Source organism: Passer montanus, unplaced genomic scaffold (genome assembly GCF_014805655.1).
Source record: "Passer montanus isolate IOZ18808 unplaced genomic scaffold, ASM1480565v1 scaffold93, whole genome shotgun sequence".
Taxonomy (NCBI): Eukaryota; Metazoa; Chordata; class Aves; order Passeriformes; family Passeridae; genus Passer; species Passer montanus.
The window spans coordinates 1,953,460-2,094,557 of NW_024374701.1; the positions used below are offsets into that span (position 1 = coordinate 1,953,460).

A 141,098-nucleotide genomic window follows, 5' to 3' on the forward strand; every position below is an offset into this window, starting at 1 on the left:
ACTGGTTTATCAAAAATAGACCATCACACCCTTTTTGGAGACTTGGTTGGGCCGAGGAGCCCCTGGGAGCTGCCGTGGTGGCTGAGGTGGGAGCAGCGCTGGCCGGGGCTCGGGAGCAGCCCTGGTCCAGCCCAGGAGGGCAGGGACACACACACACAGGGACAGACCCGACTGGGACAGGAGGGGCGTGCACAGGCTCTCTGCCACCTGCTCTCTCGTTCTGAGGGTTTCTGGCCCAGTTCTGCCCCTGAGCACAGCAGCAGCTCCAGCTCCAGAATTCCCTGGGGCCTTCTGGGCTCTCGGGGGCTGAGCTGCACCCGCTGCACCAGGAGCTGCTCCTTGCTCTGCAGGATGGCCAGAGAGGTGAAAGGACTTCGAGGTCACTTGGTGATGGCTCAGGAAATGAGGAGCAGAGCCCAGGCTGCTGCAGCTCAGCTCCTGATGTTCCCTGCCTTCCCTTGGCTGTCACAGTCTGAGAGGAAATCACTTGGACAGTGTTTTTGGCAAATGCAAAGCCTAAAAGCTCGGGCTCTGAACCCATGGATCTACTGCAGTTGGCTCCGAGAGTTGGAGAAAAACAAGAGTTGTGAAACAAAATACTGAGATAGACTGGATGGTGGGTGCTGAGGAAAAGGTGTTTCTCCTGACTTTAAAAGCAGAATTGAGCTTGCAGTTCAAAGCTGTGGATGTTCACCAGCTCTCCACAAGTGCTGACTTCAACTCTGCCGTAGTCCAACAGACTGAAATATTACAAAGTGCAAGGGATGTGGCAACACATAAATGAAATGTGATTTTTAATTTCTTGGATTTTCTTTACAATACATGTAAGATGCAACATGTTTGCCACCTCTTTACTTAAAAAAAGCAAACTCTTGAAGGAAATTTGCTTTCTTTTGCTGGTATTCATCTGATTTTCATGCACACACCTTAAGCTGTCTAGACGGGAATGACAATGCTGGGTTACAAGTACAAGTGTATTAGCAACAGGTTTAGGTTAAACAAGTGGCATTGATTTAATCTGGTCTTTTTGGCCAATTAAAGGAAGATGTATTTTGAATTATCCATGAGCTGTATTCCACACTGAAGCCATGTGTGTTACTTAGGTTGTCTTTTTAAGGAAACTGAAAGGAAAAGGTGGCTTTTAGAAAGAGTCAGTGGAAGTCAAAGCCTGTGTGTGACAGTATTTTTCATCATTTGCTGCCAGCTGGGCGTGAATCCTGTTAGCAGCTCAATGCCAGGTGAGAAGAGAGGAAATCTATTGATAGCATAGGCTGAAAATCCATGAAAATACCTTTCCTTCAGAAAAAGCTTTGGAAAGGAAATAAAATGCTCAGAAAGAAGAGTTGCTCCTTTGATATTTTTATATTGCTTCAGGAAAATCTGAAAAAATAACGCCCTTCCACTTGCTTTTTGTACAAAGAACCCATTTTTGCTTCTTCTAAAGGAGCTTCTCTAGAACTATAAATAAAATCTCAAGGAATGAGAGGAGGGGGCAGTGCCAGGGGCTGGTTTGTGGGTCAGGGTGGGTGTGCCAGGAGGGCTGGGTGCTGGTGAGGCAGGGGGGCACTGGGGGCACTGGGGACGAGCCACGTGCTCCAGGTGGGGCTCTGCTCAGGAGTCCCAGGGCTGCCTTGGGCTGTCCTTGGGGCTGGTTTGGGGCTGGTTTTGGGCTGTTTTGGGGATGTTCTTGGGCTGTTCTTGGGGCTGTTTGAGGATTCCAGTCTGGGGAGGCCCCTCTGCCCCTGGGTCAGTATCCAGGGGCTGTGGGGCAGCTCCCTGCTCTGCTGCCCCATTTCCAAACTAGGGGTGCTCTTCTGCTCCTGCAGGGATGGATCCCTGTCCTTCCAGGGATGGATCCCTGTCCCTGCAGGTTTGAATCCCTGTCCAGGGGTGGATTCCTGTCCCTGCAGGATGGATCCCCGTCCAGGGGTGGATCCCTGTCCTTTCCAGGTTTGGATCCCTGTCCCTGCAGGTTTGAATCCCTGTCCAGGGATGGATCCCTGTCCCTGCAGGATGGATCCCCATCCAGGGGTGGATCCCTGTCCAGGGGTGGATTCCTGTCCCTGCAGGTTTGAATCCCCGTCCAGGGGTGGATTCCTGTCCTTTCCAGGTTTGGATCCCTGTCCCTCCAGGGGTAGAGCCCCATCCCTGCAGCCCCCAGAGGCGCGCAGTGCTCCCCTGGTTCTCACAGAGCAGCTCCAGGTGCTTTGGACGCTTTACTTGGGCGACTCCAGAGGATAAAGAGAGCTAATGCCTCCATTAAAACACTTTTAGCCCTGTTCCTCTAGGCTCAGGCTTCCTTAAATCGTGTTTTTACCCCCCGAGAGCCTGTGCTGACAGCGTGGGCAGCACCTGCCCCGCTCGTGGCAGAGGCACAGCCGTGGCTCAGGACAGCTCCTGTTCTGTGGAAGCAAACAGAGGCCGTGGCAACCGGAGCCCAGGCAGCAGCCAGAAACTCTGGAACTGCCTTTCCTCCTGTTTAACCTCTTAAAATTGAGTGTTGTACTCCCTTTTCCAAAAAGTTTGACAGTGATTGAAAGCCCAGCAGGGCGAGGGCTGCCACGATATTCACAGACAGAGCTGTGAAGTGCAGCACTCCACGCTGGATCAGGAGTAAGAAAGGCAGCACCAAGAATCCACGGGGAACCCCTGACTCTCATTTTCTTCCTGTCCCCTGTCAGCACGGGGCATTTCACCCTCACTCTGTGCCAGGGGAGAGGAGGTTGCAAAGGTGGCAGGTGGTGGAGAGCAAGGCCCCTGATCCAGAAGGGCAGGGGCGCTCAGATGATGGCAGTTAATGAAAATAAAGCAAAAACTAAATTAAAACATTGGAAAAAAACCTCAGTAATGGTAAGATTAACTGCAGTATAACCTCCTACAGGAAGCAGCAAAAGGCAGAGCATTTAAATCTTTCAAAACAGGATTAAACATAGTTTTGGGTAACATATTGCAGCCCTGGAATAACTGGCTGGAAGCTGGTGCAGCTGCTGGAGGCTCAGCCATTGCCCTGGGGCTCCTGGGATGTGGCAGGGTTCTAAGGAGGGTATTGAGTTAATGCAGCAGCCACCACTCACACACAGCAGGAGGGCTGCCAAAGCAGGGTGCAGCTCCTATGTGTCGTCAGCATTAATTATCTATACACGTGTGTGTGTCTGTAATTAGCTATATGTGTGTGTATATGCGCAGATAAATATTACATCGGGAGAGGCGATGGCAGATGTTAAAAAAGACATCATCCCTTTGCTGAAGCAGCCTCAAACACTCCTTTGAGCCGTTCCCTCAGCTCTGAAGTTGGTAAAATCCCTGCCCAGAGCAGAGCCCTGCTGGGAGGTTTGTGCACCGGGGAGCAGCAGCCAGGCTGGGACAGGGCAGGGGGATGCTCCTCTCTGCCCTGCAGGGATCCCCTGGAAAAGGGGCTCCAGGAGGGCACAGAGGCAGGAGAGAGCTGCTCTTGCCAGGGGACCAGCTGTGTTTCAGGCATGAATTCCCTTTGAGGAGGGAAGTGCCAGAGGAGGTGCCAGCACTGAGCAGGGCTCAGCCCGGGACCAGGCACCTGGAGTGCCACACAGTGTTCTCAGTTTTTGGTTAGCTCTTAGCTCATGGGCAGACTCTTCCCAAGCGAAGTGGAGAGCTGTGAGTAGAAAATGCTGTCTGAAGCACAGGGCAGCAAAGGTTTCCAAACTGCAGTCCTGCTCCCCTTCTCAGGCAGATGCTGCGCTGGGCCTGGAGAACTGAAACTGCTGACCTTGTCTATCCCCAAATCAAAGCAGCCCAGGAGCCAGGGAGGGACCAGGGAGCCCTAAGGCTGGGAGAAAGCCAAACACCTCTCTGGCCATGCCAGGCATTTGGCTCTGGGGTTAGTTATCATCAAGTATAAATCCAGACATTATTTGGCTACTATTTACAACGGGTTACACGTCCAGTGCTAGCAAAGGAATTTCTCTACAGGAACCAAGAGTAAAAAGCATGGGCATACATTACCAGGAACCTCTGCAGACTCAGCAGCGCTTGGTGCAGTTCAGTTCAGTGCTTTCCTTCTTTGCCATTGTGTGCACAGTATTAAAAAAGAATCCTACCTTTTTTTTTCCTTTTTAAAAATACAGAACTGTAGTCTAGTCACACTCTTACAAGTAAGTGATAACAAAAATAGAAAGCAGATACCCAGGTGGGACTAAAACTCTACTAAAGCCTGTCTTCTTTTTTTTGTTGTTGTTGTTTTTGTTTTTCTCCACAAATATGTTTCCACAGACAATAATTAGCAGACAAACACACTGTTTGCAATTGCACTGTATTGACTGGAAAGGCGGGTACAAAATAGTCTAAATCGGGGTGGCATCCAGGGAGGGAGGAGTGTGTGTGGGTGTGCGTGCAGGGGGCTGGCACAGCTGGGCTCCTGCTGCTGCAGGGCCGTGCCCTCTGTGGCTCTGCACTCACACTCACACACACAGCCCTGCGGGGCTGCTCTCACGGGTGGCTTCTTTAGTCTAAATCTTTTCCTATAAAAGAAAAAAAAAAAAAAAAAAAAAAAAAAAAGTGAAATTTTGGTCGGTTTGAAGGTTCTGCTCCATGAAGAGGGGGAAAAAAAAAATTCACAAAATCTATTGTTTTTCACCTTTTCAGTCATTTCCTCGTGAATAAATATTATCCATTAAAAACCTCTAAAAAGGTGCTGCGATACACAGTGTTATATTCCGCCGCCTCTCTCCGCCGCGCCGCCTCCTCGCTCCAGCTGTGCGGGCGCTCGGGGGCACAGCTGGATCCGCCTGCAGCGCTTCTGCCCGTGCCGTGCCGGCCGTGCCGTGCCGTGCCAGCCGTGCCGTGCCAGCCCTGCCCGTGCCGTGCCAGCCGTGCCCGTGCCCGCTGCGGGACGGGACGCGCAGCCCCAGCCCGGCCCGGCCCGGCCCCGCTCGGCTCGGCCCGGCTCACCAGGCGGAGACCCTGATCCTCGCTCCAGCTGTGCGGGCGCTCGGGGGCACAGCTGGATCCGCCTGCAGCGCTTCTGCCCGTGCCGTGCCGGCCGTGCCGTGCCGTGCCAGCCCTGCCCGTGCCGTGCCGTGCGGTGCCAGCCGTGCCGTGCCGTGCCAGCCCTGCCCGTGCCGTGCCAGCCGTGCCGTGCCCGCTGCGGGACGGGACGCGCAGCCCCAGCCCGGCCCGGCCCGGCTCGGCTCGGCTCGGCCCGGCTCACAAGGCGGAGACCTTGACGATGTTGGGAACGTTCGTGGCGGGGCCGGGGCTGCCCGGGCCGGGCCGGCTCTCGGCCTCGGGGGTCAGCGCCGGCGGCGTGGGGATGCTGATGATGGCCGTGGTGATCTGCGCCGCCTTGCAGTTCGGCCGCAGCCCGTCGTCCGCCTTCATGTTGAGGCTGGAGCGACTGCAAAACAGGTTTGGTGCTGGGCTGGTTTCTCGGGATGAGGCGGTGGAGGGGATGGGGATGGCTGGGGCTCCTAATCAGGGCTCTATTCAGCTGCAATATTCCAAACTCCGTTTGAACGCCCCCCCGTTTGTGTCTGCACAGACGACACCGAGCTCTGGTAATGCTCCCCTGGTTGGGAGACAGCTTTCCACGGGGCAAATTGCTCTGTTTCCATTCCCTTCTTGCATAATTCTGGTTTATTTAAAAGGACGTCTAAATACACTGGGCTGTGTGGTGCATCCTTTCAGAGCACAGGTAGTTCTTTCTGAGAAAGATGTTGTCTTTCTTGCATTTCAAATACCTCTTTCATATTCACCGTCCCTTGATCTTTTCTATTTTATTTCTCTCTGCAGTAGTTCCCAGGATGTGACAGCTGGGAGCATTCTTATTAGATCTGCATCAATTGCACGCTATAATTAATTACAGGGGGAAAATGATAGGTTGATTTCTGTGCATCTGCACAGCTACAGGAGTCTGCTATTAGCAGCCCAACGTGTTCATTTTCCACACAAGGCTGTCCTTTCAGCACGTAAAGCTCCCAGGGAAGCTGCTGCTGCTGTTTCCTCCCCCGGGGGTGGTTCCTGATCCCCCAAACCTCCAGGAGCTGATCCCACCCCGATGCCTCGGGTGGGGCAGCCCCAGGGCCTGGGTGCTCCTGCCAGGGTCACCAGTACACCCAGCTGGCTGCATTCCACACAAAAAAGAACTGAAAAGCTTTTTTTCCCTCTCTCTCCATCCTTGCCCAGTTTGGTAAGCAAGTGAAATAAGTGTTGACATTTAAAATATCACCGGCCCCTGATTTAGCACCCAGAACAGCTGACATTCCCCTGAATTACTGCTTCAGGTGCTGGTTTGAAATGTTGTCATATTGAAACTGAAATAGCTGGAGACTTGTTTTGTGCTTATTCATTCATAATTCACGCTCTGAAATGCCCTTCTGGCACCAAGTAATCACTTGCTGCCCTGAAGGCAGCTTTGTTTCAGTTTCTACATCCCTTTGATAGGAGTGGGGAGAAGAGGAATGGGACATTCAAAACCAGCCCTGGTGCACAAAAACTTAATGGGCTGAGGGGGATTTAGAAAGTAATTTAATATTTGCAGGAATTATATGGTGAATAAATGATTCCTTTTCAGCAATTTATGTATAAAATGAAATTTTAAACATTTTCTATTAAGGGACACTTCACCTGTGTCCTTTATGGCTTGTTAGGTCACAGCTACTAAGACACCACGGTGAAATTCCTCTTATTTGCTTCCCAGTGATGCTCAGAGTGGCAATTTAGGCTTTTGGAGGATGAAAACCAGTGGCGTGTCCCAGGGGAGCCCCTCAGCCCTCCCAGGGCTTTGGCTGGCAGACACTGCTGGCTCCTTGGTTTGCCAGCGTGCCCATTGCACCTTTTCCTGATCCCCAGCTGCCCTGGCTCTGCCTTTGACCTGCTCCTTGCCAGGGCAGCCCGGAGCTCGGGTCATTGCTGGGGGGAGACGAAGGTGCTGCCACCACCCCTGCCCTGGCTGGAGAATGGCCCTGCCAGCCCTGCAGCTGGGCACAGCCCTGCCAGCCCCACACAGGGCACAGCTGGGCACAGCTGGAGAACAGCCCTGCCAACCCCACAGCTTGGCACAGCTGGGCACAACTCTGCCACCCTGCCAGCCCCACACTGGGCACAGCAGGAGAACAGCCCTGCCACCCTGCCAGCCTGCCAGCCCTACAGCTGGGCACAGCCCTGCCACCCTGCCAGCCTCACACTAAGCACAGCTCTGGCAGCCCCAGACAGGGCACAGCTGGGCACAGCCCTGCCACCCTGCCACCTTGGCAGCCCTGCCAGCCCCACACTGAGCACAGTCCTGCCAGCCCCAGACAGGGCACAGCTGGGCACAGCCCTGCCACCCTGCCAGCCCCACACTGAGCACAGCCCTGCCCCCTGGCAGCCCCGTGGGCCCCGTACCTGGTGGTGAGGGAGGGCTGCTCGCTGCACTGGATGTGGATGGTGCTGAGCTCCTGCATGCTGCGCAGGCGCGTGGCGGGCACGCTGCAGTTGGGCAGGTGCGCGCTCTTCCTGGGGCGCCGCGAGCAGCACGACGAGCCCAGCCCGGCCTGGCTGGACAGCGAGGGGCTCCGCGACGAGGGGTAGTTCTGCACGGAGCTCTCCATGCAGTTCTGCTCGAACAGCTGCTCGTCGATGAACTCGTGGTTCTGGCAGGGAGAAGCAGAGCTGTCACTGGCACTGGCGCTGGCACTGGCATTGTCACCGGCACTGCGGGGACACGGCCAGCCTGGGGGTGGCAGCCCCTGCTCTCTGCCCCACAAAGGGCTGCCCGGGCACTCCTGAGGGACAGGGCTGTGCCCTCTGCAGCCAGGGAATGAGGGGAGCTGCTGCAGCGAGGGAAGGGGAGGCCGTGGCTGCTGCTGCTCGCACAGCCTGACACGGCCGCTCTGAGCTTGAATTTCTGTTCATCCCTTGGCTGCATTCCAGAACGGCCTCAAAACGTCTGGAGTGCCACACGGTTACGAAACCCAAAAGGAGCTCATGCTCCTTTTCTGTATGCCTGGGGGCAGGATTGTATTTTATTTGGGTGACCACCTGGCCATGGAACAATGCTTGCATTGGTTCTTGGGTTCAAAGCGTCCCTGCAGTGCATGAGCTGGGGGAATAAACAGCAGTGAAGACGGGCAAGTGTGCAGGGGGAAGGAAATTCAGAAAGCTGAATCTGTAAAGAGCTTTTGTGGTAAGGAACAAGAAATCCTGAAAGAAAGAACTCTCATGTGTGGCTAAGAACACCCAGGTGGAGGGAACAGAGCTCATCCAGTCCCTGTCGGTGTCAGAGGAGATGGGAAACAAAAGCAACCATGCTGAAGGCAGCCACCAGACCCCACTGGAACAAGAAACAACTCCCACAGGGAACAAGAGCACCGGAAAGCCAAAGGGAGCCACGTGCACAAACTGCCCAGGACAGGACCAGGAGGAGGAGAAAGCAAACACTGCCCAGAGGAGTCACAGGGAGCACAGAGAAAACAGCGAATTGAAAAGGAAATACCTTGATGGTGGAAGTTCGTACAGATAACAGGGGATCATCCACAAGATAGGACAATCCCTACGGGACAACATGCCAACAGAAGATAGAAACACAATTCATTGTCCATTCCAGCATCCACAGTTTAGTCCCAGCACTGCATCTCTCGCCTCAGCATTCCAGTTCGAATGGGCAACAGATCCTTCTCTCAGCCCCCTCAACCAGAACCCTTCTGCCAATTCAGCTTCTGAGCGCTCTGGTCATGGAAACAGAGCAAATCCAGAACAGCTTTACTGCTTTGATCCCTCGAGAGCCAAAGGCAAACAAGGTTTCGAGGATCCACAGACTGGGATTGTTTTGCTGTTGTGGCACCAGTGGGCTGTGGGGTTTGGTCAAACTCTGTGACAACACAGGAGAAGGGTTTGGGTTGAAGGACTGGGCTCAAGGCACTCAGCACTTGGAGAAAACACAGCATGTGAATGTCCAGACTCAGCCTGGGAGTTGGAATGGGAGGGAAAAAAAATCCTTTTGTTTGAGCCAACTCCATCTGCTGTGGGAATGTGACAAAGTAATCTCTGTGGTGGCAGCTACAAGTGCTGCGGGGTCACTTTGTCATCTGACACAGCAGATCCGTGGCCATTCACAGCCACTCAGCTGGAAGTGTGTGCCAGTGACAGCCCAGAGACCAGGCCAGTGAATAATGCACTTTGGGAATCCTCTGCCTGCTTGCAGGAAGGGTGAATTGCCCATTGAAACAAGCTTGCAATACATTCCTCATTCCATTCCTGCAACTTGCTCACAAAATGACTCTTCAGTGTTTAAAGATGCTTTTACTGCAATTTGAATTTTCTGTGGCACAGTGTTTTAATAGATTTGATGAAGTGCAGGATCTCCACACAAACCCATTGAACCTTCTGGCCTGATCATTCCAGAGCAGAATCCAAACCTGATTTGATGCTACACCGTGGCAATAACTGGCTGAAAAACATGAGGGAAAACCCCTTTGTGCAGATTCTCCCTCTGAGTTTTAATCAAAATTCAAGTATCTCTGTTATTGAGGAACATAATATAAGAGGAATATAAGTTCCTCATATAAGAGGAACATTTGGAACATTTTCAGCCCTGCCACTCATTGTCTGAGCAGGTTTGTGAGTTTGGCCAGCCTTTGTCAGTGTGCTGGGCTGACACAGCCAGGGTACCACGCTCACTAATTAGGGCACCTCACCACTAATTAGGGCACGCCGTGGCCCGTGCAGCCCCAGAGGTGCCCAGCTGGCCCTGCAGGGCCAGAATTCCCAGAGCCTTTCCAGAAGGGCAGGCCCTGCAGGCAGGGCTGGGAAATGTGGCTCACAGCTCCGAGGGCCGAGGCAGAAAGGCTCAAACTGAAGAGTCAGGTTGTGAAATATCTGCGGCAATGTAACACTGAAATAAAGGATGAGTTGTGTAGGACAATCCAGTGGCCATTGGTACAGGAAGAATCAGCTCCCTGCCCCTGGCACGGGGGCCCTGAGAGCTCCTTGGGCTCAGGAGCTGTCATTAATTACATTAATTACTCAGCTTCTTCCAGGGTAGCTCTGAGGCCTAAGTGGTGCTTTTCCAGCACAAGCCAAACTATGGAGGTGAAGGTGATTTGTCCAAAAGAAACCCTTGCAATTCAAATCAAAAGTACACTTGATGATGGATGCAGATAGAAAAAGGCATGAATATTTCAAGTGTTAACCTCTCTCCAGTCTCCCTAGAATGAATCATGGTACAGATAATGTGTTCCTTTACTGCAGAACCTTTTATACAAAACTGGAAGCAAAACATATGTATCAAATAAATATCTGAAATGTTCCCAAAGACTTCTGCACACACAATCAGTCACTGATGCAAAATAAAACTGTGGCTCCCAACACCTTGCAGGATGCACACAGAGCAGTCATGCTGTACAAACTGTTTTGAGATAAATCACCTGCCCTTGCAAGCAGAGATGGGAAAAGATGAGTGCCACCTTTAAACCCCTGGGCAGAGCTCACCCTCCCTGAGCCACCCCAGGGCTGAAGGTTCTCTCCCTGGCACTGGTGCCAGGCTGTGGCCGGGAGCCCCCAGCAGCATCTTCCCCCCCAAGGAGCAGAGCTGTCCCTTAGTGCTGCTCACCCTGTGATGGGAAGGGAAATGCACTTTGGGTCCTTCAGGAGCACTGAAAAAACGAAAACTTCTTATTGTGAGCTCTCCCTCAGCCCTGGCTGAAATCTGTGTGTGCTCACGGGGGCTGGGGGCAGCAGGAAATCCCATTTCTGTCCCTCTGCACGGGCATTGCTGCCATGATTTCACAGACAGTGATGCAGAACCCCCTGCAGGCTGTTCTGGGGAGCCCAGGAGGGGTGCCAGGGTGTGCCAGGGTCCCCCAGGGCGGGCACTCTCCTCTCCTCTCCTCTCCTCTCCTCTCCTCTCCTCTCCTCTCCTCGTACTCACAGTTGTTTTTTCCAGGCAGTGCAGCAGATGGTGGTGTTGGCTCTCGATTAAGGAGGTGCCTTTAGTCATGTGCTGCTCCTCCTCGGTGGATCCCTGAGAGCACAGAGAGAACAAACCCAGACAGGTGTCAGAGCAGGGCACCCAGGCCAGCAGAGCTGCCGCGGGGTAGGGACGGGGATTTCAGTGCTGCCAGCCCTGGGTTCTGCTCCTGGCTCTCAGGAGGTCTCCTCAGCTTTTTTCTTTGTGATTTCTTGCTCCAGCCGGGTGGGCTCAGATTTGATGCACAGCCTGCGTGCTGCTGGGCACTCCACAGCAGGAGGGACAGCTGATTCACCAGGGCAGGCAGCAAAAAGAACCTGAACCCTCCCAAAGTGCAGAGGCTGCCAAGCTTGGAATGGCAGCAGACAGCCCTGGCCTGGAGGCTGAGCCAGGGGCAGAGCAGGGCTGTGCTGCTGGCTCTGGCACGGCTCTGGCACGGCTCTGGCACGCTCACAGGGGTGGCACAGCCAATATTCAGGGTTCCAGGATATTTCCTGCTGCTGCTGGAGTTCTGACTGCAGCACTCCTGGCCTGTGCTGTGCCTCTGAGGGTGAGCTCTGTCTATAGCCAGGGTTCAGGACATTCTGCTGTGCTGCTGGAGTTCTGACTGCAGCACTCCTGGCCTGTGCTGTGCCTCTGAGGGTGAGCTCTGTCACCCACAGTGGGTTCAAGCACAGCCAGGTGCTGTGAGACGCCTCCAGGGCCTGAGAGGCAAGGGGGCCTGTAATGAAAATCTGAAAAAATGGATGTGCATGGCCTGGATTGCTGCTCAGGAGGGGAATGGGGCAGGACATGGTGCCAGGACAGTGCTCGTTGCTCTGGGGGGATCCAGCTCAGCCGTGGGGCAGAACCACATTGAACACCCCCTGTGCCACTGCTGCCCTGCTCGGGTGCCCCAGGCTGGGATCAGCTCTGGGTCTGGCCCCAGAGCTGAAGGGGGCACTGAGGGACTCCCTGAGCACAGAATGAACGGATTCCTGTGGGAATGCATCTCAGGCAGGGCACGGATGTTTTGTTGCTGCTGTTTTGGAAGATGAACGTTCCCAGACGTATTTATAGAAGTGGCCTAAAAAAAAATAAAAAATCAGTTCCATTCTTCTTATGAAGAGCCCTCCTGATGAGGTAACACAGGCAGCAGGCCCTGCTGGCTCCTGCTGGGATGACTGGCTCCCCTGGAGGCTGGAATGTTTCCCATGCAGGCCCCTGGGAGCCCCAAAGCAGAGATGATGCTGCACAAAACACTGGGAGAAGAGAGGGGAAGAGCACATATTGCAGGCAGCACCTTTTGATGAAGATTTGCCTGAGAGGAAATCAAAAAATGGGGTCTGAGAGCCAGGACAGAGCTTCCCCAGGAGAGCCAGGGCACCTGAGAAGGGTTGGCAGCACAGCCCAGCCTGTCCCCATCCCTGCCAGGGCCAGGGCGGGGGGTGGCAGTGGCCAGCAGGGAGATGAAGGCTCAGGCACTGGCACCCCTCCTCATCCTCCTTCAGCAGCAGCCCCCGAGCCACCCAGGTGGGCAGTGGGCACTATGGCCAGGGCCAGCCCCCCAGGATTGGCATTTTGGGATCAGGGGAAGGGGTCCTGCAGACCCTGCAGCAGGGGCTCCTGAACTGCTGCAGCAAACAGAATCTGGGTGCTCAGCAGAAGGCTGGGCTGCAGTGAGGAGCTGCTGGGGGAACAGAGCTGTGCTCTTGCAGCAGGGGTGCCAGCTTGGCAAGGCTTGGTGCCAGTCCCCATTCAGTTTGCTCCTGGAAGACGTTCAGGGAGCTGCTGGTTGCTGGGGGAGGCTGCAGCACGCTCTGGTGTCACTTCTGAAATCCAAAATTCTTCCACTTCACCTCGATTTTAGTGCTCCATCACTGGGCCCTGGTGAACTGGTTCAGGGCTGGTCTGGCCCTGCCCAGGGCTGATCTGGGGCTTGTGAAAAGGCACCAGAGCTCCCAGCCTTCTGTTCCTGGGATATTCACCTCCTGGCACTGCAGCTAAAAGGGAATTTCAGCTGTACAAGGAGATTAGTGCTAAGAGGATATGTAGGCTGCTGCCATGGGAAGGATCTCACCATCCCTTGAGCACTTTTGACATAAAGCCCACTAAAAAAAAAACCCTAAATGAGAAGAAAACAGTCTGAGTGCTTCGTGTCGAGATGGCAAATGCCACAAATCCACACGTTGGTGCAGCACGAGCCTGCACTGTCGCTGGAGGCTGATCTCCTTCCTGCTGCTGTCCTGGCATCAGTCCTTCCCTTCCTTCCCTCTGCTGGAGACCCCTGGAGCCCCCAGCCCCCTCAGAGAACTCGTTCTGCTCTCTGTGGCCCTCCCTGGGCACAAAAGCAGGGATGTGTCCCAGGGAGAGTGGAACTGAGGATGAGGACCTGAGTGAGGCTGCACAAATGAGTTCTGGGTGGCTCTGGGGCTCAGTCATTCTTCACCGCTCTCTCTCTGCTCCCCACGTGCATGAAAGGCTGATTTATTTGAAATGAAATCCATGAAATGTGCTAATACCTGCTCTGGTGTTGATCAGGCTTAATGTAATAACCTCCTCTCGTGTCTGCTGCTTCTGCTGAGCAATCTGAGCACTTAAAACTTTCCTCCTCCTGAGCAGCCAGAGGCCTCTGGAGGCCTTTAAAAATAAACCCAGCACCAGGCAGCCTGACAGAGGAGCTGGGGAACATCTCCCTGTCCTGCTGGAGACGGCCAGATAGTACATACTATTCCTAAGGAATAAATGGAGGGCAGTGGATATTTATACATATATTTTATATTTATAGTGTGGGCTGTGTAAACCAGCCCGGCTCCAGCAGCTCCATCCCAGGCAGGAGCAGAGGGAGCTGAGATCCTCTCCTGGCTGCAGGGCCAGCTCCTGTCCCAGCCCAGGGAGCAGCTCAGGAAACCCTCCCTGTCCCACCCTGGGGGCTGCAGGGCTCCTGTCCCACCCTGGGGCTGCAGGGCTCCTGTCCCAGCCCAGGGAGCAGCTCAGGAAACCCTCCCTGCCCTGCAGCAGCTGGGGTCCAGCTGTGCCTGTGCCTCATGTGGGAACCCACGTGGGACCCTGAGTGTGACCCCACGTGTGACCACAGGTGTGACCACAGGTGTGACTCCACATGGGACCCTGAGTGCCAGCTGGGGACAAGGGGGAGCTGGCAGCCAGGGAGGGGCTGGCAGGGGCAGGGGCAGGAACAGGGACAGGATCAGGATCAGGATCAGGATCAGGATCAGGGCCAGGGCCAGGGCCAGGGCCAGGGCCAGGGCACTCACCGGGAGCTCCAGGGCCTCGTTGAGCAGCCCGTTGCGCTTGCTGTGCAGGTAGGCGTTGGAGCTGCCCGTCTTGGCCACGCGGATCCGCGCCAGGCGCGCCTTCTGCGGAGACAGCGGGGACAGGACACGGGTTAGGGACACGGGACAGGACACGGGACAGGACACGGGACAGGACACGGGTCAGGACACGGGTCAGGACACGGGTTAGGGACATGGGTTAGGGACAGCGGGGACAGGACACGGGACAGGACACGGGTTAGGGACACGGGACAGGACACGGGACAGGACACGGGACAGGACACGGGACAGGACACGGGACAGGACATGGGACAGGACACGGGTTAGTGACACGGGACAGGACACGGGTCAGGGACACGGGACAGGACACGGGACAGGACACGGGTTAGGGACACGGGACAGGGACACGGGACAGGGACACGGGACAGGACACGGGACAGGGACACGGGACAGGGACACGGGACAGGGACACGGGACAGGACACGGGACAGGACATGGGACAGGGACACGGGTTAGTGACAAAGGGACAGGGACACGGGTTAGTGACACAGGGTCAGGGACACAGGGTCAGTGTGGGGACAGCGGGGTCAGGGATGGGAAACAATGGGATTAAGGATGGAAACAATGGAGTTAAGAATGGAAACAATGGGATTAAGAATGGGAAACAATAGGGTTAAGGATGGGAACAATGGGGTCAGGGATGGAAACAATGGAGTTAAGGATGGGAACAATGGAATTAAGAATGGAAACAATGGGGTTAAGGATGGAAACAATGGGGTTCAGGATGGGGGAACCAGAACGGGGTGCTGCAGGCCCCTTCGTGCTTCCCAAAGTTCTTTTTTGGCTGGATGCAGAGACTGGAGACTCGTCCTGGCCGTGCTGGGTCGCAGGGCCATGGGTGCTCTGCAGGTGAGGTACCTCCATCCCTCACCGTCCCCCCACACCCTGGGCCCTTCAAACCCCTCTCTGTCCCCGCTCTGTCCTTGTCCCTGCCCTGCTCGGGCTGCAGCAGCACAGGGACAGGGGCCCTCGGTGGCCCTGCAGTGGCACTGCTGCCTCATCAGCTGTGGCACCTGAAAAAATAACTGTCCAAAAATACACCTCTCCAGGGGGACAAGGCAGGTGATAAAAGCAGCCCAGAATAACCAACAAGAACAACTAAGACCCTGCCTCTTCCTTTTTGATAATCCCTTTTAGCATTTTTGTTTTTCTTTTCAACGGCTGCCTGCTTCTCTGTCGAGTGATTTGCCTTTTTCCTTTTCTACTGTTAATTTATGACTCAAATGCCATTAAAAGTAAATACATTAAATAGCTGCAGCTATTAAAAAATAATTACATTGTGCTGTAGTTTAAAATGCTGCATAATCCCTTAAATAACATGGAGCTCGTGATTTTCCCTTCTAATTAGAGGTGCTAATGGGTAAACGCTGTAGGAAGAGGAAAGGCAGGAGGCAGATATCTGCAGTGGGTCCAGAGAGTGGAGCCATTGCAGGAGCTCCATCCCTGGCCAGGTGTGAGCCACTCTGGCCCTCAGGGCTGGAAATATTTGAGGTGTTTGTCTAACCTCGAGACCTTGTGCCCATGCAGACAATTTCTCAGGCAAAGACACGCACAGGGTAAAGCTTGCAGCTTTAATTGGGTGACACAGACTATGACCAGTCTGAAAAATAGGTCTTCTTCTGCCCCCCCAGAACGGGGACGTCTGAAATTGGCTTTATTTTCCATACCTCACCTAGATCTCCTTGTCCCATTTTAATGCTGAGCCTCCTGATCAGTGTGAGAGGAGATCCCTGTGCTGGGGCAGGGCACGGGCTGAGAGCACAGCGAGACGTGAAACTGGATCTCCACTTTTCCTGAGCCCTTCCCCAAGCTGCTGTGATGCTCCAGGCCCTGGAAAGGACTGGCCTTAGGCTGTAAGCTGGAGCAAAACCCATGGGGACTGCTGCTGTGGGATGGGGCTGTGGGAGGGAGCTGGGACAACACCGAGCAATATTTCCTTTTGCAGGAGCACGGCATTGTCCCTCTGCTCCTGATAATTACCTTTCCATTCAAGGCTTTATTCTGAACACGAGTACGTGCCTTTGTGTGTCTGTTCTTTACATTTCACAGGGATCTCTCCCCTCTGATCAGGAGGGGATTCGGGGTGCACTGGTGGTTTTTCCAGGGATGCTCTGATGGTCACCACCACTCTGTGCCTGATAAAATGTCAGCTCCTTTGCTGGAGGAGCTACCAGTGCCCAGCTTACCTCACCTGTAGCAGGGCAGGTTCATCCTCATCTCCAGTGCAGTCAGTTGTTAAAGTGGATTCAGTCTCAGGCTGTTGTAATGAACATTATTCCCTTTGCCTCCAGGCTAGCAGGGGATCAAATATTAATAGCTGTACTCCATGTGGAGTGGAGACGGTTCTGAGGTCTGCTCCCTTTTCCTTTTGAAACAGGGCCACTTGCTATCTAAATAATTAAGCCCCACAGCTTTTGTCGTTTAGAACAGACGTTGTTATTTTAAAAAATGTCAGTGGGGCAGGACAGAAGTTAATCCTGCTCTCTGACACAAAGGATTGGCTGGGACCGTCACAGCGCCCAACTCCGGGTCCCCATCGTGATTAAATTTGGTAGATATCTTGATTAACTCAGCTAGAGAAGTTAATTAAAATTGGTGCCTAAAATTGGTTTGGCCCTCCAGACAGTTTCCTCCATTGGACTAGAAGCAAGTTTAAAACAAAGCTCAGGTTTTTCTGTGAGTGCCTGTGTGCAAACGTGAATTCTCTGGAAGCGTCTCTGCCAGGTGGCACAAGCTCTGCCTGGTCCTTGGGTACCTGTGCTGTGTCTCTGGTGCTTTGATCAAGCCTGACAGTAAAGAAGGGTTTAAGATCTTCCAAATTCTGCCAGTTTTTAGCACACGTGGGCAGGTTTTTGTCGTCCCTGTCCTGCAGAGCTCAGCGCTCCTGGCCTGGGCACAGGGGATGGGCAGGTGGGGCCTGTGGTTCTGTGGCCTCTGCTGCAAACATCATCTGGGGGGGATGGCTGTCTTCTGCATCTTCTCCCCCAAAAGTGACAGACTAAAGGTCACCAGGGCCAGGCCTGAGATCACTGTTACTGAAATAACCCCTGCACAGGAGGCTAAAAAAGGAAAAGCAAACGGCACACTGTGTCTGCATGGAGATGGGGAGAGGAGTTGCTAGGAAACCACAGGATCTCAAAATGCATATGACCTAATCTGGAAGATAATTTATATGATGAAAATAATAATACTAATGACAGCCACTTACAGGTTAGAATGATTAATTTGGTTATCTTGGAGCCCACGTGTTCCTCAGAGCAGGGTGGAAGGCAGGGCTCAGGAACTTCTGGGTTTGCTGGTTTTTCAGAAACTGGAGGCTCAGAATGAGCAGGAGGGCAGCGAGGACCTGCACAGGTGGGGAGGGTGCAGCATCCTGGGGGTCTGCACTTCCCAGAGGGACTGGCAGAGGAGCGAGGAGAGCCTGAGTTCATCCTGTTGCTTTTTGGAGAAGTGCAGGGAGCAGGAGCTGCTGGCTGGGAGAAATGCTTACCAGATGGCGGGCTCAGGAAACAGCTAATTATTATTTATTAATGCTTTTCATCCAGTTCTTATGGAGATAACACTCACTCTTGATTTATGGGGGATAGAAAACTATTAAGCTACAACCTATGACACGATTCCATATTTGCCAGACAGCTTCAGCTTTGCAGAGCTGGTGTCCCTGGGCAAGCAGGGAGCGCAGCACCTGCGTGTCAGGAACCCTGCAGCCCCTCTGGAGCTGCTCCAGCATTATCCCTCTCAGGGAATCTGCACTCAGCTCACAGCTCACCTGGCCTGGCTGTGCACAGCCACCTCCACCCCGTGTCCAGGGGGTTTTTACCTTACCCTTACCCTTTTTACCTTACCCAGCTCCCTCTGAGCTGTCCCTGTGAGGCCACAGTCCCTTCTCACGTCAGCTGTGCTCTGTCCCTGTCCATGTCCATTTCCCTTTACTCCCAAAACCACACCACGAGGTTTCCTGGCAGAAAGCGCAGCTACTCGAGATAATTAACCATGTTTTACATGCTAATTCCTCAATAGTTAATAGTTTGAGTGTTGTTTAAGGCTGAAATGAAGCTGCTCTCCAGTCACCAGTGGAGTGGTTTGGATCTGGTTTTTATTCTCAAGGTGAAATATGAAATATTATATATATATATGATTTTCCTGCCTTTGTCTGCATCTGTTGCTTGTTTGGGGTTTGGATTTAAATCCTACATGGAAAGGACCTGGTTGATTCTGGAAGATGGGAAAGGTGACAAGCAGACTGCAGAGTTAAACAGAGCACAGCACTGCTACAGGATCTAAGAGGAACTTTTTCTTCTCCTTTTCACCTCTTTTATTTTCTCTAAGAAACAAAGTATGCACTTTTGGATTTTACTTCCTCTCAAATCTTGACATTAAATGGCTTTAGAGCCAAGTTCAAATATTCTGTCACTTTTGCTTTGGGGGAGATGTTATAGAGCTGCATATGGAAATCAGGCAGTGTAGAACTCATTATATTCCTATATAATTTGATAGAACCACTTGCAGTCAGACCTTGATCTTATTTTGGGCCTCTTCATTACTTTCCAGAGATGAAAGATTCCCCTCTCCTCCTCTGTGCCTCTCCTTTTAATGCTACCTTACCCTTGGCACCATTAAAGCAACAGAACATCATTTCCAATGAACTTTATCGTTTAATCTTTTCCAACGCTGAGGAACATCATGTTCAGGCTATTTATAGAACAATGCACAGAATCTGGAGTTTAATGGGTCTGGGCCTGCACCAGCCACAGATATCCTGGCTGATTACACAGGGACCTTTCAAGGGTCACACTGCAAAACTGGCAGGGTGGTCAGGCAGCCTGGAGCACCGGGCCTGCTCCCCTCCTCTGGGAAACTCCTTTTTGTTCATTCTCTCCTCGAGCTTAACAAGCTCTGCCTCAGGTTTAGTGAAGCTCTCACTCCTACGGGATATTTGTTTCAGAAATTCGTCCTCCTGTTTAGAAAGTTCCTTCTGATTTCCAGCCTGTGTTGTGTGTGTGTCCATCCACCCAGCCAGGCTCACAGCCAGACCTTGATGGTGTAAGGACTGACTTCATGGGCAGCTTTCCCTGGCTGAACTGTGCTTTGCACAGTTGCTGCAGCTTGGCTGGAACTCAAAGCTTCCCCTCTGCTGAGGTTCCCACAGCAGCAGCCCAGCTGAGTGACAAAACCACATCTCCCCTGCTCTCTCCCTCCTTGAAATAGCAACAAAAGAAATTCCTACGTGCACTTTTTTATAGTATGAATGCTGGAGTAGGTTTTTAGAGATTGGGTCAGAATTGCTCCAAGGATGCAGTTAAAGAGGGGCCAGTTGTAGAGGGAATAATCTGGAATAACTGGAATTGTTATGGGTGTAAATCAGGTGTCAGTACTTGTCTAGAAACTTATTACTTAAAAAAAAAAAATCGCAAGGAAAGTCCCTGATGTTTTTCTGCATCATGGGTAGGATGCTGCTGCTCTGCTTTACTCCAAAACAAGGCTCAGAGTTTCACTGCAAGCCAAGCGTGATGAGCAGCTCTCTGCCCGTGATTTATCTGTCTGTCCTTCCTTATCTGTGTTTTCAGAGCTCACTTTTATAACACCTTTCACACAGCTCACACCCCCAATTAACAGCCAAGGATTATTCAGGGGCTGGAGGAATTCAGAGTTGGATCTGTGTCACATGCCAGGCGCTGGCCCTGATGGATGGGCACTAATGGCTGACATCCCTGATGGATGAGCACTAATTAATTAATGCTGGGGAGCCCTGGCAGCTCAGGGGGGCAGGGATGGCTCAGGGAGGTCACCCTGTGGGACAGGTCCCTGCAGGCAGCAGCGGGGTGACCCCAGCTCCATCCCCTTCTCCGTGTGTGACACTGCACCCTCACTGAGCAAAGTGCTCCTCGCTGGAGCCAGGGCTGCCCAGGGCTCCTCTGAGGACACCCCAGCCGTGCCAGGGCTGCCCAGAGCCCCTCTCAGGACAGCCCAGCCGTGCCAGGGCTGCCCAGGGCTCCTCTCAGGACACCCCAGCCATGCCAGGGCTGCCCAGAGCCCCTCTCAGGACAGCCCAGCCATGCCAGGGCTCCTCTCAGGACAGCCCAGCCGTGCCAGGGCTCCTCTCAGGACACCCCAGCCATGCCAGGGCTGCCCAGGGCTCCTCTCAGGACACCCCAGCCATGCCAGGGCTCCTCTGAGGACACCCCAGCCGTGCCAGGGCTGCCCTTCCTGCTGCTCTGCGACACAGATGGCATGCACCAGGGACAGGGACAGGGGCTCAGGTGCCCCAGCAGGGCCCTGGGGCTGTCACTCGGGCCCTCTACGCTGCAGGCTGTGCTCTGGCTGTTGCTGAGCACGATGTGAAACTGGGAATAAATGTGGAGCAGCTTCTGGGTCGGTGTGGAAGGCGTTCCAGCTGGGCATCGGGCCACTGTTGGCAGCAGCCTTTAATATCTGGATGTATGGGCTTGCTTTGGAGCTGAAGCCATAAACCTGAGCTGGCTGATTTCAGCCCTTCCTTTCAGAGCAGACAGCTCCTTGTCTTATACAATCTGGGACTCGGGGAATTTGGAATAGCTGAACTGATGGAAAATGTTATTTTGCTTTCCTCGATGATATGAGAGAAAAGAGGCAGGATTCCTGGTTGGCTAATTTGTTAGTTGGGTTTTTTTTCCCCTGAACTCTATTAAGGGATGTGACAAACAGAGAAAGAGGTGCCTAGCCCAGCAAAAATGAAATATCTTCTAAAAAAATAATAAAAAAGCTTTTTTTCCCCTGTCAAAGACTATTAAATATCAACATCAACAAAAACATATTCCACACAGATTCGTTCTGGTTGAAAAAAACATGTTCTTTAAATGTCAGCCAGCTCCTGTTTTAACCTTATTGTTTCTCTCCCCCCTAAGTTCCCAACCCCATCCCCTGCTGGCACTGAGTCATGTTCTGAGCTGAGCTCTCCCTGCAGCTCCACTCACTCTTCCTGGCCCTTCTTTTCCACGCTCTGAAGTTCAGTAACCCACCTCCAAAATCTAGGGTGTCAGCTGAAAAACAGAGCACTTCAGAGCTGACTCCCCTGCTCTGTGGCAAATCAATGATCACAATGGCCTGGTGTGTGACAGGCGTGTGGGCTGTCCTCCTCATGGCTACAGGGATGACACAAACCCAGCACCCAGCCTCTCCCAGCACCACTCCCTCTCCCAGCTCTGCTGCAGCTTCCAAGGGTCTGGAACAGGCTGTTTCTACATCCTCCTGAGGAGCAATCAGACATTTGTGTCCCTGCTCTTCCTTCCTTTTGGCTGGAGCCCCTTGGAAGCATCTCCATAGTTACCTCTTCCTCGGCTGCCTGCATGCCACCATCTCCTGAGGAGATGGGAGAGCCTCCCTCCATCCCATTGGGAGAACCTCCATCCCCATGGGAGAACTTCCCTCCATCCCTAAATCCCCATGGGAGAACCTCCTTCCATCCCATTGGGAGAACCTCCTTCCCTTCATCCCCATGGGAGAACTTCCTTCCATCCCCATGGGAGAGCTTCTCTCCATCCCTCCATCCCTAAATCCCCATGGGAGAACCTCCTTCCATCCCCATGGCAGAACTTCCCTCCATCTCTAAATCCCCATGGGAGAACCTCCTTCCATCCCCATGGCAGAACCTCCATCTTTCCACCCCAATGGGAGAACTTCCCTCCATGCCAAAATCCCCATGGGAGAACCTCCCTCCATTCCCATGGGAGAATTTCCTTCCATCCCCATGGGAGAACCTCCATCCCTCCATCCCCACGGCAGAGCCTCCCTCCATCCCCATGGCAGAGCCTCCCTCCATCCCCATGGCAGACCCTCCCTCCATCCCTCCATCTCTCCATCCCTCCCTCCCTCCATCCCCATGAAAGGATCTCCCTCCCTCCCTCCATCCCCACGGCAGACCCTCCCTTCCTCCATCCCCTCCCTCTCCCGGCTCCTGGTGCCCATCGCCCTCCCTGCTGCAGGGACTGCTCTGCCCTTGCTGCCTCCATTCCTGCCCCAGACAAGGTGTCCCCTGTGCTGCCTCTCCCCGTGCATCCCCTCTGCTCTCCCACAGCCTGGCACGCAGCTCTCAGCTCGCTGTTGGGGTTCTATGTGGGAGCAGCTCTACAGAATTACTCTGTCCTGGTAGTCCTTGCCTGAATCTGTGTTTGGCTCTCTCCTGGAAGCCTGCAGGATGGAGTGAGAAGTCTGCCTCAATGTTTGCAGTACTTTGCTTGTTCTCAGGGAGCCAAAGGGCAGCAGATAATAAATGGAATGAATTGAACACCCTCGGAGGCTGCAGGCGTCAAAAGCACATTTACTGCAGCTCGAAACCAAGCCCTGTGATTACCAGGGCTGGATTTGCTGGCAGCTCCAGTGCAGCCCCTGTGGAAGGCAGCACTGAGGCCATGCCAGTCCCCTGGGATGATCAGCTCTTCCAGCAGCTCGGCTCATTTAGCAAATCTAACTATTACATGATAAATGCACTTCAAGCAGGGCTGGGCTTTTCTTTTTTCCCACAGCATCTGAGCATTCCCATTTTTCCCGCTGTTGTGGTACCCCATTCTGGGAGAGGCAGCCCTTTGAACCTTGGCTTTCCCCCAGGCTGAGACCCAGAACAAATTCCCTGCTGAATTTTCCCCCTCGGGGCTCTGCTGTCCCCCCGTGCCACCCCCAGCCCCTCAGCCCTGCCTGTCCTGTCCTTGTCCTGGGGACAATGAGCTGTGCCTGGGGACTGTGCTCACCCCTTCCGCAGCTCCCAAACCGTGAGCTGCTCTCCCTCCCCACTGCTGCTAAAGGAGCAGCATTTCAGGAGCTGTCAGCAGCTGCCTCTGCCTTTTCTTGCCGGGGTGGGCAAGTGGGAGGTGTTGTCCTCCACCCAGCACCAGCTCCTGTCTCCTTCTCCTCCGTGCTGCAAGCTGAGCGCAGAGAGGGGCTCCTCCAGCATCATCTGAATTACAAAGTCATTCTATTGTCAAGCCTTTTAAGTGTCACATTCTCTTTCAAATCCAAGGCTGTGACATTCACTGAAGAACAGCATCGTTTCAAAGTCAGGAGGGTCTATTCTTAGCACATCAGTCAAAAAAGGGGGGGGAAAAAGTCGTTGGGGAAGGAAAAAAACCACAACAGTTTTACCAGAATGAACCTTGTCACAAATGATCAATTCATCTCCCATTCACACTGACCTGCTCCTTGCTGCATGCCAGAGGACAGAATTCGATGCCACAGCACAATGAATTAAGATTTGCCAGATCTCCTGGTAATTAATTGTCTCACAGCACAGGTTTGGCAAAGAATAATTTATCTTTACAGCGATTAGATCACTGGTAGTTGGGTTTTGTGTTTTACTGGGTTTTTTTTCTTTTTAAGGAACATTTCTCCTCAGTTAGTTGAAGAATAGATGCCGATGAGTAACAGCCACCTCCTGGGATTTTATTCACTTTACTTAAATACCTCTTCCTGCTAGACCAGAGCCCCCTCAGCAGTGCAGAGGCAAAGTCAGGACTGAGCACAGCCGAGCAGAGGGGCTGGGCTGTGTCCTGGATTTTGGAGTGCAGCCCCTCAGCAAGCCCAGCTTCTCTCACACCCTCCAGCCTGGGAATGCCAATCCAGGCAGCTCCTACAGCACTTCTGCCTTTGTTATTGCCACTGGGAAATCTCAGTCTGAGCTCATACAAAAAATTAATACAGCCTTGTCTTGAAATCTACCTGTACATCATGAAAGTTATGATTCTCAAACAGAACTTTCAAAGCATTTATCCTGATGCATGCCCAGGAAACTGCTCTTCCATTCAGAGAGAACAAGAATTCACTAAATTCCTGGTGTGCTCCTAAATTCTGCTATAAGGAGCTTTGCTGGTGGGTTCTTCCTATTGAGGGACTGAGAGCAAAGAGATTTTTCCTGAAAAAAGCCATGCAAATGTCTTTGTAATTTTACTGAGACGGGGGCAGAGTTTTAGCTGTTTCTGGAGATGGGATTCAGTCCAGTGTGGGAAGATGCTGGGACAAGTGTGGTACCAAAGCAGACCCTCAGTGTCCCCCTGCACGTCCTGGCCAGCTCCAGAGGGACTGTCACTAACGTGCTTGTCTCTCTTTCCTGCCTTTTAGTATTCATGCAGTGCTGATCATGTGAAAATTACTCACACTTCTGACTCGAGAAAAGTTTCTTAACTGAGAAATTCCACCAATATCAAGGGAATTAGAAATTCAAATGGGGGGAAATTATACACTGTGTGTGTCAATACAGCAAACCTTTATAGAAGCTGCAATCAATCACATTGGCATCAAAGGTGGGGGGACTTTTCCCTGTTGCCAAGTGGATCACAGGCCAAAGGAAAGCGGAATTAGAGGAAGGAACCTTGGTTTGCTGCTGGAGAGAGGGGCTGCCTGTCCAGGAGCACAGACCTGCAGCCAGCTCAGGCTGGGAGCCAGGGCTGTGCCTGGGCTGGGCTCTGGAGCAGTTTCTGTCTCTGTGTAGGTGCTGCTGCAGCAGAACAAGAGCTTTCTTTCACAGGCTTCACTTCTGAAATGGCTCTTGGGCATTGTCCCCATAAACCTCCCCGAGCATCCCTGTCCTTCCCTCTAACACCTCACCTGGAAAAGGGATCCTGGAAAAGGGAAATCCCAAATCCTCGTGCTGGCTGCAGCCTCACTTTACAGCTCTCTGTGCCAGCACTGAACTTCACTGAAAGGCTGCACTGAGCCACTCTGGATCCCACTGGCAGCTGCTGCAGAGCAGAGCAGGGCACAGAGTGGGCTTTGCCTTCTTACCTTCACCCTTCTTTTATCCCTGCCGTGCTGTGTGTGATCAAACCAAGAGCTCTCCCTGCAAACCTGCTCCCCTGCCTCACGTGAGCCGTGTCAGAGCTCAGGCAGGGGTTGGTACAAGCCAGCAGAGCTGTGCTGAGGCTGCAGCTGATTCCTGCACCATTCTGTCTCTCTGCTGCTCCCCTTTTGTGTTTTGACTGGCAAATGTTGTGGTTTTGTAGGTCTTGTATCTGAGCTCTCTGCTGTCAGCTCCCCGAGATGCAAGAAGTAGGCACGGCCCAGATGCTTGCCTGGAGCAGAAATAACACATTTTTCTACTACTGTTCTCCATCAGGTCCCCTGAGTCTTGCATTTCTGGCAGACAGCATTCCACGGGGAGAAAAAGAACCTCAGGCCTTTGGTTTGCAGTTGTTGTAAAAACCTGATTCTGGCTGTGGTGTAATTTAGCAGATTGAAATAGAGATACAGTAAATCTGTTATACTCTCTTAGAGACTCAGTGAGCTTCCACTGGCAAAAACTGTTCAGAATCTGGACTATTCAGTAATCCCTTCACATTTCCATTTGTGTGTTCCCAGTGTTCCTTGGAGGGGTATGTGTGCTGATAAGTGCATGTTGCTGGATGGGTGTATTTGAAACTACAGAGAGACAAGGAGCGAAGCAGCCAGGAGGATAAACAGCTCCTGGGGATGATTTCAGGGTTTTTGTGCACACAGCCATCTATTTGCTTCAGACAAGTATGTGGGAAAGGTGAGTAATAACAGCCCTGCTGCTCCTGCTGCCGAAAATACCCCGGTGCAGTGTGTGCAGGAGTGAGGGCTGAGGTGCATTTCGATGGGGGCACATTCTATTTCCAAGGCAGGATGTGGAAATTATCCTGGCTGGACTTTGGGTCAGCCAGTGTTCAAATTTTGTGGGATCATATGAGTTTATTTTGCTTGTGCTAGAAATGTGGCCAGGTAAGTTATTATCTGGGTGTAATTATAAGACATATAACAGGAGAATTTTGTACAAGAATCCATCCAGTTGCATGTGAGGTTTCCACGTTAACCTGGTGTGAAATGGCTCAGAGTTGGATGCCATTGGAACATCAAAACACATGTGGGGGGTTCTGCAGCAGGAATTTGACAACAACGGTTTTTCAGACCACAAGTCCTGGAGAAAAGCCAAGCAGGCATCACTGTGGCATGTTTAGCTCTGTTTTGGGGTGTGTGTTTTGTCTGGGGGGCACTGGCAGTGCCTCCCTCCCTCGTTCTGGGGCAGTGGGTGTCCATCCGCGTCTGTCGCAGGGTGTGAATTTGGGCTCTTCCTCTGGGTGTTTGTGCTGGATTTGGGGCTGGGGGCTTTGTCTGTCCCTTCCCCAGGGCCCTGGGGGCGTTGGCAGGATTTGGCCTGGGTGTGGGACTGGTTTGGGGCTGGTTTGGGGCTGGTTTGAGGGGATTATCTGAGCGGGGCCTGCACAGGCCGTGAGGGTGGGAGGCGCCCATGGCAGCCCTTGGCCCAGGAGGGGACGGGCAGGGCTCACTCACACTCACTCCTCACTCACTCTGTCACTCATTTGTCACCCACGGACACTTGCTCTCTCCCTCCCTCTCTCACCTTCTGGGCCCGGCGCTTGTCGGCGCGCTGGTTCTGGTGGTAGATGCGGCTGAAGTTGGAGACGATGACGGGCACGGGCAGGGCGATGACCAGCACCCCGCTCAGCGAGCAGATGGAGCCAAAGATCTTCCCCGCGATGGTCTTGGGCACCATGTCCCCGTAGCTGCGGGCACAAGCACAGAGGAGGCCCCTCCTTGAGACCCCGGGCCTCGGCAGGGCCTGCCCAGCTCCCCGGGGTGGCACCGGTGCTCCGAGCCCCGTGCCAGGGTCAGCTCCACTGGTACGGCCGCCCTGGGCTGGCCACGGCCACCCTGCCCCTGGTATGGCCACCCTGGGCTGGGCACAGCCATCCTGCCCTGTGTGCTGCCACCCTGCCCCTGCTGCTGCCACCCTGCCCCTGGTATGGCCACCCTGGGCTGGGCACAGCCATCCTGCTCCTCCTGCTGCCATCCTGGGCTGGGCACAGCCACCTGCCCCTGGTACGGCCACCCTGGGCTGGGCATGGCCACCCTGGGCTGGGCATGGCCATCCTGCCCCTGGCACGGCCACCTTGGACTGGCCGTGGCCACCCTGCCCCTGGTATGGCCACCCTGGGCTGGGCATGGCCACCCTGGGCTGGGCATGGCCATCCTGCTCCTCCTGCTGCCACCCTGGGCTGGGCACGGCCACCCTGCTCCTTCTGTTGCCACCCTGGGCTGGCCATGGCCACCCTGGGCTGGGCATGGCCACCCTGCTCATCCTGCTGCCATCCTGGGCTGGGCATGGCCACCCTGCCCCTGGTATGGCCATCCTGGGCTGGGCACAGCCACCCTGCCCTGTGTGCTGCCACCCTGCCCCTGCTGCTGCCACCCTGGGCTGGGCACGGCCGCCCTGGCCTGCCTGGCACCCAGCTGGGCACAGAAGGCACCCCTGTGGCAGAGCAGAGCTGCTCAGCAGCTGTGGCTGTTGAAGTTCCCGTCCTCGCTGCTCTGCTCTCTCCATGCAGATGAGCTCCAGCAAACTCCCAGCTCTGCGTCTGCTGGGGAGCAGCTTCATATATTTTCATATATTTTCATTCCCCGGTATCCAGGTGCAAATGAGGACTGATTTACACTTCCATTTCAAACCCCAGCAGTTTCCCTGCCATCTGCACAGTCAGAAATTTGGGGGTTGTTCAAAGTCTGCATTCAGTAAAAGGTGAATTCTCAGGGATATGAGACCAGCTAAAAATATTCATACAAAGCTCTGCACTGGGTTGGACCCAACAATCTTCTGCTGTAATTTGTGTTGCATAAAGAGCCTGTGGAGCTGCTGGAGCGAGCGCAGAGGAGGCCATGGGGATGCTCTGAGGGCTGGAGCCCCTCTGCTCTGGAGAAAATCCAAAAATTGAAATCTAGACAGGCCCCTGGTTGCTATCAGATGGTATTAGGGACTTCTGTGGCTGTCTTTGAGATGTTCTGGTGCTTGGTGCAGCAAATGTTGAAAAGAGAAATTATTTATCTCAATTGAGGCTTTATTTCTACATTTGATGTCAGTCTATGACCAACAAAGGGCTTCGAGGGGAATAGAGTTGAGCTAAGAATAATTTACACCCAAGAGGAAAAACAAACATTTCAAAACCCCTTTTTTCTCAGCTGAACTTCATGTCCCCATTCAAGAACCTGTTGGCGTGAGGGACTGAATAAGAGCAGGACTCCTTGCATGTTAAATGCTTCAGGCACCATTAGCCAAGGCTGGTTCATCCCGAGCAGAATCTTCTCCTGCCTTCACCCACACCAAACCCCTCAGAATACCTCAAATCAATAGATGGCTCTTCATGTCCATTAACTTTTTAGCTGCTGCTTTATGCAAAGATCATTTCAAAGCTCTTGCTAAGTGACAAGTTCGTCTACCTCATTTAACACTGCTCTAAAAAAAAATCTCACTCTTCTCCTGCTGGCCCTTAACACAATAAGGCTGAAAATTAATCATATGCCTCAAACATGATCTCAGTGACCTGGAGCAGGCAGAAAAAGCCCTTCTGTGCATTTGCAGAGAGTATAATAATAAGTGTCTGGCTCAGTCTGTCTCAGGGAGTTTTGTTCTCACATGCAGACTGAGAGTTACCTCATTACTGGGGACTTGAGAGAAGTGCTCCAAAACACCACCAGGGAAGATCAAACCCTTGGAGCAGGACGGGTTTGGTGGGGGGATGAGAACTTCCTTTGCAAAGCCCTGTGAGAGGAGGAGCCCTGAGGAGCTGTGCAGGGCTGGTGGCTCGGGGCCAGCCCCTGGTGGCACTGGGCTGCAGTGACCGTGGGGGATTCCCTGATCCCTCCCCTGGGACATGGGAACGTCCTGGGGACAGCTCCTGTGGCCTCGCTGGGCTGAGCTGCGAGGTGGAAATGCCAGCCCTGAGGTTTGGGAATGTCTCGGCTCTGTTTGTCAGAGCTGAGCCAGCCAGGGCTCGATGTGCATCCCTGGCACTGCTGAGAGCCCCCTTTGACTTTGCCAGGGCCTGGAACGAGCTGCAGTTGCTCTGCTGCTCTATTGACATCCTCAGCTCCTGCAATATTAATTGCTGGACAGACTATTTCTGTCCTGATGCTACCACAAGGCACTAATGGCCCCCTGGCATATTTATACCAGGTACAGTGCCAGATAAACCCAGCTCTTGCACTCCAGTTACTACTAATGAGGCATTTCAAACCCAAAGCTTCTTTTCCCCAGACTGGAATGAGAGAACTCAACTTTCCCACTAATTTATTCAGCAAAAGGCAACTTGTCATCTAAAAAGCTAACCCTAACCCTAAGCCTAACTCATTCCCTCCTTCCCTGATGGTTCTGCCAGGAACCCACTGGGATCACAACACACTGAGCCCATTTCCAGCTGCTGAATCCAGTGCAAGGTTCACCTGGTGGAAGGTGGAACGAGAAGAGCTTTCAGGTCCCTCCAGCCTGAACATTGTTCCTGCTGTGCCAGGTGAGATGCTCCCCCGTGGAAGGTGTGCCAGTGTCAGGGGGAGCTGCCACAGCCCTGCAGTGCTCCCTGCACGCTGCCAGGAGCTCCAGAGCCCCCCACAGGAGCACCCCGTGCACAGCTTTGGTCTGTCCCCCTTTCCTGCTGTCCCTCAGTTCCATTCCCTACCGAGGGAACACTCTGAACCCCGGGACTGATTCACTGTACACACAACACAAACTTCAACCCAATCCCTAAACAGGCAAAAAAAATCCTGAAGAGGGGAAAAAAATCAGGAAGTGACTTTTAAGTGGTCTCAGTTTAGATTGGAAAACACTGCACGCAGAACTTCAACTTTATTATTTTTTTAAAAATTTCCCGTGTGACTTCTGTGTTCTTTGGCTAGAGAAGGGGTCGTATGTCACTCCCCCTAATTAGCAGCTATTAGTCTTGACAACATAATGCGCTGTTGTTTTCCTGCCTGCCAGCAGAGAAGTGTCACCAAGCAGAGGTCACTGCTCCTGCTTTCAGCCACCGAGGTGTCTGGGCCCTGCTCAGGTCCCCAGCTGGAGACAGCCATAAATAAGGTGCTGAGGAGCTCATCAGAGGCTGCCTCTAAAAATAGCCCTGGCAGCTCTGCTGATGCTGCCTCTCCCTGCAGCATCCTCCCCCTGCCAAAGGCAGCTGCAGGAAAGCAGCTGGAGGATCTTTGGCCATGGGGACAGCTCTGGGCTGACCCTGGAACAGCATTCTCCTCCCCAGCAGCCTTTGTGTGTCCCAGCCTTTCACCCTGGGTGTGACTGCCCTCAGCAGGGAGCCCTGGGCTCCTTTGGGCAGGGGAGGGCTCCGAGCTCTCCCTGCAGCCTTCTCTCCTGGGGTGAGCGCTCCCAGCTCTGCCCTGGGATGCCAGCAGCTCCGGGGTGCCCCAGGAGCACTGGGGGCACAGCACCTTCCTGCTCAGCAGCCCTCCTGGCTGCCTGGGGGGGTTCAGCCCCTCGGAGCAGCCCCCAGAGGGTCCCTGGTGGTCTGGGGGAGCCCCAGGGCCAGCACAGGGGACAGTGGATCCCCATCCCACCGTCAGGCTGTTCCCTGTCGGTGTTTAGGGGGTCAGGGGCCATTGCTGCCCAGGTGTGAATCACACCCAGGAAAGCTGGAACAGCTCCTGCAGCTGGGGCAGACACAAGGCTCTGCCCTGGTTCAGGATTTCTCCTCCCAGCTCTCAGGGAGCTGCTTTATCTCTCCAACCTTTTGCCCAGCACAGGAGAGGCAAAAGAAGATTTTGCTCCAGCCTGGAAGCGTCTGCTTTGGGACAATAGGGCCAGAATAAAATCATTATGCACTGTACAATGGGCCGTGATTTTGAAAGCCTTTTGCATGGAAGAGCTGAATAAAGCATGGCATTAGCATGTCGCTGTCCAGGTGCCAGATCGCGTCTTTGTGCTCCAAGTAATTCACTCTGCAATGTTGTGCTTCACACAAAGGAGAGGAAAACGGCCAGAATTCAGCTCCAGGGTTTCAGTGGCACTGCCGGGCTGTGAACACTGCAGTGACAGCTCTATCCCTCCATTCCACAGCTGCAGTCGTGCTAATGCCGCCTTGAGCCCCCAGTGAGACCATGGCTGTGTCCCTGCCAGGGATGCAAGGCACACAGGAGCAAGCCCTGCCCGTTCCTCTCGTGGTGAAGGAGCAGGGAACGAGCAGCTGGCCAGGGCTGGGTGCCTGGTGCCTGCACTTCGCTTTGGGGTTCAGTTCAGCACTGCTCACCCACCCTGAAGGAGCCCCAGAGCTCACCTGTGCTGCTCTGCCACCCAGCTCTGGGCTGGAAGGGACCTTTTCAACCCATGTATTCCCCATTTCCACTGCCTCAGGCTGCTCAGAGCCCCGTCCTCTGCACCTCGAATGTCCCCGGGGTGTCCGGCCGTGTTTTACAAATCCCAGAAGCACAGACAGGTTTGGGTGGGACCTTGGGGCCCCCGGTGCCTCCTGCAAGGCTGAGCTGTAAACAGAGCCACGATGGCTTTGAAGCAGGAGAATCAGCAAACAGGCTGTCAAACGACAGCCTTGCACAGTAAATCAGCCGTGGCCGGGGAAGCACAGAGCCTATTTCATGCTAGGATTCTTTTACATTAAATATACTTCTTTTCTGCCTTGTTTGGAGCTGGGCACTTCCCCAGCTGGGTATTCAGCTGTGAGATCTGGCATGCTTTCACACTACTGTTTTCTTTTTCCCTGGCATAATTCATTTGGTGATGTTTTCATGGATGCTCTGGAAATTCTGCTGCAATTCCAGCTCTCAGCCAGGCTGTGAGGGATGACGGCTGGAGATGCTATCAGCTCTAGCAGCAGCAGTTATCTTCAGCACTTGGGTTCACTTGGATTTTTAGCAAAGCTGTGGTCAGCAGTTGCTTAGTAGGGATTTTCCAGGTAAAGCTGCCGTTTGATATTGTTCTGGTTTATAAATTCATGTTTCTTACTGAGCTTTGTGTGATGAAAGGACAGAGATGAATTCAAACTTCTCCGCTGAGGAGAAGCAAGTTCTGTTGCTGCTGCACTGGGGAGCACAAGGAGGAGAGGAAGGTTATTTATTCCCTGCTGGATTTCCCAGGGGAGCCTGTACCAACCCTAGCAGAGCCAAATCAAGGGACGAGCTGAACCTGGAGCCAGCTCTGGGCTGTCATTGCTCCAGCTGGACAGAAAAGGTGACCTGAGAGCAACTGGTGGCAGGAATATTCCTTCCAACAGCAGCTCCTGCCCAAGGAAACATGAATGCTCGTGAGGACTCAGGAATAGATGAAGTAGGCTATTTAATATGCAAAGAGTGGAGAATACTTCATGTATTAACACACTGGTTCCATTTATTCCTCCTGGCTTGGATCAGCTTCTGAGCCCGTAGGCAGTTAAAGCAGATGGTCTGAATTTGGGTAACATTCAGACCTTGAGTTGGAGCTAAAAATGGAATTTCATTGGCAAGGAAAGTAGGTCAGAAAGCTAAAGCCCCTAGTCCTAAAATGATGAAAGGCTCCTAATCAAGAGTTCCCTATTACCATTCATTAAACAGAGCAGGGGAAGGAATATCATGAGAGACCTCAGCAGAAGGGATGGCAGTGGGGAGGGACCCTGCTCCCTGCAAGGGCTTTATTTATGTTTTACACTGGTCAGTGGGGGCTGATTTGGGGTTTATTTCTCTATTTTATTTCAGTCACTGAAGGGCTGATTTGGGGTTTATTTCTCTGTTTTACTTCAGTCACTGAGGGGCAGATTTGGGGTTTACTTCTCTGTTTTTCCCAGTCACTGAGGGGCTGATTTTGCGAGAGGCTGATTTGGGGTTTATTTATCTGTTTTTCCCAGTCACTGAGGGGCTGATTTTGGGTCTATTTCTCTGTTTTTCCCACGTCACTGAGGGGCAGATTTGGGGTTTATTTCTCTGTTTAACCCAGGTGATTGAGGGGCTGATTTGGGGTTTATTTCTCTGTTTTTCCCAGTCACTGAGGGGCTGATTTTGGGTCTATTTCTCTGTTTTTCCCAGTCAGGGCAGGCTGCAGGGCCAGCACAGGGAGGGCCCTTCCCGCCCCACCATCCTGGCATTCCTTCAGCTGGAATCTCTCCTTGTGACCCGAAGTGATGCTTTCAGCTCCCTGCTTTGCACAGCCACCAAGCACCAAGAACATGCCTGAAATATGAGGAACCAGTCCTGGGTGTCACTGTCCATCTGATCCAGGCGTCTGGCATGAGAGCAACTGAGTGCTGCTCAGCAGTGCCCACTTTTTAAAAAGTGTTTGTTTTAATGGCAAATAAAATGTCCCAGATTAAGGCATTATTTATTTCTGGCTGCACACACTAAAGGCCTTTTAAATTACTTCATTCATTATTAATTCAAGAAGAATCCTCCTATTACTTGGAGTGAAAATCTTACACAATTACCTGCTCACAGAATCCTTTTCTTTTTGCATCTTAGCTCTCTGTAAAAGGAATCTTTTTGGAGAGCATGCAGGCTGGAGAGGGCAGGCAGTGCATTGAGCAATTAGACTTTTCTCCTAATAGCAGGGCTGAAGGCTCCCTGCCCTGTCTTAAATCCTTAACTGTGGTGTCAGCTTAAAGGAAATGCTGGGTTTTTGCTTTCATTTTATCCTCATCTTTTTCTTTTCTGTCTTTTTAAGCAGCTTGAGTGTCCATGCTGAGCCATGTCACATTCCAAGTGATCCACATACTGTGCATTTTAATGAGCTGCTAACACTGATTATACAAAAAGCAATCTCAGAAATATTTACTGAGTCAAAAAAAAAAAAAAGCCTATGGGGAACTAATTAGCTTTTTAAGAATTGGCTTTTTGAAAGCTTTAGACTGTGGAAAAGTTGAGCTTGGGATCAGTTTCAAAGAAGTGGAAGGAGTGACTGGAAGAACAGGGAGCGAGTTGTGATGGAGTATTTGTAACAGAATATTCTACATCCCAGGCTTGTCTGCACGGGACAGAGGATGCACTGGAAGCTGCATACAAAATAAATAACAGAGAGACAAGAAATGAGATTGTTATGCAGAGAAAAGCCACATAATGCCTGGATCTTTTGCCAGGTTTTTGCAGCCTTTCTGAGGGTTTTGGGTCTTTGTCCGTCTGTCCCTGGCCAGGCCCCTCCGCCAGGGTTTCTCCAGACAGTGACACTGGGAGCTCACTGCATGCCAGGGTGGGGGAAATTCCCCTTGGTTTGGCACAGAGCTGCTTCAAGCTTCCCTTTCCTGGATGCAAAATGCAATGCAAGGTCTTCGTATTCCCTGAAATTTACTCCTGTCCCTCGCAAGGTGATCCCAAAAAGGGGCCATTTGTCACAGATGGTAGCAGGGAAAAGGAACGGAGAATTCCCTCGGGCCAGCCTGCACTTGCAGTGAAAGGCACCTTGCAGGCCGGGAGGGCTGCAGGAGCCCCTCAGCTCTGCAGGAACGCGGTGCAGGCTGGGGATGGAGGGACAAATCCCTGCTGCATTTCTGAGTGTGAGCTGGGGATGTTCTGTGATTTTTATTTCATTTATTGAGTATAATCGGTGTGCTTTGAACAGAAAACAGTCTGATCCTTGTCTTTCCTCCCTCCTGTCTAAATCTGATCTCGAACAGCAGAACAGCCAAAGTTCCTTGCCTTGCTGGTGGAACAGACTGCTTAAGCACTAAGCCCTGGTAATCCAGTTTGTTTTCCTACCATAACTGTAACATGAAGATATGCACAGCCTGTGCCTGATGTAAGCACTGAGATCATGACAGGGCTCCCAAATCCTTTTATTTTCATATTTATTCTGTTGATAAACTTTCCGTGTTTGTCCTTCATCTGTCATTCCTGGCAGGGATTTATCCCCAGGGCAGCTCCCATTCCCTCCTCTCTCCCTGTGCCTGGAGATTCGTTGGCACAGCAGCTGGAGGTGTCCCCTGCATGGCAAAAGGAGAGGCTCTGGGCATGGGCTCAGGCTCTTTACGTGACCCTGGGCAGCTCCTTGCTCCTCCAGTCTCAGCTGCAGGTGAGCAGCAATCCTTCCCTGCCCTGTCCCCAGAGTCTGCCCCTGCTCTTTGTCTAAGGGACTCTGCTCTTTGCACTGACAGGGTCCAGCCACTCTTTCCACAGTCATTATTTACACTTAGATTAAGCCTTCATATTATCCAGAACATGGCATTAATAATATCAAAATGCCATTTTATACAACGCTTAAGATCAGAATTTCCTATTGGAAATCAATGAGAACATCTTCCTAAGAAATTCAGTGACCTGACTGTCCCTTCTTATATAAGAAGTGTCTATATTTACCAGTGCTGATATCAGCTGCAGGGGTTACCTGGCTGCTCGTGGCTCTCACAGAGTCCTGAGAGGTGTTTCTCACACAGCCAGTTCCTGTCAGTGGCTTTTGCCCTGCACCAGGATTCCAGCTCGCTCCTGTTCAAAGCAGAAGCCTGCAGATGAAAAGCCCCAGCCCCAGAATTTTTTGGCAGCTCCTGGCCAGGACACTCAGGCACAGGAGGGGCTGTTCCTCCCCGGTGCCACTCTCAAGGTGACAGCAATTCCCTGCTCAGAGCACAGCTTCACCTCTGAGCTGGCTCAGGCAGAGCCCCGCTGCATGCTGAGCTGACAGCCCTGCACCCCGAGAGAGCCAGAGCAAGCGGGGCTGCCAGGTGCTTTTACCCTGCTCACTGAGGGCTGCTTTGGGGTTTATTTCTGTCTTTTACCCTGGTCACTGAGGGCTGGTTTGGGGTTTATTTCTCTCTTTTACCCTGTCACAGAGGGGCTGATTTGGGGTTTATTTCTCTGCTTTACTCAGTCACAGAGGGGCTGATTTGGGGTTCATTTCCCTGAGCTGGCTCAGGCAGAGCCCTGCTCCATCCCAGTCCTGCTGAGCTGACACCCCTGCACCCCGAGAGAGCCAGAGCACAGCGAGGCTCCTGAGCTGGCTCAGGCAGAGCCCCGCTCCACACCAGCCCTGCTGAGCTGACACCCCTGCACCCCGAGAGAGCCAGAGCACAGCGAGGCTGCCGGGTGGTCAGTGCCCCTGGCAGCAAGGCCCCTCTCCTCTTGCTGCAATAAATCTGTGTACACTGCACATGACACACAGCATTTGGCCCCTCAAACCACAGGGACTGAGGCTCTGCTTGCTGAGATAAACATTTTGTGTTTATCTGGAAGGTTTTATCCATACATAGCTATACATCTATCTCCTGCATCTGATTTAGTCTGGGCTGTAATCAGTAAAAAATTGCAGGACAACCTCATCACCTGTAAGCATTCTGTTGGGAAAATGTGCAGCACCAGCAGGAATTCAGATTAAAGATGTTAAAAGAAAATGTATCTTTTCATCAGTGCTTTCCTCCTCATTAAACACGGAGTTTGCTCATAAGCATTTCCCAAATAAAAAGGGAGAAATAGGTAAAAGCAAATACTCTGCAATTAAGCTCCCTTGAATTTCCCCAGAAGGTTCACCTGAGCTTAATTTAATATCCCCTCATTCCTCCCCAGCCACCTGTTTGGCTGGGATGCAAAAAGAGAAAAAGAGGAGTGTGCAGGGGATCTGTCCTGCAGCCCTGGCTGGGGGAGCTGGAATAGAGCCCCCAAATCCTGCAGGGGCTGCAGGGACAGAGCCCCAAACCCTGCAGGGACAGAGCCCCAAACCCTGCAGGAACAGAGCCCCAAATCCTGCAGGGACAGAGCCTCCAAATCCTGCAGGGACAGAGCCCCCAAACCCTGCAGGGACAAAGCCCCAAATCCTGCAGGGACAGAGCCCCAAACCCTGCAGGGACAGAGCCCCAAACCCTGCAGGGACAGAGCCCCCAAACCCTGCAGGGACAAAGCCCCCAAACCCTGCAAGAACAGAGCCCCAAACCCTGCAGGGACAGAGCCCCAAACCCTGCAGGGACAGAGCCCCAAACCCTGCACAGACAGAGACCCCAAACCCTGCAGGGACAGAGCCCCCAAACCCTGCAGGGACAGAGCCCCAAACCCTGCAGGGACTTCAACGTTAGGTGTGGCTTAACAAATATAATTTTTTAATCAAAGTAAAATGTCAACAAAATTCATTCCCTGGAGGCTGCTTTGATGCTTCACTTCTCCCGTTTGCCCCAGGGCAGAGGGGGCCGTTTGGGGAGCTGATTAATATTCATGAGGGGTTAGTTCACTGCTGATCTGATGGAGACCCTGGAAGGTCCTCTGGCCGAGCCAGTGGCTGGTTTGGCTTGCAGTGATTTTTCACACATAACCAGCTCTGTGGGCAAGCGAGGGCTGGCCTTCAGCTGGGCAAACCTCATTTATATTCAAATTTATATTCACGAGCTCTCTGCAGGCACTGTTTCACAGCCACAGGAGGTGCTCAGATTTACAGAGAGGATCTGGAGCAGGGCTCAGGCTTGGCCCTGGTGCTGCTTGTCCTGTTTGTGCTCAGGGGGTGCTCAGGGCTGGGGGTGCCAGCCTGGGAGCCCCAGAGTGCCCCAGTGCAGTGCTGTGCCCGTGGCTGTGGGGATGCAGAGCGTGCAGGGCAGGGTGGCAGGACCAGCCCAGAGCCCTCCTCAGCTGCAAAACCTGCTCCTCCACCTGCTCTGCTGCAGATTTGTTGTGTGGGAGGGAATCTTTGAGTTCTGAAGTTACCAAAAAAAAAAATAAAAAAAAAAATTGTCCCCAAGTCCTGGTGTGTTCTGGACCAGGTGGATCACACTGTAAATGTTGTTTTAAGGACCCTGCCTGCTCTCCAGCCCATCTGGGCAGTGATGGGTGCTCAGAGCAGGTGGATCACACTGTAAATGTTGTTTTAAGGACCCTGCCTGCTCTCCAGGCCCATCTGGGCAGGGATGGGTGCTCAGACCTTGCTGTAAATGTTGTTTTAAGGACCCTGCCTGCTCTCCAGCCCATCTGGGCAGGTCCTGGCTCAGGAGCCACCTGGGAGGGGCAGAGGGGCAGAGCCCTGCCCTGTCCCGAGCGCTGCCCATGGTGCTGGTTTGGAGCTATTTCAGAGTCTCTGACTGCCTTGAAAAGAACTCGCTGCTTGTGTGGTTTTATGTAAATCTGGCTCCGTCTGTCACTGCCTATTGTACGTAAAGGGGCTGGAAAAAGCTTTTTTAGAACGGCACGAGGCTATTTCTGCTGAAATAACCACCGTAAGCACTTCCATGACACAGCGTTGTTTGCCATAATTGTAGCACAATTACCCACGGATGGAAATCAAGGCTGATTCTTACAGCTGTCCCAGAGATAAGATGGAAAGTTGGTATTTTAGAGGCAGAAGCCTTGCTCAGTTCTGCAGAATCAGAATGTTGAGTTGGGGAAGGTGGCAAAGCCCAGCAGAGGCGTTGGCACCACCGTGTGCTGCTCCCCGGGGAGGGGCTGCCCCTTCCCCACCTCAGGGTGTGAAGATCATGCAGAGAACCCTCTGGGCTGGGCTGGTTGTGAGCCAGGGCTTCAAAATCCTGGCACAGCAGCCATTTCCCTACTTCACTGTGGTTTTCCAGTGGCCATTAATAAAACATGATGCTGTCTATGTCTCGATGCAGAGAGACCTTAGTCCTGGTACAAGCCCTCCCATTTATTATTTATACAAGCATTTAACAGCTCTGACATATTTCAGCAGTAACACCAGGCAGCTGTTTGCAAACCAGAATTAGTAACAAAAATACGAGAGAGTTCAAAAGGGTTTTTTACATGCATGTGATTTCATGGGAGTCATCCCTGGGTCACGGGAGGAGTGATGGGCATTGTGTTGTTTTCTGAGATTTTCAGCAGTTTCACCTCTTGTCTTCTCTCTCCAGGTGAGAAGAGCCATTGGAGCCAGGGGCTATTTCACATCCCTGTGTGTCTGTATAATATCTCTATAGATGGCTGATGATTTAATGATATATACAGCAGGGCTTGGGAAAGAAGTGAAGAGATTAATTGGGCTGCCTCATTAGAATCAGGAAAGAGGATTCCATGGAATGGATGGATGGATGGATGGATGGATGGAATCCATGGATGGATGGATGGATGATGGATGAATGGATGATGGATGGATGGATAATGGATGGATGGATTGAAGATGGATGGAATCCATGGATGGATGCTCCTGTGAGTGGAAGATTCTCCCTCCTTCCACAGAGGTTTACCCAGGCTGCTGCTGCAGGTTCAGGGAGGTTTCACAGCAGCTTTCCAAGGCCAGGGAGTAACCACTGGAGTGCCAAAGGCTCCTCTGGGAAGGTTCCCTGAGCTGAGCTGGGGGTGACCAGAAATTCTGCCTGGGGGAGGTCAGGGCTCCCAGGAATGCTGCTCCAAAGCAGGGGGGAGGCACAGAGCTGCAGGCCACCAGACCCTGCACTCACCCCTCTGTACCCTTGGAAACCACAGCAAATCTCCTGTCATAAGTGAAAATAAACAGGAGGACCCCAAGTCCCAAGAATAAAGGGAGGAAGCTCTATCAAACATTTAGAGAAAAACCCATCGATCCTGCACTACTGAAGTAGAGGGAATTTTATGGTTGGCTTTGAGGGAAGCAAAAACAACTCTTTGAACTGGATTACTTCTTATTTTCGTAGCACTGTAGAAAATATCTCCAGCTCATATGAAAACAAGTCAGTGTTATCTCTGCTTCCAGGGCACTGAAGCTTGGAGAGTGTGAGCCTTTGGAAAACCAGGCAGGAAATGGGTGACAGGGTTGGGAACCAGCCCTAAATTTCTCCAACCTCAGCCCAGTGAAATGACCTTGTAGAAACAAAGTGACTTTTTGTTGTGTTCTCCACAGGTGAGAATTCACACGATGAGCCTGAACCTCCTTTTCCAGCTCCTTGCTGGTGCTGTAGGTTAAACACTCAGAAGTAGGTTACAAAGGACTCGAGTGCCAAAGAACAAATATTCCTCTGGTGACTTCTTGGTGGCCTAGTTCTGGGCAGCAAAGTCAGAGGAGACAGAACATTTCAAATGCCACTAAACAAGTGCTGGAGGCACTTCAGGACAGGTCCAGGGAGATGAGCAAAGGGAAAGGTACCCCTGTGTCTCTGGGGGCTGCTGCTGCTGCTGGGCTGGTGGGCAGCTCCTGGGAGGGCCTGGAGATCAGCCCTGGAACCACCCCCAGGGCCTCTTCTCCATCCCTTCCCCTCTGGCTGCTTAACCCAGTCCTTTAACTCACTGCGTGTTTGGATGAAGATTTGATTAGAAATTGCATTCAGTTCTGAACTGGATGAAAAGGAAAGAGCCCTTCAGCTGTTAAATGCTGTCTCTGGTCACGGGGAGCAGGCTCCAAGTGTTTCACAGGTGCAGAGCTGCTGCCCTTGGGATGCCCTTTGCCAGGCACTCCCAGCCACAGCAGCCGGCTCGGCAGGGCACAGAGGATGCACGCTCTTGTAGCTAAAGGTTTTATGGGACATGAAATAATTTTGCCAGTTAAAAGCTAAACTTTATAGTGTTTCTATTTTTAATTAAATATTAATTGCAGAAGATGGCTGTGGAATTGACTGTTCAGATCATTTAATCCATATAGCTGACCTTTACGTTGAATTTATTCTCTCCAGCTTACTCTGCCCTTCAACCCCATCTGGGCACTGACCTCATCTGCCAGGCTCCTCCACTCCTCATTAGAGAGATGCCAAGCTCTTTAATGTTTATTAATGCTGCTCTGCTGAGGATCCTGCCGGAGCTGCTGATTCCTGCTAGAAACTTTCCCTGGCACTTCTGTGTGTACGAGCAGCCCAGTGATTCCCACCCAGCCTTGGAGCCCCGGGTGCACTTCAAAGGGGCCAGGAAAGGGGGAAGTTTCTCCTGAAGCTGAAAAGCAAACCCACCTCCTATGCTCCTTGAGTGGAACATAAGCATTACTTGAAAAATCTTTTTTTTTCCTCTCCCAACCATCTTAATTCAGTTCTTTTGGTGCTGATAAGCAGCTTCGTGCAGCATGAAATTTCCTGCCAGGATTCTGAGTTGCCTGAGAATTCAGGTATAAAACCAAACCACTGGCCAGCAAGAAAATGTGTGTCCATGTGCTGAGAGCTCTGAAAGGATTAGATTCATTTGCAAATCTCTGTTTGCTGCTGTGAGATGTGATTCTGCTTCTGTCAATGCACAAGTACAAGCAGCAGGATGGTTAAAGGCTGAAAAGTTCATTAAAATGGCAAGTTAATGACAAGTGTAAGCCAGTCTGCTCTGTTTGCTTGGCTGTGGGACCCCTGGGAGCAGAGACCTGCACCAAAGGAGAGGCTTCAGTTTGCACTTTAAATTACTCGAGTTCCTTGGCACACCAGGCTCTGCTCCTGATCTGCATTGAATTACGTGAAAGCAAAGACAAAACCCAAAAATTCCACCCCAGCACATCCTTGTCCACAGCACTGGTCCAGAGAGCAGCACTCCCTGCTGTGCCCAACCCGTGCTGCTCCTGATGCTGCAGTGCCTGATGTCACTGCACAGAGCAGGGGGGATGCAAAACAAGAGAACACATTTAAATTATTATTCCTTCAAAATCTGCTTTTGCCCTCCGGGGTGACAGCAACCACCTCCTGTGCTCTTTAGGATAACTGAGGCCTCTCAGGGTGTTGCTTCAGCCTGGGGATTTGACACATGGATCAATCCCTTAAGCCTGCTCCTGGGGATTTGGAGATTTTTGTAAAGCTGAAATGCACAAAGCAGCCTCTGAGCTGTGGCTGCTGGATGGATCAATGCAACTGCATTTAACTTTTCAAACAAAATCTGCCCTGTTCCTTCTCTTGCATCCTCTCCTGGTGTTTCCATTTAATGCTGGATAATGCTGCTGCTGTGCTCACTGCTGTTTTCCAACGAGAGCCCCTTAAACCAGGCAAAAAATGCCTAAGAAGAAAAAGCCATGAGCTCTTTGAGCACATTTCCCTTCTCTGCCCTCCTTATGACAGCAAAGCTATTGTAATTCCAATCCAGACAGAAACAGCCAAGTTCTTCAGATGGAAAGTTTGAAATGGCTGTGCTGAGGAGCACAGGAGGGCTGTGGCAGCAGCCAGCCCCCAGTTCCACAGCAGCTCCTCACCAGTTCCTCACCAGTTCCTCACCATTTCCTCACCAGTTCCCCACCAGTTCCTCCTGTGCCAGCAGCCCTGGCTTCATGGGGCTGCCAGCCCTGCAAACCTGCTCCCTCCTTCCTGCAGGTCTGAGCCAGCCCTGCACACTTCTCTGGTGCTTTTATGAATGGATGGGAAAAGTAAATCTGATTATTTCCCAGCCATGCGTTGCTGACTGTAATTGCCCAGATTTGGGCTTTAATTAATCAGATTGCTTCCTCAGCAGGGCTGGACAGGGCAAGAGCATGCACAGAAAATGCTGAATGTCCTCTCCTTATCACACCCACACCTCTGGGTGCTGTACTTGTCTCCTGAGAGATTGTGATTAGGTCCTGGATCTAAACGCTGCCATTAGGTCACAGCTAATTTGTGTATTTGTGTTTGCATCCCCTCTGTCCTTGTACCTCGGTGTATTTCTGGTGTGTTTTTCTGCAAGCTGCTTTTGTACAGCAGCAAAAGAGATCCTGGCAGTGCAGGCTGACTGCAATCCATGTGTGCAGTTTGCACCTTTACTCAGCTCCTACACCTGAAATGATTTTCACAGGCAGATGAGCTTTGAGCACAGGTGCTTCAGAAACAGATACTCCAGACCAAGGCACGCATTACACAAATCCAATTTTAAAATTAAATTTCCAATGCCTAGAGAAAAAGATTGCAGGGAGCTAAAAAAAGCCCTGAATCTGATGGTGAATATGAATACACCAGCAAGTCACACTTCAATAAACTCCAGAGCAGGAGAAGCAGCCCCTGGAAGAAAAGCTCAGCAGGCTCTGCTCTAACCTCTGCCTGCAGGCTGAGCCCTGCACGTGGCAGCCCCTCAAGTCCCCATCCCACTCCCTCTGGCTCCCTGGCTGGATAATTCCTCTTCTACAAAGCAAGGCTGGGCTGCTTGACTGAGTATTTCCAACCACCTCAGTCTTGGGGCAATCATTTCAATAACAGGAACGGTGGGACTCCTGCCTGGCTCTGCAACAGGAATCTGATCTGTAATGCAGAGGGAAGCAGGGCAGCTGCACTGTGTTCATGGAGTGTACACCAAACATATGGCAATACACCTCCAGACCAACAGGCACACAGCTCCCCTGGATGCAATTAGCTCCTGTGCATGCATAAAGAATCAGCCCTGAGCTCCAGAAATGCACAAGTGCTGACCTGAGTGGTGGAACTGCTGCTGCCAAACTGCTGCAGCTCCGTGGCAGAATCCCTGAAATCCCAGGTTTTCCCATCCCTGAAATGCTGCTGGCGTTGGGGTGCTCAAAAGAAAGAGAAATACCCTATTTTCTTCTATTTCTGATCTCCTTTGGAGCACAGCTCCTACAGGAGAGCTTTGTGTCCCAGGAGGGACTCAGGGAAAGCAAGGCAGCCCCAGAGGGAATGATCTCCACCCTGTGCAGCTCTTTGTGCAGGTTTGGAAGGGATGGGCAATTTCTGAGTGTGGTTACCAGCTGACACAGACACTGCCATTCCTCCTGTGCTCACAACAACCAAACCTGTCCCAGTCAGTGAGTAATGAGGGAAATAACAGCAAGGGGCCTGAAATGTTCCCTCAGTGGCTGCTGTTTGTGCAGGGGCAGTGTGGGTGCCCAGGGATGCCCGAGAGGGACGAGGGGCAGCACAGCTGAGGGAAGCTGCCTCTGGATGGGACAGAGCCCCTGACTCTGACTCTGAGGGCACCTGGGTTTCACCCAGACTGAGCCCAGCAGCTGCCCTGGGCACAGCACAAGCAGAATCCATCAGGAGACAAACAGGAGCAGCTCAGGGCAGCTGAACCTGATGTTTTTCCCCCAGATGATTTCTCCCAGTGCCCCAGGATGCTGCCAGGCTGCTCCCTCCTCCTGCTCGTGACTACCCAAGGGCTCGGGGCCTCCCATGAAATGGTTTTGTGCCTCATATGGCGCGGAGAGTGGGCAGCTCCACGCTGGGTAGGAACTGGCGTGGTTATTTGTTATTTGGACTCGCGTTTCCAGCGGCTCGTGCTGCACATTTTGCCTCCCAAAGGGGACTTGGAGGGCAGTGGTGGATGTGAGTGTGAGCTCTGCTCAGGTGAGCTCCTGGAGATAAAGCCAGGCCAGCTCTGCCTTGCTCTCCTGCAGGAGAGATGGATACCACCCCTCAGCACGGGCACTTAACACTGCCTCTTCTTATTGCCAGCCTGATGCAGCAGCCTGTAATTAGTTTTCTCACCTTGGCTGTGTTTAACTCCCCTCTGTCTCATCTGTTAATCTGCTAACAAGCAGCAAATGTGTTTTCCACTGGGCTCGAACGGGAGGCCAAGACCTCATAGTTCACCTTCTGAGGGAGCTGCTCCGAGGGCACGGTTCTGAAATAATTTTCAAATATCTTGTATTCATGTAGTTTTTACAGCCTGAGCAAAAATGAGATTGTATATCTTAATATTAATGCGGAAAGTTGTAAATGGACTAAAAGCTAATAGCATAAAATAATCTTTAATTTCCTTTTGGTGCAGGGAAATGATTTAATATGAGCAAGGTACCAACTGACAGTCTGGAAGCACCTTCCTAGAGTTGAGCAAACCAAGCAGTTCCTGTTCCATCAGTGCTGTGGCAGTTTAGGGGGGCTGCTGCAAAGGGGCCTTTAGTGGCTGTTTGGGGAGTGGGGGAAGATGGATCTCCTTCCAACAGAATTCAGATTACTGCAGGAGCTCCTCTCTCCCAAGCACAGCTTTGGGAGATGGGAGACTGAGCAGGGATTTTAATCCCTGCTCGGGGTGAGGTGAGCTGGGAATCTCCAGCTGCAGCTTTGGCCTCGTGGCTCAGCCTCCTTTGGCTGGCCATGAATGAAGAACAGCTCCTTTTCATTTCCCCACCCTGCATCTGAGCCCAGTGTGGCAGCACTCGCTGCCCCTGTGCTGCAGGTCTGGAATATCAAACCTGGGCTGCTCTGCAGCTGCTCCGAGCAGGGCTGAGCCTGTCCTGCTCCTCTGCCACCCTGCCGTGCTCAGGCGTCTGCTGCTCCTGTGCCTCAGCCTGACCTCATTCATTTGTTTCTTTATTTGTCTCTCCGTCATCCCCTCCAATTGTTTGCATGAGAACGGAGATTAAAACTCGTGCACTAATAGCTGGAGCTGGAATTGGGTTCTGAGCCCGGGGCCCTGGGCTGATGGAGCTGCTGCAGAGGACTCCCCTGCCAGGGATGATGGCCTGGCCTGCCCCCCCACATTAGGGGAAGATTGTTCTTCCATTTTCATTCTCTGCAGCTCTCAGTCCCCAAGGCAATCCATGGAAGCCGCCTGTGCCATTTGTCCTAAGTCTCTTTCCAAAGAGCTGCCACTGATCACCAACCGTTTTTATTTTTTATTTTCCCCTGCTAATCCTCCTCCCTCCTTCAGTGGTCTGTTCATTTACTAATCCCAGCTGCCGTGTGCGTGGATGTGGGGAGATGGAAATCTAATCTCAGTGCGGTTTTCATTCTCTGTCTAATGTACTTAGAGAGATTCACAGGATTGAAGCTTTTTTTAGGGGCTGCTAGGGAGGCAGATGCCCAAATGCTCACGGCTACCTGGCCTGGGGAAGGGAATCCAGACTTCCATGGATTTGGCCGGGCATTATTCATATGCAGGCTGGTTTTATAGTTATAAATTGCACTCTTATCCTTCCTGATAATTTCACTGAGGCACAAGTGGTCTGTTAAGAGGTTTGGAGCCTTTCCCAACCAAGGAGCTTCTTTGAACAGGAGATGGGCTGAGCCAGAGCAGGACCTCGGGGCTCAAGGTGCACCAGGGCAAGTTTAGACTGGATTTTAAGGAGAATTTCCTCCCAGAAGGGGTTGTCAGGCTCCGGAGCAGTCTGCTCTGGGCAGTGGGGGGTCACCATCCTGAAGTGTTCAGGAAAGGTGTGGATGTGGCACTTGAGGACAGGGATCAGTGGTGACCGTGCTGGGTGATGGTGGGACTGGGTGACCCCAAGGTCTTTTCCAGCCTGAACAATTCCATGATTGTGACTCCCAGCAGCTGCAGAGCTGCAGCACCTCCTGAGGCACTGCTGGGCCGAGCTGGGGAAGCTGCACAGGCACATCCCCAGCAGAGCTGGAGAGGTGGGGAGGATTGGCAGGTTGAACGTCACAGGCGTGTTCCAAACGAATCTGTTGTGATAGGTATTAGTCATAAGGATAAACTGCAGGGAGATTTGCATTTTATTCTCTTTATCCTCCTTCAATCCCAAACAGCCCCTTCTGCCCACCCTAATTTGGAATATTGACGGGGATTTGCTGCATTTTTTAGTAATGAAAGGTCCTGGAGAACAGTGAGTTCCTTTGGAGGGAGTGAAGTGTGTGCAGGCTCGGGCTGGGCTGTGCACAGCTCCTCGTGCCCACACACTCACAGCATCCTGGGCTCATCAGGCTTGGGAAAGCCCTGAAAACCATGAAATCCAGGCATTTCCCAGCAGTGCCTGCTCACCCCTAAACCCTGTCCCCAGGGGCACATCCCCACGGGTGACTCCTCAGGAACCAGACTGCTCCCGCTTTTGTTCCCACTGGGAATCCTCACTTTGGTTCTGTGGTTTCCTCTCCTCCCCTCTGGGTTATTTTGGGGGTTCTCAGCTCCTGGCTGAGCCCCCACCCCACTGCAGCCCTGCAGAGCTGCTTGTGCCTCTCAAACACAGCAGGACTTCCACACCAAGAGTCTGAATTTGTCTGAGCTCTGTCATATGCTGGTCTCATTGTGTTTTATGACCTTTAATTAATTAAGCTTCATAAAATTCTAATCATGCTGGAAATATTAATCCTGTTTTAAATTAACTGGCCAAAGAGAGGTGAAATGTCTTAGCAGCTGTGGGTACCTGATTTGAACCCGGACGTCCTCCAGCCTTGCTGTAACCCAGCAGGAAGGTTCAGCTCCCACAGGAATTCAGGTGGAGCCTGAAGCTCCCGTGCTGAATTCTTCCTATTGCACGAGGATGTGACCCTGAGCAAGCCACGCTTGTCTTGTCCCAGGACCAGCACAGCTCTGCTTTGGGAGCAGTTTGGGTAGAAGCAGGAGCGAGAATTCCCTCTCCTCCCGGCTGCCAAAACCTTTCACGACTCCTTAATTCCTTTCACACAAGTGCAGAAGGCAGTCCTATTTTATCAGTCTTAGCCTGGGACTTCTTGGCATTAACTGACTGGTAATTTTCTTTGGAAGGAAAGTTTGTAAGAGGTTATTTAAAGCTCTGCTGCACCTCCCTAGCGAGGTGTACCAAATCTCTGTCCTTCCGAGGAGGGAGGCGGCCTGAGGAGAATGTGAGTGCTGTTCTCACTGAGCTCAGCCAGGCAGGGCTGGGGTTCCAGGGTGCTGGAAACATGCAGGGGATGCAGGAAACACTGCAGGGGATGCTGCAAACACTGCATTTCTGTCTGTGTGTGAGTCCTGTCTCACTGAGCCTGCAGCCAGGCAGCATGGCTGGGATCAGGATCTGCTCCACGCTGTTCATGGAACGAAAGGGATCAAATGAGTAACGAGTTCTGCTGAGCTCTTCAGTGCTCCCTCTGTGCCAAAACTGCTGAGCTGCAGTGAAACGGGTCATCAGGGACTCCAGAAAGCAATATGGGATGGATGGGATGGGATGGGATGGGATGGGATGGGATGGGATGGGGTGGGATCCATGGGATGGGGCAGCAGGGCAGCTGCAGGCTCTGGGAACACCCCTGTCCACTCTGTGTCTCTGCAGGACTGGGCAGTGTTTGCAGGCTGGGAAACCGAGCTGAGCACGTTGGTTTCTCTCTCTGTTTCTCCACATCCCAGTCCAGCTGTGGCAGAAGGAGTTTCCTGTCCAACCCCTGACCCACACCCCACCAGCAGAACGGGTACTTAGGGCAGAGAAGATGAAACATTTCATTATTTATTTCCCTGTGGTGATCTCTGTACACTCGAGTCAGGAGATTTGATTACATTTACATTAGCATGTTAATAATTCATCACATTATCCAGACTCTTAAATCCAGATGCAGGAGGTATTAGCAGTAAAAATACTCTTCAACTGTATTTATTTCTGGACATGTTTGAAACGTTTTTATTTTTCTTACTGCTTTGGGCTTAGGCAGGAGTCGTGTCACTGTCCCCAAGTGTCTGCAGTTTAAGGAACTGGAACTGGGGATGTCTTCCATGGCATTTTAAAACAAAATTTGCATTTATTGTCTATTCAGAAGGTGTTTCTGCTGTGGCAGGGGGTGGAATGAGATGAGCTTTAAGGTCCCTTCCAACCCAAACTGCTGCATGATTCTGGATGTAAGCTTGTATGGATTCCTACAGACACAAATACATACATAAATATATGTATGCATATTGCTTAGGCATCTTTAGACACCCACACATTTAGATTTTGTTTAGTCAGAAAGCTGCACAGAGTGGAAATGAGAGGCTCTGAGCTAAATGATGTCACAGATTTTGGATCACAGTGAACACAGGGACTCCCAAAATAGGAAATTTTTGAGAGGATCTGGCAAGATCCTACTGGATAACCTCAGGTCTGGTTTGAAAAAGGAAGATTAACATCCTGACCACAAGGAATAATTGTTACAATATTTCACATTGCACTGGAGCTTATTGCTGAAACCCTCTGTTTGACACTGGTGAATATTCTGCTATTTCATCATTTGCTGACTTGCATAGCAAATGGGGAGTTCTGTCAGGAATGACAAGGAACAGCGCTTTCCTCTTTAAATAAAAAATAAATAGCAGCAGCAATTTCTCAGGCTAGCTGCTGGCAGCGGGGTGTTCCTGGTGCCTCTGGACAGGACCTGTCCCAGGCTGTCACCAGCACATCCCTGCCCTCCCCTCAGCCCTGCCCTTCCTCCTGGGGACACTGAGCTGCTGCTCCACAGAACGCCCCAAATTCCGCAGCGAAAGAGGAAAGTGTGTTAAAGTGAAGGCAAAGTGGGTCATTAAGGATGTGAGGCCGCTGTGCCTGGGACCAATTGTCACCCCCGAGTTTGTAATTTCCTGGGGTTTGTCATTTCAGAGCAAATTCGGAACCTGGCTGATTTTGTTTGTGCAACATGCACTTGGCTTTAATTGCCTCTCTTCCTTTATCAGTCTGATCTGACAGTGGAAGGTTTACAGGTTTATTGTGTGCATTCAATAGATTCCCCTCTCTTTTCCCGCTGTGTTTTGGATGTGGCAGGGGCTGCACCGAGGCCCCGGTGGGGCTGCAGAGCTGAGAGGGGAAGTTCTGCCCTGGCTGGCACAGGGCAAGCTCCTGCCAGCCCCCTGCCCTCTGCAGCCCAGCTGTGATGGCCACAGCTGGCACAAAAAAAAAAAAAAAAAAAAAAAAGGCACATGATCTAATGATAATGGGCTTATTTTTTCTTTATTTTTTTCTTTTTTCTTTTTTTGTTTTCAAATTGTCTTGATAAGGACACAGTGAGTTTGTAATGGAAAAGTTATTTGGGAAAATAAATGAGGTTTTTAATCTTCCCCTTCCTCCTTCAGCACGTGTGCTCTCACGTCAATGCATAAGGAGCTGTTGAGGTAACACCTGTTTCCTCTGAACCATTATTTTACTTTTGCCCGCACTTGAATCCCCCTTGGGTTGTGATTCTCGTCGTTAGGAGCTGTGAGGTCTCAGAGAAGTCTGATGCTGCAGGGTGTGCTGGGGTGCTCGAGCCCCGGTCCTTGTCCTTCCCCAGCTCTCTCTCCCTGCCTGTGCCGCTTCCCCAGCAGCTTTAGCAGCCCCAAGCCTCTGCAGCAGCGTGCTGCTGCTGTCTGCAGGGCTGAACTCCAATTTTCTCGAGGCCATTTCCCTCCAAGCAGGTTTGTGCTCAGTTTGTGCTCAGTCCTGTGCAGGAAATGGCTCTCTTCATACCTGGAGTGTGTCTCCAAAATGGTTCTGACATCACACGTCTCTCAATTACAGCTGTTAATCTTTATAAAAACAGTTCATTTTCTTAATTAGGAAATGATAACCGCAGTGCTCTAATGAGAGTGGCAGCGCTCTGAAACAGTTCAGTGTTCCAGGCTCTGAGGAAAGGCAGGGAGGCTCCACCTGCCCAGGCTGTGCAGCTGCAGGGGCAGCCTGGCTGGGGGCTCCCCATCAGCCCTGGTGCCTCCTGGGTCTCCTTGGGGCTCTCTGGGGCTCCCTGGGGCTCCTTGGGGCTCTCTGGGGCTCTTTGGGGCTCCCTGGTGCCTCTTGGGTCTCCCTGGGGCTCTTTGGGGCTCCCTGGGGCTCCTTGGGGCTCTCTGGGGCTCTGTGCTTCCTCCCCTGCCCTGGGTGAGCTCCTGCAGTGGCTGCAGGAGCTCAGGGTTCTGTGTGAAGGGAGGCTGAGGAGTGCCAGCAGTTTCCAGGGGTTTCCAGGTGTTCTTCAGGGGGTGCCCAGCAGCCCTGGATGCTCTGCCAGCCCCTCCTGCCCTCTCTGCCCAGGGAAAAGGAATGGCAGAGCTCCATCCCTTCCCTTCCCTTCCCACAGCTGGAGATTTCCTGCTCAGCTCATCCCAAGATGTGATGTTGCAAACCCCACCTTCTGCTCTTTCAAATAAATCTCATTTTACTCCAAGGAAAGCATTTGAAACGCACTTAGCAACCGTCAGAGTCTATTTTTAGCTGCTCTCAGGGTGTGATGTACAAAATGTAGTAATCTCATGCTCGGAGCTTCTCCCTTCCTCCCAGAGCCCTGAGCTGCTGGCACTGAGCAGAGTGGGAGAGCTGTGCTCAGGCTGTGCCCTCACTCAGCCCCTCACCCCTCTGGGCACCCCTGGGTACCCCTGGGCACTCCTGGGCACTCCTGGGCACCCCTGGGCACCCCTGGGCACTGTGCTGGGCAAGGCAAAGCAGAGCAGCATTTCAGACCCCTCTCCCAGCAGCTCTGGGATCAAGGGGGTTTGCAGGGCAGGAGGCACAGAGGGGATGGACAGAGGATGAATCAACACCTCCATGGCCTCAGGAGGTGGGGGCCAGTCCCAGCCCAGGCCCAGGAGAGCTGGGGGGTTGCCTCACCCCTGAAATGCCCTTTCCCTTGGTGCAGGTGCCGTGCCCCCTCAGCCCCCGGGCCCTGCCCGAGCTCCAGGTGAGGGGAGCTCTCTGGGGATGTGTTTCCTTCCCATCAGAGCTCAGGGAAGCACAGCAGGCAGGCAGGATGATCTTGGGGTGCAGAGCTGCCGTGGGACCCCAGTGATCCCAGACTCCCCTGAATTCCGTGTGGGGCCGTGTTTGTGGCTCCATCAGAGCTCTGAGGTGATGGGGCTGCTCCTTCCGGAGAGCGAGTGGCTCCTGTGCCAGAGCAGAAATAGATTTTAAATAATTCATTGAATAAAGTCTAGGATTTTTGTAAATGTCTGTCTGATTCTCCTTGCTCTTTATTATTCCTGCTTTTGTACCAGCCCGTGGTCACAGAGCCTCATCCCTCTCGCCGTCACGTCTGCTCTGCCTCCCTCCACCCCCGGAGCTTTCAGCACCACTTTAATTTTCCTTTTGCCCTTGCACGAGGGGTGATTGTGCCTCGATTTCCCTGCTGGAGCGTGTTTGCTCTGAAGGGAGGGGACACAGCCATTCCCTCACCCCCGGGTGTGGGAGCACCTCCAGCAAACTGCACCTCCATGCCAGCAAACTGCAGGGTCTGCCAGCACCAGCCACCCTGCCTGAGCCTGGGCAGCACAGCCAGCAGCACAGCCAGCCTGGGGAGCTGAGGGGTGAAAAACCCAGCCTGGGGAGCCCAGGGGTGAAAAACCCAGCCTGGGGAGCTCAGGGGTGAAAAATCCAGCCTGGGGAACTCAGGGTGTGCAGGTCCAACCCTGGGCATTGCAGGGAATAAAAACCTGCCTGGGGCTCAGGGAGAGGCAGCAAGGCAGAGCTCTGGAACTCTGCATGGCAGGAACTGGCTAAACCCTGCCCAGGGACTGGTTAAACTGCCCAGGGACTGGTTAAACCCTGCCCAGGGATTAGTTACCAGCGGTGAAAAACCCAGCCTGGGGAGCCCAGGGGTGAAAAACCCAGCCTGGGGGTTTGGAAAAACCCAGCCTGGGGAGCCCAGGCGTGAAAAACCCAGCCTGGGGAGCTGAGGGGTGAAAAACCCAGTCTGGGGAGCCCAGGGGTGAAAAACCCAGCCTGGGGAGCCCAGGGGTGAAAAACCCAGCCTGGGGAGCTCAGGGGTGAAAAATCCAGCCTGGGGAACTCAGGGTGTGCAGGTCCAACCCTGGGCATTGCAGGGAATAAAAACCTGCCTGGGGCTCAGGGAGAGGCAGCAAGGCAGAGCTCTGGAACTCTGCATGGCAGGAACTGGCTAAACCCTGCCCAGGGACTGGTTAAACTGCCCAGGGACTGGTTAAACCCTGCCCAGGGATTAGTTAAACCCTGCCCAGGGATTGGTTAAACCCTGCCCAGGGACTGGTTAAACCCTGCCCAGGGATTAGTTAAACCCTGCCCAGGGATTGGTTAAACCCTGCCCAGGGACTGGTTAAACCCTGCCCAGGGATTAGTTAAACCCTGCCCAGGGATTGGTTAACCCCTGCCCAGGGATTAGTTAGCTGTCCTGGTGTGAGCACTCTGGCTCACGGGGTGGGTTTGTTTCTGCTGGAACAGAACAGAGTATTTCCTTGCAAAGACACCTTCCTGTCTCGTTTGATGGTCTGCAATGAAACCAGGAGCAACGTTCTTTAATCAGGGAGAAAGGGAAGAAGGACTGGCCAGCACGGATGAATTGCTGGCTCCCTGTGCTGGGGGAGCTGCCCGGGGAGGTTTCTTGGGCAGCCCTGGGCTGTGAGTGCGTGAGCAGAGCTGGGCAGAGCTCCTGTGGGCTCCTGCCCTGGGGAGATGCAGAACTGGAACCTTTTCTGCCTTTTTTTAAAAACTGCTACAAACTTGAAGTGATTTATTTCCATCACAGCTCTCCTGACTGTCTCACTTGTGAGGCCGGATTTATTCCAGGCTGGCAGGAGTGAAATGCACCTCCCTTCATCCCCAAAGCCCCGTGGGAGCCCCAGCCCTCTCCCTGGCTCAGCACTGCTGTGGGATGCTCTGGTGAATTTGCAGGCCATCGTCGTTACCTTTTCCCTTTAATGTGGGGATTTGACCCAAAGAGGTGGGAATTCAACCCAAAGAGGTGCGGGCTGGATCAGTGGTGAAGCCCTGGGGTGGTTCTGACAGAACGTTTCTTGTTCTGCGGCTTCAAAGCCTTGGTTTTTCTTTTGGCAATTCTATTTCTTTTGTAGTACAGCCCCACGGTTCCGTGAGGATTATAGCAGTCCTGGTGGGTGTGTGTACACGGGGCAGGGAAAGCTGGAGTCCAACCCAGAGCCCTTTAAGTAACAAAACAAAAACAGAAACACAGAAGTGGAATTGCACTGGAGCTCGTTTAAGGCTCCCTGAAATTTCCATTGTGCGAGCGTTTGAGTGTTGTAGTTACTGTGGCACATCTCATTTTCCTCTATTCCCTGGTGGATGTTTCCCTGAGAATTCGGTTCAGATGCTGAACAATAAAGCCTGTTGCAAATTGCTTTCCAACTGCTAGGTAATTACAGCAGGTTTTATGCTAAATGTAAAGAATGTACTGCTACTTTTTAATAAAGGGAACATCTTTTCTTATCGGATGCTCCAACCCGGCCCCATTTGTCTCCTCCCCAGCTGCAGGGTGGCTCCCAGGGGCTCGCACCCAGCTGGAGCTGCTGGCACGGCTGCATTCCCTCCTTGCTCCCCAGAGCCTGCCCCTGCAGCCACCAGCTGCAAGTTCAGAGCCCGTGTGTGCTCAGAAAGTCACTTTAAATGCTCGGTGTGCCTGCACGGAGGCCAGGGAGCGTTTCCCTCTGTGCTTTCACCAGCTCGGCTCCAGCAGGCTGCCAGGCTCAGCTCCACGTTCTGTCACACTTGTCAGTGTTTACCCACGAGCAGTGACATCCTGGGTACACACGGAGCTCCCACCCCTGCCGGCAGGGAGTGCTGCCCTGTGCTGAGCTGGGCTCCGTGCCTGTGGGCCCCCAAATCCCCATTTCCCCCCAGCTGCTGTGCTGGGCTGCCCTGGGCACATGGCACCCACCAGGGGCAGGGCTGGGGGCCTGGAGGGCTTTCCCAGCCCTGCTGAGCTCCGTTCTGGCTCTGAGGCTGGCTGGGAGCAGGAACCTGCTGCAGGGCTGCTGCAGGGCTGCTGCAGCCTCCCCTGCTGCCCTGCCAGGCCTGTGGGCACAGGGGCTCGGGGCTGTTCCCATCCCCACCTGCTGTGCCTGGAGCTGTGGAAGCCTGCAGCTGAAATGGGTTTGGAGCATGTGCCACTCATCAGGACGTAAAAATTGATGTGAGCCCCACGTGGGGCAGGTGCAGGAGGGGATGGCAGTGAGGTGACATGGAACACATTCTGCAGAGAGGGGAGTCACTGCCCCTCAGAGCCCGAACTGATGGGAGAGAAAGGGCACAAGATCAGCCCAACGCCTGGGAATTTGCATTTCTAACTGCACGGCAGTCAAGAAACCCCAATGTAAAGATGTTTCTGTGCAATCTGGTGCCTCTGGGATGTTTCCTGAGGTGTTTTCAGTCACCTGCTGCGAGCACCTCTGCAGTGGCTCCCCTGGAAGCAGGATGGGTTTGGGGTTTGCTCAGGAGCTGTTCCTAGAAGGAGCCGTGTGCTGCTGGAACTCACAGCAGCAGCCCTCGGTGCCAGAATCTGCAATCAAAGCCTGTGCTGGGCGAAAATTGCTCTCAGGTCCTTGTGGATATTGTAGTGAGGTTTAAAATGAATCTGTGCTGTTGCTGTTTATGACCTGCTTTATCTATTTCCCATTAACTTTTATTCGGCTGATTGATGGGAGCGCAGGAGCAGAGAGGTGCGAGCCCCGCGGGGTGATTAGCACAGAGCTCCCAAGCTCCCTTAATTTGCCTCTCAGACCGAGCAGCAGCGCAGCGCCCTGGGCAGGGGGCTCGTCCGGGGGTCCCTGCGGGGTCCCTGCTGCCAGCAGGGCCTGCAGAGCTGGGGACAAGTGGCACTGGCAGAGGTGGGCAAAGCACTGGGGTGAAGCAGAGGAGAGATGGGATCGGGGGGGAGGACAAGGGGGACACAAGGGGGACACAAGGGGGCACAAGGGGCCGGTCCTGCCCTGCCACCGGCGCCCTCGCACCCACAGCACACCCACTGGCTGCAGAAACCCCCCCAGACCCATCCTGACTTCCAGCAGCACTGCCGAGCGGCTGAAATGTGCAATTCAACATATGGCTAATAAACCACTAATTAAAACAAATAGGAAACAGTCAACTAATCAAATCTTGGTGCCATCTGGCAAAATTCCCTGGCAGGCTGGGGGAGAGGAGTCACCCAGCCCGGGCTCCAGCAGGGACCGGTGACTCAGCAGGGGATTAGGGCACAGGCAGTTCGGGATGATTATTCATTAGCTGTGGGCACAGAAACCTCCTCTCCTCTCTTGCTCTGGCTGCCGTGAGGCCTTTTTTCCTCCTCTCCCCATTTCCCCCGTGTCACTGGCAGGTCCCAGCCCCGTGCCAGCACCCCCTTGGCAGTGGGGGCAGCAGCTGAAGCCCTGGACACCCCGAGATAAAGCTTTGGCAGCTGAGGTGTTCTCCTGGGCTGCAGCACTCTGCAGGGGCTCCCAGGGGCTGCTTGGGGTGGGTTTTGGCAGTGCTGGCAGAGACTGGGGACTGCCCATCCCTGCAGTGCCCGGCCAGACTGGGCAGGGCTGCAGCAGCCTGGCACAGCTTCCCTGCCAGCCCAGGGGGGCACCGGAGGGGCTTTGGGGTGCCTTGCAGCCCAGCGTGTGTGCCACAGGTGTGTGGGCACTCAGGGGGCTCAGAGCTGTCCCCAGCAGGTGCCAGGGCAGGGCCAGAGCTGGCAGCAGGTCCCAGAGCAGGGTTGGCACCAGGGCAGAGCTGACAGAGCAGGGGCAGAGCTGGCAGCAGGTCTCAGAGCAGGGTTGGAGCTCTGGTTGGGCTGGGCAGTGCTCTGTGCCCACGGGCAGTGCCCTGTGCCCCTGGGCTGTGCTCTGTGCCCCTGGGCAGTGCCCTGTGCTGGTGCCCGTGGGTACCAGCTGGGTGCAGGATCACTCCCAAGCAGGAGAAGGCCTTGGAGTGATTCAGCAAGAATTAGCTCAGCTCCACAGCCTGGGCAGGGAGGGAGGAGGCGGCTGCAGGGCTGAGGGGGAAATCCGACCCTGCCCAGCCCAGCTGTGCCATTCCTGCCACAGCTGGCACTGCAGGGTGCCCTGGCTGTTGGTGTAAAAGCAGGCATTCATGGCACTGGGCAAGCAGAGGGGCAGCTCTGCTCTCTGGGCCAGGGTCACTTGGATGTTTCTGCAGAGTTCTTCCCCCAGAGGGGTGGCACTGCCCAGGCTCCCCCGGGAACGGGCACAGCCCCAGGAGGGTGCCCGAGCTGCAGGAGCAGCCCCAGGGATGCCAGCTGGGATTCTGGGGTGCTGTGCAGGGCCAGGGCTGCCCTGGGTGGGGCTGGGGTCCCTCCCAGCCCGGCCCATCCTGAGTTTCACGCTGAAGGACTGTCCTGCAGGGACAGAGGCTCGCTTCATGAGGCTGCGTCTCAGTCAGCGATGGGAATTAGGAGCAACGCAGGATGTTTGCCCTCTCCCCTTTATTAACTTACCCCAGCAGCAGCTGGGTGAGTCACAGCCTGCACTGAGGCCCAGGGATGCCCTGCTCTCTGAGCTGCAGGGCCTGGGCTCCCACTCAGCCCTGCCTTGGCACTGGGGCTCCTTTCCTGCCTATCTGTACCCCAAAAATTGAATTTGAAACCCTTAGCAGCAGATGAGCTTTAGACTGAGCCCACAGAGGTGGTCAGGAAAGATGCCCGTGGCAGCACAGCAGCTGGGTGCAGGATCACTCCCAAGCAGGAGAAGGCCTTGGAGTGATTCAGCAAGAATTAGCTCAGCTCCACAGCCTGGGCAGGGAGGGAGGAGGCGGCTGCAGGGCTGAGGGGTAAATCCGACCCTGCCCAGCCCAGCTGTGCCATTCCTGCCACAGCTGGCACTGCAGGGTGCCCTGGCTGTTGGTGTAAAAGCAGGCATCAATGGCACTGGGCAAGCAGAGGGGCAGCTCTGCTCTCTGGGCCAGGGTCACTTGGATGTTTCTGCAGAGTTCTTCCCCCAGAGGGGTGGCACTGCCCAGGCTCCCCCGGGAACGGGCACAGCCCCAGGAGGGTGCCCGAGCTGCAGGAGCAGCCCCAGGGATGCCAGCTGGGATTCTGGGGTGCTGTGCAGGGCCAGGGCTGCCCTGGGTGGGGCTGGGGTCCCTCCCAGCCCGGCCCATCCTGAGTTTCACGCTGAAGGACTGTCCTGCAGGGACAGAGGCTCGCTTCATGAGGCTGCATCTCAGTCAGCGATGGGAATTAGGAGCAACACAGGATGTTTGCCCTCTCGCCTTTATTAACTTACCCCAGCAGCAGCTGGGTGAGTCACAGCCTGCACTGAGGCCCAGGGATGCCCTGCTCTCTGAGCTGCAGGGCCTGGGCTCCCACTCAGCCCTGCCTTGGCACTGGGGCTCCTTTCCTGCCTATCTGTACCCCAAAAATTGAATTTGAAACCCTTAGCAGCAGATGAGCTTTAGACTGAGCCCACAGAGGTGGTCAGGAAAGCTGTGCCCCTCTCGGGAGGCGTGTGCCCATGGAGGGGCTCTTTTCTTCTCTCCTGAATAGACTTTGTGGCTCTTAAATGGAATCATCGCTTACAAAGAAGCTGTAACTGGATTTTTTCAGACCTTTTGCCCTTGTCTTGGCTCAGCTCTAAGTCGTGTTCCAGGGAATAAGAATGCAGTGTAAAACTCGGTGTTAGCAGGGCACAGCCCTGAGCTGGGGGCAGGGACATTTTTCATGGGCATGGGAGGCCAAAGGGGCCCAGAACGTGGCACTGTGGGAAGATTTCTGCACTGAGACCTCATTAAGGAGTTTTATTTGGCTTCGTTTTGCAGACAGCCAGCGAGAGATAAAGCCTGATATCCCTCATAAAGTGACAGAATTATGACAAAATGTAACAAAAGTGACTGGAGTGCCACAGGGAAGTGCTGGGCTGGATCCGTGCCGGCCCTCAGCGTCCAGGCAGCAGCCAGGAAAGCACTGGAGTTTTCCTGTAAGCTCTGCCCAGCCAGGGCAGCTTTGCTGGGCTCAGAGCTCCGAGCCTGGGCCCCATTTTCTGCTCAGAGGGGCCCTGCCACCCCTAAACCCTCTCCTCCTGCCCCCTGGCCTTCTGCAGAGAACATCTCTTGGAAACCATGGAAAAGATCCCTAGAAACCCTGCATGATAGGAGGCACCTGAGTCACCGGAATTAATGATGGCAGAAGGGGGCTGAGCTCCATGAAAGCATGAGTGATCTCCCAAGCCAGCACAGGAGCCATGAGCTCATTGTGCTGGGACAGACCTGCAGGGCGTGGGGGTTGGCTCCTGCTGCCAGCCCCCACCGTTTCCCTTCTGGCCCTAAAAGCTGTTAATGAATTCCTGATCCCCCGTGGCCACCTTCTGTCTGTGTGCAGGTGCACTCTGCCCTGCTCCTGGCTCGGGGTGCCCCGGCTTGGCCAGACACCCCAAGTGAACCCGTTTCTGCCAGCCCCAGCTGTGAACTCCGTGCTGATGGGCTCAGGGGACAGGGACAGCTCCCCACGGATCAGCCAGGGTTAGAGGAGCATCCTGCAGTCAGATGGACACAGACACAGATAAATATCACACACAGTTCCCTCCAATGGACCTGAAGCCAGGCACGGGTAATTCAGTTACATTAAATAAGTCTCATTCCCCAGGAATGGATTTGCTGTGGCTGGACCTTGAGCTTTCACTGGCACCCAAACTTCGCTGCTGTCTCTCCTCCCAGGCTCAGCCAGAGGCCAAATGCTCAAACCTGCACCCTCTGGGCCCTTTTAGATTGGACTGCTGGGCAGCACTCGTGTCCCCAGTGCTTCCCTCCTGGGTGGGCCAGACAGGCATGGGCAGGGCAGGGTGCTGTGCAGCAGGGCTCTGTTCCCAGCGGCCTGCAGGAGATTTAATTTCCCTCCCAAGGGTGCCTGGGCCCTCCAAGGGGTGAGACAGCTCATTTGTCACTGGGAGCAGGGCTGGAGCAGAGCTGCCCCTGGAACAGCAGGGTGCAGAGCACTGAGGAGCTCCCTGGGTGCACAGAAATCCTGGTCCCATCTCTCACAGAAATCCTGGTCCCATCCCTCACAGAAATCCTGGTCCCATCTCTCACAGAAATCCTGGTCCCATCTCTCACAGAAATCCTGGTCCCATCCCTCACAGAAATCCTGGTCCCATCTCTCACAGAACCCTCCTCCCATCTCTCACAGAAATCCTGGTCCCATCTCCACAGAATCCTCCTCCCATCCCTCACAGAAATCCTGCTCCCATCCCTTACACTGCTGGGAAGGGCTGGCCGTGCCCAGGGGGCTGTGGCCCCCAGCCCTGGCAGTGCCCAATGCCAGCTGGGGGGCTTGGGGCAGCCTGGCACCGTGGGAGGGGTCCCTGCTGGTGCCAGAGCCAGCACAGCCCTGGGAGGAGCAGGACCTGCCCAAACTTCTTGGGAATGGGCAGAAAATGGGCAGGGGATGGGCTGGGAAGGGGCTGGGTGTGGGCAGGGGATGGGCAGGGGCTCAGGATCTGCATCTTTGCTCCCCTTTCCCTGCCCAAAGTGCCTGGGAAGGAGCTGGGGATGGGCAGAGGATGGGCAGGGGCTCTGCCAGCACCGTCCCGCTCAGCTCTGCCCCACCAAACCCTGAGCTGGGACTGAGGGCAGGCTGGGCAAGGGGCAGACGTGGCACAGGGCTCCAGCCTCCTCTGGTGCCCCTCTGCAAGCAGCGGCGAGCTGCCAGGCTCCAGGGGACGCTTGAGGAATGGCACTGAGGTCATTTGTACAGATATTCACGGGCTGTGGATGTTCAATGTTTGATGAGCAGCACGGGGCTCTGGGTGGGAGATGACGGCAGGGTTTCATGGGGGCTTGAGTTTGCTTTGACTTGGATTCCTCCCAGACTCATCAGGTGTTTGGGGAGCTGCCAGCAGAGGCAGCTGTGGGACACGGGCTGTCCCTCCTGGCTGCTCTGCCCTGCTCTGGGGGGCTCAGCAGAGGGTCCTTTGGTATCTGCAGTGCAGAGCTCATCGCCTGCCTTCCCCAGGATTCAGTGAGAACACCCTCCCATGAGATATTTATGAGGCACAAATGAGGATTTAGGCGCTGCACTCTCGGTGTTGGTGGTGCTGGGGAGGGTCCTGTGGGGCTGGAATCTGCTCCTGGGGCACCTGGGGCCAGGCAGTCCTGCCCCTGCTCCCTCCTCTCGCCTTTCCCTCAGTGCTACCCTGGGGAAAATCATTTATTTGACATTTTCAGGAAAGCCTCCTGGGTTCCTGCTGGGCAGACGAGTGGCTGTGCCCAAGGCAGGGGCCACTGCCCTGTCTGTCCCCCCCTGCCTTGTCCCATCCCCTGCAGCTCTCCTGGAGCCCCTCCAGGCCCTGCCAGGGCTGGGGGTGTCCCTGGAGCTGCTCCCTGGCAGGTGAGCCCCAGCCCAGCCCAGCAGCAATCTCTGCTCTCAGCTCTGCCCCTGCCTTTGCTGCTCTCCAGGTCCCTTCCACCCCTCCTGGCTTTTCTCCTCTTGGCAAACAGCACAAAGTGCCAACACTGACTGCAGAGCTCGCCCTGGTCCCTGCTGGGCTCCCAGTGACAAAAGTGCCTGGCTGTGAGTGAGGGACACAATCCCAGCTGAATTCAGGGTGACAGCCCTGCCAGCCAGCGTGGGGCACAGCAGTGCCAGCCCTGCCCAGCCCGGGCTGTGCCAGCTCCTCAGACCCTTCTGTGTCCCTGAGGCTGCCCAGAGCCACCAGGGCAACCCTCCCTGCTGGGCTCTCAGCTGTCACCCCACAGGACTGAGATCCGCAGCTGGCCTTGCTATTTGCTCCTAAATTATTTTGTTTCCTTGTGTACTCTCCAGTGAAGGTATTTGCTTCTCTCTGGAAAGGCACAGTATCCTTTTGGCATTTCAGAAAAGGTGGGCAGGATGAATTATTCATTTTAAAAGTGTGTGACATTATGATGGAGCTTCAGCAAAGTACATTTAAACATTACAAAATAGGATGAATCAGTTTAAACTCATCTGAGCTTATCATATATCAGATAAAATGACTGATATAAAGGCTAAAAAGGAAAAAAAAGCTCTTCTCAAACCATTTCTAAATTAGACTCCAAAACCACACCAAATATAAAAGGGGGTTTATTTTCAGATCTTTTAATGCCAAGAGGTTTAGGGAAAATTGATGAAAATACAGGGTTAAACCCCCTTTGCTAAGAAAGTGATGTGGCTCTTGGAGCTGTGCTGAGGGGCATCCCTGAGGCAGGAGAGGGACTGGGGGGTCACTGGGACCTGAGAGCACAAATTCCTCGGGAGAATTTGGGTGAAGGAGGCAAGAGCAGGCTCTGCTCAGAGCCTGAATGTGAGGTGCTGAAAGGCAGCAGAAGGGATCTCGTGGAGGTGCCTCAGGAGCCTCCTCGGGCTCCTTCATTCTGAAGTGGTTTGTTTTGCTCTGGAAACACAAATATGAGTGTTTCTGTGTGCCCTGCAAAACCCTTTCATGTGCATCAAACAAGAAGGATCCTTTCCCCTGCAAAATGCATCCCTTGAAGCACAAAGCAGCCTCAGAATTTAAACAGCCCTCGTTATTTTAATGAAAACCGGTCCTTGAAATTTGAATTCTGGGGGAAAGTCCTCTCTAAGCAGTCATTTGAGCAGAGCTGTTGCTCATCTTCATGCTTTGAAGATTGCTCTTTGGGTGATCATGGCTGTGCTTCTGCCAGGGCATCAGGGTGCCCCGGGCAGTTCTGCTGCTCCATCCGGACTGGGCTCAGCAGGACTTTCCTTCTGGAGCCTGGGGTGCTCTGTACCCCAGTTCCTCCCCTCCCTGCACCTTTTTTTTGCTTTGGTTTCCCCGATGCTGAGGTCCCCAGGCTCTTGTGAGGCTGCTCCACCGTCCCTGCTCCTGTCTGTGCCAGGTGAGGAGCAGCTGGAGCTGCCTGCAGCCCTCCCCAGCACTGCTCCCTCCCTGCCTCGCTGCTGCTTTAGCCTCTCCAAATATTCATTCCACGCCCACTTTTTTTCTCTTCCAACAAACAAGACCTTTCCAGCTTGAAGCTGACCTTCAGATCCTTTCCCCTGCAGCAGCTCCTGCAGGAATAGCACAGATGCTGTACAAGCTCTCAAACATGTGCTTTTGGTTTCCCAGACAATTAATGATGCTGTTCTGCTTTACCAAAATCCCCGGGAAAACTCCCTTAAAGCTTGTAAATCCAAGATCTGACTCCTTGTGATGGTGGGGACGGGGGGAATGTAAACACAGGCACCCTGGCGAGCAGAGCTCCGAAAATCAGTTCAGCATCCTGTCACTGCCAGTGACAAATGGGAAGTGCTCCAGGAAAGAGACCCCGAGCAAGTGGAAAACCTGCCAGAGGGCCGTTTCAATGAGAACTGCAAAGAATTATAACCTTTTCTAAATCCGTGTTGCCTTTCTTTGACAAGAGCTCCTGGCTCTGAGGGCAGCGTTGGTTCTTTCAGGAGAGGCAGCTGAGCTCAGCTCCCAGGGAGGTGCTGTGGCCCTGAGCCCCCATCCTGTGGGGAGCCTTCAGGGATGTGTTGGTTGAATTTGTGGGGAGGATTCCATGGATGTGTTGGTTGAATTTGTCACTCGCATTCCAAGGCTCTCAGCCCTTCCCCTCTGGGTTTTGTGACCCATGGGAGTCACAGCTCCTCATCCCCTGCCCTCCAGAGGCACTTTCCAAGCTCACAGCAGCCCTGCAGCCCAGGCAGCTCTGGACTGGGTAATTGCCTTCTGCCAGGCCGAATTTCCCTGCAGCTCCAACTGGATGCAGTGTTACTCATGAGGTGAGGTCCTGCTCGTTGCTGTGCAACAGCTGCTGCAATTAATCCCCAGGCTCGGGAGCCTCAGCCACTCCTCCTGCCTCTCTGCGATTTGTAAAGCTGTAATGGGTCTTTTTCAAGGAATATTACTTAATATTTAATAACAGTAATAGTAATGGACTGTGCGTTTGCTCCAATTAAACACTTGGAAGGGTGGATTGTGTAAATTCTGCCTTCAGCTGCTGGAGTGTGGCACTTGCTCAGGGACTTTGCACTTGAGGACGTGAGCAGAAAAGTAGGGTAATACAATTCCCAAGCAATTACACATTGCATCCACATACTGGAGCTGCTGAAAGCATTTATCATAATTAATGGAACCACACTGATTATCAAAGGGTGTTTGGATAATGATTGATTTGTCACTTGTAAAGCCGTGCAGGACATCAGAGCACAAATTACACTGATTTACTGGAAGAGCTATAAGCTTTCAAGTGCAGCCATTCCTTCGGGGGAATCTGGGGCTCTGTGCTCATTCCTTGCTCTCTGGGTCCCTCAGAATCATTTCCATGTGATAAAGTGGAATGAGGAGCATTGCTGCTCAGAATGGAGGGACAGAACTGCCAGGGCTGCTCCACATCTGAGGAGGGAACAAAGCTCCTGCCTCCCTCTCACAGAGGAAGGAGAAGCTGCAAACTGCCCTTGGCTGCACCGGAGCCCGGCAGGGCTTTGGAGCCCCCGGGCACTTTTCCACCTTCACCTCCCGTTATTGCCGTTCCTATTTTAGCCGAATTCCAGGTTTTCCCCAGCCGGCTCTTTGCAGCCATTCACCATCCCTGCCGTGTCAGAGGGAAGGATGGCTTTACAGGCGTTGCCATGGGAACACCTGCTGGGTAGGGATGGAGATGGGGAGAGAAGGAAATGCTCCAGAGACTGGAGAGCCAGAGGGCAGAGCCCCCCGGCCTCTGTCCTCAGCAGGGACCCCGGGGGCTGTGGCTCATTTGCACCGTGCAGAACTGCGTGTCAGAGGCAGGCAGCGGGCACGCTGCAGTGAGGGGAAAGGACAGATGTTATCCCTGCTGATTTCCTGCCTCCTCCAAAGTCACTGTCTGGTTTTGCCATGGAAATCTGCTCCCAGCCTGCTCAACCCCTTCCCCTGTCCTCGGGCACTGATGCTCTGGCAGCCAGGGCAGGGCTCATTCCTCGTGGGTTCTCTTGGCACCACAGGATGTCCAGAGCCACGTGCAGCCATTCCCCAGAGGGTTCTCTGCTCCCAGCCCAGGGCTAGGAGGGGTTTTTGGGGGGACAATTGACACCAGCTATCACAGTGGCTGCCCAGGAGGGGCATTTTTAATTTTGACATGCACACTTTACATTCCTGACCCCAAAACAGCTCCTCCAGCTGACAGCCTGGTCCAGGCTGTGATTCCAGAGTGCTCAGGACTCTGTTTTCCCAGGGAGCTTTGGCTCGAGCTTTGCCATGAAAGCTTTGGATTGAAGCACTCATTGTGCAGAGAGTCAGACAGGTATAAAGAGCATCTGTTGTGTTGAATCATTTGAGTTTGTGCCATGCCTCAGACCACTTGTGGATAAGCTCTCAGCTTTCTGCTGTGTACACACCACTTTAAACCCAGCTTAATGTCTGCCTCTCTCATTGTGAGCAGAGGGAAAATGTTACCTGGGCTTGTGCTTCAGCATCAGGGGATGCACGGAGGCTGTGGGGTGTGAACAGGAGCAGGGCAGAGCTCAAGGAGGATTTCAAGATGAGAAACTCACTGTTCAGTGCTCCTGCAGCCCTGCAGGACACGCAGAGGCCAGTGAAGAGATCAAAGGGCACGGGATAACTGTGGGGGATGTGTCCATGGATGGTGCTTGGCCACTTCCAGGGGTGCCTTCAAAGAGCTCCAAGCCTTGGAGGTTTCAGAGCTGCCCTTCTAAGCTCATGCCTGGTTGGTTTTTCTCTTATCATATTCTGAAATTTCAGCCTGCAGCACTTGGGTAGAAGGGCTGAGCTGCTGTCAGTGGCCAGAGCAGGAGGGAGAAGTGGAAATCTCCCCGAGGATGGATGGATGGATGGATGGATGGATGGATGGATGGATGGATGATGGATGGATGGATGGATGGATGGATGGATGGATGGATGGATGGGGAGAGCAGCACTGACCTGGGCAGCCAAAGCCTCACCCCAGACTCTGCCTGGCTGTGTTTCCCAAGGCTGAACTGACCTGTCTGCCTCTGGAATGCAGTTATCCACAAGAAACAAAATCCTCTGGGAGCTGGGTTTGGATCTGACTCTGTCGTTGCCACAAATCATTGCCAAGTGTTCAGAGAGCACTGCAAGAAGTCGGGGGCTGAATCTGTTTCCTGACTTTCCCTCCCTTTTCTGCTCATCCTTTGTCCTGCTTTGATCCCTTCTGGTGTTGCATTTTCCCCATCACCAGGTTTGCCTCTCTGCAGGGAACCTGGGATTGTGTGTTCAACTCTAGGGCTCAATTTGCCTTTTGTGCCTCCTGCAAATCTTATTAAGCTGCGTTGTATTAAATGGGAGAAACATGCAGTTAAGTCTGTGGTTTTCAAAATGCATTAGACTTCTTTTCAAGTATGCAAAGTGTAAATGGATTTTGTGCTTTGGGAACGGAGCAGTGTGTTTACAATTTGGGTTAGATAAAAGGATGTTGAGATGGCCTTTAACATTGATTTCATGTTACGTTTTTCTCGGCTTTAATATAGCCTTAGAGGTTCTTTGAGTGTTTTGATTTACAGAATACATCGGAAAAATGAGTTTTATTTTATTTATCAGGCAGTAATGGGCTTTTCTTTCTGTTCTTCCCAAGAGCAGTTAGCTCTGAAATAGTAACCTGGCTAATCTCATTAGGTCGGGCTTTCTGCTCTCAGCTTTTCTGATGCAGGATGGGTTGAAACTCTGGGAAATGAACTTCTTGCACTGTTTTATTACTTTTTCCTTGCGAATCCAACTGAAACCAAGCAGTTTTGTGAGCCACGACAAACGTACATTAAAGCCAAGCCTTTCTGAACCTGAGAAGGAAATATTCCAGGTAATGAAGATTTAAACACCAGGAGGAGCTGAGCCTTCTCTGGGTTGTTGAGTCACTCTGGGCAGAGCTGGGCAGCTCTGTCCCTGCCCAAGCTGCAGCAGCAGAGGCTGCTGCTGTTTGTGCATCTTGCAGAGGCACTCCTAAGGCTATGTTTGCTATAAATAATCTGAAATTTGACAGCGAAAGTGGCCATGAAAGTGCTCTACATAACCACGGGACAATTTGTCCAGGGGAGCTGACAAAAACTCTGGCACAAAGTTGAGAAGTCTCCTGGGTGAGCTGGCACTATCTGTGTGTTCCTGCTCCTCAGAGGGGACTCCAGGGCCACGGGGGGCTCCTGGGGAGGGAAGGGGGGCCACAGAATGGGCCTGGAGTTTTGACTTTTTCAAGCACCTTCATTATTGAAATCTAAATTTAATTCCAGCTATGATTACTCCGAGAGCGATGCCAAGTCCTATATTCCCTGACCTACTTCGGAGCTGGATGGAGGGGCAGAGCCACCCCAGCGACCTTCCCTCTGCATTCCACAGCTCACTGCCACTGCAGGGGTTCACCTGGCCTTGGTTTGCAGTGGGGAGAGAGGGCCTGGCGCCGAGCTCTGCAGGTGCCAGCACTGCTGTTTGTGCTGCTCAGCACACAGAGACGTGGTGCCAGGCTGCTGGGTCTCCTGCCTGCCCGCGGGGCTGCTCTGGGAGGCCCTTGAAGCATTACTGGTTTAATTCCCTTAGCTCTACACGATCCCAGACTGGTTTGGGGCGCCCTGAAGCTCAGCTCATCCCATTCCCAGGCAGGGTCACCCTCCCCAGCCCTGGGATCCAGCCCCAGCCACAGCTGCTCTATGCCAGGCCTGCCACCCTGCCAGCCAGGAATTCCTCCGGAATCCCTGATTTAAATCCACAAGAACGCAGTGCCTGCCAGGCCTGGTGCTGCCTGACAAACGTGTGTGTTTGCTGTGAGCTTTTCTCTCAGCCCAAGTGCCCAACTCTGCGTCTGGAGCAGCAGTGATGCCTCAGCAGCTGAGCCCATCAGAGGGAAACATCCAACCCAAGGCAGCTCTTGGCTCCTGCAGCCAGGAAAACAGCCATGCTTTATTCATGGCGAGCACCAGGCAGCATCCCCACATCCCTGGGCAGGCCTGGCCTATAAATAGCCCTGCAGTGACACAGCAGATGGCCTGGGGACAGTGAACTGGGCTGGGGACAGTGAACTGGGCTGGGGACAGTGAACTGGGCTGGGGGCAGGGAACTGGGCTGGGGACAGTGAACTGGTCTGGGGACAGTGAACTGGGCTGGGGACAGCAGACTGGGCTGGGGACAGTGAACTGGGCTGGGACAGCAAACTGGGCTGGGATAGCAAACTGGGCTGGGGGCAGCAGACTGGGCTGGGATAGCGAACTGGGCTGGGGACAGTGAACTGGGCTGGGGACAGTGAACTGGGCTGGGGACAGCAAACTGGGCTGGGGACAGCAGACTGGGCTGGGGACAGCAGACTGGGCTGGGGACAGCAAACTGGGCTGGGATAGCAGACTGGGCTGGGGGCAGTGAACCAGCCTGGGGACAGTGAACTGGGCTGGGGACAGTGAACTGGGCTGGGGACAGTGAACTGGGCTGGGCACAGTGAACTGGGCTGAGGGCAGCAAACTGGGCTGGGGACAGCAAACTGGGCTAGGGACAGTGAACTGGGCTGGGGGCAGGGAACTGGGCTGGGGACAGTGAACTGGGCTGGGGGCAGTGAACTGGGCTGAGATAGCAAACTGGGCTGGGGACAGCAGCAGCCTGGGGACAGCAGCAGGCTGGGGAGCCCAGGAAGAGCCCTCAGAGCATCCCCAGGTCCCCTCCAGCAGGGACAGGGCTGGGGGAGGGTCCCCCTCTGCCCTGTGCCCTGGGGATGCCAGGATCCCTCTCTGCCCCGTGCCCTGCCCTGTGCCCTCTGGGCTGCTCCCTGCTCCTGCTGCTCCCTTCAGCTCCACAGGAATTCCTCTGGGCTTCTCCTGCACCCCAGGGCAGGGCTGTGTTTGGGGGATGAAAGCTCGTGGTGGTGATAAATTAGGGATGGAATGCACTGGGAAACAGAGAATAACTGCATGCCCGAGTCCCTGCTGGTGCTGTGCCTGATGTATGCTCAGTAATAATTCTCTCTGTGCCTAAAACTGGCTGGATCCTAATTTAATGTAAACTTAGGTGAGTACAGCTGTAATAACTTACAGGGAAGAAGGCCTGGCAGACTGGCCTAGAGTTTCTCACATGTGCCTCAATCATATTTTAGCATTGCTTTAACAGTTCAACAGGCAGAGCTGGCACAACAAATTCATCATGTGAGCCATGATTTATGGACCTGTGCTGATCTATATCCTCGCTCTCCTTATTTTCCAACGCATTCATCATTCTCACACGGCCATTCCTTTCCCCTCTCCAGTGGCTCCCAGCTTTCTGCTGCTCCTGAGGATTTCTCAGGAACTTTATCTGGAACAGGAGAGCCCTCAGAGTGCGTCCAGCCCTGCTCAGAGCAAGGATTCAGAGCGGGATGGGCGAGGCAGGGAGGTTTTACAGAGAGCTTTTATGTGCTGAGTGATTCCAGCACAACCAGAGAGATTTCCCTTTGGTAGTTACACTCTTGGGGCTTTTATTCAGCTTTCCCCTGGCTTCACCCTGTGCTGGACCAGAGTGACATGAGCTCTGGGGCTCCAGGCAGTGCAGGGGCAGGGATGTGGCTGTGCCCAGCCTGCAGCAGGGAGGGGATCCCCCACTCCAGATCTGCACATCCTCACCTGCCCTGGGACCCCCAGAGCCCGGGACCAGCGTGGAGCCAGGAGCAGCCCAGCTCCGAGTGCCCCTGGGCTGGGCTGGGTCTGTCCCCAAAGCTCCCCCATCCCCCTGGGATCCCCCATCCCCCCGATCCTGCTCTCCTGCTGAGGGCTGGAGCTGGCTGTTACCTGCCTCTCTCTAATTGCTGTGATGCACACTGAGTACTAGAAAGTTGTACAAGTTATTTTTAAATTGTGGAGGAAGTTATGTAAGGCAGATCATGCTAAGGGTTTATTTTATTTTTAATGACTATATTTAAAAATTCATGCAGAAGCATAGAGGGAATTTTAATTACTACATTTAAACCTTCAGGTGATACTTAAGTAAAGGGGGAAAAGGTCCTTTTTCATTATTTTTTTAATGTTCTCCTTTTCTTTGCAAAGCAAACGTAGGAGCAGACTGGGAGGTTACCCTGAGCTAAGAGAGCTTCAGCCTGGGCAGGAGCTGCACAGCACAGCCACATTTCACAGGGTCCCACGCCTCACTGCTAGTGCAGCCTCTCTCATAAGTGGCTCCTACAGGAGCTCTTGGATTTCCTGGGCAGGACTCGATATTGCTCCGAGCAGCTTCCCCTGGCCAGCCTGGGGCAGAGCTGGGCCAGAGCTCAGCAGGGCTGTCCCACAGCTGGGGAGGGGGCAGCAGGGTTAAACCCACCCAGGGGCATCCCTGGGACAGAGCTGGCACCCTGTGCCCATGAGCAGAGCAGCCCCAGCTTCCAGCATCCCTCGTTTCACTCCAGAACTGCAGCTCTCCCACCTGCCCAGAGGGGTTTGGGGCAGTCAGGATTGCAGATTTCCTGTCAGGATTGCATATTTCCTGTCAGGATTGCAGATTTCCCGTCAGGAATCTTTTCATGAGGCCCTGCGTTGAGTCCTGTGCCCATTCTGGGATGTTTAGGCAGCAGCACATTGCCTTTCTTCCATGCCAGAAGTCACACCAGAAGGACGCACGTTTGCCCAGCAGTAAAAACCATCAGCTCAGCTTTTGTGCTTGCTGGTAAAGCATCTTTGGGAGTGCAGAGTGCACAGGGTTCTTTGTGCTGCTCTGGCCTGTGTTTATCTTATTGACCAGCAGGGAGAAGAGAAAGAAAAAGAGCATTTTAATTAGTCCTGACAACTTCATTTGTCTGGAGGTCAGCCCTGAGCTCGGCTGGCTTTGCAGAGTGGCTCTGCTCTGTCCTTTGGCCAGGGGGGTTGTGGCACCTTCCTGGTGATCCCCGTGATCCCTGAGCTCACCTCCTGAGCTTTGGGGGGCTGCAGCATCCCCGGGGCCAGGTCCTTGCTGCACAGCACACTCACAGCCCTCTGACCACCCCAAATACCACAGACCTTCCTAAAACTCTGACCTAAGTAATGTGCAAGTAGTGAAAATCCTCAGAATTGCTGCCAGCTCTTGAGCTGCCCCTTTTAAAACCCAAGGAAACTGTGAGATGAGTCCAAATGTCTCTGGTCTGACACAGCTCAGAGAATGATGAAGCTGAAGTATAAAGAAACCCAGTTTTTTCCTCCTCTTTTTGCATCAAGTGCTCATTGATAATTTAGTTCTGAAGGATCCTTGATAGATGGTCCCAGGTAGGTTTCTCCATTCTTTTTTCTAATCTGCTTGACACACAGTTTGAGGGAGTTGAGGAAAAAATAAGGAGGCTGAAGAAATCAAATCAGAATTCATTTCTGCAGCAGCTCCAGCATCCATAAATAACCCATTAAATATTTTTTTCTGCTAAATTTAGAAAATGCTCAGGTGTGTCTCCTCTTGTGCTGCACAGAAAGTTTTAATACAGATTTAATCAGACTGAGTGTTAGGGGAAAGGGCTAATTAGATTGGCAAATTTAGAAGGCAGTAGTATATTATATGGGAAGAAATGGGTGATTAGATATTATTCACTTAGATATTATTCAATTAGATATTATTCACAGTGACTGGCCTTGGGGAATATCGTTAAGGATATTATATGACATAATCCTAGTTTAGAAGCTGAGAAAGTCCAAGTTCACATCAGCCTCAAAATTCTTCCGTTTTTCAGAAGAATTTTTCCCAAGGTGAGTTTTGGGGTTTTTTGGCAGCTGGAGGAGTGAGAGCCCAGCTTGGCCTGGGTCCCTTTGTCCCTCTCTCAGCGTGGCTGGGGACAGCGCCACCCAGGCTGGTGCTGAGGGCCATCCCCTGGCAGCTCATTTATAACTCATTGGCAGCTGCTTCAGTGCATCCCATCCCCTGTGGGGTTTCTGCCACTAACGCTCTTTGTTTATCCCCAGAAATTGGATTTTTCCAGCACTCATCAAATTGTGGATTGGCCATAAACAAATGGACTCCTTCACGAGGTTTCAGTATTGCATTTCCCCTAGGAAAGCCTGTTTGGAGGGGAAAAGGGATTATTTTCCTTAAACAAGTAAAAAAGTCTATTTTGGAATGCGATATAGTGAGGGAAGTGTCAGCATTAATGACTTTGCTGAGCTCCAATCACCACAAAAGATGAATGCAGCACGCTGGGAGCCAGAGCCCATGGAAAGCTGTGGTGTGTTTTACAGGAGCCCTTCTCTCTCCCTGTGTGCCCCAGCTCTGCCCACATCAGCCCAGGGCTGTTCTGAGTGTGCAGAGCCATCGTCCCCACGTGTCCCCAGGCTGCCAGGAGCAGCTCTCCTCCTCACCCAGGAAAAGTTCACAGCACCTTCAGCACCCTGTTCCATCTTCAGCGCCCTGCTCACCTTCAGCACCCTGCTCACCTTCAGCTTCAGCGCCCTGTTCCATCTTCAGCGCCCTGCTCCCCTTCAGCTCCCTGCTCCATCTTCAGCGCCCTGCTCACCTTCAGCACCCTGCTCACCTTCAGTGCCTGTTCCCCCTTCAGCTCCCTGCTCCCCCTTCAGCACCCTGCCCCACCTTCAGCACCCTGCTCCCCCTCCTGAGGCCATTTGGCAGCACCCGAAGAAAGGCACAGAGGGTGCCAGGAGAGCTGCCCACCACGGACAGGATCTGTCACTGCTGAAAAGCTCACACAGACGGCTCAGAGCAGTTCCCTACACTGCTACCCAGCCCTGTGGAACTGCAGGTACCTCCCCGGCTGTTCACCAAGAGCTTTTCAGCTCTGCCCACAAACAAACACAGACATTTGTTTGGGTAGGAACAGCTTGACGGCGTGGAAATGCCAATAACCACAGGAACGTGTGCTGTGACATTGGAGACTTCGCTGCCACAGCCCCCAAATCCAGAATTATGGCCAAGCAGCAGCACTGGGTGAGGCTGGCTGGCTGCTCCGCACCAGATGTGTTAACTTCACCGGGAAAATAAATCAGGAGCTTGTTTTGTCCTACAGCACACACGGCTTTTTCTCTCTTCTAAAGCAAATTTCTGTTTCATCCTTCTGACGGGGGTCATTTAATAGCGTGTGAAATGAAATTTCAACAAGAATTAGAACAAATGGCACTGTGAGCCCCCAGAGACACCAGGTTTCTGCTGGGAAATGTTTCCAGGCAGGCCCTGCAGGGAGGGGAGGGGAGGGAGAGGGCTCAGGTGCTGCTGGCTGCTCCTGGGGCCCTTGGAGGGAGCCTCACCTGGGGGCTCTGGGACCCCCAGCCCTGCGCCTGGCCAGCTGAGCCTGCTCTGCTCGGGGCTGGCTGCTCTCCCCTCTGCAGGGCTCGCTGGGCTGGCAGGCTCTGGCTGCCCCCAGACCCTGGGCTGGGCTGGGCTGGGGTCCTGGTGCCGAGGGGAGCCCAGTCCCAAAGGGATCCCAGTCCCAAAGGGATCCCAGTCCCAAAAGGATCCCAGTCCCAAGGATATCCCCATCCTGAGGATATCCCCACCCTGAGGGGCTCCAGCAGCTCCTCCAGGGCACGGGAAGGGCAGGATGAGGTGCTGATGGAGGAAGGGGAGCTGTGTTCCCATATCAGGGGTTCGTGGAGCCAGAGTCACAGACTGCCCTGAGCTGAAGGGAGCCTCAAGGACCACCCAAGCCCCAGCCCTGTCCCTGCACACACCCCAGCAGTCCCACTGGCATCCCTGGGAGCGCTGTGCCAGCGCTCCTGGAGCTCTGGCAGGTGACCCAGGCCGGGCCAGGCCAGGCTGAGCTGCTGCAGGATCAGGAGCCATCCACAAATCCCTGCCCTGGGCATTGTGGCTTTCATCACCACTGAGCCCCTTGTTTATGGGAAGTTCAGAAACTACGTGAAAACATAAATGTGAGGTATGCAAATAAGTCTTCCTGACAAAATTGTTCACTAGGCTCATTATTATGGAAATAAATTTCAAATGTGACTTTTCAGAGCTGCTGAAAGCCATCACTTTGTAGAGCTGCTCTGTGCCTCTCCGACGAGCAAATGCCAAAATGTGTGGTGTGTCAGGAGTGCTCCTCAGATGTTGCTTGTTCTGAAAGAAATTCCAGTGAAACAAAGGCCACTGGATAATTAGGAAGCCTCTGCTGAGGTGGGCGAGACCACGAGCTGTGGCTGGGGCTTGGCACGCTCAGGGGCCCTCCCCTCATTGTGGCCCATTTGCATTCTGCACAGGTTGCACACCTTTTATTGTGATGTTGCTCACTGCATAAAGCCCAATTAATGAAAGGTTAGGAGGCAATTAAAAATCACAGTGTCCTTTATTTCAAAGTGAAGTTTATACTGCAGTGCGAGTTCCTGGAACGCTACAGAGTCCTTTCAGAAGGCTGAGGCAGCCCCTGTTTGTGTATTCGTGTTTGTTTGGACCCTGTCGAATTTTGTGGGTTTCTCTAAAGGGATAGAAACAGCCCAGCAGTCTCAGTGGACCCCAATAAAAATCTCCTGAATGGATTTGTGCCTCTGCTCTTCAAAGGGCTCTGAGTGTGGGAGAGCAGAACTGAAAGGAGCGGCGTCGGAACGACCCAGCTGGGCAGCAGAACCTGCAGAGGTTCCAGAGATCAGCAAGAAAATTACAGCTGGAGAGGTGCCAGACTGAGCCTCTGAACACACATCAGAAGCTCTCAGTGCCACCCCTCGCCTGTCTGCAGGAGGTGACCTGCTCTGGTCACCTTCTGGGGACATCAAGGCGTTTCTGGAGGCAGGGGCTGCGTTGAGCAGAGCTGCTGGCCTGAGGGACAGCACAGGTCCCCTGCTCCTCTGGGAGATGTGCTGCTGCCCCAAAGCAGCAGCAGGAACTCTTTATTGTGTGGGCTGTGTGGAATTTCAGTCTTTCTCTGACTTGGATTTTACACCTGCAAAATAGAGATGTCAGTGTTTATCTAGGAAGGCAGAACTTGAATAAATGGTTGGAGCGTACTCTGACAGGCTTGGTACAGAAATGTCATTAACATTCACTTCTCTGGAGTTATTTATTCCTTTTGTTATCAGTCCAGTGATACGTGGAGAGGTTTCTTGGCTGCAAAGGAACCTGTTGCTCTTGTATCTGGTGCAAAAGTGAGTGGGAGCGTGCAGCAGCTCCAGCTGCACGAGCTCACTCTGGGCTGCAAATGGTGCTGACGTGTCCCACACCTGTAATTAAACTGATTGACCTTTCCATGTGCAGGCTGGAGGGGAGAAAAGCACTAGAGAAGATGGACTGAGAAGGGAATGAGATGCCAAAGCAAATCTCATTTACCCATCCCGTGTGTCAATAGTGAGCTGCAGAACATCAGTCTCAGGAGTCACCTCAGTCCCCACGGCCACCTGTGACAGGACACAGCCCTGGCAGCTCCTGGGGCAGCTCCCTGCTCAGGGCCCCACACGTCTCCTCCAAACCAGTCCCAAACAGCACCACAAAACCACAGAGGGGCTGGAGGAGCGAAATGCCACTTTGGGAGGATGCTTGTCATGAAAAGCAGCAGCAGGAGAGGCAGCAGGAATGGCCAGCCCTTGGAAGCTCTCTTTCTGTAGCAGCTCTTTCCCTCCCTAACTCCCCCAAAAGGAGTCTTTTAGCCTTAGGAATGAAGGCCCTGAGCTGGCACTGGCACGAGCACCGGGGTGGGACAGTGGTTTTGAGCTGTGCCCTGCTCTGCTGGCAGCTCCTGTTCCTGAGCTAGGGACGGGTGAGGAGCCAGCAGAGAGACGCTCCCCGGGTGGTGACAGCACCTGGGGAAGGAAAGGAGCGATTTGTCCTTCACCTCTGACTGTGTCCCTGCAATGGCAATGTGCAGGGGGGCCCTGGGGGTCCCTGGCTGTGGCCACCAGCCCAGGGCAGCCCCGGTCCCACGCACAGCCGGGAGCAGCCCCGCAGTGATGCCTCGAGAGCTCTTGTGTCTGCCTGAAAGACAGCCCTGAGCAGGGCCTGCTCTTCAAACAGATCACTCTGACAAAGCCTGTGACTCACAGCGGGCAAAAAGCCAGCATCCTTCGGTCAGAGCCCTCCTGCCACGCTGCTGGAGGATCTGCCAGCACGGGGCACGTGGGGAGGGGGAAAAGGCCTTGCACTGACAGCTCAATGCAACCTCTTCATCAGCCAGCTCTCTGGAAATCAGGCTTCACTTCCTCTGCTCCCTGGGTCTGATGTGCTCCCTGCCTGCCCAGGGCAGGATCCATGCACAGCAGCCCAGCCAGGCAGGGAGCCTCCAAGGGGGCTGAATTCCCCTGGAGGGCTTCCTGACCATCCCACATCGAACCTGGAGCGTGTCAGCACTTCAGGAGCAGCTTCTGTCTGTGTCCTAAGCACTGATGATGATCTTGTTGTGAAGTTCCCACGGGTGATGCTTTTCAGACACAAATGATGAACAAAATGTACACAGGTCCTGTTGCTTCCCCTCTCTAGCAGCACAGACTGAGCTCCTCCTGAATTATGTACAAGTTTGAATGCCAAGAAAGGAACAGAATTTGGAAAAGATGGGCTGGGCAGAGGAGACCTGTCCCTCTGCTGTGTCTTTCCTCAGGTCTGTGTTTTTTCCCTATCACTCAGTACTTGAGGGTTGTTTGCAAGAGGGAAATAATTTTCTACCACATCTGAATGGCAGAAGTTAAAAATCCCTGTGCTTCAATGCCAAATCATTCAGGCTTCCAGTGCTTTATTTTATGGTTATGCGTTACCATATCTGGCGGTGTGATTGCTTTTCACATCTCTCACATAGTCCTCAAGAAGCCTTTTCATACCCCCTGGATGTGATTTACTGCCAGGTAGGGCTGTGGATGCATTCCCTGTGCTGGTGTTCACAGCTGCTGGCAGTCCTGAGCCCCAGGGCCTCCCTGCTCCCTGGCCTGCAGCACCTCTCCTGTGTGGGGACAGCAGCTGGGAGGTCAGGCTGTTTCAGAGAAACAAGAAACTCTTCTGAAATGGAAGCACACGCAATGAAAAAGCCTCAAAGTCATTATTCTGTACCTGTAGATGTGGCTGCTTTGATAAAGGGGTTTTTTCCTGTGGACAACTGGAATTTGGGGGTGGTGTCAGAGGGGTTCAGTGCCTGGTTCCCCAGACAATCAGAGAGAAAAACACTCACAGACCTGCAGAGTTCCATAAAACCTGGTTTGGGCGTCTGCTTTACAGTTCCTGACTAGAGGCAGTGTTAGTCTTTTGCCATAGGATATAATATTACAACACTATTCTCACTTCATTGATTTAACCTGGTCTTCAACAGAGTGGGACAGAAAATTGCATTTAAAAGATAAGTAGAAAAAAAAGGTCTAGAGGATGCATTGCATTTTACACAGGAAACTGACTGCTGTGATTACAATTTGTTGTGCTGAGCATTTGGGCTATATTTTCACTAAAAATCCAATTTTACCGTAGAGAAACATATCTAAGAGTACTCTAAAACGGATTATATAGTAAAAGCCCAAGCCTTCCATTATACTGTAACTTAAAGGAGCTGGGTTTGCTGTTATTTAGCAGTTTCCACCCTGTGTGGGAAGGGTGAAATCCTGAAGGGTGCCCGAGTGCCTGGGCCAGGCAGAGCCTGCCCGCAGCCCAAGCACAGCCTGTGCCCAGTGAGTGCCCTCCTGCTGGCCAGAACCGAGCCCGTAATCTGTCAGAGCATAATGTGTCAGACCATAATCTGTCAAACCATAATCTGTCAGACCATAATGTATCAAACCATAATCTGTCAAACCATAATCTGTCAGACCATAATCTATCACACCATTATCTATCAAACCATAATCTGTCAGACCAAATCTGTCAGACCATAATCTATCAGACCATAATGTGTCAAACCATAATCTGTCAGACCATAATCTATCACACCATAATCTATCAAACCATAATCTGTCAGACCATAATGTGTCAAACCATAATCTGTCAGACCAAATCTCTCAGACCATAATGTGTCAAACCACAATCTGTCAGCCCAGCAATGCAGAGGCTCTGGGCAGGGGCAGCAGTGACAGAAACAAGGAGCACACACCCAGGTGTGGGACAGACCCCCCGTGCCACACTGCCACCTGCCACCCTCCTGGCACAGCTCTGAGCCCCGTGGGGCTCTCCCACGCACCCCTCCCTTCCCTGGCTGGGTGATGCTGCAGATTTGTTATTTATAGTATTTTAGCATTAAATAATAAATCAGTCTGGGAGAGAACGGCTCCAGTTTGTGTTTGCTGAATGGTGTTCCTGCAGAGCTCACACCTGTGGAACGTCTCTCACTCCTTCCTTCTGCCCTCTGAAACACCCTGGGGTTTTCCTCACCATTCTCTCTTCTGTCTGTGAGGGGAGATGGAGCTCTTGGGGATTTTACTGAGACTGCACACAGGTTTGGGAGGAAGCCCTGGGCTGGTTCCTGTCCTGCTCACAGGGTCACCACGTCCCTTCCCTCTGGGGCCCCTCTGAGCTGGGCTGGGGGCAGCGCCTGCCTGGCAGCAGAATGGTCCCTGCAGCACCTGGGTGTGGGTGAGAGGGACAGCTGGCTGTGCCTGGGTGCCTGAGCACTTCCAGAGAGCTGGGAATTCCCACAACCATGGAATGCTCTGGGTTGGAAAGGATCTCAGCAGCTCCTCCCATTCCAGCCCTCCTGCCATGGTGCAGGGCCACCAGTTGGACCCTGCTCCTCCTGGTCCCTTCCAGCTCAGGATGCTCTGTGATTCCCCGAGATCCTTCTCTGACTGCTTTTAGCCACCAGCTGTTTCCATCCTGAGTGTTTCACCTCGCAGACGGAGCACTCACACCCAGGGCTGCTCGGGTAAATGCCCTTTCTCTCACTTTGTGGTGATTTCATTTGCTGTGCTCGAGAGCTGTAGTGCTGGATGTGCTGGCTGCCCACTCTGCTTTGGTACTGCCAGGGAAGCAGTTATTAATGGCACAGGAGCTCTGCCCAGCAGTTTTCTTACGTGCCTGAGCAGCAGTGCAGCAGACCCGGGAGCTGGGGATGGGCAGGCAGGAGCGAAGGGCTGGGGCTCTGACAGGACCTGTCCCAGGAGGGACTCGGGGCTGTCCCGTGAGATCAGGGTGTCCCCAAGGCCCCCCGGCCCTGTGCAGGGCAGTTCTGAGGCAGCAGCCCTCGCTGTGCCTGCAGTGGCTCCCTGCACCTCGGGATCCCCGGGCAGCACCAGGACTGAGCCCCCAGGTGGCACCCAAGGGGCCCAAGGTGCCAGACCCCCTGGAAGGACACACAGCCACAGCCCCTCTGCTGCAGGGTTTGCGCCCATTCCTGGGCACGGCACACCAGCAGCTCCAGCCACAGCCTTTGTTTCTGACAAAAAGTGAATCGCAAAAGCTGCTGAAATTCATTTTCAGTTGACAGTACATTTGGTGCCAGACTTTCCTGCTGCAATCATGTGAATATATCCTGACACGTACAACGAGCTGCCTGCGTTTGTTTTCCCTGGGCTGTGCACTTCAGGGCATGCGTGCAGAGCTTTAAAGATTTATGTTTTTAAAGCCTGAACACCGAGTTCCTACACAAAATCTTTATCTCCCACCAAACTAGCCATTCTATGTTACTGGAAAGTTCATGTGTTTTCCTTTCCTTTTCTTCCTCCAATGTTTTTCAGCCCTGCTCAGATGGAAACAGACAGATGATGGACAGTGCCAGGGTTCTGGAGTGGCACAGCTATAGAAAATTAGTACTTTAGACAATGTTTCAGTATGTGCTGAAAATCTAAGAAGAAATGGTAAAAAAAATGTAAATGTTGCTATCTATGTCAAGTCAAAATGAAGATTTCATCTGTAGATCTCTTCTCCTTTTCTGAAATCTCATTTTCCCTTTCCACTTCCAAGCCAGCAGAAGTGAAAGCTGCACCAGGGGTGGGGTGAGGGCCGTTCCTTACAGGCACTGCTGCCTTTCTGGGAAACAAACTGCCCACGAGGCACTGTGGATGGGAGATTTCCTTTGGGCCTCTTCCAAAGCCTCGGAATTGGCATCTGCTCTGCCAGATCTGCCCAGGCACCAACGCAAGGCCGGGGTTTCGGATGGAGATTCACAGGGATGAACCATTTCAGGAGCTTTTTGGAGTTTCCTGGTCCTGCTCTGCAGTGCCTTAGGGGAAGGGTCTGATGTAAATGGGGAAGGAAAGTTACCAGGAGGTGTGAGAGGAAACGAGTCGTGTCGGTGCATCCTCGTCTGGATCCCAAATTGTGCAGAAAGGACAGGACTGGCAAAGAGCCTCTGCTGTCTGCTGATCCTTCCTGACATCCACACCTTCGGGAAAGGCTCTGCCATCACCCTGGGCTGCTGCTGAGCCTCGGGAGCCCGTGTGTGCAAACTGATGGAGCTGTTTACCTACGCTGGATCTACGGCAGGGCTTTCCCCAGGCAGGAATTCAAGCTTGTTCAATAGAGCTCATTAGGTAATGAGCTTATTCACTAAGCTCATTAGTGGTGGAATTCATCCTGCTCAGCCCTCTGCAGCCCAAAATCTGGTATCCCTTCAGCCCAGCTTACTGCTCGTGCTGACCCTTAGCTAGAGGGATGCCTTTGACCAAATTTCATCCATTTCCCATGTTTTCATTCAACAGCTGCTTTGCTGAATGACTGTTCCCATTATTTAATCTGCCCCGCTATTCCTCTCCAGCAGAAAAATATCTAAGGGGGCTGAAATCTTCTGTCTGGGGCGTGCCAAGGCTGGGGTGCCTTGCCAGCTGGTTTCAGGAGCTGCAGCAGGGCGTGTGACTCAGTAGGGCTCATCCTGTGCCGCGGTGGATGCTCCAGCCTTGCTGAACAGAAGGCTGGGCAGATGTAAGTGGGCAGCAAGGCGAGAGAGGCACCACGTAGAAGTTGTGATTGCCTCCTGCGAGCTGCCCGTGCTTGCCCATCTGCACACAATCCTGTGCTCCTGGGGGGAGGTCTGGAGCTCACACAGCCACGGCACAAGCCGGGGATTTCGTATTCGGGTGGATTATGCAGGGATAAGAGAGTGAGGCTGGTAGAAAGGGTACCGCAGGTGCGAAGCTGGGGGGGAGACAGGGTTTTAAATCTTCCCGAAGCAGCAGCACAACTGAGATGTGTGACAGTGAAGAATGTGTGTTGGCAATAATGCTTCATTGATTCGTGCTCAACGTGGTAAATTTAGGAGCTGTTTCTACTCATTTCAGACACTGATTACTAGAAAAAGGCTCTGCTGCAGTGGAGTAACGGAGCTGTCAGAGCCTGTTCCATCTTCCCTCACAAGAGGCAAGCAGAAAGAAGCAAGCGGAGCTTTTCTCACATTAATATTGATGACAAAGCCCAAGAAATGATGTAAACATCAAAAAAGCCCCACTAAAACAGGATTGTGATTGAGAATGAGTTTTGAGCGTGGTGGCAGGGAAGGATCAGTTTCTGCCTGCGCTGCCGGGCCAGCCGGAGCTGGAGCAGAGGAGCAGGAGCCCCTGCACACCCTGGCAGGGCTCCCGGAATGCCCAGCAGCACCGGGAGCACTCTGCGTGCCCTGGAGTGCCCCTGCCAGGGCATTTCACCCACGGGGGATCAGTGCTCAGCACTGGGAGCCACTCTGCAGCAGGGACACAGGGCTGGCTCTGCTTCCACTCAGCATTCCTGATCCCAGCTGAGGCCCCGGACTCAGGAGAAGGCAGCTCAGAGCAGCTCTCTCTCACTTCAGCTTTCCCTTTGAAGACAGCTTATTTCTGCCCAGGTTGTGAGAAGGGCTGCCTTGCACAATCCTTTCCCATTGAAAAATAAAGTGCTATTTTTGTTCCTACCACAGTGGCTGTAATTAATATTTGAGGAGGATGGCTGCCTTGTGCTCCAGATCATGCAAATACAGAGGAAAACGTGCACGTGTTGTCTCCAAATCACACCCCAAAAGGGGACGTGGGGCACACAGACATGGCATTGAGGATTGTGGCCCCACTCCTGGAACTGTCCAAGGCCAGGTTGGAAGGGGCCCTGAGAAACCTGGGATAGTGGAAGGTGTCCCTGCCATGGCAGGGAGTGGGAACTGATGAGATTTTTCCAACTCAAACCATTCTGGAATTCCATGAGAAAATAAGCAAAATTAAATAATAGTAAGAAGCGTTTTCCTTGGTGTAAACAAGGGGGAAAAGGGCTGCCTGGTGGTGGGGTGCAATCTTGTTATCAAGGCTGCACATTTGCATATTAAAGGCTGAAAATGACTCAAGGTTTTATCATCTGCTGTTTTCACATCTGATGTGGAGCCCTGCATCAATCTACAGGATGAGAAAAACAGCAGCACTTTGTGACTTGTGGATGGCAAAGGGAGTCACAGGGCCCTGAGCACACAGCCAGGAGCACGTGAAGGACGGTGGCCACAAAGCTCAGGGCTCGTCCCAGGGCTGGGGATGGGATTTGGCTGCCAGGAGCTGCTCAGGGTGCCCAGGGCTGATGGGGCTGGGGGATTTGGCTGCCAGGAGCTGCTCAGGGTGCCCAGGGCTGATGGGGCTGGGGTGGGATTTGGCTGCCAGGAGCTGCTCAGTGCCCAGGGCTGAGCTGTGGGGTGCCAGGGTGTCACTGCCAGGGAGCCTCCAGCAAACCCCAAGGTGGGGCACATTCAGCAGCAGCAGCTGCCTCCCGCCGTGTGTTCAGGACTTACAACTTGAATTGTTTGACCTTTTTCTGAGGCGGCTCCACAGCACAGAGACCTCAGAGCCCTGTTCCAGCTCAGTTCCAGGGGCTGCAGCCTCATGGCAAGGGCTCCACACAGCCCTTCCCAAGGGCTCTCTGGGCATGCACATCAGCCAGACTTCACAGCGTCCTGAAGGCAAAAAGCTGAGGCTGATCTGTGTTTGAATTCTGCTGCAGATGGCAGCCTGAGAGGAGAGCAGCAGATCCTGGGCAGTGCTGCCCAAGGATGCTGCCCAGCAATTCTGCCCAGCAATGCTGCCCAGCAATGCTGCCCAAGGATGCTGCCCAGCACTCGAGCAGGGCAGGAGGGAGCTGGGCACGGCTCTGAGACTGCCTAGGAACAGCTCTGAGCCTGCCTAGGAGCAGCTCTGAGCTTGCCCAGGAAGGGCTCCGAGCCTGCCCAGCATCATTTCTGAGGCAGGCTGAAAAGGCAGCGAATTCTTGCACCTTTGGAAGGGGTAATGAATTGCTTCCTCCTCTGGCAGGCGGTGATTTGACTTGCCACATGCCTCCCAGTAATTTCCCAGCAGGTTTAAATGTTGGAACAATGGCATTCTGTTAGATATTGATTTTAAAATAACTCTTCCACACTTAGTTGTAAGTTTAGGAGGTGAATTACAGCCCTTGAGTGTGTTCTAATGTAGCAGTGGTAAATAGTCAAATAGACACAGCCATTTCTGCGGGCCTTGTGTGTCCAGGAGAAGGCAGAGCTTGGCTGAACGCTGCCTGTCCTCTGCTCTGCAGGAAAAACACCCACCAGTCTGCCTTTGCTGGGGAGAATATTAACAAATTCAGGATGGAGGTGGTGGGGTTTGGCAGAAGAAAATTCCGTGCTCGGTGGAGAAGCAGCGAGAGTGGGGGCAGCTGGTGAATGACCAGATCACAGCTCTTTCCTTCTGCTCCTGCAGGGCAGCTCTGCTCAGGGAGGGATGTCCCTGGGGGCTGCCAGGGAACCACGCTGGCTCCTGCTCAGGAAAAGTTTCTCCCTTATCTTACACTTTTTTGTATTTTTTTTCCCTTAATGACGTGTTTCCATTACAGTGCCTGGAAGTCGGCTGGGCTTGATCCCAGCTATCCCCATCCCCAGAATCACAGATTGCTTTGGGGTGGAAAAGACTTTAAAGATCACCTTGATTTAATCCTCTGCCATGAGAAGGGACACCTTCCATGGCCTGGGACACTTCCAGGGGCAGCCAAGGCTGCCAGGGCCTCCCCACCCTCGCAGGGAACAATTCCTTCCCAATGTCCAGTCCAAACCTGCTCGCTTGCATTTTGAAGCTGTTCCCCCTTGTCCAGTCACTGCGTCCTTGAGAGCACAGATCCCTTAAGAAACTGCAGTAGAAACGTCTCCTGTTATTTCCCTGACATTAAACCCAGGTTTGTCTCAGGCTGGGGGCCCGTGCCAGTCCCGTGCCAAGGATGAGGTGCCCAGATGTCCCTGTGAGGATGAAGATGGCTGTTATTGGCCATCTGAGGATGAAGAGGGGCTGCCAAGACTCAGCACCTCCCTGAGCTCCTCTCCCATGGGCTGCAATCAGCTGAGGAACCTAATTAGTTCTGGCTAATTTGTTTCAGGGCCTTTGCCTTCTCTCCCTCTCTCCCCACTCTCCGACTGGCAGTGGCTACTCTGTCCCTTCTTTCCAGCTGATGTCTGTAAACTGATTACTTTTACTGGGTCAGCTCTGTTATGAAATTATCATTTTATGAGACTAAAAATAGCCCAGATCCAGTCAGCACGCCAATCACTTCCCTTCATCTCCAATGAAAATGCAATGTTATCTTTAATCTGTATTTCTCAGGCACTTACTGCGAGGCAGGTTAGAAAGAAAAGTGGGGGGGAAAAAAAAGAGGAGATCAGAAAAAAAAAAAAATCTGTACATCAGTTGCTATAGATGCATCCCTGCCAAGGCTTCCACTGGTAAATTTAGCAGTCACGTTACCATTTTAGTCAGCACCATTTCTTAGCCTTATTCAAAATAATTCACTTCTCACACAATGAGTTACCCTAAAGGCAAGTTATTTTGTCTTGCACATTAAAAATGGTGCGTTTGCACATACGTGCAACTGTTACAAATATCCAAAGCCACAAAAAGCGTAAGGATGGATAATTTTTTTTAAGAGAGGAAAAAAAAAAATCCAGTGAATTCCACATGCTCTAAGAATGAATAAAGGTATTTTAATACTTCTGGGGTTCTGGTGAATACAAATAGCTCAAAAATGAGATGCTTGCCTGAGATTTATATCAAGATAGTGAAGGGAAAAGGTTCCATCTGTAGTTTCTGATACAAAGACATTTCGCACACAATATCTGTAAATCCATTAGGAGAAGAAAACTGATACAGTTTTGTATAAGATGAAGCTGCAGTGAAGAGAATGAAAGCTCAAGGAAATGGCCTCTTTGTGTAGCTCCATCAGCTCATGCTTTGATTGGACTTTCTGTGTTAAATTCAAGCAGCCCTTTGGCCCGCGGACATAAGGCATTGTTGGCTGTGTGGGAAATGGTGAGAGCGGCGAAATTCCGGCACCTTCCTTCCCAAAGGAGCCACCCCGCATCTCACCCGTCCTCCCACGGGTGCTGTGAAATATGCAAAGTGGTGTTTCTGTCGGGAAGCTTTTCCCCATTCAGTGTGGCGGCAGCTCCCAAAGTCCTGACACGCACAAGGCGACTCCTGGCCCAAGCAGCGATCCTTCCCCAGGAGCCGGGAATGGCAGCGCTCCAGAGATGATTTGTTATTTCCCTTGCTGTGCACACGGCTCTTGGTGTGCCGGAGGAGGGTGAAGGAAGGTTACGATGAAGGCCTGGCCGTGCTGGCGGCTCAGCCCAGTGCCGGCGCCCTGGCCCTGCGTGCCACGGCCCTGCTCACGCTCTGTCCCACCCCAGCCTCCTCTGAACACCGGTACGGAGAGAAAACCCAAGAAATACGGGGGTTATAAGCAGGACAGAGCCTGGTTTCTTTCAGCGCGGTTGCTCAGGCGCCTGTTCTCTCGTGTTCACTCTGATCCACGCTGGCAGAGGCAGAGCCAAGGCAAACCAAACCAGAGCCTACCCAACCCCTGCCTCTACCTCCAGCCAACAAACCCTCTCAGAAGCTGCAGCTCCTGCTCAACCAGGCTGTTGACATATGCAGGGCTGTTTTATCGGCTCTCCTGTGTTAACCTGGTTCCTGAAATGAATTCCAGACGGGGCTGTGTTGTCCAAGTGCACTGAGCTGTGTCTTTCAAAGCCATTGACCAGAGCAGCTGCCCTGAAAGGGGGAGAGCGCTCTCAAAGCCATTATGGTGGTGCAAACTGGGAGGGTGACAGGCAGCCAGAGAGCTTCCACAGAGAGCTCCCCGAGGCGGTGGGAGCTCAGCCTTTCTGGGCAAGAGAAAGCTGCCCAGTGGATCCCTCAGGACAAACCAAACCAAACCAAACCAAACCAAACCAAACCAAACCAAACCAAACCAACCAAACCAAACTAAACCAAACCCAGCACCAGCCGCCTGTTCTCTCGTGTTCACTCTGATCCACACTGGCAGAGGCAGAGCCCAGGCAAACCAAACCAGAGCCTACCCAACCCCTGCCTCTACCTCCAGCCAACAAACCCTCTCAGAAGCTGCAGCTCCTGCTCAACCAGGCTGTTGACATACGCAGGGCTGTTTTATCGGCTCTCCTGTGTTAACCTGAAATGAATTCCAGACGGGCTGTGTTGTCCAAGTGCACTGAGCTGTGTCTTTCAAAGCCATTGACCAGAGCAGCTGCCCTGAAAGGGGGAGAGCGCTCTCAAAGCCATTATGGTGGTGCAAATTGGGAGGGCGACAGGCAGCCAGAGAGCTTCCACAGAGAGCTCCCCGAGGCGGTGGGAGCTCAGCCTTTCTGGGCAAGAGAAAGCTGCCCAGTGGATCCCTCAGGACAACCCAAACCAAACCAAACCAACCAAACCAAACTAAACCAAACCCAGCACCAGCCTCTGCTCCTCTGCTCCTCCCGCTGTGGCACTGCTGCTTTCTTGGCAAAAATGGCCCAAAGGTCTCGGTGGCAATTCCCTCCAGAATATTCCCTCCTTATAGCACCTGCCAGTGCCTAAAGGGGCTCCAAGAGAGCTCATTTAAACCAGCTGAAATTTAAATGTAGGGCAATTTACATGGGCATGGATTGACAGGGCAAGGGGAAATGCCAGAGGGCAGGGTTGGATGGGATATTGGGCAGGAATTGTTCCCTGGCAGGGTGGGCACAGGTGCCCAGAGCAGCTGGGGCTGTCCCTGGATCCCTGGCAGTGCCAAGGCCAGGCTGGACAGGGCTGGGAGCACCTGGGACAGTGAAGGTGTCCCTGCCCTGGCACTGGAGGGGCTTTGAGGTCCCTTCCATCCCCCCCACTCCCTCTGCTCCCTCCCAGCCTGGCTGCCGTGCCCAGCCAGCCCCGGGAGCTGCTCTGTGCCCTCGGGGCTGCAGGAAGGTTTTTGTGGCACTCAGGTTTTCACAGCTACAATTTGATGCCTCTGCTGCAGGTCATAGACACTGCCTAGGAGCCTGAAACATACTGCTGCTGTCAGATTAAATGAAAACAGCTGTAAAAGTGTAGAAAAACACTTTTTCTGGGCAAAGCTGGTGGGGGGTTTAGTGGGGGGACGGAGGTTTTGTGTTTGTGCTGCACATGAGGGGAAGCAGCAGAACCTGGGGCTTCCCCATCCATACTGCTCCCTAAAAGTGAATAAAAGTGAATATTGGCTGGGGCTGGGAGCAGCCTGGGCTGCTGGGGAGTGCCCCTGCCCTGGCAGGGGGCTGGAATGAGCTGGGTTTGAGGTCCCTTCCCACCCCAACTGTTCTGTGATTCCATGAAAACCAATGCACCAAGGGAACCAAATTCACTCGAATTAACACATTTCTGTGGAGGTGTAAACCCACTGCATATTGAATTAGCTAATTGCAGGGCAGGGACGGGGTGCTGGGGTGGGCTGGCACTGCTGCTCCTGGCAGCATCTGCATTCTGGGCTGGGCCAGGGTCAGAACCTCCTGCAGGACACAGCAAGGGTCTGCAGAGCCCAGAGCACTGGGGCTGGGAGAGCGGCGAGGGAGGGGATGGGAGCTGCTGGCCTCTTGAGAAAAATGTTTCTGCATGAATTGGAGAGCTGAGTTTGAATTAATTTTGAATAGTTGTTTCAGTAATTCAGATTGATTTAAGATGCACCCAAGAATAATGCTTTCATTACAAAGCCTCCTGAGCAAAATTTAAATTGTGTTGAATTAAAAACAGCCTCTGTTAAGCCAGGGCTGATGAGCACAGCAGAGGGATCAGAGATGCAGGGTCAGTATAATTGAATTCCTTTGCTTTGTTTCCCGCTCCAGAAAAGCTGCTGTACCTGTCTCCCTGGGCTGTTAACTGCCTAAGGAGCTGCAATCATCCTGAATGTCTCTAAAGTGACTTGCATGGTAACCCCACCAAAACCAGAGGTTATTTATTGCTGCTGGGCTTCACCTTCAATAAGAAATGCATTTCTATTGCATTTTATTTATGGTCAGTCTGGAAATGTGATTGTGTCCCAAAGGTGCTTGGGAATCTGGGAGAGCAGCTGATGCACAGTGCAGGGGAGGGTTAATGGTCCCCTGCTGTTGGCTCTGTTTGTTTGCAGTAAGTAAACTTTGGTTTTACACAAATGGATCTTAGTAACAGGGAGAAAGTTATCCTGCACCTTCCAGATCGCTCCTCTAAGGCACTCTGCCAAAGCAATGGTGGGATTCCAGCCCCAGGGAAAGCTGCACTTATCTGGGTTTGAATGTATTGGTGGTGAAAACAAACTATATCTATGATTTTGAGTTAAAAACTGTCGTGCTTCATGGTTTCTTGTTTTAAATGCTGACTGAATTATTAAGGGCAAAAGGCAGGAAATACTTAAGATCTCGATAAAAGCTCTGAGTGCTGCTGAAATGCAAGCAGCGGAGTGGCCAGCGCTGAGGAGGGCAAGGCTGATGGACTGGGAGCACGCTGGGGACCTTGGCTGCATCCTCTGCAGGAGGAATTGCCAGGACTCTCATTAGCAACAAGATCCTTCCAAACAGATTGAAAAGGCTTCTGAAGAGAGATGGATCTGAAACATTGCCTGAAAGTGCCAGTTTGTCAGAACTGGGAGGATTTCTGGGAGATGAAGGGCAGGAGGGTAAGCCCTGGATGGTGAGCTCCCCCAGGAGGGTTAACCCCACCCCACACAGGGGGAGTCAGGAAGGTGGAACAACCTGAAAGTCCCAAATCTGTACCACCAGAAGCCTCAGTTTTAAGACTTTGACAGCATTTTATAGGTCCCTTGCCAGTGAACCCTTACAAAGCCATGTTTAAATGCCTAATTTCTTCAGTCCATGTCAGCTCATTTCCAGCACTGGTTCCTCTGTGATTTCTGTGATTACAACAAATTGAGAGCACCCTGAGGTCCCTGGGCTTGTCCCTGTGTTCAGAAGGGAGGGCAGGGACCCAAACCGAGCAGAGCCCTGGCAGGAGCAGAGCCCCAGCTGCTCTCCAGAACGTTCTGCACGTCCTGGGGCCGTTCCCAGCCCACGCAGGCCAGCCCTGAGCCCACGGCTCCTGTCACAAGGATGTAACAGCAGAGTGTGAACGGGTGCAGGACGGTGTGAGTGCTGTTAAAGGGAATCTGGAAATGGAGCTGCATTTCCACACCTGTCCCCTTGCCAGAGACACGTGAGCAGCCAGCCAAGGCAGGTGTCCCCCTGAAGCTGATCAGATCCCGTGGAGGGGGGACCTGACCAGTATGGACCAGTCAGAACATGGGAAGCTCAGCTACAGCCTGGGGCAGGGCCGGGCTGCAAAGCCCAGCTTTGATTTCTACATTTTACCTTTCCCAGGGGAAGGAACAGCTTTTGCCATAAACCTGCAAACTTACTTAGCTATTAAAAAGGAAGAATAAGAGATCTTTAGGTGACTATGACAAACAGGTTCTACACTTGCACTTAATGAAGGAATTCAGACTTTCAGTTGTCACATGCCCAGATTCGGCGCCTTTCTGACAGCTGAATTATGATTTTAATAATTTAAAAGTGCTACTGTGAGCCTGTTCATGTATAATAGGCACAGAGAAGTGTTTAAAATCAAAAGCAGTTTAGAGAAAAAGTGGTCCCTGCATTACAAGGAGGAGAATTGTCTACATCTGAGTATTAAACTGTGTGAATTCTCCAGTGGGAAAACTCCTTGCAAAGTAACTCCAGATTTCCTCTACTGCTGTGACCTGTGGGATGAGGAGATTGCCCTCGATCCTGGTTCTGTGTGTGCCCGAAGCAGCAGCCTGCAATGCCCACTTTCCTCCACACAACCTTGCCAGGGTGAGGGTTTGGCCGTTCTGCTCCCAGGGGTTTTAGTTCAGAGCAGCAGAAACGCAAATCTATAATCTCAGTGGCAACATCTGTGAGACAGAAATGAAATATAAGGGGGAAAAGAGCCCTCCAGGCTACATTCCCCTTGCTTTGATTTCATTATCTTTGTACCTGTCCGTGGCAATGTTTGAAATTCCTCTGCAGCCGCCACAGCACGCTCGGTTCTCCAGCTCACAGCTAAACACAGACAAGAAGCTCCTGTCCTGCTCAACTGAGTGCAAACCAGATCACATCCTGGCCATCACTGAGCGTTTCAGTACAGTGACCCACAACATCCACTTGGATTCAGCAAATCTGTAGTTGCTGGCAAGTCAAGGGGAGAAACAAGGACTGACATTGCAAGGAGACACAGCAGACACATCAGCAGCTTTGTGTGAGACGCATGGCTGGAGCCAGTGTCGAGCGAGCAGAGCTCCCTCCCCAGCCCCTTGCACTCGGGTCAGCTTCTCCCTCCTGCAGGAATGCATCAGAACCTGCTACTCCACCACTCTGCTCCTCCTGCACTCCTTCACCGTGGTGCCGAGCATTTGTCAAGTGGGTGTAAGTGCTTTTTCTGGTTTATACAACCGCACGCAAATTGCACAAGTTGTAAGGCAAAGAATAATCAAGCCCCGAACACTTCCAGCCCCTTCTCGAACATGCACCCAGGAAAATGCTGAGGAGGAGCTGAAGTCAAGCTCCCAGTACACGCTTGCCTGCTGCTCAGGAGAAGGAAAAGTAATACTCACCCCAGTGTTGTCATGGTTACAATAGTGTACCAAAAGGAAGCAGGAATACTGGTGAATTTGCTCGCCGAGGACCCTTTCTCCGCATAAAACATCACAGTTGCAAAGATGATGATTGCCATAGTGAGGGAAAAGAGGAGAAAGCCAAGCTCGGAGGCACAGCTCTTCAAAGTGTAGCCCAAGATTCTCAGGCCTTGGGAATGGCGGGAGAACTTGAAAATCCTGAAAACCCTGAAAACCCTTAGCGTGACGAAGGCCCCGCTGACGTCCTCGTTGTTGGTCATCACCAGGCCGATGTAGTAGGGCATGATGGCCACCACGTCGATGATGCTCATCACGCTGCGGATGAAGCGGTAGCGGCTCGGCGCCGCGAAGAGCCTCAGCAGGTACTCGACGGTGAAGATCATCACGCACGCCGTGTCCAGGCAGAAGAAGGCCACGGCGTAGCGCTCCCCGCAGGGCAGCTCCTTGCTCCCCGGCACGGTGCCGCAGGGCACGGTCTCCACCACGTTGGTGATCACAGAGACGGCGATGAAGAACCCGGTGACGTAGTAAAAGACTAAGGCTAAGGTGCTGGTGTGGGGGTTCTCGAAGGCTCGCCACATGGTCTGCCGGAAGCTCAGCGAGGGCATGGAGCCCTCCTGGTTGTTCTCCGAGTCGTTGTCGTCCATCAGGCGCTCCGCGTTCTCCCGCTTCCTGTCCTTGTACTCTTCGTAGCAGCAGTCCCCGATGATCTCGGGGAGGATCCCGTAGAAGGCGAGCTCTTCGTCGTAGGCAGAGATGCACTCGTACCTGGGGTAGTGCAGCTTGCCAGTCCTATAAAAATTGAGGATGCACCTGAAGACCTCGGGGTCCCGGTCAAAGAAGTACTCCTTGGTGTCTTCGTTGAAGAAGAACTCCTTCTCCGTGCTGCCCAGGAGAGTGTCCGGGTACCTCTCCAGTGTAGTCCTCCAGGTCTGGAAGCGCCTGCCACTCACATTGAGGATGATCAGCTCATCCTGCCTCTTGTTTTTCTCCGTGGGAGCCAGCGGCATGGGGCAGTTGGCCACTGGCATCCATCCTATGGCAGCCGCCCTGGCGAAGGGCAACCACGCTGCCACTCCTGCTGCCATGACGAGGCCGGGCCGTGTTACTGGAGGTGGGGCTGGGGGTGCTGCTGGGACCTGCTGGCAGTCAGAGCAGTTCCATCTAGAAGGCAGAAGAGAAGAGAACACAGCACACAGTCATGCGGGGCGTCGTGCCCCGTTGGGTGGAAGAGCCCAGGATCAGCACAGACACGAGAGTCTGCAGCCACTGGTGCAGAGTGGTGTTGAACAAGGCACGTGACAATCAGCTCAGCGGGGCTATGGCATTATTATAGATCGAAATTTTGAATAGCAAATGATTCCTCATTAAAAGCATTTTAAAAGTAGCATAAACACAGTAATTTATATTTGCTTCCTCACAAACAAGACTAATCCATAATTCCCCAGGTGTAAGCCTCCTGTGCTCATCAGTTTAACTACAGCTGTCAAGAAAGAGCCGGGAACTCCAGCGAAATCATCCTGCAGTGGAATCATACACCACCAAAGCCCACGACTGGGCTTAAAACTGCATTTCCAGTCCTAAACAAGTTCAGGATGTTCTGAATCTTGCACTAAGGACATCTTTAGTTGAAAGAAATGGAAATTTTTCTCTGGTTTTCAGCAGTTCTCGTCCATCTTTAATGCATGGCCTGGCCTCAGCAGCAGTTTTCTGCTGCTCTCTTTCTTTCAGAGCTGGGCTTTACTCCTGGCAAGTACTGCAGCCCTCCACTGGACCAGAGGAAAATTCTGATTTTTGGGGAAACACTGCTCAGAACACCTGAGCACCAGAAAACTTCAATCCCAGGGGTGAAGGCTGATGGCTTAAGCTACCAAATACCAAGAACATCAGAATGAAGGAAGGCCCCAAAGAAATTTAAGTAGTTTTTGTGCTCTGATCTAGCCATGCATTTGTTTTATCTTTTTGATCTTTGGTCAGAGTTCTTGCAGTTTTTAACTTTTGTTTTAACTTGCTTTTACTTTCACTTCCCTAGTGCTTTCTAATTCTACCATGAAATTAGCTGAAGAAAGGTGCCATTATCAGATCAGATGCATTAGGAGCCCTATCAAAAGTCAATTTATCAATGGAAATTCCATTGATTCCACTGAGTCAGGCCCTCAGAGCCTAATTGTATCTTTGCAGGCAGTTTTACTCTAAAGTTTTTAACTTACATGAAAGCTGCCATTCCAGCCAGTAAGGCTGCAGCATTATTGATTCCAATGGGCCATCAAAATACTGAATAAAAAATGATGGAATGAGTCTGTGGTGAAAATGCCTGAAGTGCTCACAGAAATGCTCTTCCTCTTCAGGGCAAATTAACATTCATCACCTTAATGTGGAGCATCTTCCTATGCAATTTTACTGTCTAAAGGACAATTGAAATCCCTCGTGCGAGCATCTTGCTGCTGCTGAAGAGCTCTGGTAATTACGGAGCACATAATAACCCACAGTGATGCTTATCCCGAGGAGGCACCGTGCTCATCTCACAGCACTGGAGCAAACATCTCGCAGCATTTCTCTCTCAAGAGTTGCTCGGTGTTACAAAGCAGCAGCGCTTTTCTCTCCCCCCAGAGAGGAATTTAGTGCGCACAGCACTGGAGCAAACATCCCGCAGCATTTCTCTCTCAAGGGTTGCTCAGTGTTACAAAGCAGCAGCGCTTTTCTCTCCCCCCAGAGAGGAATTTAGTGCGCGAATCGCGCCTGGCCGCCCTGGGGACGGGGCTGAGGCACAGCTCAGCACTGGGAACCTTCCCTGCACGACTTTGGAAAGCCCCCAGCTGAAAGGGCATCTCCAGGGGCTCGGGCTGCACCCTTCTACCACCTCGGATGGATCTTTTAACTCTCATGAAACACTTCAGAACAGGAGGCAGCAAAAGTAAGAATTATTTCATCCATTAATCACCAAATATATACAGGCAAATAATTGAGAAACCAAGAAAAGTCATCTTGTTCCTGCTTTCCCTGCTGGCAATCTGTCTTCCCTGGGTTTTAATTTCACTTAGCAGCATCACCAGCGTCCTTCTGCCAGGACTGACTGGTGACCTGACCAGTTTGAGCACACTGGATCCTCATCTCCCCTGATTTCTCAGGGGAACCACATTAGAAATCTCTTCTGTACTTTCATAACTTTGTTGTAGATTCCAGGTTACCTACATTAGCTGCTGAGGCACTATAAATACTTCACATATAATTGTTCCAATAAAGCACTGGTAACTCATAAGTGACTTACACATTTTTAAATCAATTTTTAAAAGACAAAATGGGTCCTTTCATGCTGGCAGTATATGTGGGGAAGTTATAAATACCTCAGCTATGAAAGGGACAGGAGATTAAAGCAAAAGAGAAAGAAAGGGGAATTCTTCTGTGGAAGTTTAGTTCCCATTTCTCTGTGTCCAAGAGATGCAGCTGGTTAGAACAACAGAGTGCACCCAGCTTCATTCTCAGAGTTACACGGAATCTGCCCCGTTTGATCCTCAAAATACAAGAAGAGGAGTCTTTTTCAGCTGTAAATCATCCAAAGGACCAGAGCGAGAAGTGTTGCAGGGGTTTTGCTTTTTCTTGTCCATGAGTCCTTGGAACTCTACCACTCCCTGAAGGAAGTGGAAGGAAATTGGGAGAAGGAGCAGGGACTGGATTTGTAATTCTGACCTGCACAACCTCAGCTGGGTCAAAAAAAGATGAAGTAACAAGTTTATCCAGAATGTAGAATTCCAGAATGTAGAAAGAATCCCCTTTTTCTGCCTGCTTGGATTTTGGTAACTGCTAAGCAGTCTGTTTAGGCTGGAAAGCAATTGGCTGGACTCAAAATCTAATGTACTGTTGACAGTGTCTGGAGCTCTCATAGAAAACAGACACACTCTAATTCTAACAAGCATATATTTAGCTATATCCATATTTCTAATTTTAATTACCATAATTTCTGCATGCAATCTAAAAGGAACTGGTTCACAGCAGACCGGCACCCTGCTGATGACATTTAGAAGACCTGGTACACAAAATAGAATCATTTGCCTCCTGATTTAAAAAAAGTATCTGTAGAGAAAAGAGTCTGTTTTCTTCAGATAACTATGGGGATGATGAAACAGTCAAATTGGAGAGAAGGCTGAGCAGGAGCCCCTGTCTCCTCCCAGCCCTCCTGATCCCTCCGGGTCCCTCCCGAGCTGCGCTGGCTCCGCTGCAGCCGCTCCAGGGGCACGGGGGTCTCACCCCAAAAAAACCCTGACAGCCAAATCCTGACCCAGCCCGGGCCAGGACAGCTCAGGAGAGCTTGGCACGGAGCAGTCATGACTGTTCACCCAAAGGGTCCAGAAAGAAAGGATGCTTTCTTACCACCGCAGCTCCCACGGCAATGCCACACTGATCAATGTCTCTCCATCACCTCAAGAGAGCAGAGACAAACCCAAAACCTCCGTGCTTCCCTTTCCAGAAGCAGACAGGGCTGCTCTGAAAAAGGACCCATAAACATACTGCAAGTTTCTTGGTGAGACACTGCTAAAGGGAGCGAAGAGCCTGGAGATCATCCCTTCTTCCCTCTCCTGTCCTTGTTGGGTCAGGCTCAGGCAGCAAAGAGACCTTTGCTTTAAAGCAAAATATGTCAGCCCAACTCGGCGTCTTCTGTCAGCCACACATTCCTTCCCCTCCGCAGCAACACCAGAAAATGAAACTTTCTGCAAAACACTCACTCCCTCGGTCTGTCGGGGCGATTTAGGAGCAAAAGCAACAGGCTTAGGAGAAATGCATGCGAAGTTCTCCCCTCCCAGCGAGCCCCGAGAGCCCCGTCCTGCCGGCTCGCTTACCTGGAAGGGAAAGCCCAGAATAGGGCTGGATGGGGGAACGGGAGGGAAGGGGAGCGGGCTCTCGGGATGGGAGCGAGCTCTGCCGCCTGCCTCTCGACTCCCTCTCGCCACGCAGTCAGGAGCAATCAGTGAATGCGATCATCATCGGGAAAGTATATATAGAGAGATGACTAAACAGCTTCTCGCTCATCGCTGCCGACACGGAGGCTCTCCCTGCCTGTCTCCGGAGCTGCCCCCTCCCCTTGCAGCGCCCTGCTCTGCCCCGGCTGCCCAGCCCAGCCGGGCACGGCCCCGCTCGCACCCCGCGGGCTGGGCAAGGGCGGTGCGAGCCCGCAGGGCAAACGGAGCCGTTAAATACCGCCAGAGCCTGCCCTGCATGCTAATGTGCCGAGAGAGAGCAGGGGGAAAGCAGGGCTGAACTCCAGGGCTCTGTCGCGGAGCTGCCCGTGTCCCTCCTGGCTCCCGGTCAGGCGGGGACAGGGCAGGAGCGATTCCTTCTGGACAAGAAAAGCAGCTATTCCTGCAGCAGCCGGCACCCACACCCACCGCCTCGGCCCGGGCGGGAGGCTGCGTTCGGGAAGAAAAAGAAATCATTTGCATTTAAACCCATCTTTCCCTATCTTCTTCTCCCTTCTTCCTTCCCAGCACCTTTCTCTTTCCGCTCGTCCTGCTGTTCTGGCTCTGCTCCTTGGCAGCTCTCACCGCTCGTGTCTGCACACCGCCTCAGCATCCCTTTCATCCATCCCCGCTCAGAAGTTGGGCTCGGCACGCTCCGAGACCCGGCAGCCTCGCTCATTTCTCCATTTGCTGTCGAACCTCCATCAAGCAAATGACCACAAGCCCAAATCAGAGCGGGCCAGCCCTGCCCTGCTCCGCCGGGCAGCTCCGGGCGGTGACTGCCGCGCCGCAGCCACAGTTGATGACTTCCATAAAGTCACAGCGGCAGGGACGGCAGCGAGCGGGGCTCGGCCGCCTCGGCATCGCCTCCTCGGCGGCTCGGCAGCGCGCTTACCGGGCCGTGCGGGGCCGTGCGGGGCCGTGCGGGGCCGTGCCGGGCTGGCATCGGCAGCGGCGAGGGGCGGGAGGGGAGCGGGGCTCGGGGTGGGAGCGGCCGGTGAACCCCGGTGTGAACCCGCACCCCCGGCCGGTGTCCCCGCACCCCGGGGCTCCCCCGCCCCGCTCGCAGGTGAACCCCGGTGTCCCCGCACCCCGGGCCGGTGTCCCCGCACCCCGGGGCCGGTGTCCCCGCACCCCGGGCCGGTGTCCCCGCACCCCGGGGCCGCTGTCCCCGCACCCCGGGGCCGCTCCCTTCCCGCCCCCCTCCCTCCCGGCAGACCCCCTCACCTCCGCAGGGCGCTCCCGGCCGCGGCCGCCCGCCCGGTGCCTCCGCGGCCATGCGGCTGCCGGGAGCGGAGCGCGGGGCTGCGCGGAGTGCGCGGGCGCGGGGCGGCGGCGGAGAGCGGCGGAGAGCGGCGGAGAGCGGCGGAGCGATGGGGAGCGGCGGAGCGATGGCAGCGGTGGCTGCGATGGGGAGCGGTGGCAGCGGTGGCAGCGGTGGGAGCGGCCGGCCCCGCGCGGCGCAGAGCGGAAAACACGGGTGCACTTCTAGACATGTAACCAGCCAGAGCGCCCGCCCGCGCTGCCGCCGGCAGGTGTCACCCGGAGCGAGCGGCGCCGGGCGCGGCTGCCCGGAGAGAGCGAGCGCCGGGAGCGGGGAGCGGCTGCGGGACCCCGGGAGCGAGCGGGCACCGGGCACGGGGGGCGTGCTCTGGCCTCAGAGGGCTGACTGCTGACGGGGAGAGGGTGCGGGACCCACTGCGGGGATGCTGTGACCACCGGCCACCCCCACCGTGCGCTGCCCTCTGCCCGGGGGTCCCGCACCCTCTTCCCGTGCCCATTGCCCTCTCCGTCCCCGGCGTCCCGCACCCTCCCGGGAATCCCGCTCCCTCCCGGGGGTCCCGCCCCGCTCCCTTCCAGGGGTCCCGCTCCCTCCCGGGGGTCCCGCAGCCGCTCCCCCAGCCCTGTGTGTGTGCAGGGGTCTCTAAGGAGGGTCCGGGGGCTGCAGGGGTTGCGTTGTCAGGGGCAGGAGCTGCGCCTCCATGCATCACTGTGAGCCAGGCATGTGTGCTGGGGGGTCTGATGAGCCTCTGGTGCCTTGAAATGAGGGAAACAGGGTTTGGTGCAGCCAGCAATGGCCAGGGGACATTTTCCAGGTGCCTTTCTACCCAGAGCTCTAAACCCAAGACCTTCTTAAAGAAAAAAGCCAAATAAAAACAGGGAAAGACCTCCAAATCCTCAACATTTCAACAAATCAGTGATCTGGCTCTAGAAGCTCTGAAACCAGGACCCTGATCATGGAATTACTGAGCTTGGAAAAGACCTCCGAGATCATGAGCCGGCCTCTGACTGAATCCTGAACCATACCACAAAGTGCCACGTCCACTCCTGTGTGAGCCCTTCCAGGGCTGCTGACTCCTCACTTCCCTGGGCAGCTGCTCCAGTGCTTAACCACACTTGCAGTGGTGGCATTTCCCCAAGATACAACTGAACCCCAACCTGATCCGTCCAATCCAGGGTCTCATTTCTGATAATTCAATGTAATTATTAAAAAATAACACTAATTTCTGAGTGACAGATCCTGGGTAACCCTCCCCAAGCCCAGCCTCCCCTGATAACATTTGTAATCTGCATTAATGTGGCAGAGCAGCTAACAAGTTCAGGCACATGCAGTGTAGAATAATCTTTAGGTTTTGGATATTAAGAGTTGTGTGCTGGACACGTGAATAGTTTTGTGCAAAGTGAATCCTAAAACTTCTGTGAGAAACTTTCAGTGGCTGTAAGAATTTGAATATATCAAAGCATCCTGAATCCATCTTTATTAGATGTCTCCAGAGCTGCTTTCCACTTTTAAACCCTCCCTATATCTCCACTTGCTCTTTCCCTCTGCAGATGCTGAGAAGAAAGCAGAACCAGAAATGTCATTTGGCTTTTGCTGGTATAAGAGATTTTTCTGTGATTTACAGTGTCACCACTTCATAAAACTTCCTGACTCCTCTCTCTCTGGGGCGTGCTCTGGCCTCACTCTCTGCTGGTGCTGCCCTGGCTGTGATTCTGAATCGCTTTTCCCCCATGACTCGGCCCCTTTTAACTTCCCATCTCTATTAAAAAGCTAATTTGGGAACTCTTTTTCAATGCTCCCAATTTTGTATTTTTAAATAGAATATGAAAGTCAAAAGCAAGCCTGCTGCAGATAGTCTGGAGTGAAAATATTCCTTCTTCTGTCTTGATTTTTTTCATCGATATATTTTCTCTGTTTCTTTCTCTCTCTTCTCTCTTTAACTCTCTCTTCTTTCCCTCTTTTCTTTTTGCTCTCTCATTCTGCTGTTTCCCTTCTCTCTCTTTTCTAGGAAAAACTCCTTAGGTTCTACCGCCCCACTTACAGCTTCTATTAAAACTTTTTGAACTTTTTTCTCATTCTACTATTGAGAAGTAGAACCTGCTGGTGTCAAAACACCAGAGAAATTATGGAATGAGCTATCACGGTTAAATATCCATATTAAATATAGTTCATTTCATTTTTCCCCTTACATTTTCTTCTGTGTTTACATCCTATGCCTCTGCAGTGTATTTGATTTTATTTATTGTGTTTGTTCTCTACACTGGGTGCTATTCTGCATAAATTCTGCATCTAAATTCCCTTTCACTGCGTGGCTGTGCTGCAGAAGTTCTGCAGTGACAGTTGCAGGAACACAGCCTCCAATTCCAGCTTGCCACAACACCGAGCTTTGTAATCTGGTTATGTCCTGGAGGTTGTGCCAACAGCTCCCTTGCTTTGGCTCCAGCCTGCTGAAAACACCTGCACAGATTAAAGAAAGGTCATTAATGTGATTAGGAGAAGGTCTTTGTAACCTTAACATTAAATTTGTGCCACGGTTCTGGCAAAATCAGGAGCTCAAGGCCTTTCCTCGTGTGTGTCCTGTGCAGAGAATGCAGGCTCTGCTTTAGGGGTGGAAATGGGCTCCACTAGGGCAAATCTGAATTTCCTTTGAGACAGGAAAAAACGGCCAAAAGTTGGACTTGGATCAAAATTTTCTTGGCTTTCTTATAAGGAAAACCAGAATATTGAATTGTGAAAGTGTCCTTAAGAAATGGTCTTTCATAACAAGGTTCTGCTTTAGGTTTCTGGCAAGACCAACACTGGGAATATTTCATAGAGGTGTGTGAACAATTAAATCCCAAATTCTCTCAGCATCCCTCAGGGGTTTTCAAGGGGACCTCGTTGGCTCCAAAAGCCCTGGAAGGGAAGGGTGACTCCTTGTGCAGCCCCTTCTGATGGAGGATCCAGACAGGGAGCCTGAAGGGTGGGGGGAAGTTTGGGGTCCCTGGGGAGTGGTGCAGGATGCCCAGGGGTGCTCTTTGTGTCCCTGTGGGGTTCCTAGAGCTGTCCCTCACCCCAAGGTGCTGGATCCCACAGCCCAGACCCCCCCACCCCAAGGTGCTGGAATCCCACAGCCCATCCCAGAGCTGTCCCCCACCCCAAGGTGCTGCTCCCATCCCAGCCGGGCTCTGCAGCCTTGCCCTGCCCCTGGGCTCGGCTTTGGGGCCAGCTCTGGTTTACAGCAGGCTCAGTGGCTTCCCCCTGTGGCTCTGGAGGTTTCCCAGCCCAGATAAAGCCTCTCAGGCAGCTGCGTTCTGCCCCTGTTCCCAAAAGGAGGGAGGAAGGAGCCGTGGCGGGGTCCAGCAGCAGCTGCAGCGTGTTCTGCTCAGCTACTCCTGACTCAGGACAGGGTACACAGGAGGGGGACAGAGCCTGGAGGGCAGGAGAGCCCAGCTCAGGGCTGGGATTGATTGTCCCCTGTCCTCTGTCCCTCCCAGTGCCCCCTGTCCTGAGGAGTTTTTTGGTGTCTGGCAGCCCGGGCAGATTTACACACTGCTCTCCATCCAGCTGCTCTGCAGAGAGTTCCTTTTGCAAGAGCTGCTTCCAGCCACTTGGGAATTCTTGTAATTATGAGCCAGCCCAGGCTAAAAAGCCCCGAAGAGAGCAGAGCACCAGGCAGGAGCTGTGCTTTGATCTCACAGCCTGGGTTAGCCCGGCACCATCAAAGCAGTCACCCTCTGCTGAAGGGCAGAGCCCAATTAAAGAGCAGCAAACCCCAACCAACCCCAAATAAATGATCAACGTGGAATTCCAGCTTTGGAGTCATCACCAGAGCTCGAGTGGTGCCGAGGGTTTTGCTGCCACAGCCAACAACACAATAAATTGGAATTGCAGTTTTTTGGTGGCTCATAACCAGTAAATCAGGTCTGGGGAACTATACATTCTCTGCAAATTTAAGGAGTTGTTCTTTCCTTTTTAAGAGTGCATTTTAAATCAAGCCAACAGCCATAAAGCAATATACAGCCTGCCTAGCTATTGTCTGGGGAATGAGCCCTGTACCATCATCACTCCTTTTTATTATCATTACACTGCGGGGACGGGAGAAGAAATTTGGGAGTGAGATTGTCCATGTTCATCCACCAGGTGAGCCTGGACCTCCAGACACAGACAGATTTTTCCCAATATTTCCTAATGGTCAGGAGTGGATGGGCCCTACTCATTGCTGAGGAAAAACCCCCAAGAGGTGAATTTAGCCCCAGACCAATTTATCATACCAAACTCCTCTCTATATGAGAATTCTAACAGGCAGAAATAAATTTATTCCTTTATCTTGGAACAGGTTAAAAATAACTTCACCTGCAGACAATTCCATAACTAGAATTCAAGCTTAATCTGATTTTTTTTTTAATATTGAATCTAGTAAGATCATTATTCCTGCCTTGCTCTAGCAGGATGTAGTCTCCCAGCTAAAGGGAAGGTGCATCTGTGTGTCATTAAGGGCTAACCTGGAATTCAGATCTTAATCCTCAGTACAGACCTCTGAGAGAGAAAGGGAGCTTTTGTTAATGCATTAATTTAAACTTGCTCACAGCAGCACCAGTGGCTGATAGCTTGAAAGCAAATTCAGTTAGTATTTTTGGCTAGTCCAGAGCTAAAGGAAGCTCTTCATGAATGGAAAATCTCTCATCTGAGCCTCTCAAGGAGCTCAGAAGGGATATTTATGCAAACACCTATGTGAGCAGGAGGTGCTCTTGCTCTTCATGTAAGAGACACAACTGTCAGGCTCGTTAGGAGAATGTGTCCCATCACCCAAAATGCAAGATTTCCTGGTGCTGAGTGATGCTACCTTCATTGCAGGCTAATCAAGACAGGTTGGCACGTCCTGGTAAATACAGCTGGCTTTGCCCACAGCAGATTCAGGGCCAGAATGATTGGTAACTCTGGCTTTGCATGAGGGGAGAAGCTGGCAAATCAAAAAAATGGGATTTTTCCAAATCACTGTGCTCATGTTCCTGACCAGGAAATCCTCTGTAATGAAACCTGCTATTGCTCACCCAGGAGAGAGTTACAGCACTCCTTTTTTCAGTCAGATGAGATAGCCTTTACTGCTGTGCTGAGTGCTCAGATTTATTTATGCATTTCCTACCCTGTGAGCGAGGGAGAGCGTGCAGAGCCCAGCCCAGTCTGGGGGGACAGAGCAGGACAATGCCACCAGCCTGAACAGGAGCACACACAGGCTGAAATGGCCAGCAGTAAGTCCATGTAATAGCGTCTGAATGGAGCTCCAAATGATGGCTTTGCTCTTGGTGAAATGGCTCAATTCATGCCACTTCTTGTTTGGAGATCTCGGAGTTTGCAGACATTGTTCAGTTTCTCAGAGCGAGAGAAGCTGAAGCTCTTTATTTCTACTGAAAGGGAGGCAGATAAAATCCCTCTTTTCCTCTGTTTTCAACGTGTGTAAGAACCTTTCCCCACAGTTTATTTGTTGCAAAGGCTCATTGCCTGGGATACGACCTTCATCTGCATGAGGAAGCTGAGGAAGAGGGTTAAATCATCCTGCAGGGATGACACAGGTAATTAGGAATTTGGAGCTGACAACTCCTTTATTGCTATTGCAGGCAGCAGCAGCAAGAAAGGGATTCATTTATTATCAATTGTCCATATGTTAGGGATCCAGATGAGGCTGTACCTCGTCCCTGGCTGCAGCAGGGCTGGAAACAGGCAGCACTCTGTGCAGGCACTCCGTGGGCTCAGGATCACACCCTCAGGTGTAAAGCTTGATGAAAAGCAAGATGAATATTCACGAGAGGTCTGATTTTATGTGACCTGCTTTCCACCTGAGCCGTGATCCAGGCTGCTGATCCGAAGAATAGATTCTGATTTCCACTTGATAAGGCTTACCTTTTTTGGCAAAGGGAGGCTCAAAAATAATCCTTCTCTGAGCAGATAAATCATCTAAAGCTCTCAAACACGCAGGCCAAGGCAGGGGGAGATCTGCTGGCTGAGCTTGCTGGTTTCCTGGAGCCCCTCCTGGAGCTGCCCTGGGCCCAGGCTGGGGCACTGGCCGGGCACAGGGCTGAGCTGGGCACAGGGCTGACTGCTGGCTCCTGGCCTGCCCGGGCTGGCTCCTTGCAGCACCCAGGGGCCCTCAGCCCAGGGGCTGCTGATGCACCCGCAGCAACAGGCACCAAGTGCTGCTCTGGGCTGAGGCCAGGGGCTGCCTCTGGGGGATCCCAGCCCTGCTAAAATGTGGATTTTAGACCCAGATAGAGGTCACCACGTGGCACTCGGAGCTGCTGCTGGAGCTCTGTGCCAGGGCTCCTGGGGCAGCAGGGTGGAACCAGCCACAGCCCTGCCTTGGCATGGCCACCCCACCGAGGGGAAGGCAGGGGGCATGAGTATTGTGATTATTAATTAATCCAGAGCAAGCAGACCCATGCCAAACGTTCATTTCACATTGCTGGTGGCTCACAGAGCACGGGAGGCCAGAGCCTTGCGCGGCCTCGAGACATTTCCCCTGGCTCCCCCTGAGGGACCCTGCAGGAGAGCAGCTCTGAACAACAAATTCTGCTGGCAGGGAAAACAAACATTTGCAATCCCGAACAACCAAATGAAACCTGCACTAAGCAGGATCAGGTTCTAATTAGTGCTGGAGTGCTGTCTAAAGCAGAGCACGTATCTGTTCTCCGAGCTGCTCGAGGCACGGGGATCACACTCCCAGCACTTTCTCCGGGAGCACAGAGCATGCCAGGCTGGCTCCTGGTGCAGCACCAGAACCACTGCAAAGAGCAGCAGAAAATCCCTGCTGTGACCCTGCCATGGAGCCCAGGCACGGCACCAGCAGCTCCTGCAGGGCAGCCCCAGAGCACAGGGAAGGGAATTTGGCTCAGGGCGGGTCAGTGCTGCTGACAGCCCTGACAGGGCAGCTAAATGAGCTTTTTTCTCTGCACCAACCTAAATTCCAGCAGCTTTCACAAGTGCCACAGTAACAAAACATGCTATTAATAATAAGTAATTATGATTACCACTTCCTGACTTCTACTCATTGCTTCTCTTCAGGAACAAACGTAGGGGTGGAGAATTCTCATCTGACCTTCAGGCAGAAGGATAAGATGCACAGCCACAAAAAGCTGCAAACAGGACTCGGGATAATTTCACCTAATCCTGAGAATACAGCAACAGGCTTCCCAGGAGGATGATGACATTCAGAGCATGAGCTGTTGCTAAGCTTTAGAAAAACATTTATTCTTTGGCCACAAGCTACTTCTGGTCTTTGTCATTAGCAGAGACATTTATGTCAGAAAATGTTGTTCCTTTTAAAATATTCTGTGATAAAAGGCACTTAGATGTCCAGAGCGAGCTTTAAATTAGCGCTGAAGTGGGGCTGTGCTGCAGGAGCTGCTGACTCCCCCACGCTCCCATTTCCCTCCCAGCAGTGCCAGCCTGCCCACAACAGGTTATTGCTGCAGTCTGAGGCACAAAGACCAGAGTCAAATGATTTTCTTGACAAGGACACACTTGGCTCAAACAATTTCCCTCCCAATTTCTTAGATCAGTGTCTGGTCTACTTCCATGGCAGTAAACAAGTGTAAACTCCAGCAAGCCACAAATTGGCTGTTGCCATCTCTCTGCTGGCTCCTGGCTGCAGAAATGTCACTGCTGCCGGTGTCACTGGAGCTCTGGGGCTCTGCAGCAGCCCCGAGCCCGAGCCCATTTGCTCAGATGTGATTCCTCTCTTTTTTGCTCTCAGAAAACCTTTCCTTTGGCAGTGTGTTTAATTTAACAGCGCTGAGTGCAGTTTAAACAGAGGAGCTTTATTTCCCTGGGTTCTGCAGAATTAAAGCCTGCTTATGTTATTTTGTTCTACCTTGTAGTTATCTTGCTCAATTCCTTTTGAGGCCAAGCTAACAACGTTCTCCCAAGTTACAAAAATTACACAAATTATTCCTAAACCTGACATGGAAATAGCTGGCTGAGCCATTTGCACTGGAGGATTGAACCTTAGATGACACACACAAAAAAAATATAATTTGAAGAGAAGTTCAGAAAAGCAGGGAGATGAGATGAACCTTTTCTTCCTCCACTTCTTGGTGTGTCTGCACTAACATTCAGTGTCTTTTTGAAAAAGGGTTTTTAGGAGGTAACTTATGCCTGAACAAGGACATTGTTAGAAGTATGAAAAGGGTATTCAGCGAAGTGCAAGAGGTTTTGTTAATTATTCTTGGCACAGCAACACCTCAGGAAAGACTTTCTGTGGGATCAGGACCTTGAGGTGCTCTCAGTGATGTGGGAGGGAGAAGCCAGTGCAGGAGGATCCTCAGCGCCTGGGAGCTGCAGTTTGTCCCCAGTCCTTCCAGCGCAGCCCTAAATTTCCTGGAGTCAGCTCTGGGGAAAAACCCCTGAGCCAGTGCTGTGAGGGCCTGACAGTGTGTGTGCCTCAGCCAGAGCTGCACAGAACCTGCCCTGATTTATCTCCCTCCCCCTCATTTCCTGCATGCAAAGAGCCCAGTGAGAATCTGCCAAGGGCTGCACTTCCTGGGAAGGACAGTGCCTGGCAATTACTTGGGCAGAAGCTGAGTGTGTTCAATTTGGAGATAATTATAAATCTATTTAGGAAATCAAAGAAGCCACAGTGTATTTTTAAAGCAGAGTATTTTCTACTCCACATGGATAAAAACAGATAAACATGGCAATAAAAGAAGTGTGCAGCCTTTGCATGTGGGCAGTTTTCAGCATCACGTAAAAGCATTCACCCTCTGCATGATTTAGAGATAATGTTCCCTTATTAGACGCTGATAATTAGTCATCAGCTGCAGAAAGAGCACGTACCAAAGTGAACCCACAATTATCTCACTCCAGAGGATTAATCTCTCCTTTCAGGAGCTCATCACCCAAACACTTTTGTATCGTGGCCAATGTAATGCGAGTTCCTCAGAGCTCTCTAACAGCATTGCATCATCTAAAACCTTTCTGTGGTGGAGCAAAAATTGGTGTTTGGCATCTCCCTTCTCCTCAGGCCGGTGCTGATGATTTATTGGGCGTGGTGGGGTTCTTGTGGTCTTTCCCAGCCTTTCTGATTCCATTCCTGCTCCCACTGCACAGTCACAGGGCTGGGAAGGGTCCCCTGGTGCCACCAGCCCTGCTGGGCTCAGGCAGTGCAGGCAGGCTCAGAAATCACTTTGTGACCCTGGTGTTGTTATTGCTGCCACCTCTGGGCAGCTCCCCCTCCACATCTGTCTGCTCTGGAGTGTTCTCCAAATGAGACACGCCAGACCCAGCGACTGATGAAATCCCTGTGCAGCTCACGGGGAGACAAAGCAGTGCTGGGCTCGGCGTGGGCACGAGGGCAGGGAGCAGAGAGGCAGCAGAGCGGTGAAGTGCAAGGCTGGCAGGGAGCAGGGTGCTCAGAAAGGGGTTGGTGACACTTCCTGCTGGGCCTCAGCGGGCAGGGGGTTGGCCAGAGCGAGGAGGAGGATCCTGGAGATCTTTTCCAGCCTCAGTGATTCCGCTGGGGCAGGAGGATCTGCAGTGCCCTGGTGCCACTGCCAGCCCCAGCACAGGGCACGGGGCACCTGGCCCTGGCCAGCTGTCCTGTCCCCAGCCCAGTGTCCTGTCCCTGGTGGGGGCAGCTGTCCCCAGCTCAGTCCTGTCCCCAGCCCAGTCTTGTCCCCAGCTCAGTCCCATCCCTGGGGAGCTGCCTGGGCTGTCCCTGGGGTAAAGGACAAGCAGGGCACACTGTGCCACCCTGGGATGAAGGACAAGCAGGGCACACTGTGCCACCCTGGGATGAAGGACAAGCAGGGCACACTGTGCCACCCTGGGATGAAGGACAAGCAGGGCACACTGTGCCACCCTGCCAGGCTCAGCTGGGAGGGCAGGGCAGTGCTGGGTTGGTGCCCTGCCAGCACAGGGAGCTGAGGGGGGCAGAGCTCCAGGGATTGTCCCAGCCCTGTCCCCACCCCCGCGAGCCCCCAGCCCTGTCCCCATCCCTGTGATGTCCCCAGCCCTGTCCCCATCCCCGTGATGTCCCCAGCCCTGTCCCCCCCCCCGATCCCCCAGCCCCTCCCTGCCCGGGTCCCGCACAATCCCGGGTTCCCGAGGCACCGCTCCCCGTCCCGGGCACTGCGGGAGCGCCCGAGGTGATGCCACAGCCCCGGCGGGGGAGCAAATGAAATATGAGATTTATTGATCTTGTCTGTGCCGCATTGTTATTCACACTGAGCGAAATTCACCCCCAGGCACAGGACAAACATTAGAGTTGGGAAAAAACATTGCAGCTGAATGTTTTATTTGGTGAAAAAAGTGCAGGTTTGAATCGGTTGCGATGCTTGTGAATTCCTGCCGCATTTGTCAAAGGGTTTCACTACATAAAACATCTCTCAGGAAATCAAAACATTTACTATTGATGTTTATTAAATGCAACATCTACATTTTAAAGTCTGAAATAGCTTTTCATTTTAAATATTAACAAGATTTACTTTGAAACTAATACTAAACCCCGAAAAACAAACCAGTACTTTACTAAGGCTAAAAATCAACAAAATGCATAAATTATGAGCAAATATTAGGTGGCTTCAGCTGGGACAGAGAGCACAGCACTCTGTGGGTCCATTCCAGCCTTTCCCTGCTGTTTGCCTCAGCCCAGGAGGGCTCCATCACCCCTGGGCTCCCTGCTCTGGGCTGGCCTGGGCTCGTTCCCCCTCTCCCCAGGTGAATATCGGGGTCTTGGGGTGCTGTGGCACCAAACTGCCTTTGCTGAGAGCGCTGGGCTACAGGGAGACGTGTGGGAAGAACAAAAACCATCTTCAAGACGTGCTGAAGGATGATCCCGCACTGGCAATAGATTTCCGTCGGCGCTGGGCACAGCAGAGCCAGCTTTTGAAGCGGTCTGTAGGAATTTAATGTGCATTATTAACCAGTATAGATCCTGGTGCCGCTGCCGGGGCTCCTGCCTGCTCCGCAGCATCTCCTGCCTTTGTTTTTAATCGTCCCCCTCTGCTCATTAATCTTGCATTGAGGTGTTGTTCTGCAGAGGGCTGGAGAGGCTGCCAGCAGCAGCAGCAGCACATCCCGGGGAGATGGGCCAGGAAAGCTCCTCAGGCACCTCTGGGGGGGCTATGGGCGATTTGGGGGTCTGTGCACCAGTCTGGGGGGGTTGTGCATCAGTTTGGGGGGCTATGGACCAGTCTGGGGGTCTGTGCACCAGTTTGGGGGTCCATACAGCAGTTTTGGGGTCTGAGCACCAGTTTGGGGGGTCCATACAGCAGTTTTGGGGGGTCTGTGCCCAGGGGAGCCGGGCTGGGGGCACTGGGGCTGCTGCAGCTGCAGGGTCCTGGGGGGTCCTGGAGTGTTCTGGGGATCCTGGGGGATCCTGTGGGGTCCTGCAGGGTCCTGGGGTGTTCTGGGGTGTCCTGGGGGGTGGGAGGTGCATCTCTGGGAAGGGACAGGGCACAGGGCAGGAGGGGCTGGGGACCCCAGCCCCCGAGGGGGGTCCCTGTGCCCGCAGCAGCGGGGGTCCCGCTGTCACCTCTGTCCCTGGCAGCAGCAGGGGTCCCAGGGATGCTGGGCTGAGCTGATCCCAGCTCCTGCAGCTCCTCCTGCCCAGGCAGCCTCCAAAGCCAGCAGTGCCCCTGCCCTGGCTGGCACAGGCCTTGGCACTGCCAGGACACAGAGCCAGCAGCCCTCAAAGGGGGAGAGGAATATAAAGGGTTGTGTAACCCCAAAGAAAGAAAGGAGAAGTGTGCAGACAACCCAGAGAGCCGAGGATTTGTCCCTGGACTCCACCCCGGGTCTGGGAGCTGCAGGCAGGAGCTCACAGCGGGTGGACAAAGCTCCTCCACGCCCCTTCACCGCTGCCTCCCACCAGGCACGCCTGGCCCGTGCCACAACACCACCCCACCTCTGCTGTCTGCTTCCAGGACGTCTTTGACGCTCCCGATTTCGTCTCGCAGCCCAGAAAGTGGCACGGGGCTGGCTCTATTCCCTCAGCTTACGAAAGACTGCGGCAGGAGGGAAGAGCCTTCCTGCTCCTGCCCAGCACCCAGGGCTCCAACCCCAGAGGAATCCAGGCTGGCCAGGGCTGCTGGGTGCACACAGCTGGGGGAGGTGCTTTACCACCCGAAATTAATAATGAACAATGATTACAAAAACCTGAATCACACACGGAGTAGATGGGATCAAATTTACTGATGGAATAATAGAATCACAGAGGCATTAATGCTGGAAATCGCCTCCAAGTCCAGCCTCCGAGTGATACATGAGTAATTATGTAAGTAATTATGAATTGCACATTTTTCAGCTAAACAAGATAAAGCTGGATGTGCTAACGCAGCCTTTCCCAGATTTATTAAATATTTTGCAGTTTAGGCCATTAAAATTTAAAAAACAGCCAAACAGAAGGGGAGGAAAAGGTTTGAAGGGTATCCTGACTTTTGCAAGTACTAGCAGAAAAATGTGCTCCTGCATTGCTATACATGTGATTTTTTAGGTTCTAATCTATCAGAGAGATGCAATTCTTAAGGGCTGGACAGCTAATTCTCTGCCCTGGAATTTACAGATCACCATAAAAACCGCTGAAGCCTGTGGGGAAACGAGCACAGCTCCTTGAGTGCTGAGTAACGGGGGTGAGCCCTGTCCCAGCGCGGCGTGTGCTGGCCCTGCCTGCTTGGCAGCATTGGCTCTGGAGCTCTCTTTGCGTGCTGCTTTTCATTTAGCTGCAATTTCTCTCGTAATGAGGCAGAACTTCCCTCCCAGCCCCTACAGGTGCCTCTGCCAGCTCTCCACGCGAGGCAGGTTCCCAGCTGATCTCTCAATCAGGGCTTTGCTGGTGCTGGGTGAACGAGGGCTCCCTGCCTTGGGCCAGGACCTGCCCTGCAAACTCGGCTTGAAATCATCCAGGGGCTCTGGGTGCTGTTTCCACCCTGGCTGTGCAGGCTGGGGGTGGTCCAGGCTTTGTGGGGGCTCCTGGGATGGGTGCGGAGAGGAGAATCTTGACTCCATGTTCAGCAGGCTGGTTTATTATATTGGGATTATATTATATTAAAATGATACATTAAAACTATACTAAAAGAATAGAGAGAAAGGTTCATCAGAAGGCTGGAAAGAGCAAGAACAGAATGCCCAACAAAATCTTGTGACTCTCAGAGTCCGATGCAGCTGCATCTGTGATTGGCCATTAATTAGAAACAACAACCTGCCCCAATCCCAGCTGCACCTGTTGCATTCACAGCAGCACACAGTTATTGTTTGCATTTCTTTCCTGAGGCTCCTCAGCTCCTCAGGAGGGAAAAACCCTGGCAAAGGATTTTTTATAAAATATCATGGCTACCCAGGGCTGTGGGCTGCTGGTTTGGGGCTGGAGCTGCAGCTGGTCCCAGCCTGGGCTTGGCTGCACGTGAGGAGAAGTGCATGCAGCTCTGCAGCGCAGCCAGGGCCAGGTTTGCACAGCAGCATGATCTGGTTAGGCAGGTAATTAACTCAGCCTTACTGACCACAGCCCAAACGCCTAATGGAAGGAGTCTGGAAAGTGCTCCAAAAATTATTTCCTGCTAAATCAAAAGCTGAGATGAAAGAGAGGTTAATTTACAAAGATGGGCAGAAAGTTTAATAGCAATTTAATTTTTGTGAAAGATGTGTGTGCTGCTATGGCCTGACATTATGGAGGAAATTGCAACAGTCCTGGAATCCAGCTGCTGGCTGATTTTCTCCTGACGTTGGTCGGGTTTCATGTGCAACAGTTCCTTTGATGGCAGGCTTCAAGAATTAGATTTACAGCAAAAATCAAATGCTCAGGCTGAGTTTGTGCCACTTTGAGACCACACACGAGAGTGAAACCCTGCTCCATTATCTGGGATGGGATGTGCCCCAGTCTCTGACACCCCAGCACAAACAGTTTTCCTTGTGCTGGGATTTCCCTGGATGCTGCCAGCAGCTGCTGTCCCCCCCAGCCCGCTGGTGCAAAGTTGACCTTTTCTGACTCCTTTAGCCACTCTGCAGAACTTTAAGCAACAACAACAGCTGCTCTGGAGATGGGTCACCTCTTCTAATCTGATGGAAAAGTTTGTTTGCCGATGTGAACACATGCCCAGAGAAATTAAATCTCTGCAATTAATCGTGTGGAAAGGATGGGAAGAGGCTGGGTGAATAAATTCCTTAATTTCTGTTGCAGACAAAATCTTCCTTTCCATTGGTTTTCCACAGTGAGCCGCAATTCCTTCATTTCTCACAGCATTGCCCTATATTAAAAATCTTTAGATTTATTTTCACAGCTTTAAATTTTAAAGGCAGCACTTATTGCTGTTCTTGGGCCGTGCTACTTGTGCTGGATAAAGCATTTTTGTCCAAAGGACGATTCTGTGCGTGTCAGATGTGTCACTGCCATTGATCCCAGAGACCAGGCACAAATCCATGCATTTTTGGAGGTGTGCTGTCTCATATCAAGATGTTGGAATTAGCTCGTTACACGACGCTGCCAATGGACTGGCATCTCTCTTAATAATATTATGAGCTTTCCTAGGGAGCTGCAACCTCTTTGGTATACATGAATTCAGTAATAACTGTAATTATTATGAAGTTAATATAAAACATGATGTCTCCCCCTGCCAATCCAAGGGCAGTAAGTGTGAAAAACAGCTTTTCTGCTGATTGCACGTGGCTCTCCCTTCCCTGGAGCAGCTCCCTCTGCCCTGGCGGCGTGGGGAGCCCACGCTGCCCCCGGCCCTGCCTGTGCCCTGCGGGCTCCTCCAGCCCCTGGAGCCCCTGCCCTGCTGCTCCTGCAGCTGCCAGCAGCCTGGGCACAGCCCTGGGCACAGAGAAACAGCCCGGGCACAGAGAAACAGCCTGGGCACAGGGAAAACAGCCTGGGCACAGCCCTGGGCACAGAGGAGCACCCTGGGCACAGAGAAACAGCCTGGGCACAGAGGAGCACCCTGGGCACAGGGAAAACAGCCTGGGCACAGAGGAGCACCCTGGGCACAGCCCTGGGCACAGAGAAACAGCCCGGGCACAGGGCAGCTCCCATCCTGGGCACAGGGAAAACAGCCTGGGCACAGGGCAGCTCCCATCCTGGGCACACAGCATCATCCCGGGCACAGAGCAGCTCCAAACGCTGGGCACAAACCCTCCATTCATCACATCTTTTCAAGGCAAAGCCAGAAATAGCCCTCTGGCAGCCTCAATCACACACGATCAGCCGAGCGTTGATTCTCCAGCAGATGTTCTGTCTGCTGAGGGGGCGGTGGTGGCTGCTGTCTGTCTGTCTGTCTGTCTGTCTGTCTGCCCCGAGCCAGGGACGGGGGTTTGCCCCCAGGACTGCAGGAGTGCTCCGGGAATCGCTGCAGTCATGCCCACAGCCCTTCCCTCCCTCGGAGCAGGGCTGAGCTCCCCCGAGCTCCACTCGGGGCTTAGTCTGAGCAAATCCATTTCTGCTGCCTGGAGGCACTGAGGGAATTAAGACTGCCACAAGATGATGGATCAGCAAAATTTTCCCTGGGAGATCAGATTAATAGGGATTATAGGAAAGTTGCAGTATATTTATCAAAAGAAAAAAAGAATTAAATTCCTCCTCCCACCATCAGAACTGATTGTAAATTAGGTAAATCTATTTTCCTTTAAAAGAATAATAACCATAGATCAGACTCCCTGAATCTATATCCCCGAGGGCTCTGAAAATGCATTGAATTAATCTTGGCCTGGAGGAGCAGCCCAGATCTCCTGTGTTAATTATTGTGCATCTTATTTGCCTTTTGTGCCTGGTCTGAGAAGGCACAGGAGCTGGTCAGATGAAGGAGCAGCGAGGTGGAGCAGGGACTTTGGGTGATGGAGCCCTGGATCACCTGCAGTGAAAAACCCAGAGCACAGACAGGAGCCTGGGGAGAGTCAAGGAGGGCTTAAGGAGCCCTGAAACCTCCCAGCACTGAAAGCCAGTGCCTGCTGCTGCCTGGCAGGGAGGGAAGTGTGCTGCTCAGAGCTGTTGTCATTTCCTCCTCTTCACTGCTGTTGTGGATTTTCCTGAATGAATTAGAGGCTGCCAGCAGACACTGTCACAGCAGAATGGCAGAACAAAAACACTTCTGAACCCGGACTTGTAATTTGCCTGCAAAAACAAAGATGCTGCTAAAAGAGAGTTGTGACATTTCCTTTGCTTTCAAAAAGACTGCCAAGATTTCCCAGGCTTTTGTTTCATCTTTTCCTTTCCCAGTGTGAAATTATTCCCAGTTTTCATACTGTACATTTACATTAAGATGGCAAATGAAGGAATTAAAGTATCTGAGATTAAAACCTTGTGGAGGCCTGGCAGCAGCAGCGGCTGAGGCTGAGGAAGAGGAGCTGGAGCCTGGGCTGCTGCTGCCCTGCCTCTGCTCCCTTTCAGCTGCCCTGCTTGCACATCCCTTCTCCTCAGAGAGCTGAGCTGTGCTGCCTTCATCCTGGCACAGCAGGCCACAGCTGATCTGCTCTGCTGAAATCAGTCTCCTCAAAAAACCTGCAGTTTCCTCCCAATTCCAGTGCAATTATCCTGAAGTGAGGGGTGTTTATTCCATTTTGTCTTTTTGTGCAGCTCTTTTGTAACAAAGAGCTGGATTTCCCTAAAAGCAGAGGCGTTTTGCACAGGAGCTCTGCCACCAAGGTCTGAAATGTTGAAATCTGATTGCTCAGTGATGGTTCCAGCAGAAATGACAGAGGGCTGAATGTACAAAACACCAACGTAAGCCTCACTTGATTCCACTGCCCATGAATGTTTTAACCTCATTTATCCTCTCAGTACTTACAGAAGCATTTCACATTTGTGCACTTAAAAGATTAAATAAAATAGATGGAGGTGGTCATGAGTGCCCTGCAATGTGCAGAGGCACGGAGTTTCGCTGCTGCTGGAATGGTGTTTGTGCTCTCGCTGCACTCTGCAGCCTTTCCAGCCAGGGATGATGAATCATGGCACCTCCAGCTCTGCACTGCTCCAAAGCTCTCAGCAATGTGCTCTTCGTGGTGCCCCCCGAGTGCCAGCGGGTCACAGCGAGGTGCCAGCCGGGTGGCACATGCCAGCCCTGCTGCACAGCCTGCAGGGCCCCTCAGACCTGCAGGGAGCCTGCCTGTGACCCCCTGCCTGGCTGCAGCTTGGCTGGAAACCACAGAGGGGAACTCTTTAAATCCCCGAGTCCAGGAGCTCCCAGCACTGCCCGGGGGAAGAGGCCTCTGCTCCTGCTGCTGGGTCACTCAGAGCTTTCCTGGTGACAGGAGGGCAGAGCTGCTGCTGCAGCCCTGCTGGACCTGCTGCTCTGCTGGGCTGGCACAGCCCTGGATGGGGCACTAAAACAGCCTCATCTCTCTGTTCATGGCATTCTCCTTTTCTGCTAGAGCTGGCACAGCCCTGGCTCAGGTGTGCTCATGCAGCTCCATCCTGGCTCTGTTCATGGCATTCTCCTCCTGGGGATGGAGCTGGGCACAGCCCTGGCTGGGGGGCACTACAGCAGCTCCATCCTGGCTCTGTTCATGGCATTCTCCTCCTCCTCTGGAGCTGGCACAGCCCTGGATGTGGTGTGATGATGCAGTTCCATCCTGACTCTGTTCATGCCATTCTCCTCCTGGGGATGGAGCTGGCACAGCCCTGGCTCAGGTGTGTTGGAGCAGCTCCATCGTGGCTCTGTTCATGGCATTCTCCTCCTGGGGCTGGAGCCGCTCAGGGCTTCCCCTGTGGCAGATTCAAGTTCTCAGTTGTCACTCTGAGGTGCTGGGTGTCTGTGCTGGGTGTCTGTGCGTGCAGCCTGAGGGGAGGGAGAGGATTTTTCCAAAGGCAGGGAAGCACCTGGCCCTGGCAGCGCCTTGGGACCCCTCGGGGCACAGAGCCTCTCCTGGGAGCACCAGGGGCTGGCACTCCTCAGCACTTCTCCGAGTTTGCCATTCCTCATCAAACACCCATCATTTAGAAACTAATGTCAGATCAAGATCAAGCAGCACCCTGCCCTCAGCTTCATGCCTCTCCCTGTAATAATTACTGCTCTGCTCAGAGCTTTCGAGAGGCCTCTGACTTTCCTTTGAAACAGGCACTGCTGCCTGCTGCCAAAGGCACGGACTAAAATGAAAAATCTTTGATCTAACTCAACATCACGACTTCTTTTTTGTGTATTAACATAATCTCTGCACTGAAATTAATCTGTGGTGTGGCTGCAGTCAGCTGAAGATTATGAGCATTAGCATTCAGGATGGTGCCTTTTTCTAAGCAGCAGCAGTTCCTACTTTTCAAGCAGCTCCTATTTTAGGAGTGTATCTGTTTCACCCTGCAAAACATCCTCAGGACAAGCTTAGGAGATCTTGGCAGACCTGGCAGCTCAGGAGTTTCCTTCCAAGGGGTTTCAGCTGGGAAAGCAGCCCTGGTTTATCCTGTGAAGATCAGACCTCTCACGGGGCTCCCACCTGCACTGTTCTGCTTTTCCTTCGTGGCATCACTCCTGTCAGAAGCACTCAGCTGCTTGCAGAGGCCTGGAGATCTTGTTTTGCAATGAGAAATTGAATTATTAGGAGGAAAAATACCAGCTATACATAAAGCATAGGAACACAATTAATTTTGAGCCTTTTGTTGCCTCTTTAGCTAACAAAGCAAGCAAAATCTGTATTCAAAAGGACAGGGTTTTCCAACAGATTCATTAAAAGAGATTGTAACTGACAACTGATCCATTAGCAAGAATATATATTTCTTATTTAACGTATTTCCATCCTGAAAGTAAAATCTCTGTTCTATAAGCCAATTAATATACAGTTCATTAAACTAGAAACAACTATATAATTAGGAAACAACAACAATTCATTAGTCTTAATGGGATTTAATAAAGTTCCTAAGCAAGGATTCTTCTGAGAATTAATTGCAATATATTAGTGAGGGAAAAGTCCTGTTCCTCACTCATAGATCTGTGTTATGAATGTGTGCATCCCTTGAGGCTGGCAATGGGAACCCCACCCGTGGCTGTGCCTCTGCCACCATCCCGTGAAGGTCTCAGTGCAGCAGGAGTGAAAAGGGGAATGTCTGAGTTTCATGGTCCTTACCAAGATCCATTTTTCATCAGGGATTTTCATCCAGACCCATGGTTTCTTCCCTTATTAGCCATTTTCTTATTAATTAAGCAGCAGCTTTTGGCTGGCACCAATTGAATTTTCAAGCAATACCTGCCACAATGCAGGGAATGAAAGGAGAAGGATGTGTTATTTTTAATGCAAACGGTTTCAATTCAGGCATATTTGATCAAACTGAACTGACAATTAAATTATAAATGAATCAAGGGAAAGGGTCAGCCACATGACAAATGGCACTGTCACTGTCACTGTCATGTGTAAGTGAAGCAGCTCTTAAAAATGAAATGAGAATTTCAAGCATTAGCTGGGGCTGGCTGTCAAAAATCAGGGGCGAGGATCCTTAGGAGATGGGAATTACTCTGGCCACGTTTCCCATCCTGTGTCTGCCCAAAGAGCGGGAGGGAGACTGAATTCTGGGCTGTCCATGGGGACAGGGCTCCTGCCAGGACAGGGCAGGGACAGCTCTGTGTCCCTGGCACCCTGCAGGGCACAGAGCAGCTGGGGCACAGCCCTGGGTACATCTCTGGGCACATCCCTGGGCACAGAGCAGCCCCTGCCCAGCCCTGGGCACATCCCTGGGCACAGCCCTGGGCACAGCTCAGCTCCTGCACCGTCTGCCCAAAGAGCAGGAGGGAGCCTGAATTCTGGGCTGTGGCAGGGGGGACAGGGCTCCTGCCAGGACAGGGGAGGGACAGCTCTGTGTCCCTGGCACCCTGCAGGGCACAGAGCAGCTGGGGCACAGCCCTGGGTACATCTCTGGGCACATCCCTGGGCACAGAGCAGCCCCTGCCCAGCCCTGGGACAGCAGCTTTTGGCTGGCACCAATTGAATTTTCAAGCAATACCTGCCACAATGCAGGGAATGAAAGGAGAAGGATGTGTTATTTTTAATGCAAACGGTTTCAATTCAGGCATATTTGATCAAACTGAACTGACAATTAAATTATAAATGAATCAAGGGAAAGGGTCAGCCACATGACAAATGGCACTGTCACTGTCACTGTCATGTGTAAGTGAAGCAGCTCTTAAAAATGAAATGAGAATTTCAAGCATTAGCTGGGGCTGGCTGTCAAAAATCAGGGGCGAGGATCCTTAGGAGATGGGAATTACTCTGGCCACGTTTCCCATCCTGCGTCTGCCCAAAGAGCAGGAGGGAGCCTGAATTCTGGGCTGTGGCAGGGGGGACAGGGCTCCTGCCAGGACAGGGGAGGGACAGCTCTGTGTCCCTGGCACCCTGCAGGGCACAGAGGAGCCGGGGCACAGCCCTGGGCACATCCCTGGGCACAGAGCAGCCCCTGCCCAGCCCTGGGCACATCCCTGGGCACAGCCCTGGGCACAGCTCAGCTCCTGCACATCCCTGGGTACATCTCTGGGCACAGAGCAGCTCCTGCACAGCCCTGGGTACATCTCTGGGCACAGAGCAGCCCCTGCCCAGCCCTGGGAATGTCCCTGTCACCATTAGGTGGAATGTGACACACACACACACACACACACACACGTGATCAGGGTCCAAGAAGAAAAAAGTTTTTATTCTGCGTGCTCTCCAGCGGATACACCCTTAACAAAGAGTTCTCTGGGCACAGAGCAGCCCCTGCACAGCCCTGGGAATGTCCCTGTCACTGTTAGGTGGGATGTGACACACACACACACACACACACACACGTGATCAGGGTCCAAGCAGAAAAAAGTTTTTATTCTGCGTGCTCTCCAGCGGATACACCCTTAACAAAGAGTGATCTGAAGCCATTACCTACATCACAACAATTGATGATATTCATTGGTGCAAAGCAATTAGCGTCAATATAATTGGCAAAATTTTACAGGAATTTAATAAGGCACGTATGCACATCTGCTTCTGCACGTAGCCTGGCTTACAAAAGTGCCCACGTGCATTTATCTCAGCAGCCTCTCCCCACCCAGGGCAGCAGGGCTGCACCTCGGGAAGGCTCTGGAATCAATTTCTAGTGCAGCTGTAGCACAGCTCTAACACCCCTTGTGAAATCCTGGGAGATCATGTGTCTGTATCTCCATTCTCTCTTCCTGCCTGTGTCGGGATTTATTTATTTATTTTACCTTTCTGCTGCCATGTCACTGAGCTGAAAAGATTAATAAAGAATGATTAAGGGCTACAGAGAATACTTTACAGTGATAGACTTAAGGAGCTCAGTCTGTTTATCTTATCAAATAAAGCTTGTAACTTAATTTCTATGGATAAGTGCCTTCACAGGGAGGGAGCTCCAGGTCCTGGAAGGCTTTTTCTTCCGACAAAGGCACAAAAAGACCTAATAGATTTAAGTTGAAGCCAGAAAAATCCAATTAACAAGGTGGACATTTTGAACTTTGAGGATCATTTGCTGGGAAAACGTGGCCGTGCACTCCCCACGGGGGATGTCCTGAGATCCAGATCTGATCCTGCCAAGCCACAGCCTGGGCACGGAAAGGACTGAAGTGTGCCTGCAGCTCCTGGCTGGAAAACCAGGGCGAGGGAAGGGTGCTCAGGTGTGCCAGGGCTGAAAGCAGGCTGGGCTGTCCACGCAGGGAACTGCTGCACACTACAGGCTTGTTTGAGTGATGGTGTCTGATTCCTGCTACAGCCAGCCCCCAGCCACAGGCTCGGGAAGTATTTATCAATTGGAGCCCGAGCAGGGGGTTGCCATGGAGATGGGAAGGAGCTGGGTGATATTTTTCAGTTCTGCAAAGATATTGTTGCAAAACACAAGTGGGGAAGGAAAGGGAGCCAGGTTGTCTTTAAAGAAGTGCAACAGTTGGGTCTGGGTTGTCACACAGAGGGGAAAATCGTCCCTTGGACGGTGGGGGTCCAGATGAATCCCATTAAACGTGAGCCTCAAGCTGAGCTCTGCAGAGCAGGATGGAAACCTGGAAGGGACCTGGGGTCCTCAGCTCCCAGGGAAGTCACTGAGTCAGAAATGAGAGCTGTGCATTTCCTGCCACTGAAGGCCTGTGCAAACCCAAGGTCACCAGAAGCACTTCTGTGCCTGCTTCTTATCATCTCAGGCAGATAAAAAAGAGCAATTAAGTTTGTGCTGGCAATTTGGCACATGAGCATCAATCGTCAATGAGATCAGGAGGTGTTTGTTTTTGTGTGAGCTCAGAGAACATTTCGCTTTATTAGTGACAAGCAGAAGCCATAATTACTCTTCTATCTGACAGAATTTCAGATCACTTTATTGACAGCTCCCATGTTATTTATGCACACAAGTCATTTACTTAAGTGAAACTTTAGGATCAAGTATTTATTCAACTTCCCTAATTCCCATCCCTTCCCACCCAGCAAATGGCTTTGGGGGATCTCCATTAAAAGTTTGAGTATCAATCAAAAAAATTGTACTTAAAACATCTGGGATCTTGTGTGAAAAATATAAAAATAATTAATTCGGGTATTTTCACTGCAGCAGGGGCTGCTGCATCCCTGCACACGTGGCTGCAGAGCAGACCCCGGGTTCCCCCCCAAATGCCAACACTTTGGCACTGCAGCTCCTCAGGAAGACTTCAGGACTTAATGTTCTGAGAAAAAAAATCCATTTTTGGCTTGTTATTTAACTGTAATGGATGTAGCTACAGAATACCGTCATTTTCAAATATTCATTTCGTTAATAACTTTATAAACTTTGAAAGGATTTGAAAAGATTTTTGGGAAATAAGGCCAGAATCCGTCCCATATTGAAATGCGTTGGGATGAGCTGGAAAGTGTTCCCTGAGCCTGGGGAGGGAGAGGCTGGGTGTGCTGCTGCTGGACTGGTTTGGTTCCTGCACTTGTCTGGGAGCCCTGGCCTTGATTTATTATTCTGTTCACTGGAGTGCTGGTGTCGTGCTCAAGTGACCTGCACTTGCTGTTTATTCAGCAGCACAAAGAACATTTTATGGTTTATCATACAAAAAGAATAAATTTGAAATCCGTGGGGGAGGGCCCAGACCCAGGGCTGGGATAGTGATGGGTTGCACAGATTGCATTTGGCATTCAGGGCTACCTCCAGCACTTAATGGCTTAGCTCTAATGCTTCTGATTTCTTTTTATTAAAAAGTATCCCACAAGACCATGGCATTTATTACAGGGCTGTGCTGGGGGCATACAAGGCATTTCTAAACTCATGGCAACACTCCATGTTAAATATTCATAGCTGCAGCTACCATTTGCTGTTGATAAGGACATTGATTTTCTTTGGGAGCACCGGAATTATTTGTGGCCCTCGGTGTCTGCTCTGATGGTTATGCATAAAGTTTGGGAAAACACTGAGCAGCGTGCTTGCTTTTGGGTCCACATCCCCCTGCAGCAGGGAGAATAAAGCCCCAAAGACACAGAAATTCAGTTTCAGCAGGCAGAGCAGCAGTTCCTGCCCTGTTTGGGGTCGTGGGGGACCCCCAGCTCTGTGAGCAGCCAGGACCCCACAGCCCTCCCCACACGGCCCCAGCCCTGGGAATTTAAACTCGATTCCACACAAATGAAAATCTGGGGTGCAATAAAGGGAATTAGGCAGAGCTTGGAACAGTTGAGAGGCTGGGAACAGCTCCTGATGCACAACGTCCCCTCTGGCAGCAGAGAAATTAGAGAATCAGGGGTGCCGTGGGCGTGGGGGTTTTGTGGATTTCCCCTGCTGCAGGGGCAATGGTGTGGGCACATCTGGGGGCTCTGGGGGCATTTCTCACTTGGGGTTTGGTTGGAAGTGGGTGCCCAGCTCTGGGTGTTGCACAGAAATACCTCCCAGTGCAGGGCAGCAGTAACTCCCCTCCTGTGCCTTCCCCTCCTGGTGCTGCAGCTGTTCCAGATGTGCAGGAGCTCTTTATGTCAGTTCTTCCTGCTTGGTTATGTCAAGTTTCAGCAGAGTGAGACACTTCTCACTGAGAGAAATGTCACCTCTGCTTTTCTGCTGCTCCCTCTGCTCCCAGGCCCTCAGCACTCTGCGTTCCTGCTCACGAGACAGGATTTGCCTGAATTCTTCCTCTGGGTTCCACTGTCAGGAGCTGCTGGGATTTACACATTCCATGGGGAATGCATGGCAGAATTTCTGTCTTCTCCTTCAAACAAGTTTAAGATTTAGTTCAATTCATTTGTGGTGGTTTTTTTCTTACTTGCATTTAACATTTTGTCACAACTCAGCTCGTAGAAAACATGTAATTTTCAATTTAAAGCAGGGAAGGTGTTGAATTCCTCATCCATTTTAAAGAAAAACATCTGACACTAAAGAGACGATTGAAAAACTCACATTTGCTTTATACAGAATATAATTAGGCAGATCCTGGAAAAATCTAACAGCAGTTTCCTTCAAAACTGGGAGAGTAATCAGAGTCTTCATATTTATAGACTGAATTTCTATATTGTCAATATATCTGAGTTTGTGCTGCAACTGGCAAAACAAGCAGGGGATGTGTAACAGGAAAATTCCTGATCTTATTGCTGAAATTAACACTGTGGCACTTCTCCTTGCTGTGTGTCTGAGTTCTGACAGGCTGGGATGGTGTGCAGAGGGGAAAATGCATGAAAGGAGCAAAGAACCAGCAGGAATTGTGAAATTGTGCACAGGCTGACCCACTGAGAGGTGTGAGTGAAGCCCTGCTCCCACCCAGCGTGCAGAACTTTCTGTGTTGTATCTACAGGGGTTTGCAATTCCTTTGGAAAATTATTGGGTTGTTGCAGATTTTTTTTTTTAATAGGGCTTTTGAGTAGCAGCTGATCTTTGGACACATATGGGGGCAGAACACAGAATTTACACAAATATTCTCATACCTGAAGTGCTTTAATGTGGGGCATCCTCGTTCTCCTGAGCACTGCAGTGGAATGTTTGTGCTCCTGCCTGTGTTATTTACAATGTTATAATCTGTCACTTCAGACTATTTTCAGTGAATTTTGCTTAAATGCCAACTAATAACAATTAATAATTAATAATTTCAGGTGCACCACAGAGAAAAATGTAATGACTTTTTCGCCTGATGTCAAGCTGGTTTTCTGGAACCACAATCTCTAATATATTTTGTAAATCTCTCACATCTAATCAGCTAGTCGGTAAATTAATACAGAATTACAACTCATTAGCCAATGATGCATTGATGTCTGGTAATTCCCTGCTTTCTTGTTTGGAAGAAAGTGGGTTGTGCAGTTACTGAGGGGGTGCATCCAGTTTCAATGCTTTTTTATCAAGGCATTAAGTGCTTTTTAAGGGATGCGTTAATTAAGGGCTTACCCCCACCAGCACTGCATTAGCTGTGATTATCGTGTCCCCCAGCAGCTGGAGCCCCAGGGCCGGCTCAGGGGGAGCCCCTGGGCACAGCAGGGCTGGGCTGGGCTGGGATTTTCCTGCCGGGAGCAATTCCAGCCCTTGGCTGGGCACAGGAGGGGTCAGAGCACTGCAGTGGGATGTTTGTGCTCCTGCCTGTGTTATTTACAATGCTATAATCTGTCACTTCAGACTATTTTCAGTGAATTTTGCTCAAATGCCAACTAATAACAATTAATAATTAATAATTTCAGGTGCACCACAGAGAAAAATGTAATGACTTTTTCGCCTGATGTCGAGCTGGTTTTCTGGAACCACAATCTCTAATATATTTTGTAAATCTCTCACATCTAATCAGCTAGTCGGTAAATTAATACAGAATTACAACTCATTAGCCAATGATGCATTGATGTCTGGTAATTCCCTGCTTTCTTGTTTGGAAGAAAGTGGGTTGTGCAGTTACTGAGGGGGTGCATCCAGTTTCAATGCTTTTTTATCAAGGCATTAAGTGCTTTTTAAGGGATGCGTTAATTAAGGGATTACCCCCACCAGCACTGCATTAGCTGTGATTATCGTGTCCCCCAGCAGCTGGAGCCCCAGGGCCGGCTCAGGGGGAGCCCCTGGGCACAGCAGGGCTGGGCTGGGCTGGGATTTTCCTGCCGGGAGCAATTCCAGCCCTTGGCTGGGCACAGGAGGGGTCAGGAGGCTGTGCAGTCACCCAGGTGTGGGGCACAGGGACACAACTGCTCCTCAGGAATACCAGCCCCAGAGGTGAGCTTGGAGCTTCCTTCCAGCCCCCAACCTCTCTGAGTAAAGCTGGGGAGCTGGATTCTGATCTAGAAAAGATTAAATTTTGAAACTGATCAGCACATCAATATTACATGCGCACATCAAAGAGCCAAAAGTCTATTCTTAAGCGTTCCAGTTTGCCTCCTTTTGTTTCTCTAAGTTGAGCAGTATTTCCTAATCTCTGCTCAGCCTGATGGATGCAGCTCAGGCAGCACAGACACCCATTTTTATTTCATGCCATATCAGTGCAAAGATAAACAACAGAAAAGCCTCCTGTCTGGTGCTACTTATCATCACAAGTTCAAAGCCAGCTCCATTCGTGCAGGATCAACTCATCCCATCAGGCAATCCATCTTGGACAGGAGAGGCTGATTACGAGAGGCACAAATGCCCTTGAGGCAGGTAAATTTAATGAAGTTTGTAACAGACTGCAGGAATAGCAACCAAATTATTAAGAATATGACACAAGAAACAGTTAATTAAGAGTGTCCATCCATCTTCCCCCTGCTCAGAGCATCTTTGCTCTGTGGAGCTCGTGTCCATCCCAGCAGACCCCTCTGAGCAGGAGCCTCGTGGTGCTCCAGAGCTGGGGCACCCCCAGGGCTCTGGGGCAGCTCCTGGCCCAGGAGCCCTGGCACGGCCCCAGGGCTGTCCCCAGCAGAGCAGGGCACCCCTGACCTGGCAGAGGCACAGAATCTGATTCTCTGAGCTCCAGAGCAGGGTGAGCCCCTGCCTCCCTTCAGGAGCCCTGGCAGACCCGCAGTCCATGAACCCCCAAGCTCTGGTTCCATCCTCTGCCCTCACAGCCTCCCCTGGCAGCACTTCCAGCTCCAGCTGAGCATCAAACCACAGCTTGAGACCCCCTTTCACTGCATTCAAACCTTGTCCTGGCAGCACTTCCAGCTCAAGCTCTGGTTCCATCCTCTGCCCTCACAGCCTCCCCTGGCAGCACTTCCAGCAGCTCCAGCTGAGCATCAAACCACAGCTCGAGCCCCCTTTCACTGCATTCAAACCTTGTCCTGGCAGCACTTCCAGCTCCCGGTCTGCTCTGAGCATCAAACCACAGCCAGGCAGCTCGAGCCCCCTTTCACTGCATTCAAACCTTGTCCTGGGTTCTGAGGTGAGCCCCAGCTCTGCTTTGGGCTCTGCAGAGATCAGCTGTGCTCCGGGCAGCCCTGAGGGTGGGGTCCCAGCCACAGCAGGGTAAAAGAGCATCCAGCTGCTTCCATCCCTGCAGGGCCAGGCCAGGCTGGGCAGGGCTGGGGCAGCCGGGGCAGGGGAAGGTGGCCCTGCCAAGGCAGGGGGCACTGGGGGGCTTTAGGGTCCCTTCCCAACCGTTCTGGGTCTCTGGGATATTTCTGGGCAGATTTGCACTCTGGGCAGGATGGGTGCCTGGACCTGAAGAATGGGGCTGCAAAGGCCACTCACCACTGTGCCCTGGGCTACAGAGGCATCAAAACATGTGTGAGCTTTAATTATCCCCACAGTCTCACATAATCGCTTCCCTGGTCAATTAATTTAATTCCTTTTTGGATAATTATTTTCCTCAGTGGCGCGCTGCCCCAGACTGTGATAGCTGAGCTGCAGAGCTGAGATGGGAGAGGCCTGGCTGTGGAAGACACCCAGAACATATCAGCACACCACACATTTGTAACCCAGCCTGGATTAATGACACCCCCTTGCAGCTGAGACACAACAATTCCTCCTTGGGTGGCAGAAGAAAAGAGCACTTTGTGGCAACAGTAAAATTGGTCAAAACGTGTCAAAAGGACTTTGTTTTTCATCTGTGTAGCTGGCTTTGAGTCAGAGCCTGATGAGAGCTCAGGAAAATGTTTTAGGGGGCTGTGGTGGGGTTCAGGAAGCATTGGGAGCTCTCTGAGTTCCTGAGCAGCATCCCCCAGGCAGGGCAAGGACAGCAGCAGGCTGCAAATCCTGGGTGGGAAATGAGCTCAGAGCCTGCCAGCCTCACTGGGGCACGAGGTGGGAATCTGGAATTCACCAGAGTCACCAGAAACCCAAGGATTTGCCAGCCTGGTTGGATCATTAACACAGCTGGCTGAGGGACAGGCTTTGGGCAGGGCTCTCACAGTGATCCTGGTGGGAAAGGAAAGAAGGATAACTGAGTGTTACACCTTTTATATCATGATATCCCTTTTATATAATATTCCTTTTATATGATATCCCATTTATATGTTATCCCATTTATAGATAAATGAAAGAAGGGATAACTGAGTGTCACCCCTTTTATATGATGGTATCCCTTTTATGTGATGATATCCCATTTATATGATACCCCATTAACAGGATATCCCATTTATACAATAAATGAAAGAAGGAATAATTGAATGTTACCCCTTTAATATGATGTGATCCCATTTATATGATATGCCATTTATATTATATCCCATTTATATGATAAATGAAAGAAGGGATAACTGAGTGTTATCCCTTTTATATGATGGTATCCCATTTATATAATATCCATTTATATAATACCCCATTTATATGTTATCCCACTTATATGAGAAATGAAAGAAGGGGTAACTGAGTCTTACCCCCTTGATATGATGTTATATTTAGATGATAAATGAAAGAAGGGATAACTCTGCAGCCCCTCCTGCCCAAGCCACCCCCTGCAGCAGAGCAGCAGATGATGGAGAAGGTGACTGATGTGAAACCCCTCAGTGCATCCTCCCCTGCTGCAGCCCTGATGCATTCTCTGCAGGCCACACTGCCCTGCAGAGAGTGGGGAAAGCCACCCCAACAGAGCTGTGGAGTAATGCAGACACGTGCCAAAAATAAGTTTGCCAGTTATTTGGAGGAGAAGGTGCCAGCAAACGTGGCAGTTTCAATCCCAGACCTGTCTCCCAGCGCTGAGTGTTAACAGAATAAGGAGCTGGTGCCTGGTGAGAGTGCAAACATTGGCTGCAAGCAGCCCTGGCTGTTTCTGGAGCTCTGCTGGCAGTGCCAGAGCCTGCCTGGCTCTGCTGGCTGCTCCCTGACCTGCCCAGGGCCCCACGGGGGGCTGCACCTGCCTGGGGGCTCTGGGGGACCTGAGCCCCTCATCCCTGAGGATGGAGCCCTGTGGGGTCAGCAGTTCTGCTCAGCCACACCTGGGGGTTTCTCTGCCAGCTCCATCTCCTGAGGAGCAGACACTGCTCCTGCGGGGACCCGAACTGCCAGGGGCAGAATCTGCTTTTGAGGGATTGCTAATTAGACCAGGAATGGCAATAGCAGGGAAAAAACTAGAATATAGCTAATGGTTTTTAGATTTCTGGCTTAATTTTGCAGAAACAAGAGGCTCATAAGGCTTTGGAGAAGTAGAAAAACTATCAGGGGCTTAAAGGATTGCTTTTATTTATCTCAGTCATTACAGGACCTTGTTTTCTTCATTTCTGCTAACACATCTGTGATGAACTGCTTGCCTTACTGTCACTTTTTCCTCACATGCCTAGAGTGCCTGCATGTTCTGCTCCAGTCTTGGCTGGGGTGGGACAGCCCCGAGCTGCAGCTCTGGGGTGCAGGGCTGGAGCTGCAGCCACGGCTGGAGGTTTGGGCTCATGGTTCCAGCCCCAGGGCTGCCAAAGCCTCACGTGGGGCAGAGAGCTGCTGAAGGACTGCTGGCATGAAGAGCACAGTAATTCATGGAGTGCTGTGTCTCTGGGGGGGTGCTGTGGGGTGCAAACAAGCAGGAAGGAAGGGAGCAGCCCTGGGCAGGGGTCAGCTCCCTCTGCCCTGTGCCCAGAGCCTGCTCAGGGCAGCCCCCAGGCCTGAACCCCACACCCAGGGCAGTGCCTGTGCCTGGAAATGATCCAAAAAGGGGTTTTTTACTGCAGCTGTGGCTGTGGCCCTTGAGGAGAGGTTTGGGTGCTGCTGCTGCGCTGACAGTTGGCCTCGATGATCTTAAAGGTCATTTCCAACCTGAGCAATTCCCTGCTCCTAAACGAGAGCAATTCCTGCTTGCAGATGATGATTCAGGAGGCCTGTCAGACACCCCTCTTTAAAACCCCTTCCATCAAATGAAGCCCCCTCTGTCACCTCGTTCCTGATTTCACTCCAATCCATTTCCCCTCGGATTCCTGCAAGGTGAGCTGTCACAGCAGTCCCTGCTGCTCTGCACTGCGTGTCACCCTTGCTGACAGCCCCAGAGAGGAGATCCTGGCACTGAAACCTCGGGAAATGTTACGGGGAGGCGGCTGTGCCGCCCGGGTGGCCCCGTGGGTGGCAGGGCTGGTGGGGCAGCAGGGTGGCACGTGTCCCTGTCACGGGGAGAGCTGCCCCTCACGCTGCTCTCCCCTGCACGTTGCTCCTCCAGGGCACTCAGCTCTCCCTGGTGGGAGTGTGAGGCCAACATCCCGTGTGTGAGGACACGAGGCTTGGCTCCATTCTGCTCAGAAGGCTGATTTATTATGTTATATATTATATTGAAATACTGCATTAAAACAGGGAAAAATCCCAGCAGAGGATTTTCCATAAAATATCATGGCTGCAGTGGGAGGCAGCTCCCAGAGCAGAGCCATCCTGGGGGAAGGGTGCCCACAGCCCCCAGCTCCCACCCAGGAACCTCACCATGGATGGGGCAGGGCTGCTCCGCCAGTGTGGCACCAAATAAAGGTCATTTCCAAACTATGCCGGGGTTTAAAGGACCCGTGGAGATGCTCGGGCTGTGCTGTGGTTCTCCATTCAGGATTTCTCCTCCTCGTTTGGTGGCTGATCATTAACTGCTACCAGTGGGAAGAGAGCACAGGCTGTAGCTCCTGTGGCTCCAGGTGCAGGATTGGCTCCTCCCCAGCTCACACGTGGAGGGACAGACAGACAGACAGGTTATCTGTGCTCTCAGGGCTCGGGGGTCAGCAGAAAGCAAACACCCAGGAGGAACAAGCACGATCTAATTGAAATTTCCTCTTGGATCTGAGTGACGACACAGACACCTCCCTGAGCCCTAATTGTCTCCTTTTAACTGGTTTTTTTTTGCTGCCTGGAAGCTGTTTAGGTGTAGCAGGCAAACACCTGACCTCCAAAACAGCCGAGAATGGAGAAATTAAACAGATTAATGTGCCTGCTATTTGAGCTTGGTGGTGGGTGGGATTTTTGGCTGCCAAAGCCCTTCTCTGTGAACGTGAGACATCAAGGCCATGGATATTTCAACACACATTTTATCAGCAGAGCAAACAGAGACTTAACACGAGGTGTTTTGCATAAAGAACTTAATGTATTCACTTCTGCAGGTTATTTTTAGCTCCCAAGTGCAGTCATGTGGACGCTGATCCGCTTGTGTTGCCCCAGCAGATTGCAGACATATGTTGGAGTAAATGTGGCAGGGAAAGCACGACTGAGGCAGGCAGAAATCCTTTTAGGATCAATTATTGACACGCTCCTCACAAAAGCTGCTCCCTGAGCTCAGGGGACAGGGGGAAGGAAGGGTGGAGGGGTTTCCATCCTGCCAGGCGTGGCCAGAGCAGGGTTTGGGTTTGTGGGATGGGGTAAGCATTCCTACAGCTAAATGAAATGGGAAGAGAAACGAGGAAAAAAAAAGGAAAAAGGCTGACATGGTAAAGGCAAGGAGAGGAAGATACAAATCCACTCCCCTCCACAGCAACAAACTCATCCAAAGTGCATCCACTGAGCACCAAGGAAGAAATGATCCAGAGCAGGCTGCTGTTGTAATGCCATAAAACAGGGGGAATGAGGTCAGCTTTCATTTTAATGTAAATTAAACTCTGTAATAAATCTGATCTCAAAAACCCGTTGTAAATATAGACACTTGTACAGTACCTTTGGCAATACAAAGCAAATAACTCCAATCTCTGTGTGTGTTTGAAAGCAGAGCAGCTGGGAGACAAAACCCGTGCACTGAAGGGAACACTTCCTTCCAGCTAACATTTCCTTTTCTCATTCTGTGGCTAGATAAGAAATTACTTTAAAATGCCTCGACCGTGTTAAAAATGGTTTGGAGATGTGAGAAAACCAAAAATCCTTAGAAATGGTTTTTCTCTCAGGAGCAGTTCTGGCTTGTTACCCTTGATAAAACAGGGAAAGTTGGGACTTGAAGGGCCCTGCTCTCCTGAGCAAGCACCAGCATTTCACAGGGGCAGGTTAATAAGTTTTAATTATCCAGTTTCCTATTCGTGCTTTGATGAACTCTGTTTATTGAAACTCAGTTTATTGAAGTCTATTTATTGACACCAGGCTGGTTTCTGCCTCTTCAAAGGGGAGCCAGGATCTGCTCATCAGCTGAGCAAGAGCACCCAGACAGGAGCACATCAAAGGCTGCAGGTTTGTTCTCTGGAGCAAAGCAGATTCCTGCTGGCCTGGGCTGGAAAAGGGAGGAATGGGAATGGAGAGACCATCCCTGAGGGGATCCAGAGACACAAAAAGCTGGATTGGGGAAGAAAGCTCAAGTAGGAAAAAGTTCATCCATAATTCTGTCATAATGTTGGAAAAATGTTTTGTTTCTTGGACTTTCACTGTCCCACAGGAGTCTCTGTGTGCTCTACAAACATTGCATAATTCTTGCTCCTGTCCCTGCAGAGGCACAAAAAGCTGGATTGGGGAAGAAAGCTCAAGTAGGAAAAAGTTCATCCATAATTCTGTCATAATGTTGGAAAAATGTTTTGTTTCTTGGACTTTCACTGTCCCACAGGAGTCTCTGTGTGCTCTACAAACATTGCATAATTCTTGCTCCTGTCCCTGCCCCTGTCCCTGTCCCTGTCCCTGTCCCTGCCCCTGTGTCTGTCCCTGTCCCTGTCCCTGCCCTGTCCCTGTCCCTGTGTCTGTCCCTGTCCCTGTGTCTGTCCCTGTCCCTGTGTCCCTCTCCCTGTATCTGTCCCTGTCCCTGTCCCTGCCCTGTCCCTGTGTCTGTCCCTGTCCCTGTGTCCCTGTCCCTGTGTCCCTCTCCCTGTGTCTGTCCCTGTGTCTGTCCCTGTCCCTGTGTCTGTCCCTGTGTCTGTCCCTGTCCCTGTCCCTGTCCCTGTCCCTGTCCCTGTCCCTGTCCCTGTCCCTGTCCCTGTCCCTGTCCCTGTCCCTGTCCCTGTCCCTGTCCCTGTCCCTGTGTCCCTGTCCCTTCCCTGTCCCTGTGTCTGTCCCTGTCCCTGCTCCCATGCTCAGGGCAGTGCCCCAGAGGGGCCCAGGGCAGGGCAGGGCAGGAAATGGGAATCTGCTCTGTTTTATTGCCCAGCACCCACAGAGCAGTCCCGGGGCACCAGCCATGGTTTCACTGCTGAGCAGGAGGAGAATGGAGTTTTACTCCACGTTCTCCAGGAAAGAGTATTGATTTGGCACAGGAGGCATCAACAGATCCGAGTAACTGAATACAGGTTCTGAAGCCACTCTTAAAAAATAATAATTATAATAATAAAAAGTGCAGTTGATAAGTGAAATGACCATTTGTTATTCTGAAAGCCATTGGTTGCACCATTTGAATTCTTTGCCGAGTGTTGACTTTTCCAATGGCCTTCCAAGTCTTCTGTTCCTCTCTCCATGAGAAATAAAACAAGGGAAGGAAGGGTAAAAGCAGTCTTTGTTATCTGCCTGTGTTTCTGGAGACTTCTCAATGCGTTTCTTTCTTAATCTGTAGGTATTTGGGTTCAGAAATGCCAGTGGTGTGTTCTGGAAAATGCATGATTTCTTTGAAACAGAAAGAACATTTTCCTTTTCATACAATTTTGTGTCTGGTTTTCATCAAAGTTTTATTCTTTGAAGCTTTCTGTTCATCTCTGCAGACAGCAACTCTGCTCTGCTCCTCAGTTCTCAGCCTGAAAGAAGTGTGCAGGAAGAAGTTGGGGAAATGTGGGTGCAAGTTTGCAGAATTGCAGCTGAGTAAAATCTCTGCTCGCTCTCTGGGTAGAATTTTTCCATCTCTCTCCAGTGTTACCAAAGGCTTTTGAAATCCAAACATCTTCATTAATGCCTGCTCTACCCCTTTATAAACATACTAAATATAAAAGGGGAGAACAAAAGGAATATAGGCTGGGGAAAAAAAAGAAAAGCTGTAATTAAGCAATGTCAGATGCCTGCAGTGTAAGTGGGAAATCTGAATAAAGACAATGGCATGGGTGAGTTAAGGGTGTGAGTCAGCCTGGAGTCAGCAAGGATTGTAAGGGCTGCCTCTGGATTGTCTCCAGGACCTAAAGCTGAATAAAAATAGGCTTCTGTTGGTGTTACAGCGGTGAGGGACGTCCTGCACAGGCAGTTTGGCTCAGAGGGAGTTATTCACTCACTGACTCTGAGGATGAGACGTTTCTCTGTCCTTGTGATATACATGAGCTTCAAGGCTTTGAGCTCTGAGTTAAATGCTCAGGAGCACTCAGATTGAATTTCAGCAAGGATGTGCTTTTGTACCATGAAAAGTTGCAGCTGGAGCCCCAAACCAAACAGGTTTGAACAGAAACCTGGATGTTTGTTGAGGGTTTTTTCACGTTTCCAAATGTTTTCAGAAGTCCTGTGTCTCCTGGAATGTAGGGTAAGAAATGAAGTGACCATGTGTGTCATCACATCTGCTGGGCACATCCCCGGTGTGCTCTGCTTGTCTTTCCAATGGCAAGATTTCTCCTTGAAGAAGAAAACAGAGTTTGTGAGTTGCTGATTTGACCCGCTGTGAGTTCTTGGGCTTGCCCTCAGGTGAGAGATGCCTTGAGGAGGATGTGGGAGGGGGTCAGCCCCGAGGCAGAGGCAGCAGGACCTGCAGAGCAGGGCAGCTCTTGCCCTGGGAATGCTGCCTGGCACGAGCCTCAGGCCCTGCTAATGCCCATGAAAACCCAGCAGCAGCTGGGGAAGCACCAGGTGCCCGGAGGGTTTTCCACGGACAGGGATTAAATCAGCAGGGTCCTGTGGAACAGAACAGCATGCAGAAGAAACACTGCAGAGTGTTAAACAGGGAGCGGCACCATCCTGGAAATGCAAGGGCAGGGCTCTGTCAGCGGTTCTGTGGGTATTTCTGTGGGTATTTCTGTGGGTGTTCTGTGGGTATTTCTGTGGGGGTTCTGTGGGGGTTCTGTGATGGTTCTGTGATGGTTCTGCAGGCAGTTCTGCAGGTGGTTCTGTGGGTATTTCTGTGACAGTGCTGTGATGGTTCTGTGGGGGCTCTGTGATGGTTCTCTGGGTGGCTCTGTGGGTGGTTCTGGGACAGTTCTGTGGTGATTCTGTGATGGCTCTGTGGGTGGTTCTGTGACTGATTCTGTGGGTATTTCTGCAGGTTTTCTGCGGATGGTTCTGTGAGTGGTCCTGTGACAGTTCTGTGACAGTTCTGCAGGTGGTTTTGTGACAGTTCTGTGGATGGTTCTGTGGTGGTTCTCTAGGTGGTTCTGTAGATGGTTCTGTGACAGTTCTGTGAGTGGTTCTGTTTGCAAATAAACCAGCAGACAAAATCCCCATAAATCACAGCCTGTGCTGAGGAGAGAACTGCAAACACCCAAGTGGAGGGAGCAGAAAGGCGAAGACAATGGCTGAGGGTTTGCAGCAGACAGTGAATTATCTCTGCCATCTGCTTTTTGCTGACACCCATTTATAGAAGAAACTAACATTTGGAAACTGAGTGCCGGTTGTTGTGCCTGTGGAATAGTTTTGCACTGGCTACAATTAATCATTAAGCCAAGAGAAGACTTGTCCCAGCTGCACCAGAGCACCTGCTGAAACACCCGGGCTCAGCACGCAGAACTTTCCTTGGGAACTCCCCAAAAACGTGGAGAGGGAGGCTGGGGTGATGATGAGAGCTCTGCAAGGAGTGGAGCTGAGCTGGGAATTTTCAGAAGGAATTCCTGCCTTTCTGCTGCTGTGCCAAAGCTCAGGCTTGGCTGGGGAAGGAGCAGGAGGGGATGCAGGAATTTCCAGACACGGAGCAGGGCAAGCCTGCTCTGAGCGTGTGGAACAGGCCAGGCAGGCTGGGGGGCAGCTGCAGCTAATCACAATCAATTACACTTGATTAAAAGCCTCGAGAAGCCAATATATTGCAGTGAAAAATAAATAGCAACTCTGCAAAAAAGTTAATCAATAACTAGCCAAGCAGCAAGCAATTAAAAGGGGGAAATATCCTTTTTTCTCCCTGAAGTGTGTAATATTCCTTCTCCAGCCCCTGGGAAGGTGCTGTTCCCAGGGCGGAGGAGGAGGAGGAGGAAGAGGAGGAGGAGGGCAGGGATCCATCCCCACGAGTTCCATCCCTGCCCACCCCGGGCTGTGGGACACCAGCAGCTCCTGGGGCTTTGCAGTGAAAACACTGAAAACACTCTCTGCCACAGCAGCCCCACATCCTGACTGAAATCTCCGATTCTGGAGACTTCTGGGCCGTTGTTCCTGAGGCTGGGGCTGCCATGGGCACCGTGCCCAGCCTGCAGCTCGGGGAGGGGATGCTGCATTCCCAGGTCACACCAAACACCCACAGAGTTTCTGCCCAAAAGCCTGGGCTGCCCTGCTCAATTCATCTGACAGAAGAGTTTACTCTCTGGCAGGAAGTGACAAAGAGAATTTTCTATGAAGAAAACTGAAAGTGAACAAGACATTATACAAACCATTAAAATTTTGCCTTTTTTTTCTTTTTTTATTTTTTGTTAGCAACAGCTTCTGGCAAGATGAATAATTTGGAAGTGAAAGTCATATTTTGAGACAGAGCAGGAGCCCTTGATCTGAAACTAATTTGTTGTCAAAAAGAGTTAAGGGATTTTAAGCTGGGCTTTATCTTGAGCAGAATAAGGCAATGTAAACACCTGATTATTCACTCAGCTCCTCCACTGCCACCACAGCTTTCTGTGCCTTGGGTCCCCTTGGAAATGCTGTGAAGCCAGTGGAGCAGGTCCAGCAGATCTGATTCCCCTCTAGCTGTGCTGAATATTCTTGGGGTGACTGGGGGAGTTCTGGAACTGAGGGAAATGATTCCCAGCAGGGCTGGGGAGGCAGTGAAGAGCAGATCCTGCAGGGATGGAGCAGGGCACAGGAGCACCAAGCCCTGCCCCTCAGTGGGTGCCTTTTGGGGTTTTTCTGTTTAACCCTCCCGAAGTGCAGCCCTGTCCCTGTACCTGTGCCGGGGAGGGCTGGCCCTGCCTGGGGGCTCTGACCATTGGCACAAACTCCGGGGCACAGGGTGGGATTTTGGGGTGTCCTGTGCAGGGCCAGGAGCTGGATTTGGATGATCCCTGCAGGTCCCTTCCAGCCCAGGGTATTCTGTGCTTCTATGAAACGAGCAGAGGAGTTCATTGGCCAGAGCCTCACTTTCTGATCCAAAGCACCTTCCCCTGCCATGAGAGTGGGACAGGAGCTCCTCCTCTCCCTGGGACAGAGCAGGACTCTCCCCAGCTGCCTCAGCTGGGGTGACATGTGCGGATGGTCCCAATTAGCCTCCCAGATTCGAGTTTGTATCCAATCAAAAAGATTATTAATGAGAATTAGGTCACTTTTAATTAGCTGCTGTTAACATAGCAGCTTCCCCTCTCCCAAAGATCACTTTTTCTGATGTTCACCATCAAGTAGTCTTTCTCAGAGCAATTATCCCATCCAAACTGGTTGCTCTCGCAGTTAACAATTTTCATACTAATGCATTAATTGCCCCTGGCTTACCCACTGTCTAATCAGCAAGGTGGGTATTGGTTTCTGGAAGTGATTGATTTCAAGGGACTTTGTGCTTAATTACATTTTAGCAAACTCTGTTTTGAATCCTTAGAGAAGAGAGGCATTTTGTGTTTGGCTTTGAACTTGCCGTGTTGGAGGGATCCAAGTGTCTAAATTATTCCACTCATTCTTAAGCATGCTCGTCATGAGATGGTGGAGTTTTGTCACTTCTGATTCATCTTTGCCCAGAAGAGCTCACCCCAATTGTAGGGTTTGCATTAATAAGTAAGTTTGCTTTAAAAAATAATGATTACATTATATATATCTGCATGTCAGGCGTGGAGAGAGTGGAGTGATCTCTCAAAATGTAATTTGTATATCAGTCACTTAACTCAATGGTTTGGGGTGAAATGTGCTATATAAATGCAAGGCCATAATTTATCTCCTTTCTTCTTGTGTCTCAGTTTAATTGCACCCCCATTGCCCACTCTCAGGGCCAGAGCTGCAGGGCTGGGCAGAGCAAGGGCCCAGCTCAGGCAGTGCTGGGGGCTCAGAGCTGCCTGGGCTGGGGGTGTTGTGGAAACCTCCTGAGCCAGGTCTGGAACCATCATCTGCCAGGGCTTTTCATGGAACCGCAGAATCCCCGACTGGTTTGGGTGGGAAGGAATTGGAATCCCACCCAGTGCCATGGCAGGGACACCTTCACTGCCCCAGGGGCTCCCAGCCCTGCCCAGCCTGGCCTTGGCACTGCCAGGGATCCAGGGCAGCACAGCTGTGCCAGGGCTGCCCACCGTGCCAGGAACAATTCCCAATTATTCCCAATTCCCAACCTCCCATCCAGCCCTGCAGTGCCCAGCCCTGGCTCCATCCCACAGGCTCCTGCTGTGCTGATTTTCCAGTGGCAGAAGATGCTCCCACTGATCTGCAGGAGCTGACCTCTGACTCCCCTTCACTTCTAAAATTCACATTTGTTATGAGCAGGAAGATGTTGGTGTTCTCTGCCTGCAGCCTCAAAGCAAGAGTTAATGCAGGGATTTCTAATGGAGGTGGCAGGAAGAAGAGCATTTTGTTTACAACTTTAGGAATCTCTTTGCAGCTGGGGCCGTTTATGAGGGGGGTGTGCAGACAGATCTCACTGTTCCTGCCATAGTTTTGCCACAGGCTCATTATTTCTGCTTAGAAATGGTCTCATTAATCAACTGCTCTGGGAACGCATGTGATCAGTGGTATCAAAATCACTAATCATCATAAAGGAGCAATGAAAATTCATTTTTGCCTGCAGTTTGCTGGACCTTTCAGCAGCAGACACTTTCCCACCTCCTGCCCAGCCCCGAGCCAAAGGCTGGCAGGAGCAGCAGGCTCCAGCAGAGGGCTGCCAGCTCCAAAGAGGAGACCAAGAACAGCAGCGTGGGCTACATCTCGAGACACCAGAAGAGCTGGAAATAACTGCAAGGCTCGCTGTGGAGGGATGGATGTCTGGGATTAGCTGTTGCACCCCAGCCCAGCCTGGATGGACAAAGCTCCAGGTGCCCCGTGTCCATCCAGGTGAGCACCTGAACTCCTGTGGCCAAACTGCTCCAACCAGCTCAGAATTATTCAGATCGAGCAGCTGACAAATGCACAAGTGGGGGAGGAAGAGAGCACGAGGAATCCAGCAGCTTTCAGCATCCTCCCCATGCACCCAACACCTCCAGCACGCCCTGGCTCCCCAGGGGCTGGGAGGAGATGGGGCTGTGGCAGGAGCTGGGAGCATCAGCCCTGCCTCCCTGCCACAGCTGGACTGTGCCACAGCTGGACTGTGCCACAGCTGGACTGTGCCACTGCCTCCCCTGCCACAGCTGAGCTCTGCCACAGCTGCTCTCCCATCCCATCCCATGGATCCCATCCCATCCCATCCCATCCCATCCCATCCCATCCCATCCCATCCCATCCCATCCCATCCCATCCCATCCCATCCCATCCCATCCCATCCCATCCCATCCCATCCCCAAGCTGGGGCAGAGGCAGGGGCTGATCCCCAGGAAACAGCACCAGCACGGGGAGAGCCAGGCTCTGCAGGCTGGGAGACAACTGCTGGAATTTTTGGGGAGAGGGGGGCTGGAGAAAGTGTTTTTCTACTCGAAAAATGATAAAATTTTGATAACTTCAAGCCAGCTCAACCGGCAGACAGGCAGCTCAGACAAATGTATAAAACATCAAAAGGCACAGGATGGAGAGCTCCAAATATAGATCCCTGCAATGTAATTCATTCCTGAAGCAGAAAGGGGAAACTTTGCCATAACATGTTGTGTTGCAGCCCCATTTCCACATCTGCAATCAGCCAAGATGAAAAGGGCTGCAGAGGCCTGTGCCTGTCTCAGAGACTGAATGAGAAACCCCACAAAAATTAAATGTGTGCATGAGAAGTTAGCAGGAGGAAATGCTCAGAGTGTGCTGAAACATTTTGCAGCTTGCTAAAGAGAGAAAACAGCCCCATTTCTGGGAGGAAATGTGAAAAATCACATTATGCAGCAGCAGCAGAGACAAAGGCACAGCCACAGAGAGATGTGAAATCAGGAGCTGGATCTCCCCCGCTCCAGGTGAGGTGTTTAACTGCAGGCACTCGGTGTGGGAAGCTCTGCTGCAAGCCATGGAACACGAGGGTCAAGAGCTTGCCAGGAAAAGACATCACCGTGCATAAATAAATAAACCTGAGTGGAGAGGAGAGATCTGAAGCATCTGAAGTTTCAGTAGCACTGATCACAGGACTGCACTGTGTGTTTGATCTGCCAGAGGAGTCCTGAGATGGGAACGGCCAGCAAATGGAAGAAAATGGATTTGCCTAAAAATGAACTCGTGCACTTGGGAAGATCACACATTTTAGGTACAGGTGACTGTGGTACCCAGGGCTGCCTTTTACAGAGCAGGTGAAGCTGCTGCCTGACCTTTGATGGTGCAGAATCCACGTTTTACCCCCCAAAATGCCCCTGTGGCAGTGTGCTGGAGTCACAGACTCATTCAGGGTGGACAAGACCTCCGTGATCATCCAGTCCAACATTTATAGACTTTAGGAACTCCGTCCTGCTTCCCTCTGAGCCAGCAGAGCCCAGCACGCTGCTCAGGGCCCGTTTTCTCCCTTTTTGGGCACTGAGGTGCTGGTTTCAGGTTTAGCCATTGCTGTTTTCCAGCCCTGCCGTGGGTGCCCCTGGTGGTGCAGCACACGCTGCTCAGCCGTGCAGCAGAGCAGGGTGGGGGGTGAGCAGCTCCCAGGGAATGCAGAGCAGAGCACATTCCAGGGGGGACAGGTTGTTTGCTGCAGCCCCAGCTGCCAGAGCCTCCCTGCTCAGCTGCAGGCGAGCTGCACAGACATCCCCTCTGCTGCTGGGGGAGAAAATCTCCACAATGCACCAGGAATGGAGGGAGACCTGGGAGGAGACCAGAGGTTGTCCCACGAGAGCAGGAGGGCTGCAGGAAAGCCATAATTGATAATTAGAGCTCCTTTGGTGACAGCCAGCTCCTTGTGGCCATGGAGAGATGTGTGAGATCTGGAAGGATGCTCTGGGGGGCAGATCCAAGGCTGCAGGAAAGCCATAATTGATAATTATGGTGACAGCCCAGCTCCTTGTGGCCATGGAGAGATGTGTGAGATCTGGAAGGATGCTCTGGGGGGCAGATCCATCATTTGTGTGCCTAGCACTCCCTTCAGTGGGGGCATTAGCTCTTTTGCCTCTGTTCCCTTTGGTGTTTATCAATCACTAATTTAATAACTCATTAGGATTAATGAATTCAGTTGGAGGTTACTTCCAGGTTAGCTTCATGACGAAATAAATGGCATTGGAAATCCAATTGGACACAAGCATACAACAATTGTATAAGAACATAATCCCCTCTCTGCCAGAGCAGGGCAGGTGCAGCATTTCAGACCTTTTTCCATGGAAAACCACTGGATTACATGCAGTCAAATGGGATTTGCAGCTGTAAATTTCTGCATTCGTGCTTATCCTGAGGTGGTGGTGGAGCAGCGATTGCTGAAGACAAGCCCAAAGACAAACACACTTTCAGGGTCACAGGCAGGAGACCCGAGCTTATTAAAGCATGTTCTAATACTTTTCAAGTTATTTTCCTTTCCCTGGTGTGCTGTGTAGGCCATGAGCACAGAGGCTCAGAAATTCCCTGTTATTTTTATAGAGACACCACTAAATCTGTTGACCCTGAACACGTCTTGCAAACACAGAGATTTTTATAAAAGGCAAGTGAAAAATAAAAAAGAAGAGGTTTCAAATCTTTGAAAATAGCTCATGGAAAAGCTTCTAAGGGCTGAGCATCTTCCCTGTTGGTAAAGCCCAGTGCTGCAGACGTGGAACTTGCTTGTGCGACACTGCTGCGCTTCAGGGAGCTGGGGTGGAGGTGCCAGGGGGGTGGTGGGCAGGGGACTTTAAATGCTCTGAATACGAGGAACTAATTTCCCTGCACTGGCAGTTTTTCCCATATTTTCGGTGTGTTTTTAGGCACAGAAGAACTGTGCCTTTCCCCCCAGCTTTGCCATTTGTCCCAGGTCACAGCAGCAGCGACAGGAGAGGAGCAGCAGAGCTCTGCAGGCTGCCAGGGCCCGTGCTCGCCTGGCAGCAGCTGGGAAGCAGCTCCCAAGGAGTAATTAGCACTACCTGCAGCCAGCAACAGCCGCTCCACAGAAGGGAGTGGGCACACGTGGTGTTACTGCCTCCTGCTCCTTCGTGCCAATGTTCTGATTAATAACATCCCGAGCCACTTGATGCACTATCGATTCTAAATTCAATAAGAAGAACTGGCAGCTTCTGGCAAGATCACATCATTTCTCCTCAAAAAATGTTCTCTGCTGTTCAACCTGAGCCTGCCCTGGCCCAGCCTGGGGTTATTCCCTCTCCTCCTGTCCCTGTTCTCTGGGGAACAGCCAGACCCCCGCTGTCCCCTCCTGGCAGGAGCTGTGCAGAGCCACAAGGTCCCTGAGCCTCCTTTTCTTCAGGTGAGCCCCTTCCCAGCTCCCTCAGGGATTCCCCAGCCCCTTCCCAGCTCCCTCAGGGATTCTCCAGCCCTTCCCAGCTCCCTCAGGGATTCTCCAGCCCCTTCCCAGCTCTGCTGCCCTTCTCTGGGAAGAGAAGCCCAACCAATAAACAAAAGCTGCTCAGATCCATTAACAACCTAGGAGAGAAAGGCAAATATATAACAGTGAGCAGAAGGCAGCTCAGAAAGTGTAGAGGAGCCAAGAAATATTGAGCTCTGATCCAGAGAGAGTATTTCAACAAATGCTGAATGCTTTGCAAATATTCCGTGCTTGCAGGAGCCAAAACACATGGCAAGGGAGGAGCAGTGGTGCCCGAGGCTCCTGGGTGGGCAGCAGGAGAGGTTCCAGCACACATCTGCTGCCTCCTTGGCACTGGGAAAGCATCCTTACCCAAACGTGCCTTTCACAGGAGCTGCCACCTCTGACCTGGCAGCAAGGCAGCTCCTCCTCAGAGCCAGACCTGTGCGCTGTGCTTCTGAGCAGGGCTCGTGGCTAGGAACTGGAAACTGGCTGGAGGAATGGCTGGGAATGGCTGGGAAACACTGGGAATGGCTGGGAATGGCTGGGAAACACTGGGAATGGCTGGGAATGGCTGGGAATGGCTGGGAAACGCTGGGAATGGCTGGGAATGGCTGGGAATGGCTGGGAATCGCTGGGAATGGCTGGGAATGGCTGGGAATGGCTGGGAATGGCTGGGAATGGCTGGGAATGGCTGGGAAACGCTGGGAATGGCTGGGAATGGCTGGGAATGGCTGGGAATGGCTGGGAAACACTGGGAATGGCTGGGAAACGCTGGGAACCATGCAGCAGGGAAGCACGGGGCAGAGGAGCAGGCTGCAGGGGAGCTGTGGCACTAATGCCATCAGAGCAGGCAAGGTGCCCCGCAGGTCACGGATCCTTTCCGTCCCTTCTCCCCTCAGTCCCAGGCTTCTGAGCACTAAAACCTCATCCATCCTTCCAGCTGGAAGGGACAAGGCAGTTGTCTCCTGCTGAGCTGCCCATGGTTAGATTTTGGCCAGATTCAGCAGAGGGAGGCCGTGGTTTTCTCTCAGATGTGTTGTGCAGTGTGAAAGCCAGCCCGAACACACTAATTGTGCTGCTTTATTTATTGATTGCTCCTGATTTTCAGCAGTCTGGGGGCTATGAATTATGTACAAGATGCAGAGCAAATGAACTGAAGCCCTGGCAGGTTTAGCACAGCTCCCCGAGCCGGGCGAGCAGCTCCACCTGCCTGCAGCGGCTGCTGCAGCTGTTCCTGCTGCATTTCCTGCAGCGGCTCCTACAGCAGTTCCTGCAGCATTTCCTACAGCAGTTCCTGCAGTGGCTCCTGCATAATTTCCTGTATAATTTCCTGCAGCAGCTCCTGCAGTGATTCCTGCAATGATTCCTGCAGCCATTCCTGCAGCAGTTCCTGCAGCTCCTCCTGCAGTGGTTCCTGCAACCATTCCTGCAGCAGCTCCCACATAATTTCCTGCAGCGGTTCCTGCAGCAGCTCCCGCATCATTTCCTGCAGCAGCTCCTGCAGCAGCTCCCCCTCATGCAGCACCCTCCAGCCGTGGAGCGTGGAGCTCTGGCCCCCGTGGGCAGGGGTGGCAGCCCCTGCGAGCCCCCAGCCCCAGGAGCTCTGCAGGGAGGGTCCCGGGGGTCTCTGTGCTTCCTTTGTCACGTGGGTCACGCATCCACCACCCCTGTCCACACCAACCAAATATATAAATATATAAATGTAAAACCAGCCACATAAATCTGACCACGAAATCGAGGCCATGAGTTCTCTCCTTAAAAATCAATTCTCATTTGTGCCTTGGAGCCTGGAAGCTGCACTGACTTCCTCCTCTCTGAGTAGCTGGCACTTAGCACTTGCTTTTTGTTTTTTAAACCCAAAGTTCTACCCTTTTTTTTTTTTTTTTTTTTTTTTTTTTGTTAAATCCACATTTAATCTTCCATTTGTGTGCACCAGGGAATAAGAGAAAGGTTTTATTACTTGCATTATTTATGAATGGTATAATTTCAGGGCATCTTATTAAACTGAAGTTCTGAGCAGAAAATAATATTAAACAAGACAAGTGTGTATATTTGTTTCATAAATCCATAAAACCTGATTAACAATGATGCTCCTAATGCTGGCTTGATCATTAGAAGACTTCCTGTATCTGGACCAGGGTGCTGCACTGGAGGCTCTGAGGCATTAGGACAGAGCCCTGCAGAGCTCTGTAAACTGAAATTTGTGCTGCAGCAGGGTAAGATTTAACCAAGGCTTTGCTTTTGGGTTTTTAATTATTTTTATTACTTTTTCTTTCTCTGTGAATCTCAGAGCTGATTAACAGTACAGGAGCTGGGAACTCTGCTGTGTTCTGCCAAGGCAGTCGCTGGCTCCCAAAGCAAGGCTGATGCTTTTGTTTCCCCTCAGGTTTTCTTGCTGGAATTGTGGCTGCTCCATCCCTGAGCTCCCTGGGAGTGGTTTCCAGCAGACATCCCCCTTCCCCTGGCGTGCTCTGGGTGCATTTCTCCACGTGCCAGCAGTGACAGCCCACTGGGCAGTGGGACAGCCGGAAAATTGAGTTTCCCATTTATCTGGTGGCAAAGACAGAGCTCCAGAGCACAGCCTGAAGAGTAAAGGGCAGATCAGGGCATCTTCCTGGCACA

At 52.3% G+C, this 141,098-nt stretch overlaps 1 protein-coding gene across 4 annotated transcripts; it reads right to left on the reverse strand.

Moving 5' to 3' along the window:
* Positions 1-4,948: 4,948 nt before the first annotated feature.
* KCND3 (potassium voltage-gated channel subfamily D member 3) lies at positions 4,949-95,913 on the reverse strand. 4 transcript variants are annotated; one of them, XM_039695753.1, is made up of 8 exons: positions 95,790-95,913; positions 89,590-90,774; positions 26,597-26,759; positions 14,176-14,277; positions 10,883-10,975; positions 8,450-8,506; positions 7,360-7,607; positions 4,949-5,371 (listed from the first exon to the last, which is right to left on the reverse strand). In XM_039695753.1, the coding sequence occupies exons 2-8, from the start codon at positions 90,696-90,698 to the stop codon at positions 5,182-5,184; spliced, it is 1,962 nt and encodes a 653-aa protein (XP_039551687.1). In that variant the 5' UTR covers positions 90,699-90,774; positions 95,790-95,913; the 3' UTR covers positions 4,949-5,181. The 4 variants fall into 4 exon arrangements, with proteins under 4 accessions (XP_039551687.1, XP_039551689.1, XP_039551690.1 ...); XM_039695755.1 differs by lacking the exon at positions 95,790-95,913 and adding an exon at positions 94,446-94,579; XM_039695756.1 differs by lacking the exon at positions 95,790-95,913 and adding an exon at positions 93,979-94,079.
* Positions 95,914-141,098: the final 45,185 nt, after the last annotated feature.

Coding starts and splice junctions, on each gene's coding strand:
- KCND3 (XM_039695753.1), bottom strand. CDS start 90,698: ATGGCAGCAGGAGTGGCAGCGTGGTTGCCCTTCGCCAGGGCGGCTGCC. Junction 8,507..10,882: donor ACTGCCTGGAAAAAACAACT/GTGAGTACGAGG, acceptor GTTGTCCCGTAG/GGATTGTCCTATCTTGTGGA. Junction 5,372..7,359: donor CAGCCCTCCCTCACCACCAG/GTACGGGGCCCA, acceptor CCTGTTTTGCAG/TCGCTCCAGCCTCAACATGA.